This window comes from Cornus florida, unplaced genomic scaffold (genome assembly GCF_030987335.1).
Source record: "Cornus florida cultivar Cherokee Brave unplaced genomic scaffold, ASM3098733v1 CherokeeBrave_3.0.0_Hap2_Chr08, whole genome shotgun sequence".
Lineage (NCBI taxonomy): Eukaryota > Viridiplantae > Streptophyta > Magnoliopsida > Cornales > Cornaceae > Cornus > Cornus florida.
Window position 1 is genome coordinate 83,899 of NW_026775578.1, and position 144,179 is coordinate 228,077.

Genomic DNA, 144,179 nt, shown 5'->3' on the forward strand with positions numbered 1-144,179 from the left:
TACATTTTTTATAAATAAATTTTAAAACATGCAATAAAAATTAAATAATTATATGTGCACGTCTTATATCTATTTTTTATTTTATTTTTTTGTTATGTATGACTGAATAAAATATAATATATATGATAGCATATTATATGGAGACCTTAAAGTTGTTCACACATAGTCGGAATTTATTTTTCAAACCATTAAAATTCGTCGAGAGTATTTTAAAGGATAGTAGATTTTTGAAATAAAGTATTATAAAATAATAACAGTCCAATAAAATATCAGTAAAAGCGTATTAGAGTAATAGAGAATAAGAAACTTCTGGCCTGTTGGAGAGTTGAAAGGCTCCAAGATTGTCACGTTCACAAAAAACATTTACCAACTCTTCCATTATCATATTGTTCATGGATTCAACATAAATATATATATACACACAGTATATTGGTTGCATGGACAAAGAAGGAAATTTAGAAAATTATTTGATTACTATACTATTTATAGGCTACTACACACCTATTCATGAAATGATATGTCGGTTCAACTATAAGAAGTTTTTACCATTAACTTACTTGAAAAACCAATTTTTTTGGTTAAAGTACTTGAAAACCATTTTGATACACAATAAAAGATGTGTTTCCAACAAAAGGGTTTTAAAGGTGACCGTGAATAATATGTCTAATAATTTTTTGCAATAGTTTTAAGGAAGCAAAGTATGTTCTTTTATTGTAAAAATAATAATAATAAATACAAAATAATTTAAATTGAGAGGTGGTAAATTTTAATTAGACAATAACTCATCATGAAAGAAACATTTTTTTGAATTTAAGAGAAACACTTATAAAAAGAAGACAACCTAAGTATATAAAATAGTCTGGAGTTTTGTTTTGTTTTATTTTTTTATTTTTTTTCCTTTCTTTGCAAATAGGTGCCAGTAGTTTTAACAGTGTAAATGGAAAACTTGAAAAGTCACGTAATTAAATTAATTATTTTAAAATGTATATAAATATTATAAATCAAATACACTTTATATACATAATATGAGATAGTATATTGGTTGCATGGACAAAGAAGGAAATTTAAAAAATTATTGGACTACTCTACTATTTATAAGCTACTACAAACCTATTCATGAAATAATATGTTTGTTCAATTATAAGAAGTTTTTACCATTAACTTTCTTGATAATCAATTTGAAGATGTGTTTCCAGCAAAAAGGGGTTCAAAGGTGGCCGTGAATAAAATATCTAATAACTTTTTGGACAAAAAAATTTGCATAAAAAGATGGAGAGAGAGAGAGAGAGTAATTTAGGGAGATGAAATATCTATCTAATTTTTTTATATGATCATATACTTTCAATAGTTTTAACAAAGCAAAACATGTTCTTTTATTGTAAAAGTAATAATAATAAATACAAAATAATTTAAAATGAGATATGATATATTTTAATTGGACAATAACTCTTATAATGAAAGAAAAAGTGTTTGAATTTAAAAGAAACTCTTTATAAAAGAAGACAACCAAAGTATATAAAACAATTCAGATTTTTTTTTTTTTTTTCCCTTTCTTTGCAAAGAGGTGCCGGTAGTTAAGAATGTAAATCTATCTATCTAAAGGTGTAAAAGTGCATTAACAATAATATCAAAAAGTGTTGAAATCCTAAACAATGCAATAATTGGTGTATAACAATGTAAATGAGAAACTTGAAAAGTCACGTAATAATATTTTTTAATTATTTTAAAATGTATATAAATATTATAATTCAAATACACTTTTATAGAATTATCTACGTACGTGCATTGCACGTGGTGAAAATTTAGTTCAATATAATATAACATATAATTGTTGAAAACAACCAGATTTCCTTCCTTAATATATGTAAAATAAATTGTTACCAGCTACATTAAATTATATGCAATTCAAACTAAATTTACCCTGCATTTTGAGGTTAATAAATAAAAAGAAGATATAAATTTTTTGTTTAGCACAATAATAAAAAGAAGATACTAGCACAAAATTGCATATTTAAATCAATAATAATAAAAAAGAGTATGAGATTAAATGTTATAGAAATTAATGTCAAGGCAGCAATACTGATATTAACTGAAACAAAGAAGGTGAGTACCAATCAAACTACCTCCATAAATAATTACATAATCAGTGCATCCTGGCTAAAGATAGCAACCTATTACTCAACTTTAATAAATAAATTTCAAATTAGCAGCGTTTATTAAAAATTCCAATGCATATATTTCTCTATTTTAAAATTAATAATTGATCATTTGCCAAAAGGATGAATCCTAACATGGTTTTATTATTCTTTCTCATATATACTTTGTTTTGCATAAACAATTAGAATTTTCTAGAACATTGATCGTTAAGTTATTTAATAAAAACTGAATTTTATGAGAATTTAATATGGATTCAAATGTTTTGATGAATGTTCTAGGTACCAGAAAAAAATAATAATAATAATTCTCAATCTGTAAAATCGTTTTAATAGTCATGTTCAAACAGGAAATACCACTTTAAAGTATTTGAGATGAAGTGATTCAATCATGAAAAACTTCAAATGAGAATGGAATTTTTATTTTTAAACAATCTTGACAGTCTAAAATGTATATATATGGAGTGATGTATATAACACGAAACAAAACGTTTTATTCCTTTCCTTTTTAAAGAAAGTTTCAGAGATTAAATTTTTCGGTAAGACTAATTGAATCTCAATTTCAACCATTACAAATAACTTACCTATCACATGTGTTTTGGTTTCATTATATTACGTTTTCTTAATGACACGACTTTCAACAATTTTATTCAACAATAATAAAATTCAAAATATATATATAAATAAGAGTTCCAATGTTTCCATCTAACCATAATAAAATTTAAAGTACAATATAAAATCAAATATTAAAATTAAAGAGAAAAGTTGAGAAATTTCTAGCCTGTATAATGAAAAGGAAAGCAATAGTACTTATAACTCCAATGTCTTTCACGCATACACTGTCATATTGCCCATAAATTCAAATATAGGGAAATGAAAATAACAATAGATTTGGTTCTTGGAAAGGAAGATAATGACATAGAAAAATTACATAAAGGTACCCAGTACACGTTAAAACTTATATACAATATGTCAGAGGAACCTTATATAGACTATTGCCCACCCCTAGTAAGTAGACGCGACTATTCAATATTGACACATTTCCATATTAAATTTTATTATTCAATAGGAAGTTTTAAAAACTTATTTAATTAATAAAACCCTAACCGTAACTAACTAAAAATGATGATTTAAAGTATATGTGTGTGTGTATATATATATATACACACACACAATAGGTATTTTAATTTGGAGACAACTCTAGTTAAAATAGCATCTTCTTGAGGCAATTATTCCAAAAAGTAATGTTAAAATATTTTTTAATTATTTATTTTGTTCTTAAAATGAAAATATTAGTGTCTTTTAAGTGAGATTTATTTATTAATTTAAAATACTGAAGGTGTTGAATTGGTATTAATTAGAAGGTAACTTTTAGAATGGCTTTGTCATTATTACATATGTACTTGTAAAAGAAATTAAACTTTCATTAAACAAATGTGTGAAAAGTGAGGTATGTGGAATAGGTTTTTTAGCTATTTAAAATAGTGATGAACTTTGGAAAAGTTTTCAGGTTATGATATATGTAATAATTTGAAGGATAACAAGTGCGTGAAAAGTCACGTAATGTATGAAAATTCTCGTATAAGATTATTATATTTCTCGAATTAGAATAACTGAATAAATGTATATAAATATAAGAAACTTTTTTCATTATGATATATGTATGTATAGAAGAATATAATAATTTACAATGAAACAATTGCTTGAAAAGTCATATGGTATGTGAAAAGTCACATATACTGACAAAATTTATATAACTGATTTAATATATTAATTGAATTAAAATGACTGATAAATTGTATATAAATATTAGAAAACGAATCTACTTTTATTAGTAGTGTGTGTATATATATATATATATTAAGTCCACATCCTTAATATACAAGTTCTATTTTAATTACCAAATTACATACGGTAATTAACCACCATCTTTGATTTAGTTAGTGAGTATGTATCCCATTATCTATGATTTGGTAATTAAAGAGTACGTGTTTATATATTATTAGTCCACATCTGATGATGGAATACATCTTCACTAGTGAGAATCTAAGTATTGTTCTATATATATTTCTTTTACAAATTTTTTTCTCTCTCACTAAGTAATTCACCAAGGTGTATTTGATAAGTGTGTATTTTTGGACTTATCGTTGTCAAATATACTCTACACAAAATTAAATCTTACAACCACTTAACTAAAAATGTCTAATAGTAAGTAGGGTCGAACCACGCATTCAAGTGAGTCTTTGTTTTGGAACATGAGATTTTAAAAACATTTACTTTGGAGTTTGCCACAAATGATTAAAATAAAATTATTATTACAAAACCATCAAATAGGTAAACAAGAATCAACAATAAAAGAAAGCACGGAAATAAAACTAATTTGTATTCAATTAAATAAGAAGAAAAACTTTAAGAAAACATCTTACATTAAATGAGAAAAAACTTCAATAAAAATTACATAAAAAAAGAAACTTCAATGAAAACTAAAATTATCCTAACTATAGTAACTCACTTGTAGGCTGTGATGATGGCCCATATTTCTTCATTTCCTGGCGCCACCAATCTGCTACTGTTGACTTTCCTTTCTTACCCTCATCCTCGTTTCTTTACCCTTCATTGCAGACATATATCTAAATCTATAGATATGGCAGGTACTGCTGTGCGGAGCAGATATGGCATTGACGGGAAGAAGACAAAAAGAAATAAAATATTGTGTTGCTACCAAGAATTCTAACCAACTGTACTAATATGCTTCTTGTGATAAAATTTGGCTATAAATAAACATAATCTTCTTTTCTTCGGCCACAATTTATCGCTCTCTCTATTTTTGCTTATTCTCTTCTCATTTATGCATTAACACTTATTAAACACAAAACAAACATATAAAAATATTTAAATTATATAAAATTTTAATTAAAAACTTATTTTGGTACGTAAAATAATAAATTTTGTGTACTTATCAGAATTCTCTCTCCACAATAATTTCACATGTCTCCACAATAATTTCACGTGTTCGTATTCTAATATTTTTATGTCCCTAAAATGTATTGCCCCAAAATAAATAATTTGACCATTAAATTGAATAAAATTTTGTGATATCTCAAGATAGTTATATATTAAATATAATGGACGGGAGTCATCTACAGATTTTTCATACTTGAAATATATGGGATAAATTGCATTTAACACTCTTTGACTTATATTATTTTGCAGTAAATTCCTCTTTACTATTATTTTTGGCCAAAAAATCCCCCTCAAGTTATCAACTAACCAAGAGAGGTTGTTTTTTTTTAATTTTTGCCAAAAAGACCCCCACTAACCAAGTCAATGGGGTGTTATGCAATTTGCCCAATTTGGTGAATTTAGCTATAAAAAAAATCATATTTCAACTTATATTTTTTGTTAAATGCATCACCATATTTTTAATTAAAGCGTAAAAAATAAAAAAAGTAAAATTTATGATTATGAGTGGAACTATATATAAGGTCAAATTTTATACGCTTACTCATATTATGTATTATATATGCAATTATTACATTATTTATATTGTATTTTTTATTTTATATAATGTGTATATATATATAAGTATATAGATGGACATTTAATCAAACAATTAGATCAACAAAAATAAATTTTAATTACAAAAAGTATTTGAATGGCATAAAATAGTAGGCTTTTCTCTATTATAATTATTTTTTGAATAGAAAAATATATATATATATATTACAGAATTTAACTATACTAGACACATGCTAAAGAAATCGAATGTAGTTTCACTCATAGCTATGAATTTTATATTTTAATTTTTTTTAAATATTTTTCTTTAATTAAAAGTAGGATAGTGCATGTAATGAAAGATATAAGTTCAAATATTACTATTCAAGAAAGAAAAACATTTATTTTAGCTAAATTCACACAATTGGGCAAATTCCATAAAACCACATTTAATTTGGTTGGTGGGGGTATTTTCGGTAAAAATCAAAAAACAACCCCTCTCAGTTAGTTGAGGAGGTTTTTTTGGCAAAAAAATAGTAAAGGGAGGTTTATTATGAAAAGGTGAAAGTTAAGGGGATTAGATGCAGTTTAGCCATATATATTTGTCATAATTCAAAAAAATTAGGGTGGTGATATTGACGCTCTGAAATACTACTCTGGCACTCCACTATTATTTTTGTTAAAATAAAACACCAAAAATGCCCTTATTCCAATCTTGCCAAAACCCCACCACATCGTCTCACTTCTCACTCTTCCTCTCTCCTTTTTTTTTCCTTTTTTTTTTCTTTTTCTTCAATCAATTGGATATGCTTGATTCGTTTTCTGAAACTCAAAAATATGAATGCACACTCATCCCAGTGTAATTTATATCATTTATGAATATTTTTTCAATTGTCCAATGAAAAATACGAAGCCAAACACAGAGCAATACAAAGTCTCAGTGTATATGACATTGGCAACTAAAAAAGAAAAAAAAGAAAGAATATATTATAAACTTGAAAATCAATTCCATATTGTATTGAGGTTATTAAGATCGACGAACCTCCTTTCATATCATCTAGTAGTTACAGTCGTGGATTTTGAGCAAAATAATCAAAGATTTTCTGTTACATGGTTACGGTGCTTACTGGTGGTGGTAGTATGAGGCCATAGAAGGAAGGAAATTATAGGGTTTGATAAAAGAGAGAAAAATAAGTCTCAAATTTCACCAATGTCTATATTGTCGTTTCAATTTAATAAAAGAATTAGTGAAGCCCCATAGTATCTTTGTGGAGCGTTATTATCACTGTCCAAAATTTATAGGACAATACTTGCCTACTCACCGGTAAATAGAAAGTCTATACTCACCACGTATGTGGCGCAGGATTAAACTAATAAGTGTCCTTACATTTAAAATAATAAAAATAATAAATAATTTGATAACTATTTCATAAGAATTCGAATCAAATTCTAATTTTCTCCTCCTCCTCTCTTTCTCACGCTTCTATCCTGTGGAAGCCCAATCTCATTCTTTCATTCCTCCTCCCTCTCTCGCGCTCATATTTTTAGAGAGACAAACTCATGTCTCTAGAGAACTAGAAAAAGAAGAAAAGTAGATACAAGGGAGGAAAGAGACATTCAAGAAGTGTTGAGGTAACTAAATATATTCTCTTGGTAATTTATGCCAGGTTAATTTATGCAAGTGTCTTAAATTTCATTATTGCAAATTTTATCAATCATTGTCCATCATGACCAATCAAAATGAATGTATGTTGTAAAAATTAAACAGTTTTGAAAAAATACATGATCTTTGTTTCTTAGTTTTGTCATGTAGTCCTCTATCAGATAATTAAGATTTAATTCAGATTTATTTGGGTTTAACCCAAATAGCAATCAAATTATTTATTTTTTATTATTTTAAATGTAAGGACACTTGTTAGTTTAACCTAGCGCCACATACGTGGTAAGTATAGACTTCCTACTCACCGGTGAGTAGGCAAATATTATCCAAGTTTATATGAAATTAAACTTCACATCAATATACACAAAAATGACAAACACACTCTAAAATAATTAATATAAATAATTACTATATGCAATTAATTAATCTTTCCATCAGTATATTAGATAAGCATTACACAAAACTTTGTCACACTTCAAATTACTCATTCCCAAATCGTTCAACCCAAAGTTCCACCTATATCCAACATTCCAACAAATACTAACAAATTTTCCCCCTCTCCTTCCATATATGCATATGGTTGTTATGTATAAACACCATAATTCATCCTTATTGCTAGAACCCATCTCTCTCTAATTTCTAATATGGCCTTTCACAGAATTATCAACAAGTGAAAATTCCTTTAAGCCTGATGGATTCCTCTCCAAGCCAACCGATTGAATCGCTTAGAATTCAACGACGTGAGCTTACAATCGTCAGACTGGAATTCAAGCTTGAAGATTTCAAGATTTGCCAATGAACGGAAGGACATATCCACCGCTTTTAGCATTCTTCATCGCAGCCATGTCCGGCGCGAGCATCACCGACACGAATTTGTTTACCCCTTTTATACATTCCATACCAGAAAAAGATTGACACAGCATGTAAACTAGGGGTGGTCAAAAAATCCATGAATTTGTGAATCCGATTCGATCCAATCTGATCCGTACGGATCGGATCGGATTGCCAGTCCCACGGATCGGTGGTGGATTCAAAAAAATTGAATCTCTCAAAAATCCGATCCGATAAGTGAATCCGATTCGTGGCCAATCCATAATATATATATATATATATATATATATATATATATATTATAATAATATCTTTACTTTTTGGTAACTAGCATATATATTTATATATATGAACTCCTAACATACGGTTCTTTTTCTGTTTTCTTTTTTTAGTAAGTATTATACAATTAGTTTTATAATATTTATTACTCAATCAATAGCAGTGGACCACAGACTTTTTATTTAATCAAAACCTAAACCTAGCTAAAGATGAAAGAACTCAAAGTACTAAAGAAGAGCATAGAGAAAAGCGGCCACCTCACCTATTATGCATTTAAATTGGTTTTATCTATGTTCTCTTATACAACTTTGTAAGTGGATATGAAATTGGTGAAAATAGACTATTTTAAAAGATTCAGTCCGCGAATTGGATCCGATTTGATTCGTTGGCTAACAAATTGGTGGCGGATTCAAAATCTCGCAATCCGTTGCGAGCAGATTGGATTAGGATTGATGCCTAATCCAATCCGATCCGTGTGGTTAGGGTTTGTGATATTGAATTAGAGTGGTTTTGATATGAGAGAGAAAAAATAATGAAAATAGAGAAAAATTAGTTGTGTGATGTGACTGACATGGGCCCAAACAACCTCATTTTAGGGATTGCCTTTTTTCATTATTTTACCAAATCAATTTTTTTTAAATAACATTTAAAAATCCTATATAATGTGATGAGCCAAGGAGGAGGTAAATTAGTTCTTCTTCAAAACTTCTTTCAACACTTGGAACATATTCAATACACACAACACTTGAACATTCAGCCACAAGTGTACTTGGATTTTACAAGGAAAATTTCTCTCAACTAGAGATCAAAAACCTTGGTTCTTGGCCACAACTAATGTAATCTCTAGTAGTTGTAAGCAAGTAGTTACACACTTGGTTGTCTCACACTCTGCAAACACCCTTGTACAAGTTGAAATACTAGGTTTCACAGCCTCCACACACACACTAGCTCCACTTGTGCTTAACATCACTCCCCTTGTCCTAAGCACCCCTGTTTGGACCCACTGAGCTCTTACAGCTCACCAAATACATAAAAGATGTAAATAATAACTCTACATTAGCTTATACAAGTGAAAGGAATGAACACACAGCTTAAAGTAGCAACTAACAGCAAATAGTCTTCATTCTGCAGAATCTGTAGTCTAAGGGTAAAATTGGAAATTTGAATGAACACAAACCAAAAGATGAATTCCACAGCCTTATATCTTCAATATAAACATGCTCATGTGATTATCAAGATGAATATAACATGTGTATAGAATCAAAGGACACAACACGCCTTATATAGCAGAAATCTTCAAGAACTAGGGTTTCACAAGGTCAAAATCTCAAATTACCATATTTGTGATGCCTTGGTTTTTAGGCCAGCGCGTCCTGTGATGAACCAAACATAGATCCGATAGTGGATCTAGATGCAGAAGCAAGAAACAAGACAACGGTCTCCCAAGGCACAACACACCTCTAAGACACTTTGATGACCTTCCATGAGGTCATGGAACTCAATGAGAACTGACGCAGAAGCTAAAGATTGGAAAAATAACAATTAAGCCCCAGGGGCAAAATAGTCATTTTACATGAAAAATGACGTCCCTAAAATGTATATCATTCCCGAGACACATCCGTGACTTCCCATGAAGTCACGGGACTCAAAAGAAATTAGCGAAAACAGAAAGCAAGAAAAATCGGACAAAAGTAGCCCCAAGGGAAAAATAGTCATTTCTAAAACTATGGATTTGGGTGCCATCGAGCACACTTCTGGAAAAACAATGAAAAATTAATCAAAATGGACTCAAGAATCGTATGATTCGGAATTTAAATGAAGGAGAAAGAAATGCGAAGAAAAACGAGCACTTAAGGTAAAAAGGGTAAACTGGTAATTATCCAGAAAGATCTGGGTGCAATCGAGCACACCGTTAGAAAGATAGCGAAAAATTAGTCAAGTTTAAAAAAAAGTTCGCTCGATTTGGAGTCCGGACGAAGGAGAACGAGTGAAAATAAAAATCGACGTCATGATGTCGAGACGTCGAGACGTGGCACCACGAGCACCCCACGAGCATCCCACGAGCATTCTGACAAGCACCATGACATGCTAAAAAAAAAAAAAAAAGGGATTCAGCCAGAACTGAGAGCCGAAACGGGGTTCGAAACGAATTTTTCTAGAAAAACACGAAAAAGAAACGCCCCATAAAATTGAGTTTTCTACCCGACTTCACAAAAGGAAACAAAAAAAATACACCGTGAAACCCCCAAAATGCCCCTAAATCAGAAGAGGTCAAAAGGGCCCAAAAAGATACTACAGTAACTATTCACATCTGAGATAAAAAACGGGTTATCAAACGAATTTTTCTAGAAAAACACAAAGAAGAAACCCCTCCTAAAATCAAATTTTCTACCCAGCCAAGTGAGAGAAAATGAAAAAAAACACACTGTGAAATGGCCAAAATGCCCCTGAATCAGTTAAGGCTTAAAACTAAAAAAAATGCAACTTTGCACCAAGTATGCATTTGACCCTAAATGCATTTCTAGGTTAAAGCGAATGTGCACGCAAGTGTTATAAATGATTCTAAGTGTGCAGGAATGGTCCGCGGCTCCCGAGAAGCCCCGACTTAAAATTCGACCCCCAACGGCCAAATATGAGAAAAATGGACTTGAAATGGAATATTTGAAATCCAAAAATATGAAATGGAGTCAAATTACCATTTGGCCCTTGGTCACACTTCATACAAGATTAATTAGACTCTATGAAAGAATAAAAATGGAATTCTCACACCCGATGCAACCAGGGTGAGACAATGACTTGTGATTTTTCAATATTTTCATAATATTTCATGAGTTTTAAAGTTACATATGATACAAAATACATGTCATTGGCCTATTTATAGAAAAATAGGCAGTTTACCCGGATCTTTTCGCTGTCCTTCCAACGGTGTGCTCGGTTGCACTCGAATCTTCCTGAATAATTACCAGTTTACCCTTTTAGCTTTAAGTGCTTATTTTTCTTCGTCATACTGTTTCTCCTTTGTTCAGACTCTGAATCATGTGATTCTTGAGTCCATCTTAATTAGTTTGTCGTTGTCTTTCCAGCGGTGTACTCGGTGGCACCCGAATCCATCTTTTCAGAAATGACTATTTTGCCTTTGGAGCTATTTTTGTCCGATTTTTTTTTACTTTCCGCTTCCGCTACTCTCTTTTAAGTTCCGTGACTTTATGGGAAGTCACGGATGTGTCTCAAGAATGATATACATTCTAAGGACGTCATTTCCATAAAAAGACTATTTTGCCCTTGGGGGCTTATTTGGTCTTTTTCTGATCTTTTCTTTCGCGTCAGTTCTCGTGGAATTCTGTGGCCTTATGAAAGGTCACTTTGGTGTCCTAGGGATGTTGTATATCCCTAGAGACTTGTTTTCTGTTTTTGCTTCCGCATTTCGAATCCGTCATCGAGTCAAACTACGGTTCATCACAGGGCGCACTGGTTTGAAAAACCAAGGCCGTCACACGAATGGTATCAGAGCCAGTACTCAGCCGAAAGTATGAGTGTAGTAATAATGTATTTGACTGGTGTGAGTGGGCGAGTGTTTAGTTCTGATTAGCCACCACTCGTAACCGGGTGTCTGTGTGGGCGGGTGTCATTCACTGATAGCTACTGGGATGGTCAATAATTGTGATTCGGCATGTGGTATTGTCTGTTGTATTATTGGTCTTATTTTGTGGTCAGGTGACGGCGTCGACTAGCTACCACAATGGTTACGGAGTGTGTGGGCGCGTAACTAGCACTATCAACTACCATAACATTTTGCATGTCACAGTATCTCACATCGCCTGGGGTAAGGATTTTTGGATTTTGTTTTGCCACTTTTGATGTTTTCGGGCATGCGAAGACTGTTGGATCTGAATTTCAGGACGAAATTCTTTTTAAGTGGTGGAGAATGTGACAACTCGAATTTTTAAGATTTTAAATTGAATTATCTCATATTTTTTTTCAGTTGTCAAGATTGACTGTTTAATTTTCAATTTGGGGATTTACCTTAGAGGTTCGGTTTTGATATTACAGTTTATAAGAATTAAATTTTGGGTGATTTTATCTCAAATATTTTGTGATTGCTCTTTTGCTTCAAATTGCATATATGTTATTTTGTTTAAAAGTATATGTATTATTTTGTGAAGCTAATTTTCATAAAACCCCTTAAGATTCTTGTTATGGTTTTTCCTACTGGGACTTCCCCGTCTCACCCCCTTTTAGTTTCAGGAACCGTGGATTGCTAGTTGTGGGCTTAGGTGGAAGAATTGGCGTTGAGGATTTAATTTAATTTATTTAGAGATGTATATTTTTTTTTTTTTTTGAGGAATTGATTTTGTATGAAATAAGAGTTTCTTTTGAGATCCTAGGTGTATTACTGATGTATTTGGATTTGAATAAATTTATTACTGATGTATTTGGATTTGAATAAATTGAGAAATTTATTTAGAAAATTCGGGGCGTGACAATAATGCACTGAGCATACCAGACTCACTTGAAGCCCACAGAAGTGAACTTGTGATAACTTTTTGACATTCAAAAGAGCAAACCCCAATTCAAAGATGGGACCAACATAATGCCCAATATATAGAGCTATAAATCAACTAAATTTTCAACAAATTGTTCGAGCTCGGCTCGCTAAGGGCTTGATTCATGTTCGTTTATTTACTAAACAAACTAAACTCAAACAAAATTATTAGGCTTATTTATTAAACGAGCCAAGCTTAAACATCTCTCTATTCGGCTCGTTTGTACATGAACACATTCATACATTCATGAACAAACTTGTTTAAATGCTCATTTTGAACTCTATATATATACACACACACACACACATATTAGCAAAAGGCACGTGATATGCACGTGATTATATATCATATAATATATGTCACTAAAGTGAAGTTTAAGAATGTTGAATTTTATTAATATTTTTGTATTTTGTCTACAAAATATTATTGACATAATTCATATAAACAAATGTAATCAATAATAAAAAGTATAAACAATAGAAGAATAATCGATAAATTAGTGATAGTACCTCATTTCCCTTATCTTCAAAACAAGACTAATTAACCAAATTAAAATTCAAAAATTCAAGGGAAGAAAAAACATTTGCCATTACTGATGAATTTAAGTCAATATATGAAAATATAGTTCAATTTATCGTACAATAAAGAAAAATAATTCTTTCTACGTGTGAAAGCAAAATGTATATAATTGATAAGACAATCTAACTAAAAATTGATACGATGAAGAAATGACTATGAAATAAAATAAATAATTTACATTTAGCTCTATTTCTCCATCTTCAATCTCTTAACTGCTAACACCATTCTTCGCTAGATTTTCACATCTCATCCCATTGCCAAATTTAGTCATCTGTCATATATCTCTCCATTTGAAATCATGTTATATCTCCATCATACTCAAAGATATAGCACCGAAAGCAATCAACAAAACAATTAAACATTTTTAAGAAGTTAATTAGATGAACTGCGGGTCAAATTATGTTCCCCATGCTTGAACTCCGCACTCGTTATCGTTAATATGAAATTCTGAACTGAACAAAGCAAAAGCAATAAGTTAAGTCTAAATTAAAGAAGGTTTTCCTTTCAATTACCATAAGCAGCAAAGAAGTCCCCCCTCGTAAAGCAAACACAAAGAATGGACTACTTACAAGGTTAATCATCTTTCAAAAGCATTTAAGCTACATACAATGTTGACTTAAAAAAAGCAACTTAACTTTTATCAGCAAATTACAATTGTAACGATTTTACTACAAAAAAATATACCAATTAAAATAAAATTTTAAATTCATAAATTAAAAAATGATGAATCTCCCTATATGATTTACCTTAGAAAATAAAGTGTGATCACCTATGTCCAATAAAGGTAACAAATTAGAAGAAACAAAATAATTGGTATGAAATCGTACATTTGAAAATTGAGGTTGATTTCTCTCTGCATTCCTACAATATTATTATTAATTTATTCAACTATAATCAACTTTCTAGCATTTTAAATGAAATCATTGTAAAAACATTGAAAAGTTGTTAATCAAATTTTTTTGGAAAAGTTACAACTCACAAAAATACTTTGATTACTCCTCTTGGAGTTTAAGAAAATATTTAGATCTTAAAATAGCAATGGGAGCATGTACAAGAAAAAAGAAAAGAACTCTTACCTCATCACTCATCCCTTTTCAACATTTGTTGCGCCGGTCATCTCCTCATTAGCGCTTGCATTGGATTGTGCACTAACAACCTCCATGGGAGGAACATAAATGACAGACCAAAAGTTTCAGTTATCTGCTATGAATATCCTACCATGGGGCGAGAAGCCACACACCAAAATCTCCAGTTTCACACAACACAAGATGGATGTGTATGGTACATACAAGAGGGGGCTTTGAAATTATGGACATAAATAAAATTAGAAACAGTTCATATGTTTAGGTAAAGAGTTAAGCTTTCTTATGAGGAATTTCATCAAACAGTTGAATCGCAATATGGTATTATTACTCCATATGACACTCCACTTCCATCTAATTTACCTTATGAACATATCAATTATTAAATAGTCAACTAAGATATAACACCAATGCTTATAGTTACATATATGTAGAAAATTCAAAGGATAGGCCACATATATAAAGAAAAATAAAAAGACTAATAGTCATTCCTCTAATAAATAAACAAAATCATAAACTAAACGTTAATAATAAACAAAACCAGTGAACCAAAATCGAGTTAAAACAAAAAACTAAAAAAAAAAAAACAAAAACCTAACAATCATTAGAAAACGACAAGTAGATATGTATAAAAAAATTAAAAAAAAATGTTACTGGAGTGAGGTATTATAATGAAATCAACAATATACATTTAGAAGTGTGTGTGTGTATATATATATATTGCTTCTGGGACAAATCCGTCGGTAAAATACCATATATTGTGTTCTTCAATTGTTCATACCAAGATGGAAAAACGAACACACCCCAAAAAAAAAACACAGTCCCTCTAATATGGATGGTTTCTTGTCCATGGTAGAGACCATCGGTGGCTCCATAGTGTTCGCTGACAAAAGAAAACTTGGGAAGTTACAGAAATGAGAGAAATTGGACGAGAACTTGATGAGGCAGAAACCCTAAAAAAGATGCAAAGCAACAAAGCGTGAAATATTGGGGTTTTATTTGGGATTCGCTTGGGGTAAAGAATTGTTTACTTATACAACGAGGGCATTATGAAAATTATAAAAGTTTCATTAATCAGTCGCCACCACCGTGTTTTTGGTCGACAATTGTTTTTTGTTCTTAATATTTTCCTCCGTTACGTAGCGCAAGAAAGGAAGCGTCGTTTTTCTCTTCTTTTTTTTTTCTCTTTTTTTTTTTTTTTTTTTTTTTTTTTTGACGTGGCAGCCACGTCAGGTTCGAGACTCTTTCGCGATGTTGGTTTCGCGTTACCTATAATAATAATGTGAAGAAATTTACATATATAAATATATATATATATATATATATATATATATAAAAGGAAGTAATATTTGCACTCTAATTTTTAATATTTGCATTACAATCTTAAATGAAATGACAATTCTAATCTTACCTTTATAAGTAAATAATTATTACTTTTTAAATGACACAATTACCCTTTTTATATTTTCTCTCCTTATCTCTAATCTTTAAATATTTTAAGTATCAAAAAATATATATATTGTTTTGTTGAATAAATTGCCTCTTTTGACCAGATAAAAAAATAAAAAGTAATCATTTAAAAAATTATCTCTTTTGAGATGAAGAAACAAATCCAAAAAAATATATTTATTGAATAAATTATATCTATTGTCAAGATCCCAAAATAATAATAATAATAAAAAGTACAAAAGGAAGATGATTAAAAATAAATTATCTCTTTTGACAAGAAAAAAAAAGAAGTTATTTTTATCAAATAAATTATTTATTTTGACAGGACCTATGAAAAATTACCAAAAAATAAAGTTATCTCTTTTGACAAATTTGAAAAAAAAAGAGTCAATTTTGTTGAATAAATATCTCTTTTGATTGTATAAAAATAAATAAATAAATAAAATAAAAAAATAATAATAATTACTATTAAATAAATTATCCCTTTTGACTACCAAAAATAAAGTTATTAGTATAGAATAAATTATTTTCTTTGAGAGGACCTCTGAAAAAACAAAAAGAAAGGGAAAAAAAAATAGTAAAAAAAGTAAAGAAGGTAAAAAATAATAATAATAATAAAATAAGTTGTATAAAAGATAGTTATGACATTATAAATTAAGGACATTAATGAATTCAATGACTTTCTTGTCATTTTCTTTAAAAGAAAATGATAAATGTAGCGCCATTACAAAAAAGTGGGGTGGTGTATATATATATTTCAAAATCTTAGTTAGCTCTTATGGATTCATTGCATAAAAAACTAACTATAAAAACTTTGTTACCCCTGCTTGGGGTAAAGTCACAAATTTCTTACATTCTGATTTTTATTTTTATTTTTTTTGGTCTAATTAATCTCAAGAACAATTTAATAATTATCAAGACACATTTAATAGTCATCTAACGACAAATAAGTTGTCTGTGTCATATGTAAACTTTTATTTTAGATGTAAACGGAGTTTAATTTTACTTTAAGAGAGTGCGCGAATTTTGTATGATCCAATAGGGTCAAAATAGAACCCCTCGTACGATCCAAGAGAGTGCGCAAATTTTGTACGATCCAATGAGTTAGTAGCCTAGCGGTACCATCCTCTTGCTTCGCAAAGAGATGTCAGGAATTCAAGTCTCAAAAGAGACAAGTATATGTGAATATCAACTAGGAAAAAAAAAAATGGAACCTACAAGGTTATAGTATGATGGCAAGACTCACAACTCACATCCAACAGGTTGTCACCTCAGAAAAAAAATTTCAATAATTATTCCATGCATGCAGAATAAGGGAACTGCATGTACATGTTGGTAGATTACATCTCGATCCAAAAAAAAAAGTGGTGAACATATGACAAATTTTGTATAGTTTCCACCCGGCAATTTTTACAATTAGCTACTTCCCTTTTATTACACATTTATTATTATTTTTTTTATTATTAAAATGCTTCTCTCTTTTCATCCAATTAATAAATAGTTTTTTATATTAACAATACTTGTTTAATTAGATTTTCTTTTATTAAAAAACTCATAATAAATAGATAATTTGTGTTAGAGTTTTATAGAAACTCTTTAAATATATCTTTGTCTGGTGTGATATAATTTTATTGAAAATAAAATATGTAATTTGTGATAGATTTTTATAGAAATTATTTTATTTTCTTTAAATATATCCTTGTTTAATTAGATTTAATTTTACTAAGAAACTTATAATAAAAGCTAATTTATTAGAGTTTTAGAAAAATTATTTTTGTTTTATATATCAATTAATAAATATTTTTATATTAATAATTTTTGTCTAATTAGATTTTCTTTTATTAAAAAATTGATAATAATAAATAGATAAATAAGTTAATTTATGGGCCATTTGGTCAAGCACAATTGATTATAGATTGAATTTTAATTTTTTAGGTAATTTTAAGTTTTATAGAATTTATATCGTAGGGATATAATAATTAATGAGACCTCTTTATTGTGAATTAAACTATTTTTATATTTTGTTAATTTGAAATTTTGAGTTTTATAGAATTTATATCAATTAATAAATAAATACTGAAACTCTTTACACAAAGACCGAAAAAGTAATGCTACACTTGATCTTAGCCAAAAGACCAACCAAAAAAAATTTAGTACTACACTTGATATTTGCCAAAAGGCCGAGAAGGTATGATTATTATTTTTTTAGCTCTATAGTTTTATAGGAGGCTTTCATGTAATCTTTTTTACTTAAAACAAATGTGGGACTTTGTAATTTGAATTAAACTTTTTTATATTTTGTTAATTTGAATTAATTTTAATTTTATTTGGTAATTTTGAGTGTTATAGAATATATATCAATTAATAAATAAATACTGAAACACTTTGCATATTTAATATATATATATATATATATATATATAAAAGAATAATACTTAGGTTTTCATTACTGAGGATAGACACCATACTGATCACTTATATGGATCAATAATAAATAAACATGTTATCTTCAATTACCAAATTCAATATGGTAGATAGATACCCACCTATCAAATCAGAGATGGTGATTTGGTAATTAAAATAAAATGTCTTCATTTATTATTGATTTACATATATCCTCATTAGTGAAATGACCAAGTATTGGCCAATATAAAAAATGAAATGTTGAAGTCATTAGGCTAATTGCATCACAAATAACAAAATGAGATGCCTCTTGTGGGAGTCAATGAGTATCAAGTACCAATCATTAACAGTCCAATCACAGGATGTGAAAAGGAGAAAGGTACCCGACATCTCTACAGTAGTTAAGATTCAGAATCCCAACATAATATACTAGAATTTATTGTTATCTTAGTAGAATACGTAATTATCAAAAAATAAACTGGAAAAGGCATTCTTACATAACATATTGATCTGGAAGAGTGTCTTGCATTGCTTTCCGTGCTTCTTCTCGAATGCATAAAAGGTTCCCTTTTATCTCCCTGCACAATCTGCCTTCAACAAGGCGAACAGGTAACCACAACTTTGGCTCCACATCAACAACATATGCGAGATTCGTATAAAATTGTTGGCCTACCAAGGAATTACGACCTTTGCATCCGTCCATATTGCACTGCACCATTAAACTTTGGATGATTCATCACAATTACACATGGATCATACAAAAATTTCACCACATTAAAGAACAAATTTCTAATTCGACAAGCTCAATATTTTTAAAAATCAGCCCATTAAAAAAGTTTGCGGATGATATCCAAAATCACAAAATCAATGGTGTCAAAAACCAAACCTATAGTAAGAATATATCCGGATCACAGGATCAAATGGGGTTGAAAACCAGAGAGATACAAGTTCCTAGAGTCCTGTTAGAATATATTGTAGAATATATTGTTACCATTACTTGCTCTCCACACGTCTACAGGCCAAAAATATTATAGTTGCCTTGTATATGATATATTGTAATGGTTTCCTTATTGAACACTAATTTTAAAAAATTTATCTCCTAAAATAACTCTTCTCTTTTTGTTTTTTTCTCCGCCTTTTCATTAAATTTTATTCAAGAGAGAAATTATTTATCTTCTAAAAGATATCATTTTTTTTATTTCTCTCCTAAAACATCTCATTAATATTTTATTTCTTTGTCTATCTTATACACGTTTTTTTTTACACCAGCGCTATATATATTTAATATGCACCACAATAAATATTTAGCTGTTGTATTGGGAAGCGAAGAAACTTTTCATATTTTATTTATTTATTTATATATTTTTTCTTATTCCTAATCCTCATGTTCATTTTGATTTCTCTCCTCTCTCAGCAAACTCAACAAGTTACAAGTTACTAGTAATCTGTCCTCTCTCATTACAATTTTACAATTTTCTTTCTTCTCGACTCAATATTCATTTTCTTTTATTGAAAATTTGCAGCAGCATTGAATTGGGGCTTTCTAAATCAGGTTATATTGTTCTTTTTTCTAATTATTTTTTAGTTTTACTGACTTTTGTTATTATAAATTTGTATATATCTACATTTTTCATATATTTGTTTGTGAGTTGTGAGTCTTGTGACTATTTTTACCCATATTTTTTAATATGTATGCTAGAAAGTATGAATCCGGATTTGAAAAAATTAAAAAAAAAAGAGAATAATAGATAAACTAATTAAATAAGCTATGTATGCTAGAATATAGGTTTACCATATAGGGTTTAGGTCTACCTACTCCCCACACGTCTCCTATATAAACCCAAATGTATTCTTATATTATTCACATCAATACAATATCATATTTATTCTCTCTTATTTCTAACAGTCCCCAAAAAAATTCAAGCTGAGCTCAGATTTCACTAACTTCAAAGAACGATTTCTATATGTTTACATAGCTTATCTTTATCAAAAATGAAATCCTAAAGTAAAAACTAAAGCCAATGAGAAAATAAAATAATAATATCGCCTTCCTTAAAACTATCACTATTTTTCTTAGAACTTTTTAAGTGACAAACATATAAAATTAACAAAAAAGCCCAAACTTCAGAAATCACACCCTCCAGGCAAAACCTTAAGCTACAAATATGTTCATTACCTAAGAAGAATACTCAACTTTTTAACTACGCACAAAAATCGTGGCAGCAGTTAATCATATCTATTGAATCAGTCACTTCCCCACTGAGTCACTGACCACACAAAGAAGATAACAACTCATGTAACTTGAGCTATTGATATGGAAACCATTATAATTTTTAAAACTAAAATGCTATAAATAGATATCTCATAACAAACAAGTCATAGTCAATGACCATGGACACTTCCTTCAGACAAAATGCTTCATGACTGGCACAAGGACCACAGTTCTAATAATAGTGGAGGATCTTACCTGTTCAATGGACCATTTTCCTTCAAAGAGTTGGAAGTCTCCTTCAATCATCTTAAATTCAATATCACGCCTTTGACCAAAAGGAAGACTCTCAAGATCTTTCTCATAGCAATCAACAATTCCTTTAGCATTAAATTTCAGTCCAAAAGCCAAATTCTGCTGTCCAATCTGTTGAAAGATGTAACAGCATTATAAGTATTGTATAAATCAAAGGAAGCTCATATTTCAGCTCAAATGGAAAGTCAATTTATATATATATATTAATAAATTAACATGTGGGTTGACTGAGACAATGGCCTTGCACAGCATAATGGTAAATTAGGATTCATGTAGCCAACCCCAAGTAGTTGAAGAAACAATGTACTGAGCTGAGTTGTGTATATATATGTATATATAACATATAGCATGAATTGAGTGGCATTTCATGGGAAGGTTTTCCAAATGCATATATGAGACAAATGCACATGCACACAAGCGTCAGACAGCAGTGACCAAAATGTCCTTATCTCCAAAAATTCAAATACCCTTGGATCTATAAATTGTTGATTGTCACCTGATTTGATGTTTTAGCGGATTTACAGGAGAGAGAGAAATAAAGTAGGATCTAACAAAAAGATTGAAACACCTTGTAGGAGGGGGAAACAAGAAAAAAAGAAAAAAAGAAAAAATGTACACAAGTAGAAAGAGCATTAGCAAAAACACCATATACACAGGATGTTCTCCTGAACAACGCACCAATATAAACACGTCCACAAGGAAACAAGGTAATAATATGAAGGGCCTAAATCTTAAGAAAACTACCCCATTTTTCTTTTTTTATTTCTTTTGTGTGTGCGTGTGTTTGATCAACCAAAGAGAATAATCTTCTACATGCATTGCCTCCCACCCCATGCTTTTCTTTTTTTCCCCTGATAAAGGATAACATCAAGAAATTTAATTATGCTGCCTGTGACAGCTTTTGGTGGGCTTACGTCAATGAAAACTTGTGTATTTAGGGTTTTAATTAGTGGAAGAAAGGTTGTAAGATTTTGGGATGAGAGGGATTTGAACTGGCTTTATTTTATAGGTGATAGGTTGGAAACTCAAGAAAGAAAAAATGTGGTGAATCTATGGACAACAATATTTTAAGCTTATAGGTGTTACATTAAATGCCAAAGGCAGTGAGAATGGTAAGTTTAGTTTGGGCTAGCCACGCTAGAATTTTGGAGAACAAAACGCAGTCTAAAATAAAGAAGGTTAAATTCCACTTACCTTCCTTGGGGTTTGTCAATATTCTACATAGACCTCCTCTACGTTTCATAATCCCACTTACCTCCCATGTAGTGTGATAGTTTATTGTTTTTCCATGAAATGTTTGTTGTCATTTCGGGCATTGGAAGGGCAAAATTGACCTTCTGGTCACTGACAGGGGAGGTAAGTGGAACCAATAAAAAAACTTCGACAAGATACGACAATAAATAATAAATATTATATTTTTACATATAAAAAATAAATATTTATTCATTTTCCATAACATTATGAATGTAAATATAACCACCAATATGTTTATAAATAAAAGGGCAATTAGATGAAACACTGAAAAAAAAAAAACTCTAACCTCTAACCTAGAACTTGAATAACCCAAATTTTTTTTTCTTTCATAATTGTGGTTGCATAAAAACAAAAAGAAAATATGCACAAAGTCACAGAGGGCATACCCTCATAATAGAAAAACCCCTAAGAGAACTTGAAGGCAAACCTCCAAGATCAACAAAACAGAAAGAAAAAACTTAAGGAAAAATGGAAAACCACTACCTCAGCAGAAACAAAAGAAATTCACCCCAAGCACTTAATCAGCAAGATCTGAAAGAGGGATATTATGAATGAATAACCCAAATTAATACATCCCTTAGTAGACACCAAATCTCCCTTCTTCTTCTTCTCCTTTTTCTCTCTATTGTTCTTTCTCATTGAGTTGATGAGTGTCAATTAGTATCGGTTTGGGCTCTTTAATCCTTAACTTTTTATTATTACAATTAGACCCTTGTTTTTATGAAATATTACGATTTTGCCCAGTCGTATCCCAAAAGTACCCTGCCGTATCCAATTTAAAATACATTTTTTTTAAACTTCCAGATATTTCTCAACCGTATCGGACACTTTTCCAGCCATATCTGGCACGTATCCATGTTGGATGGATACGACCACAGCGGCCCTGTGGAAGTATCCGTTGGAAGTGAAACTACATGTGGAAACATCATTTAGAGAAGGTATGCGAATGCGGACACATTGCACATTTTTATTTTTAGTTGAATGGAATTGCATTTAGGTTTTTAAGCTTAAAACTGCAATCTAGACAAGTCTGACCGGTCCAACTCATTCCGACCGGTCACATTTAGGGAGAGGTATGGTCGTAAATAATAATTGCAATCTGCCAAAGTCCGACCGGTCCTACTTAGTCCAACTGGTCGCATTTTACGGGATTCAAAAGGAAACTTTCACTTTTTGATAAATTCAACTTTCCTTTTAGGTTAAACCCTTGAGAGAAGTCCTTGTACTACTTTAGTGCAACTCGCACTCGATTGGTCGAGGGTTAAAATAACCTCTTGAAATACCTTTTTGAATGTCTCTTAGAACAAATACAAGATATCCATAGAAACAAACTCCACCATGATGGGTATTTGCATAACCCACTCTTAAGATTCTATTAATGCCTCCACCACACTGCCCCACATTAAACCCCTTTGCACCTGTTATGTTGCTAAGGTTTGCCATAATGATTCAACAAGATATCATATAGATCAACTCCAAACAATACTAGAACTTCTCCGCATGAACTAGCCTTGTCAACATGTCAGATGCATTTTCTTTAATGTAAATCCCCAAAAATAGTACCTCTCTTGAGGATACCCATTCTCAGATTTTGTGGGAGCGCACATTTATATACTTAGACCTGGCATGACATATATGACATTTGAGTTGTGTTGTTTAAGGCACGGTTTGGCTTTTGTAGTTTGTTCTTTCATTGACAAAAATGGTTTATCCCATAAATCAAAACTAAAGTAAAAAATCCTATTTGAAAGAGTGTGTTTCAACCCAAGGGCATTTGGTAATTTTGATGATAACAAACTATTAAAGTGTGAATTTAATATTCTATGTGAGTTTGTGCTGATTAGTTTTTAATCTCAAACTCAAAGAATATCAAGGATAAATGGCAAAGCTCAAATGGACCATGGCTCATGGAAATAAAACTCAACGAACTCAAAATAATTGAAGACGAGGGCAAGACCATGGGTAGTATATGGATTTAGTGAGAGCTAGATTCAATGTAAAATAATTGGTGATGCATTTTGATTGAAAACTCAATTTTAGGACTAAAGAGACTCTAAGACTTTACAATTGAATTGAACAATATCATTTTTTTTTTTTTTTTTTGGAAGCTGAACGATATCATATTAAGGTCTCTAGGATCATTGACTTAGCTCATGAACATTATAAGGGCATAAAAGTCATTTGACAAGTTGGAAGTCATTTTAGACTTAAAGGAAGTCAAGTTCAGCACTTTAAAGTATTTAGTCACCTAAGTGATTAACTTAAGACCCCTAAATGACCTTGAAGAAACTTAACATTCGGAAAACAGAACTTAGACGCCTAAAAGGCCCATACAGATGCCTAATTGGACATTTCAGTAGCTGAGCTAAAGTTTTGTAAAAGGCCGTCACCTAAATGGAAAACTTAGACGCCTAACATGACATTCAGCCAAAATTCTGAAAAGGCAACTTAGATGCTTAAATGCAATTTCCTGTTGCTGAGTCAATTTCCTGTTCCACTTAGTCGCCTAACTGACCTTTACAGTAAACAGCACAGAATGTGAGTAAGGGACTAAGACACCTAACTTTTGCACTTAGGCGCCTATCTGTGCAACATAATTTAAAATTGTTTTTTATTACTCCCTCCAAATGTTCATTAAAGGGCAAAAAACTTACCAAAAAAAAAAATTAAAGGGCAAAATGGTTATATCTTCTAAAATGGCTATAAATACAAGTTCCCTTGGCCTTTCATAACAACTTTACAACATTTAAGCATTCTCTTGAAGATTATTTAGTGCTTTCAAACATTTTGGTCTAGAGTTGAGCTTTCATCACTTGCTTTATCAGTTACTCTAAAGTTGTGACTTGTGAGCTTTGATTTGTAAATCTATTCTTTGAGGGATTCTCTACATTGTACACAAACTCTTCTCTATATTGTTGTTGTAAAGGACTGGTGTAACCCTTGAAGTCTAATTGAAGAGTGTTTCACTTAGCAAAGTGATGCAAAGCAAGTGTGATTGTTTATGGGTTTTAAGTCATTTATTAAGTCCTAAATCTGTCTTTATTTCTTGTTTAATGTATTCCTTAAGCTCTAATAAGGATATCTTTGTCATTTTCGTTCTATTTTGTAAGTCATGTGACCATTTAAGGACTGTTGGCGTATTTATTCCGCTAGACAAAATAGTAGCTCTTAGATTTTATTTATACAAAGGGTTATGATTGAATCTTTGCTATGGCAACCCTTGTGGTGTATAAAAGGGTTGTTCCAAGTTGTATTTATCAAGTTTTTGGTATTATCAATGTATCCAGCCTGCTTAGCAACTTTCTACCTCTCCCTTTCTTTTGGAATTAACTTGTGGGTATTTACTCTATTCTCTAGCTTGATCTAGTTTTCTGTTTTTCCTTTTTATAGATTTTTTTCTCTTTCATAAGCTGATTGCATTAGGTGGTATCAGAGTAAGTTCTGGTCCAGTGGCTACCTCGCAGACCAACCGTTCCGCCCAATCAGGACGCAACGGTTGATTAACAACAAAACAAGTACTTATTTTGATTGGAAATCTAAGAAGGCAGATTGAAGCTTTAGCCCAACGTGTTACGCAAACCTCATCCCCTTCTCAAGATGGCGTTGAATTTGAGTAGGACAATCTAGAAGAGGATTTTGTTAATCCTCTCTGCAGTACCCAGACCAACACATATTTCATTTGATGGAAGGTGTTGGGATGGTGGTTTTAGGGTAAAAATTCCTGAATTTGCAGGAGATCTTAATAGAGAAGGTTTCATTGCTTGTCTTCGACCTGTGGACATAAGGGTGAAATTAGTTGCAATGAAACTTAGGGGAAGAGCATCGGTTTGGTGGTCTGTTCATTATGACATGACCATGACAAAGACAAGGAAAGCCCAAGATTGTTGATTGGGAAAAGTTACGAAAGAAGCTAAGTGAGACTTTTCTTCCTTACAACCATACCCGGTCAATGTTTCAAAGGTTACAAAAAATGACTTACATAGAGAAATATTTCAAAGACTGCAAATTTCGGCGAAGATAGCAACCCTCTAAGCCGTACTTCCAAAGTTGCATTTATTTACGAAAATTTTGATGACAAGTTCAAAATATTCCTCATTGCCTTCCATTCCCAGTGGGGGTGGCTGCTATGCTATTTTGGCCCACAACAGGGTACTTTGGTAATTTGAAATATTGGGGAAATTTTGGAAAATAGCATATTCCTCCTCAAGCATGGGTGATGTCTCCTTCTGTCAGAGGTGACTTTTACTTTTGCATATATAGGCCATAAGGGGGATGGGGGTCTCTCAACCCCTACCCCCGCAAATGGCAGCGAAGCGGGTTAGCCGCAACCTACTCCGTCCTGTTAAAGAATACCTCATACCATCCCCGTCCCAAACCCATGACGGTGTTGTGGTTTTGCAGAGTCTGATCACGTGTTGATTACGTGAAGGATTTGGGAGGTTTAAGCCTATTGATTGGGTTTCTACGTTGGCTACCGACATGTTTGAACCGGTTCAGGGGGCTTTGAACCGGTTCAACTGGAATTGCAAAATTAAGCTTTGGCTAATGCCAACGTTGAACCAGTTCAAGTTGTACAGTGAATTGCACTACATAAGACAACAAAGTTGGACCGGTTCAAGTGGAGTTGAACCGGTTTAACTCCCTGGGAAGCTACGTGAAGTGTTTTCCTTATTGGTTTTGGACTCTACAAAAGGCAACTTTCGTGGGACAAATTGGGTTCCATTGTTTGGGACTATATATATCAACCCTCGTCAGATTTTAGGGCATGACTTGAAAAGAAGAGAGGAGTAAGATTATCATACGTGTTGTATGATTGATTGATTTGTGCCAACACAAGAGAGAACAATTGAGAGAGATTGAGATCAAATTCTCCATTGTAATTCATCATCTTTTTCATAGTGGGGCGTAGCCCTAATCTTTGGGTGAACCATGTATATCTTGTGTTCTTGTGTATGATTGTTTTTATTCTTCGTGATTGCTTGTGTTTATTCCTCAAACAGCGTTATTTTTTTGCGTTTCTGCCACAACAACTGGTATCAAAGCATCTGGTTGATTGTGCAGAACTCCAACAACTGGTATGAGAGCCTCAGGTTGAGAACCTAAGGCACATAAGGCGTTTGATGAAATTCCGAAAGACTTTCGTATTCGACCTGTCCGTTCGAGTGGGTGTAATGTCATTAAAAGATAAGACATCCATATCCATAATTGAGAAGTTCGATGGCACAAACTTCGGTTTCTGAAGGATGCAAATTGAAGACCTCTTATTTCAGAAAAATCTGTATCAACCTTTGGGAGAGAAGCCAGAGGAGATAAAGGATGCAGAATGGGAACAACTTGATAAGAAGGCTTTTGGCACCGTCAGATTGACGTTATCAAAGTCAGTCGCCTTCAATATCAAGATTGAGAAAACGATAAAGTCTCTCATGGCAGCCCTTTCTAGTATGTATGAACAGCCGTCTGCAGCGAACAAGGTGCACTTGATCAAGAAGTTATCCAACATGAAGATGGTCGAAGGGGGTAGATTCAACGAACATCTAAATGCGTTCAACGAAATAGTTAGCAAATTAGAGTCTGTTGATATCGACTTCAAAAACGAGGTCCGAGCACTACTAATTGTAGGGCAGTTACCGAGAGTTAGTGGCACAGTTACAACGGTTAGTAGCTCTGCAGAAAAGACTAAGTTGAAGTTTGATGAAGTTGTGAGCATGATTCTGACTAAAGAAATCAGAAGGCAAATAGCAGGGGTCTCCACCAGTTGTTCGCCTTTGAATGTTGAAAGCAAAGGCAAGGATTCAAACAAGAAGAAGGGCAACAGTAATGGAAACAGAGGCAGATCCAAGTCAAGGAATGGAAGGGCACAGTCTCAAAATTCCAGGAATTCCACAAATCTCAATGATGTTGAGTGTTGGAATTGTGGCAAGAAGGGACATTACCGTGTTGATTGCCAACTTTCAAAGAAGGGAACCGAAAGAAAAACTGAAGCAAACGTTGTCTCAGAAGAATCAGATGATGCATTGATATGTTCCTTGTAGAGCAAGGTGGAGTCATAGGTTTTAGATTCCGGCGCATCGTTTCATGGTACCTCAACCAAAGAGCTATTTAATAGGTCAACTTGGAAATTGAAGGATGTAAGGCACATCACTGACTTAAGGAAGAATCTGATTTCAACGGGACAATTGCCAAAGGAAGGTTTTGTCACAACCTTCAACGAAGACTCGTGGAAAGTTTCCAGAGGTGCTATGACCATTGCATGTGGTAAGAAGACTGACACTCTCTACACGACTACCAGTGCTTATGGGTCTATCGTAGTTGCAGAAAATAAAGAGGACCACAACCTTTGGCACCAGAGACTAGGTCACATAAGTGAAAGGGGGTTCAAACTTATGCACTCAAAGGGGAAACTACCAGGCATACGGGCAATTGATATCGACTTCTGTGAGAGTTGCGTGATGGGCAAGCAAAAGAGTGTCAGTTTCAAAAAGAGTGGTAGAGATGTTAAAAAGGAGAGGTTGAGCTAGTTCACATAGATGTCCGGGGCCAACCACAGTCTCATCCATAAGCGGAAAATACTACTCCGTGACTTTCATTGATGACCACACGAGGAAGGTATAGATTTGTTTTTTGAAGCACAAATCTAAGGTATTTGATGTGTTCAAGAAGTGGAAAGTCATGGTGGAGAATGAGACGGGTTTGAAAATCAAGAGGTTAAGGTCAGACAATGGTAGTGAGTATGAGGACATCGGGTTCAAGAAGTTATGTTTTGAGAATGAGATCAGATTAGAGAAGACTGTGCAGGGAACCCGCAGCAGAACGGGGTGGCAGAACGAATGAACCGAACATTGACAGAGAGAGCCAGAAGCATGCGCATACATTCGGTTCTACCCAAGTAGTTTTAGGTAGAAGCAGTCAATATAGCAGCCTACCTAATAAATCGTAGACCATCGATGCCTTTAGAGCATCGAATACCGGAAGAGGTATGGAATGGCAAAAAGGTAAATCTGTCATGGTTGAAAGTTTTCGGTTGTATTGCATATGCGCATATTAGTGACCATGCTAGGGGAAAGCTCGACCCCAAGTCACTAAAATGCATCTTCGTTGGGTATGGCGGATATGAGTTCGGTTATCGACTCTGGAATAATCAGAACAAGAAAATCATTAGAAGTAAAGATGTGGTTTTCAACGAGAGGGTGATGTACAAGGATAAAGATGCAGCACAGTCAACCAGTCCTGTACAGAGTAAGCCTGAGTTTATTGAGTTAGATGATGAGTCAGAGAGTATTGTTGCGAAACAGCCAGATGAGGGTTCATGGCCAGAACTCACAAAGCATAGTTCATCGCGGATTCCAACTCCTAAGCCTTCACCCAAAAGGTCTACGCGTCCTCATGTACCGAATTGGTGGTATATGGATTATATGTTGCTCACAGATGGTGGTGAGTCTAAATGATATGATGAAGCATGTCAGGTTGAAGATGCTAGCAAATAGGAGCTTGCAATGAAAGATGATATGAAGTCCCTTATCTCCAACAAAACATAGGAACTAGCCAAATTGCCCAAATTTCTTCACAACAATGGGTGTACAGGATAAAAGAGGAACATGATTGTTCCAAGAGATACAAGGTGAGATTAGTGGTCAAAGGCTTTCAGCAAAAGCAAGGCATTGACTACATAAACATTTTTCCACGGTTGTGAAACTGAGTACCATTCGCTCAGTTCTTAGCATTGTTGCAGCAGAGGAGTTGCATCTTGAACAGTTAGATGTCAAAACTACTTTTTTCTATGGTGACCTAAAGGAGGAGATTTACATACAACAACCAGGGGATTTCTCAGTCAGGGAAAGAAGAACTAGTATGCAAGTTGAAGAAAAGCTTGTATGGTTTGAAGCAAGCCCCGAGGCAGTGGTAGAAGAAGTTTGATGGGTTTATAAAGCGACTTGATGGGTTTATAAAGCGACATGGCTACAAGAAGTACAACACTGACCATTGTTGCTACTTCAAGAGGTTTAAGTCAAGTTTTATTATCCTTCTACTTCATGTTGATGACATGTTAGTAGCAGGTTCTGATTTTGAAGAAATCATCAAATTGAAGAAGCAATTGTCTAATGAATTCGAGATAAAGAATCTTGGTGCAGCGAAACAGATTCTTGGAATGAGGATTAATAGAGACAAGCAGAAAGGTAATTTGCAGTTGTCTCAGGCTGAGTACGTTAAAGGGGTTCTGAAGAGGTTCAACATGAATAATGCTAAGGCGGTGAGTACTCTTTTAGCTAGTCACTTCCGATTATCTCAAGATAAGTGTCCAAAGACAGAGTGTGAGAAAAACTTCATGGTTAAAATTCTGTATGCCTCAGCCATTGAAAGTTTGATGTATGTCATGGTGTGCACGAGACCAGACATTGCATATGCAATGGGAGCAGTAAGTAGGTTCATGAAGGATCCGGGCAAGCTACACTGGGAAGTAGTGAAGTAGAGATTGAGATACCTACAGGGTACCATTAAGGATCCGGGCAAGCCTATGCCTCGAAAGGGGCAGGTGAAACTACATGTTTATGTAGATGCAAACTTTACTGGTGAGGTGGATCACAGAAGAAATACTACCGGATATGTTTTCACGGTGGGTACAATTGCAGTTAGTTGGGTTTCGCAAATACAGAGGATTGTAGCGTTATCTACTATAGAGGTACAGTATGTGGCGATGACAAAGGCCAACAAGGAGATGATTTGGTTACAAGGTTTGTTGATAGAGTTGAGATCCGAACAGGTGAAGAATGTTTTGCACAGTGATAGTTAGAGTGCACCAGTGATAGTCAGAGTGCGATACATCTGGCAAAGAATTCAGCATTTCATTCATGGGACATACATGAGAAGAAGATGAATGGATTTACAAGTGCTCCGCCTCTGCTTTTGTGGAGTCTGATCACGTGTTGATTATGTGAAGGATTTGGGAGGTTCAAGCTTATTGATTGGGTTTCTACGTTGGCTACTAACATGTTTGAACCGGTTCAGAAGGCTTTGAACCGGTTCAACTGGAATTGCAAAATTGAGCTTTGGCTACGGCCAATGTTGAACTGGTTTAGCTTCCCTTGAACTGGTTCAACTCCCCTGGGAAGCTACGCGAAGTGTTTTCCTTATTGGTTTTGGACTCTACTCTCTACAAAAGGCAACTTCTTGTGGGACAAATTGGGTTTCATTGTTTGGGACTATATATATCAACCTTAATCAGATTTTAGGGTATGACTTGAAGAGAAGAGAGGCGTGAGATTATCATACGTGTTGTATGATTGATTATTTTGTGCCAACACAAAAGAGAGCAATTGAGAGAGATTGAAAAAAGTTCTCCATTGTAATTCTTCATCTTTTTCATTGTGGAATTTGTTCGGTGCGCTCTATAGACGTAGCCCTAATCTTTAGGTGAACCATGTATATCTTGTATTCTTGTGTGTGATTGTCTTTATTCTTCGTGATTACTTGTGTTTATTCCTCGAACTACGTTGTTTTTTGCGTTTCATCCACAACAAGTGGTATTATAGCATCCGGTTGATTGTGCAGCAACTCGAACAGACGGTTTAGGATCTCAATCCCATCTCTGCCCCTCAATAGACGAGCAATCCCATCCCCACCTTGTTTTTTTACCAATATCTTATCAAACCCATTTACAGATTTAGGTAACATCAACTTATTCACACATAAAAATAAAAAAAAAAGCCTCGAATATCGTATCTATATACATATACACACAAAAATGGCATAAGGGAGAGACGACATTACCAGAGAGATGGCAAAACTATATTGAAACAATAACACCAACGGAGACTCTCACAGACCGCAATCGACTGATCTGGCTACCAAGATCAACTTCAATAACAACAACAACAATTGATGGATGCAAAATAAAGAACAAGAACGTTCCAACTTCTGATCAGGATGAGAAGCTGTGTTCTTGCTGCCACGGTGGAACGTGGGGTTGTAAGGTTGGGCTGTCAGGGAGGGAGTGCTAGCGACATGTGTTTGGTAGAGAGATTAGGGTTTGTGTAAGGGAAATACGATGTATATATAAATGGCATTTTTTTAATGGCAGAATATTAATATCAGGAAATCTTAATATATATATAGAGAGAGAGAGTGAGAGAGAGAAAAGATGAACATCCGATTTAGAACATTATTGGCCTACCTACAAAACTAAGTATGCAACTTATCATAGACCTACCAGTTTTAAGGTAAAATCTGAATCAACATAAGCCTACACTCCAACGCTCCTTTTCAGGATTTCCTATAGACCTGATAACCAAACAAACTGCATCTTAGATGTTTTGTCTGGTACAAACATCAATACATGAAACAACCCACTGCATTTGCATATGGCACAACTGTGATGACCAAATTGGGGAAGCCTGTAATGAGAAATTGAATGAGCTGCTAGCCATGTACTGATTTATATCGCCTTGAGCATTTTAAACCTCTCTAGTACCTTACTACCTTATCAATGTACTTCTGAATCAATCAAAGCTTTCTAGCCAAACGATTTCTATTTATTTCCATTGCAAGGATCTTTCTTGTAGTTCCTTTCATGACAAATTATTTGCTCAACACAGATTCGAGCTCCTATTTGTGTTGTTGTGAGTTGAACTCTTTAATTGCTGATCTTCCTTGTAAGTTGTAAGTGGTCGTTGCACATCTAGCTCTAACTCTACCTGAACATTATGTTTTAGAAACATCTTGTTACCTCAAATGAGTATTTCCTGTCAATCAGAATACTACACCTCAACAAGGATAACATCCCCAATAATGACTTTCTTCCACTTAATTGGATACTAGAGTTTTTAATCTTTTACACCTTATTTTCGAACCTGAAAATTATGCATTTTCTTCATTTTCCATCTAGTTGAGACTTGAGACCATTCTACACTTGGAAAATGAAGGAAGGTTGAGCATTCAGATATTCTCAAAGCAAAACAAAAATAAAGTTTCAAGATGTTTCTTCACTTCCATTGTTTGGAGTTCATGGAATCATAGAAACAAAATCCTTCATGAGGGTACTGCAATGAGAACATCTGAGGTGGCTAGGGGAGCATGTTTTGAGGGACTATCTTCTTTAGGCATCTCAACACTTGATTTGAACCTCCTATTCTGAAGTTTTTGTAATGTCAAAGTTTTGACACTTCCAATTCTAACTAGGGTATGCCCTAGGTTAGGATGTTTCTGATGTTCTTCTGTTTTCTTTTTTTTTTTATGTTCTCCATCATGATCTTTGAGAGATCATGTCTGTAGTTTGTACAATATTGTCTTTATCTGTTAATGAAATTTCCAACCATTCAGGGAAAAAAAATAAAAAAATAAAATAAAATAAAAAATTATGGGTTCTCTGTCAAAACCTTTGGAATTTTTATCTCAGTAGTTGTCGGAGACCTGATAATTATGAAAAATGCCTTGTTTAATCATTAATACAGCAGTCTTGAAATTCTCTAGCAATCCCAACTGAAATCAACCTTACGCATCTTACCTTCTCCAACAAAACATATTTAGGATAAGGTTTCATAGCATATGAAATTTGCTAATGATATTGTTTTGTCGGATAAAACTAAGGCAAGATAAAAGCTAGAATAGAGGTCTGGACAGGAGATGAGCTCTAAAGTCAAATGGGATTGAAATAAGTAGGATTTGAAAGGAATATATGGAAGGTAACTAACGTAAACGAAAATTTTATAAAATGTGATTGTACCAATTGCTTTCTAAAAGACAGAGTGTTGAGTGGCTAACAATCAGCATGATCTTAAAATGAGTATGATAGAAATGTGAATGCTGAGATGAATGTAAAGGGAGATAAGGACATAATCGGAAATGGTTACATTTGTAGAACAGTTGGAGTAGTACTTAATTGAAAATTAACTGAATTAGTTTGATCATGTACAGTAAATCGAGGATAATGCTGGAGAAGGAGAAGACCAAAATTAACGTATATTGAAGTGACAAGGAAAGATATAGAAGTGTGTGGGTTTAAGCGAAGTTGTGACCTTAGAAGTGCATATACGGCTTCTGTGTTGGGGATAAATTAACTCCCTCCAACCGCCTCAACGGTCGGCTGTTCTTGAGAGTTAAATCCCTCCTTCATCACACACAATGGAAGCATCATCACATCACATCACATCAACACAAGCATATACGGAGATAATAATCATACACATCCATGCACAATACAATATTTTACACAGTTCACCCGACTCTAGGGCTACATCCATGGAGAGAGTTTTTATAACTATTACGAATCAAAAAAGGAATTACATATACTCTCCTCTTTCCTCACAACACTCACCCTTCAACCTTTACATCTTTTCTCTTTTCTCTCTTCTCACTCTCTCTCTACCCAAACTCATCTCTATTTATAGAACCTTCAAACTCAATTCCTTATTGGACAAGTATTCCACAACTTGCATAGAAGTAGTTACCATATCAGTCTTCAATTCTAAAATAGTAGATACAACTTCTTTCCCAAATCTTCAGTCTTTTTGGACAAGTACTCCACAACTTGCATACAAGTAGTTACCATATCATTCTTCAACTCTAAAATAGTAGGTACAACTTCTTCACCAAATCTTCAACCCTTTCCTAAGTCTCCTGGCTTCCTTCCCTATTATTCACTGCCGAAACGGAATAGGTTCCGTCCCACAGAACAGGTTCGTTTTAGTAGTAGCCAAAGCCAAAAAAATTGCACTCCACACATGGAACCGATTCCACTTTGACAATAGCTAAAGGTTGAGACACTCTAAAATTTTGTTGGATTTTGCTCGGATACCACTTTGTTGGAAATAGTGGCCTAGATACACCCATAACACTCAATACAATATTTGGAAGAGAATAAAATGGAGGAAAATACTTTTATTTCACTTGATCCCAACTTATTCTACTTAGGAAATTGCTAGAGTACATGATTATATAGGCCTTGCAAACATATATCCATCAATTACATATAAATGCCCATAACTCTCATTTCTCCAACTAACATAATCTTTAATAGGCATAACTCCCACTAACATAGTATTTACTAGGCTCAACTCTCATGACTCTTGATTTTACGTGACCTTCAACATCACACTAACTCCCACTAACACAATTTACTACCCACTAACATATGTGCTAAATTCACACATGCATCATGGATACAAAATTACTTTGAAAATATTAAATACTAAAATCAAGTTTATTTTCCAACACATTTTGTACTTGGAACATTTCACATCACAATAAGAGCGAGTATTAATTTTTTGCTCCCAACCAAAAATCAAATTTTAGGGTGGCCACTGCAAGAAATTTCATCTTCCTTTGTTTTAATGTTGAAGTGTCAATGTAGAGATTCAGACAACTACGACATTTTCATCTTCCTTTGTTTTAATTTTCATGTGTCAATGTGGTGATTCGGTCAACGAAATTTCATCTTCCTTTCTTTTAGTTTAGCACTTTTCGAAGGAAATATTAGGAAAAGTAAACTAACTAGTACCTGAAGAAGACGGGCAAAGTTGTCTCTCTTTTCAAGCAACTGGCTCAGAGCAAGTCCAGGAATAAAGTCAGCCAATCTCTCGTAATCCGTCAAGATGTTCCAGACGGTCTCGAGACTCGCATTTATAGCAATCTTGGACCGAATTCTGCAAGAATTTTTACCAATCTTTTCTAACTCAATCTCAACGCCATGAACTTCTTTATGGTTGGACAAAGAATTTCCAAAGGAGTCGGTGTCGGTGTCGGTGTCGGAGTCAGCATCATCAGCGTCGTCGTCGTCGTCGTCATTGAATGAAGTGTAAGACCCCTCCAGATTAGAGGATCTAAATTTGGAGAGGAAAGGTCTTGAAGATGCAGCGAAGAGTTGGGATGATGACGATGACGATGACGGAATAGGGTTTATGCTTCTTGCTGTTGTTGTTGATAATAAATTTAAGGGATAAGTGATGGAGTTAGTGGCACCAGCTGCTTGGAAGTACAGTAACGAGGGATGTGAGTCTGAAGGGATAGGAAACACCAGCTGCTGCATCTGCACTTCCTTGCCATTTCCTCTTCTAGCCCCACTTGATATATTCAACTCGATTTGCCAAATTTAACCACCTCATGCAGTAAAGCCAATAATTTACTCCCCATTCTCGACCCTCAAATAATGATTGAGATCATAAATAAATAGGATGCTTGCTCATTTATGAAATAGTGTTACATACCGGTTCATTTATATTCGACTAGAACTTACAACGTTCTTATCACAGTCGAGCCACCCTTCTTACCTGAGTGATTTACTCGGATGCCTTTCAGGTTGAGCCTTTAGTTATGAAACCAACTATAACGGGTGGGCATTTGTCTATTTATCAAAAATGATAAATTATTGGGTAGTGTTGCATATCTACCCATATATATCCCTTTCACTTTCAATCCGGATCCGATGTGAGACGAATACCCCTTGTAACATACTCCTAGAATTTATCATTTAATCAATCACACCATTTATTTTTAAACACATTAATTACTTATGAAAAATGATATAAATGACAATTATAGAACCCCCACAAAAACGGACTCACATACAAATCCGATGTGGTTATCTTAAAATTCCAACTTAAACACAATTCTTTCCATAATGTAACTATCTTAAAATCCTTCCATAATCGTTATCCTAAAATTTCATCTCATACATAATTATTTCTATCTTTTTTTCCTATATGTGTGCGTGTGTATATACATATGTTGTATTTAGAAAAACAAACTCTTTCCATTTTTTTTTTTTCATTTTCACAACTGGGTTTCATATTATGAAATGTAATGGAATGCTTCTATAAGAAATTAATTTCTACAAAATCTAGAACTGAAATTGCATTAATGTTGCATTTGGTGTGCATGAATAGAATGGAATGCCCATTCCAACCATTCATTTGTTTCGTATACAATTTAAAGTGGGAAGGACCATTCTATTGAAATGAAAATCCATTTCTGATAAAGAAAATTCATTCCACAATTAAACCTATGGAATAACCATTTCATTTGGGAAAAAATTTAACTTCCCAAAAAACCTTCATATTTTAAGTGTAAAAACCATCATTACTGTGATACCCCTCGGTTCTAGAGCCACGGGTGATCAAGTCCGGGCACAGATCCGAAGGATATCAGACAATCAATATGTAAATAAGTAGAAAAAAAAAATTTTGAATTAAGAATAAAAATAATAATGCGCTGAAAGAAATCTAAAATGAAAACATCCTCAAACTTTAAATAATAAATTAATATCATTTAAATCCTCCAAATCCATACAACTCGGGAATCCACCTAGTGGACCCCTAATAACTCCAAATGAACAATAAAAACAAAACCAAAATCCAAACCTAAAATAAAAAAAGAAATCCTATGTAATCGGAAGAGTGAGTGGCTGTAGCTGCATCCACACGATCAAGCCCTAAGCCTAGTACTGACGAACACCTGAAAAATAAGAATGGGTCAGGCCCACATGCAAGTTCCATCCTACTATAATCCGTACATAAATCCGATACGCAGATACATCCTAGATAGCTCGGCAATATCTAAAATAGTCCATATAGATATAGATACACACTATAAGATACTCACTAACCTACAGTTATCACACCTGAGTAGAAGGTAACATGCAAAACGCCACACCTAGACCTACCAGGGAGCGTCATTAGGTCCAGTTATCCATCCAAGCAATGTATGCACCCTAACCGTGATCAGGAGACTCAAGCTCGTATCACGGTACTATAAGTATATATATAAATTCCTTCATAGTGCAGAAAGATAAAACAAATATCTATTATGTCGTTCAACTGTTTTAGTTGACAGGACATGCATCCATGTAGGATTTAACTGTTTTAGTTAATCCATTCCTTATGTATGAAGAAGTAGGACTTAACTTTTTGATCTAATCCATATCTGATATGCCACCGTCCCATACCGGTGCATATAATGCATATGATCCATAGATGATGCACATTCAAATGAACATCAAATATATTCATAAACCAGCATAATAGAAAACAGATATTATTAAGATCCCATCATGCGTCCAGTATATGATTATAATCATAAATCCTCCAAATAAATTGTTAAAGTAATGATAAACAATTTATATTATGCACATCCATACAATTAATAAAACAGAAATTAAACAGTTAATCAATTAACATCCATAGCATGGTATAATGATTATCAGAATTATAAACTGAGTACATTATACGAGAAATCCCAAACCATACTCTCATACTAGTTTATTTAAATCACTAAAACAAAGATAAGCAATGAAATCCTCCACATTCCTCGACGGCATGCAAATTAGTAGTTAATCTCATGACGTCCCTTTAATCCTCAATGTATAAATCCTGCTCCTGACATAATGACACTCAGAGGTCTAGACAGAGTACACTATGTGAATTCCTAGTCGTGGTTTCATGCTAGTCCATTTAGTTTGCTAACACAAAACTCGTACTAAAACCTTTACAACTCCCGACGGCATGCAAGTTACTTGTTGAAATTACATGACGCTCATAACCACAGCATAACCAACATTCCTGGAACAGAAAATATGTTCACATATATCACTAATATAAAATCCTAAAAATCCCTTTTATATCAATTCATCGAATTTGCTAAACTACTAGCAATATAGTCCTCCTTCTTTCTTGACGGCATTAACCTTTAATATTTATAATTCATGCCGTCTTCTCCAGTTAACCCACCAAATTATACTAACAAGTTAATTTTAATTATTTACAACCTCCCATAACTTTCCGAAAACTCCATTCAAGCCCCTGAAGTCAGAAAATTACCAAAAATACCCCCGGAGGGGTTTCTGTTCAAGGGAGCCGGCTCTTCATCTTCCAGAGCCGGCTCTCCCTCATGGAGAGCCGGCTCTACCTTCATGGGAGCCGGCTCCCTCACTTAGGGAGCCGGCTCTCCCCCCCTTAGAGCCTTCTCTGCTCCACTGCTTCGCCTCTGCTTCGTCCGGTTGTCGTCTGTGCTTCCGGCGAAGTCCAGTGTCCTATCCCAAACCTTTGTAGCATTCTTAGGGTTCTATTTAAGTTCCTAAAGTCCTAGAAACCCTTCATAAACCTGCGTGATTTAATCGACCAAAAACTTAAAGCATAACAAAACAGTTTATGCAAGAATAATAGTTTCAGTTAACTAAACATACGAACAATTTAAGGTCTGAAAACATGCATCAACATTCCATTTTTAAGTTCAATTAACGTCCTGGAGACTATATAGAATGCACATAACACAAGTTTACAGGAAGGAGATAGAACGAAACTTGCCTTTAGGTTTTGGTTTGAAACCTTACAGCGTCATCTCCAAGTTTCAGAATTCTCCAATACTGTTCCTTCCTCTGATCACTGCTCCATTCCTCTATTGCTTCTTAGTTCCATCCAGAAATAACCCCTCTGTTCTTCCTCTATTCTTCCTCCTTTTAGCCTCACAGATTATCACGGGAGACCCTCTCTGTTTTCCTCTCACCCTTTTCTCTGTTTTTTCCTCCCCAAACTCTATACGTGAATAGGGTTTCTCAAACCCTTGCAGACTCCTATATTGTTCTATATATATAGATACAGATGCAAAACCCTAATCCTAAATCCAGCCTACTTATATGTCGGCTAACCTAATTACATAAAACCTAACCCTAAACCTAAATATACGCAAACACTGTATTAACCAAAGACGTCTATTACAATAAAATGAATAATTAAATAATGACATGACATTTAAAACAGATACACAAAGGAAAACAAATAAATAAATATAATCCACTAAATCATTCAAAACACATAACAATTAAATTAACACAATTTCTAATTAACAATTAATTTAAATACACACAAATAATCAATTAAGCAAAAACACATAAAGCAAATTCACCATTTATCATTTAAGGAAACAAAACACATAAATCACATAATTAAATAAAAATGCAACAAAAAGCAAAATTAAATTCTCATTTTATCCTTTTGAAAACTAGGGGTATTACAATTACCTTCCATCACAATCACATCTTCCTTTCACCACTACCACCACCAACTTCCATCACTACCACCGACTTTCACCATCGCCCGCAGTTTTCCACCACCACCACCGCTACTGCGATCGCTTTTTACCACCACCCCCACTACCACTGCCTTTCACTACTGCCACCACCTTCCACCACTATAGCCTTTCACCACCGCTATTTTCCGCCACCGCTACTGCCGCCACCGCTTTTCACCACCGCTAACGCCTTCCACCGCCACCACTTTGCATCGCCACCACTACCGTCATAGCCTTCCACAGCCGCTATTTTCCACCGCCACCGCCTTTCACCACCTCCACTGCCACTACCGCTACCGCCTTTCACCACCGTTACTACCGCCACCGCTTTCCACCGCCACCACTGCTTTAGCCACCGCCTTTCACCACTGCCATTGCCTTCAACCACCGCCACCACCTTTAACCACCTTCCACCACCGCCACTGCCTTCCATCACTTTCCACCACTACCATTACCACCACCGTCTTTCACCACCTTCAATACCACCACCACCGCCGCCGCCACCTTCCACTGTGATGTGTGATTTATTTTACCGCTCGTAATAGAATTAGTCCTTTGCAGGATAGGGTTACTTAGAGGGTGTTGAACCCCAAGGACTTTGGTGGTTTATCAAGTTTTCAATTAATTAAAATCTTAATTTAGAAGAAAGATTTGTTTGTTGTGTTGTGATTCAATAGCATGACTAAAAATTAAATTAATTAAAAGATTGAGATCAGAGAGAGAAGATCTTAGGGATTGACTTCACCACAAACCTCATACTATGGTCAATTGTCTCAACCTTGGGATTTCAATATTATGCATAACTCAGAATTAAACTCAATAACATTCATTTAATTCTATTTAAAGAAAGATGAATCATAAATTTCAGTTAATAATAATCTATCTTCGGTTGGCACGAATTATCTACCTACCTACTTCTAACTAATTTTTGCAGAATAATCCGTTTTCCCTAAGCATAGACTATGAAAACATTCATTTACAAAAATGTTTTACGCACCATTGCATGATCTATATTCTTATTGTCATGAGAAGCACTTAACCACCAATCTCAAACAATAAGAATAGGTTGATTTTGATTAAAGAATAATTAAATCTAAGATAAGGTATTAATTTATCAAAAACTAATTTATTCAATTAAAAACCCAATTGCTTAGAAGATCTAAGTCAATTGCTCAATAATCATGCAATCAATTATACATTAATACTGAAAATCTCAAAGTTTAGAACAATCAAACCATAGTAATCGAATTCGGGTTACATCAATACCCTGAGAAGGGATTTAGCTACTCATGATGATGGAAGATATCATATTGGTTGGTGTAGAACTCATCGTCATGGACTGCACTTCTCTTCTGTGGATCTTCTTCCCCTAAAAGCCGCCACTAAATCTATAATTATTTACAAGAGAGAAAAAGAAGTTTTATGTGACCTTGTACATCCTTTTATAAAAGCAACTGACTTCTATCCATGGTTGGATAGGCTTTAGGTTTTTTGGGGCATTTGGGCCCGTGTGGAACTTAATTAGAATTAATACCGCAATTATAAAGTCTGACTGGAGGGAAAAGGATCAAGCTGAGAATCTTGTGCTCGAGCTTTTCTGGTTGTGCTGGAGTTTTTTGGGAAAGGGTCGAGTAAGAATTTCATACTTAGCCAAATTTCTTTAACTATTTTCCGAAGTGTCTTTTTTATCAACACTTAATATATTTTTGGATCTTTTATTCAGGGTGCTCGGTTACCTTGGCTGGAGTGCTCAAGCAGAGAGACTTCTGCTCGAGCTTTTTGGATTATGCTAGAGTTTTTTGGATTCTACTCGAGCTTTGGCAACTGGAATTTCTAAGCTTTTGCACTTGAACTTCTCCAGAATCACCTTTTGAACTCCAGACTTGCTTCAGATGGTCGGGGACAACTCTATAAGCTGCAGTAACTTCCAGAATCACGATTTTATCATTTTCTAAGGAAAGTGCCTACAAAAGCAAATAAACTAAAATCAATCTAAAAATGGATAAAAGTATCACTTAGGGTCTTAACATACGCACGTTTAGGGGCTCGAATATACAATATTCAGCGCTCATCACACCCCCAAACTTACATATTGCTAGTCCCATAGCAATACAAAATCAAAGAAGCCGCTTTCGTGAGAATTACGGTTGCATTTAACCTATGCAATGAACCTTTAAACCCCTAGGTTACCCTAGGGGGCGAGTTATAGTCTCGTGAGGGTTTCTAGTGATGATACCCATAAACATCTCAGAATCCGTGCCTTACTTGCACAAAAAGCTCATTCAAACGTGTTATGTATATCAAAATATCCCAGCAATTCATAAACAGGCAAATATGACAAGTATAAAAAACTATATTATTCAAGGAAATTTTTGAACTTCCAACATCAAATCAGCAATCATGGTCCCCACATGTAAGTCTAATCACATATTAAATAATTCCGATCCCCAAAATCTTTTTTAGAAGTGAACTTACAGTTAAACATGTGGCTTACTATCCATACTCATATCTGTTCCATGATATCCCTTAATTCAAATGTAAATCTTTCAAATCCCCGATCCCCAAGGTATGTTTTCTAATTTTCACAAGTATGCATTTTTCCTTTTCTTTTTTTCTTTCATTTTTTTTTCTTTATTATTATTATTTTTAAAAAAATATAGGGTACTGTGCAATGCTCGGGTCTCTTAAACTCTCTAGATCACTTGTATAACAAGTTTTCAGCCAATGACTCCCAAATCATATGATTTTAGGGCATTAGGTGTCAAAACACCCCTAATGACATAATTACTCGATCAAACTAGGCTACAGACCCAAACTAACCCTTCAACTTCTTTTTATTATATTTTCCATTTTTCTGCGTGAATTATCAATGCTTTATGAGGCAAGAGTCTTAGTTACTCAGTGAAAAAGCTTTTTTTATTTTATTTTTTTTATTCCATACATACCATATTTTATATCTCGGTTCTCAAAATTATTAAATTCACCTGCTTATCTCAGTTTAACACAAAACATAACAAGATATCAAGTTTAGTACATCTCTAGCTAAACTCATGTTATAGCTACATAAATATACACATTAATGGACTATCACTATATATAAGGAAGTCTCAACCAGAATAAATAGGCGACCATTCAAAACCATTCGATAATGGTCAAGGGCCCCAAAGTCCTAACCGAAAGCAATCACTTATACACGCTATGCATCTCATCCAGCAATATACGCCCCAGTCATAAACATTGATTACTAACTCGTATCAGGCCATATATATATATATATATATATATATATATATATATATATATATATATATATAATGCATATACATATATAACATTATCAATAAAGCCATATCTAACAATGGCACAACGTAGAGTGTCTAAACTTATTATCCAGCCCACTTACTCATCAGATCATCAAAGTTATATCTAATAATAACACAATACATATGAGACTCAACTTATTAGCCATCTCACATATTCTCACCACATACATGCATTAAATCCATCAAACCATATCTAACAATGGTACCACATATAATTAAGCCATAGATCATGTTTGTAAATCATAAGTACATCAACAATTATAATGTAATCATAAATCCAACTAATACATTTAATTACACAAATTAAATATCATAACATATTATTTTATAACTGATTAGTTATTTTAATCTTTCCCATCAAATCTCGAATCATAAGAGTATAATACAATTTCCTGTAGTTGCGGTTTATAGCGTTGTTCTCGAAGCTCAAGGGTAGGTTTGGGAACTATTAAAATTAATTCAGGGTCATTCGGAACCATTTTGATGAAATCTGGTCCTAGAGCTCGAGCACCACCCTTCTGTGCTCGAGCACTGGTTCGCAGAATAGTGTAGTGCTCAAGCACAAACCCTTGTGTTCGAGCACTGGATCGCAAAACCAGTTCGGCAAGTCTGTTTCGAGTGTGTAAATCTGTCGTTTTGGATCTTAAATCAAGCATCTACATGCCAACTGATTTCTATAATTCATATACAATATAAATACATGTTCTAAGCAATTAAAATCGAAGATTAACACATTAATTTGCAAGATCAAACATTATATATACATATATATACACACACACACATACAAAACCAATTGCAGACCAAATTACAGCAATAAATTGGATTAAATTCGTTGATATTAATCCCTAAAGTCTAACAACATATGTAGGGTTTATGAGTACAAAGGGGAGGAGTAGAATAAGAACTTGCCTTGTGATTTTCGGATTGAAAATCAAAGTCCAAGTTTTTCGATCTTCTTCCCCAACTCCGACAGCCTTTGGGTTACAGTTTTTCTTCCTCCTAGGTCTGGTTTCAACCCAAGCACAACCTCCTTCTTCCTCCCTTGGTCTTGGTTCAATTTTCTGTTTCAAACCCTCTTAGCCCATAATGTAAAAATAAAATAAAATAAAACAAATAAACAAGCAACCAAATAAATAAAATACCCATAATTAACAATTAAATGGCAAAATTTAACAAACAAATAATTAATTAATTAAACAATGAACAAATAATCAATTTAAATAAACAAAATAGACCAATAAATCAGCAAGGCAATTAATTTAAAATTAAATAAAACCTTTAAAATATAGGGGTATTACAGTAGTTAGGTAGACAGTTCGTGCCAATCGAATATGAGTTATGCTTAGTGTTTGTTTATATATATCTTTCTATTTAAAATTGGAAGTGAGTGTGAGGCCACTTGGTTCTTGAGTATACATAAATAAGAATTTTCCTAGAAATTGATACGATTGATCATGTTATAAGGCTAGTGGTGAAATCAATCCCTAAGTTCTCTTTCTCTTGATACCTATTACATCATAGCTTACTTTAATTTCAGTTTCTAGAAATAGAAACTCACATCAAATTCTTCTCTCAAATTAAATTCAGAATTAGTTTTATACTTGACAATTCCACCACAGTCCTTGAGGTTCGACACCATCTATATAGCTCTATCCTGCAAGGATTCGTTCTATTACGAGTGGTTTATCATTGATAACATGACACATTAATCGGAAACACCATCATTGTTGTAGACACTATCTCCATGGACTGCAAATCTGATCGGAATCACCTTCTTCAAGCGTCAATAATGGAAGATTATTCTAAGCCGTCAATACTCTCCCCTGTGTATTCTCCCCCTACAATAGGTATTAATTATGACCTATATTAGCAAAAAATAGGCCCTAAACTCGTGCTCCAACTTTTGGAGGAAGTTTAGCCTAAGTAGGCCATTAGAAGAGGAAAAAAATTAGCAATTCCACAAAAATTTGAAAATCTGCCTAGGTAATGGAAGTTCAACTTTTATGCTGAGAAAAGTTACTTTTAGTCCGTTTGAGCACTAATTCGATCCTAAGTAAGCTGATACCTTCCTCGATCCTTGGAAACATCATTAAAGGACCGAAATAAGTAGAATTAACCGCTTTTGAAGATGAACACCTGAAAATAACTGAAACTAATAAAATGATATATGTACTACCATATAAGCATTACTAAAGAACTATGATATGCAAATTTAAGAACTCGAATGCGCAACATTTAACGCTCATCATGTATTTTTCCTTGATGTGCTTATGTGTTCGTGTGATTTGATGGGCAAAAAGATCCGTTTTTGTGGTTTTCGTACTTTTAAGATTTTGTGCGACTTAAGTCAAGTCACTTGTGCATGTTATGTTTGAACACATTGTGCTCACACCATTGCACACCCAAGACACCTTCATGTGTTATCATGTGTTCCCATTATCTTTGATGTATTGTTATGGTAACATTGCTGGTTTTTCTTCATTAATCATAAGTTTGGATTTTTCATTGCATTTTGATGCTATAAATCTATATTATGATTGATAGAGGGCCCGTTTGGCAACTGCTTTTGCTTCGTACTTTTGCTTTACCCCCAAAACAGAAGCAATGTATTTACTTTAGAGTGTGTTTAACACTAATAATTTCGAAACTTGTTTGGTAACGTAAATTTGTTGCAAAATTTTTGGAAGTAAAAACATGAAAGCATATTTGGTAAAAAGTGTTTAACCTTTGAAAAATTGAATGGCTAGTTAAAAATGTCATTTTAGAATTTTTTTTTTTTTTAACCGTACTTTTCTACAGTGCAGGAGTAAACAAAAGCATTATTTTTATGCTTTCGATTTTGGCCTCAATTTCGGAAATGCTTCGGTACTATTCAAATGATTGTGCTTTTGTTTTGCTATAGTACACTGGTAAAAGCAAAAAGCACGAAGCAAAAGCGTTAGCCAAGCGGGCCGAGATGGAGTTTGGAAAATTCTTGAGGTTTTGGTTTATTTTGGGCGATTTATTGCATTTGGATGATTGGATAATCATTATCTTTGAAGTATTTGATCTTCTTCATTTATATTTGATGATTTGTGTTCATATTTGTGATTTGAACCATTTGGAGAAGTCTTCTAAACTTGAGGTTAGAATTGATGTTTTCTTAGTGTTTGATATAATGCCTTAACCAAGTTTGACTATCGTTTGAGTCTATTCTTTGACTTATTCTTGTGGTGAAAAATGAAATGATAGGTCAAATCATTAAGTCAATTTGGATGATGAGAATTAATTCTTATATCATCTTTAGGATTTTGAACTTAGAAATTTAAGGCTTATGACTTGATAGTTATGTTTTTGACTCATGTCGAGATCTAAAGATGTTGAGATATATTTGATTAGATTTTATAGACATTGATGATATTGATTATTGAATATATTTTTGGATATATTTTGATAATCTTGTCTATATTTAGATGCTATTATGATGATGATACCTAATTGAGGAGAGATCTTTTGATGATGGTGATTAATGCTTATCATTTAGATTGTTCATATACGTTCATCATGTGAGAATTTTTAGCTCAATTTTTGGCTGGACATTGATATTTTGTTTTCATTTGTTCTTTTTTTTATTATTATTTTTTATTACCAATTTATTACCGAAAAAAAAGAAGGGAGAAGAAGTATTTCATGTTTAAGGGGGAGATATCATGTGTGATTTTAAGCATGTTGGTCTATTTGTTTTATGAATGGAACGTGTGTTATTTTGAATATTTCTCTTTTGTTTCATTGATGCCATATATCGTCATGTTTTTGTGTTTATTGCTATATTTCTTACATGACTGATATTTTGTCTCTATTTTGGTGAATTCTCCCTTATTCTTTCTTTTCTTTCTTTATTATGTTTCATTTGTCAATTTATAACAAAAAGGAGAGAAGTATGCATATTTGAAGGTAAAGTTTCTTAAATTGAGGGGGGAGAAATTATATTTCTTTATTAAGCTTTTACGGGTAGTTTGAGCATTGTGCAGATTTACAGGTTATTTCTATTGAAGATATGCTCTACTACCATGATGAAGGTTCTATGATCAAAGACCCATTTTTTTTTGGACAATCAATGTAATTTGCATTTTCTGCTTGGGTAGATTACATGTACGTTGTCTTAGGGATTTTGTCACAAAATTGCCAAAGGGGGATATTGTGAGATACTAATTTTGTATTTGACAAATTTTGGTGTCAAAACGTTCTTGGTCGAGCTGTAATTTTTATTTTATTTTTGAGTCTCGATGACGGAAGCGGAACAACATGTGCAATCAAAATGCATTCGATTTTGGTTCGGTTGAGAACATCAAGTTAGAGAATGTATGTTGGTGAGGTCACGTTGTTTTTATCATTAGTGAGTTTTGTGTTTAGGCACTTAGAAAATTTAAACATTTGTTTAGTGTGCTGCCATTACGGAACCGGTTTCGCCCTATGGAATTGGTCGCATTGTTAGATTCAATAAACTTTTGTTTGCAAAAAAACTCAGAGCGACTGTGGTTGCACACGTTGTATTCCAAAACTACAAAAACTCACTGGTTAAGTGACCAGTTCCACTCCATGGAACTAGTTGCACTCTGCAGTCTAACTACATGGAACTAGTTGAACTTTACGGACCAAAAAGAAAATTTCAATTATAGTCTGCTTTGGTTTACTCTTTTTAGCTAGACTTTTACATTAACGATCATCAACGAAATTGGCTTGTTTTCCAAGTACAATTAGGTTTTTCAAAAGTCTATAAATATATGTTTTCTCACTTAGGGTTTGATTACTTTCACATATAAATTTCTTTATTTGAGAGCCAACTTTAAGAGATATTTTTATTCATAAAATCGAACTTGATTTTTCTGATTTTATTTTTGAGAGCACACATATAAACACAATAGTGATTTAGAAATAGTGCTCTTTATCTGATTGGAATTGGAGCATAATTGAAGATTTAGAGATTCCGAGAAATAGAATTTTAATTGTTTTTCATCAAATTCAGAGTTGAAGAAAAATGGTGATTCGATCACAATTTGAAGGGGTCAAGGCATTCGTGGTGTGTTGTTAATCTACTAGCAATCATTCTATAAAATTCAAGGAGTAAGTCTAAAGTCGTGAGCTGTTGGACGGAAGGTCGTAAAGCTAGTTTTGTTCAGCGAGTTGAGTCTTATTAGAGTGAAGGAGTGTGAGCTTAAGTCAAAGTGAGTTGTACGTACTTTGCTTAAAACATAGTGGATTGTTTCGCTAGAGACATCGAAAGTCTCCGTGGTTTTCATCCCGGTTGATTGGATTTCTTCCCATTGGGGTTTTTACGCACAAAAACCCAGTGTCATTTCTCAAATTCTATTTACTTTATTTTTGCTTTGTGAGTTTGATTTTAGTTTTATTTCGGTAAAATTGAAATAAGTAAAAATTGAATGAAGTAGCAAGTAAAACTTATTCACCCATCTAGGTTATTTTAATACAAACTTTCACATCCATTTCGTATAGCGCAACTCACAATGTTAGCTCCGGTGATGGTCCATTATTGACAAGAGAGGTTCGTGTTACAATGTTCACTTTTAGGGGAGGTCTGGATAATTATGATAAACTTTAGGGAGGTCAGTATGATTTATTTTTTTTATTTTTGTTTATTTATTTATTTATATTGTAAGGACACCGCGTTACTTTAATTTTGCACTACATCAGTGATAGGGAAAAATTATTGTTACTCATTGGTGAGTATTGTCCTTATTCACCACTGAGTACCTAGACAATTATTGTCCGGGAACTAGAATTGTGTAATTGAAATCTTAAAAAATTATAAATCAATTGAATATAATTTTTTTTACAATCTTAGTCTTTTTATATATGTATTTAAGAAAATACAATTAAAGAAATTAGAAAAATACAATTGAAATAATTAGAGATAGAAAATTGATATGAAAAAGAAAACACAGAATAGAGAAAATAATAAGAAGTTACATCTTACATGTAATAAGAGAAGTGGTAAGGAAAAACCATTATTAAAAATCCATTTTCCTCCAACAATTGTTTCAATTTTCTAAAAATTTAATTTTGAATTATTATTATTTTTTTGAGTATTTCCACTTTGAGAAAAGTTAATTTTAACTAAAACAAATCCCGCACATTTTAATAAAACATGATTATTAAGAATAGAATAGAGAAATTTAATAACTTAATATGCTACAATGAGTAGCTGTACAAATTTTCATTTAACAAATAGTGAGAACTATATTTTGACAATTTTTTCATCTGAAATCATAACACTTTTGTTTCTCACATAGAGATTAGCAAGGGTTGGGCAACATAATTTAACAGAATGTATCAGTCTAGCGTCATTTAATTTATAACCTAGTCATTTATGTGATTTCATGTCAATTAACGGACATAAATTAAAAGTGGCGTTTTATTAGCTCATATGCCATGAGTTCGATATATGTATTATTTTCAGGGTGAATGCAATCATAAACATGCATGGATTCCCCAGTACATGATATCCGCTCAACTCAACAAAGCTTTCGTAACTCTAAGAAGAAAGAAAAAAATAACAACATGCAACAACGTACAACAATGCTTTCAACTTCCCCACGTTTACTCCATCTCACAATGCACTACTCACTATATATGCTATGAATTTTATATTGGACGGGGAACCTATGCAATGACTATAGTTTCAACTGCGGTGGAACGGATGACTTGCTTATGCTGTTCCTCCTCTTCTTCTTCTCCTCTTTTTTCTTCACCTTCCCATATTTCAGGTAGTGCTTCTTTGATATTGTGGATGCTACTCAAAGCATGGTCTGCGCCAGCTACCAGTGTGGTGCTCCCTACCTGCCAACGACACTGGACTATTAGATTTGCATTATTGTAAAGAATATATATATATATATATATATATATATATATATATATATATTAGTGCAATGATAATATAATGTGAGTACGTAGTTCCGATCGAGTCCACAAATGTAGAATGTTGTGGGATGACCTCTACAACGCTCCGTAATTTAAATTAAATACAGAGAAACCATCTGAAATTTTCTTTAGACTGGTCAGACTGAGTCCTCTTTTGCGTACATTTTCCATTAACATTTGAGGATATAGACCAAGTGGCCGGTTAAAGCACACTTTAAAAGAATATGAAAATTGACAAGACCACAAGAATTATGTGGCAAAGTGATCGAGATAGATATTTGATATTCTTGTGGCAAAATGAGATAGATAAATGATCCTACTAAAAATTATCATGACATGGATATGATTTTTTATTTTTTTAGGATAAAGGCTGGATATTGGTAAATTACAATGACTGTATGAAGTCCCGCTGCTTTCCCACTGGCAATATTTCGAGCACTGTCATCGAAGAAAACCTAATACAGGAAGAAAAGAATCCCCAGATATTATGTTCATTTCCGTACTTAATAAATACAATAGAATAATTAATCAAAGGTAGCAAACAGTACTAATAATAGTTTCAAGACGATCAAGCTTCAATACTGCGCGCGTACTTACTGTTTTATTTGGGTCAACGTTTGCAATTTTAATAGCAGCTTGAATTGCTTGCACTGACGGTTTACAGAGAATTGGCGATTTGGAGCTAAATCTATCAATATAACTGATCTGATCAGTATCGGTAATACTGTCGGCCTGATTCATTTCAAGTCCTTTTGGGATGACTGCTGCATTGCCAATACTACTAGTACCATTCATCGATATGTAGTCTACCGGTTCAGGAAGAGTAGTAGTGGCGGGGTTAAGAGTCTCAAAGCATATGACACCTTCAAAACAATCTTCCAACCCCAACCTTTTGAGGACTTGTGCTGCATGCTCTTTGTCCGCATTAGTGAAGATCTGATCACATTTTAATTAGAAATATACGCAACCATGCACTATACTGGTGATTAATTAAAAGATCATATATTGTTTTGAAAAGCTTTTGTTTTTATTTTAACCTGCATTATTTTGAAATTATAAAAAAAAGTTTAAATTAAATGGTCATTTCTTATTGCAGTGAAGAAAGGTGATCAGACCAGTTGACAAAATATAAGAATGTTACTTTTTTTCCCCTGAAAGCATAAGAATGTATTACTATTTGTTACCTAATATTAATTGTAAGGAAACCGATTTTGGTGATCATACGTACTATTTTTCGCTGTGGCATAGAAAGTAAAAGATTCCTTAGCACGGGATCCGGTTTCAGAGCCTCGTATGGTAATTTTCCATGAACAAAAGCGTGAAACTGATCATTGTCAAATTGGTAACCAAGAGCCTGAAAGGAGAGATGGAGCGTACTTAATTATATGCAAATATATTATATATATATATATATCTTATATATATATAATATATATCTCTATATCTATATCTATAGCTGGTGAGGAACAAATTAATCAAGTACGTGTTTCACCTTTAGACCGGCCATGGTCGTCCCGTATTCCCTGTACAATTCGAGACACATCCGGGGAACTTCATTTTCATCAATATGCAAGTGCCTCAACATGAAGTCTGAAGCCATGAACGAAAAAATTGAAAAAATGGCCCGTAATTCTTGTAATCGTCATTGTATATATAGTAATTCATGTATATATATACCTTCTATGTTCCTGCGACAAGCCAAGTTGATACCCGAGCTCATAGGGTACAGAGTATCATCCATATCTGAGTCATTAATTACAAGTCAAAAACCCGTAAAATGAATAACCAATTCTTTCAATGTACGTAGTGATATTTTGGCAATATATTGAAGGAGAACCATTTTTATTTCTCCTTTTGAAAGGTAAAGCACTATGCAATATTAAGTCAAAATATAATATATTTAAATCCTCATGCTCATTTTTAATCATAGATTTAAAATTGTAATATTTGTACCTATCATATGATTAATTTTTATATTTACTACAAGGGTAATTAAGAACAAAATCATTAGATATGCACAGGGACAGATCCAACTCATAACCCCATCGATTTTTTTTATTTATTTTAACTATTATATACTACTACTTTTTCCTTTTTTCAACTATCTAGCATTCTAGCATCCTGAAATTACAAAAAAGAAATTCACTTTTGCCCCCACACGACTTTCTGGATCCGTCATGTGTATTTTTTTTTTTTTTTTTCCTTTATTAATTTTAAATAACTATTACCAACTAATTAAGAAGAGGAAAACCGTCCAATATGGCGACTACCTTTCTATTCTATTGGTGGATAGATGGAAGTGCAGCTATTTTATCTTGGTAATGGAATCATTTTGCCAAGGAAAATGATGCTAGCTAGCTCCCCTTTTGGTACGTACTCTACCTTCACTTGCTAGCATAGATTTGTAACATGTATCATCATCGAAATAAAACTTATCATACAAACATATAAAGGTCCACTTAATACATAAACCCTTGTATGGCATGTGACGACATGCAATAATATTATATCACAATTGCATCGACGTTTTTTCTCTGAAAAAGAGGCTATATATATATATAGAATCCAATTGTTAGTTAAGTTTTTATAACTTATGCCGTACCAAAGAGCAAGCACTGATACTTGGTTCCACCATATCTTCCTCCAGCATCCATCTTCAATACTATACCTGCGGCAAGAACCAATCATATCAGTTTTACAAATCGAGAAAGGAAAAATTAACATGTCAAGCCAAGAAACGAGAGAGGATTAATGTTCAAAGAAACTTTTTGCTTTTTGATGTTCTCCTCATTTTAAATTTATAAACTAATTCATATATTAAGTTTTCTTTTATTTGGGAATTGATGACCAATTACGATCACACGTTTTTTTTTTTTTTCGTATGAAAAGAAATTGTTATATATGGATGGAATTGAAGGGGCCGGTTTAGAAGAACCAAGAAAGTAAAGGACAGGTTGGGGTGTATGCATGGGGTACTGATAACAATTTAAGAACTTACAAAGTAAATGTCATTGTTAGGCAGTGGGTAGCTGGCATACTATCTAAAAGGAAGAATTAATGTTAAAATCGGATTCTTACTATTGATAATTAAAGAGGAAAAAATGTAAATATACATACATATATATAATAATAAAGGAAGGGAGAGGCCCCGAAATAGTAAATGCAAAACTTCAACGTCATTAGGCCATGCATGCAAATGCAATATGAAAGATTACCTAATTATATATAGATAGGACTAATTTTATTAGGACTTCGCTGCACGACCTAGCTAGCAGTTGGCCGGAGGACCTATTTATATGAATTGTTTCAGAGGGAGATGTACGAGTACCCCAGCTCCATATATATATATATAGATTTTCTTTTTCATTTTCCAGAGGAATATTTTTAGTGACACTTGGCTAGCTACTTGTGATAAGTGGATGCGCATAGATATACTTGTCCTGACGTTAATTGAGAGAATTTATGTTACTAGTCGTTTTCGATATCAAGTGCTTTTAATTTTTCTTTACTGATTCTAATTCCAGTTCCAGTTGAACATAGTCATAGTAAATTAAATAGAAAATATGTATAAAGAAATAATTAAGTTGTATAAATTAATCAATTAATTCATACATTGACCGGATATGTGTATATATGGATTGTTATATACTTAATTCGTTCATTGTGAGAACCAAGGATCGATATTGTTGAGGAGGAGAAGATCGAATACTTGCGTGAAGAACTAATGCGTTTTCGAAGAATATTTGCTTTTCAGTTTTTGATACCCAAGGATTTGATGATGAGGATTATTCTTTCCTTTTATTTTCTTTGTATAAAGGAATATTACACACACGTATCTACTGCATGCGTGTGGAATATAATCATAATGGAGGTAGGTCCATTTCACAAAATATGTATTTTTAAATAATATTAATGTGTATATAAGGATAATTTAGATAAATTTTAACATAAATGTGTCACAATGACTTATTATGCACATGAAGGGGTGTGATACATGTTAGGGTCAATGCAGAAAACATTCATAAAATATACTTACAGTGCATATCACACTGCTCATGTGCTAATAAAAACACTCCTAAAGTTTTAATTTAGTGCAAATATGCCTATCTGACAAATTTAAACCCTAAGTTGACTAAATTACCTTGAACCGTTTTATAAAATATATAAAAATAAATAATTTTGTAAAATGACGGAAAATGACACAATTGGAGGACGCCCTTCACGTGTAAAAAATATCCCTAAAGTTTTAATTTGGTGCAAACCTCTTACAAATTTAAACTCTAAATTGACTAAATTACCCTTACTGAACTATTTTATAAAATATATAAAAATAAATCATTTTATAAAATGACCGAAAAAGACACTATTGAAGGACGCCGACAATGGACAAATAAAGATAAAAATAGAAAATAAAAATATAAAAGAAAAATAAAGATAAAAATAGAAAATAAAAAACGAAAATAAAGTGCAAGCTAAATAAAAGAAATTTGCTTGATATTGGGATTTTTTTCTTTTCTTTTTTGTTTAACAATGTTGGTACAGAAAAAAATAAAAAAAGGAAAAAAAATATAAAATAGAAAATAGTAAAATGAAATCTCAAAAAATTCAAATCCGTATTGTACAAATTTTCAAATTTTTTTTTTTTTTTTTTTTTTTTTTTTTAAAAATATAAGGTAATGTGCACATAACACCCCTGTACTATGATATTAGTAACATGCATATCCTATTGGACATTTTCGGAAGAGAAAAAGGGTAAAACGGGTATTATAATACTAATTTATGTCAAATTTCTGATTGAGAGGTATTTTTGCACAATGTGAAAAGATTAAGGATATTTTTTACACACTTTTTAAAATAAAAATAAAAATAAAAATAACACGTAAAATATATTTTAAGATTATTTTATGTGCTTATCCCTGCATCTTATAGGAATGTACCCTAACAATATATGGAAATGGTGAATCATCATACCAATATATGGTTTAATTGTGGCCCAAGTACATCCGTCTATCATCATATGAATCCTACTTTGTTTTCTAATGCGTTTCGGTCTTGGCCCAAGTACAACATCCTCTATATTTCTATCTTGAATGGGCCACAGTCAGCCAACAGGCGTAGAGACATCGAGTTGCTATGGGCTAGGGAGAGAGCGCATCCACAAGGACGAGAAAAGCTATGGGCTGAAGGGCATACGGTTGGGTGATGAATGAGCTGTTGGGCTTTTATTTGTTCGGGCGAGTTGATGTGCGGAATTCTCGAAGATGATGCGTTGATTATTCAACTCGAGCAGCACCGTCGTTCCTTTTCCTATGTCCGTAACAACAGACCGACCGACCGACCGACGGTGGTTTGGAGAGAGAAAAACTCGCGTCAGATCTCCTCATCCTCCTCAGAAACGTCTCGTATTGTGCAACAGACGGATAGAATGAATAGATAGATGGGCGTTATTGTTCGTAGTATATATATCATAGATCGTGGTCGTGGTGTGGTTGTTTAAAATCTAAGTGAAATTGATGGCTTCTTCTTCTTCATTGAGGACGAGGGACATAGGAAGGCTCGCCAATGGCCTCTCTCTCATCGCCAAGGAGTTGGTGAAACGCTCCCAAGAAAACATTTTGAAGGGCGCCCACAATGGAGACTTACAATCCCTAATTACCTCCTCTCTCAAGAAAGCCCTCATCTCCGCCACAGATGTATCCGGACTCACCAGAGGCAAGCTTCAACAGTTCTCAACTCCTCCTCCTCCTCCACATCATCATCATCATCATGATAAAGAATCCATCACCGTCGTCTACTTTGCCGATGAGTCCCCCACACCACCCTTTCAACCAGCTGAACAACCCTCCTTATCACTTTCATCATCTTCTTCTGGATCGAATGAAGGTAGTGCTGAAATTTTAAATCTCAGCCAGGTACCTTCACCCTCCTCCGCACACAAAATCGATTTGGACAGTGCAGCACAGAAACACAATGGTTTATTGTCCAGTGAATATGATTCCCAGAATCCACCTGCTCCTCCTCTCAATCCTCCCACACAGAGGAGGCGCCCAAGGGAGAGGAGAGTTCCTTCTACTCCGTTTTCTAGAGCCCTTGGGTGAGTGACCCCATCCTCTTCAGTTTTATTTTTACTATTTTCATTTGTTGTTAATATCTCATGCATGTTCTACTTGTTTATTTCTATTCACATTCGTATGAAATAAAAATTATAGACTATAGACTATAGACTAATATGAAATAAAAATTTCAATTAAAAGCACACATCCAATTCTCTGCTCCCTCTCTTGAAATAGACTTTTTCCCAAAAAAATTAGAAGCGGGGACTTGAAATCTCAACTTCCCATGTATGATGACTAGGAGATACTTCAATGGTGGAAAACTCAACATATCCACAGTTATTTGTGATATTTTATAAATCCTGTAGTATTCTAGCCAACGTTATGGATGATAGAAGTGAATTTACATAAATGGTCACTGTTGGAAATTTCTTACCCATTTATCATCTCTCCAGCTTCTACTTATTACATTCCAGAAAGTCAAAGCATCTTGCAATACTCCTAGCAGAGCTCACATTTGATCTAAGTTATTGGTGGCTGGAAATTTTATTCGTGTCTGTAGTTGTGCTCACACTACTTACAGCTGCATCATACACGTCTCACTCATGCCAACATAATTTTTTTGATAATCCTTTCTTTCCCAGAACAGAACATGTCTCACTCAGACTCTCATTGTATTCTCTTCGTAAATTGCATCTTCTATCAGATGCTTTAAAAATTTAGTCAAAGCATTAGATGCGGTATTCAGAATCTGACAGTTGTTGGGGGAAATTTGTTATGAATTGCATTTTCATTCTTATGACAGAATTTTTGCTTAACCTTGAACTTATTTTGAAGGTTCGCTGGCCTGGGAGCTGGCCTTGCATGGGGAACAATTCAGGAGTCTGCCAAGAGGCTTGTCTTTGGTATGCCTAACTCACAAGACAAGCAATCTGCTTTTTCTCCCTACTTATCTGAAAAAAATGCAGAACGTTTGGCTCTTGCATTATGTAGAATGCGTGGAGCAGCACTCAAATTAGGGCAGATGTTGAGTATTCAAGATGAATCTCTTGTACCTGCACCGGTATTCAGTTTAATTTTTTTCCCGTGTTATACATGTTAGAGTTGGGAAAAGACTTTGTTAAGTTGAGATGGTTATACATGTTATTATTACTTGGATTTGCATATGGTCTGATAGTCTATTTCTTACTCAATAAAGTGGTGTCCTGTCATTTTGATTGTTTTCCTAGACTTATTAAACTTGTTAAATTTAAGCCCAAAGTATTCGGAGTTTGAGTAGGAACTGGGTTAAACAACCATGTGATGTCGATGCTTTGAACTTCCTCAAAACAACGGAAGAAATTTTTTAAAGATGGTTTGGCTGGTAACTGCAATAGGGAGAAAGGGTGATATGGTCTATGTTAAAAACTTAAAGTTGCTTGCAAATCGTTTGGTTGGTAAATGCAATAGGGAGAAAGGGTGATATGGTCTGTGTTAAAGTTGCTTGCATGAGGGTACTGCTGAAAAATGTTGGTTGAGAGATATGTTCACATACACATTAATATGAAGTATGGCTGTATGGCCATGGTAGAGTTGGAATGATGAAATAAAATTCTTGTAGCCAACCCTGAGCACCTGTCTTTGATTGAGTGCTGGCTCTTGATCAGTTCCTTTAAGAAGGCATCAGACAGTGTGCCTCTGGATGACAAAAGTCAGATATGCTAATTCCTGTGTGCTAAGTTGCTAACTGCTTAATATGGTAATAATATTACTAATCTATGAAGTCATTGAACTTATTGGTAAAAACTGGTGGGTTACATGTCTCGGTAAATAATTTATATGCACACGGAAGGTGATATTATTTTTTTGAGTAAGGCTACAAAGGGGTCGCTGATGCAAATAATTAATAGTATCTCTAGTCAAATTGAGGCAGTCAATAGTGTCTTGAAAAGTGCTTAGTGAAAGACAATTAAATAGTAGTTATGGTATGGGAAGTCTGAAAATGTCATGGGAATGGTGGGAGTTGTCTTTAATGCTTTTTTGGTAGTCTAAAAGCCAGTCTAGGAAAAAGTAGTGTCATTAATAGTTGGCTTATAAAAGGGACAACCTCTTTATAGTTGTAAATATCAAATTGAGTTATCATCAGATTTTAAACTTCTCTTTAGGCTTTTCCCAGATTTCCTTTTAGAACCTAGGAAGACTTCTTTCTTTTTTCTATTTGCTTCAAGTGGTATCAGAGCCTTTCCTTCAGATCTGTGGTTATTGCAGATATATGGCTAGGTGTAACGGGTGGACGCTTGCCCATTTACAAAAAAATTCAAGCTGTTGGGTAGTGCTGCATACCCACCAATTTATGCTTAAATCACTTTCCTATCCGGATCCGATGTGGGACAAATAACCCTTGTTACATTCTTCCCCACCCAAATTCGCAATGTCCTCGTTGCGGCTCGGACCATTTTGCCTACCCGGGCTGCAAACCCGGACGCCCTCCGGGCCGGGCATTTGGCGTGACACCGGATTAAGGATTAGGTCTGATACTAACTGTAACGGGTGGACGCTTGCCCATTTATCCAGCCATTTATACCCAATCACTTTCCCGTCCAGATCCGATGTGGGACAAATTACCCTTGTTACACCAGGCAAGGAAGCAAGATAGCCACAAAAGAAGACGTTAAAAAATTGCAGCATCAAATTTTGGGTCAAATTTCTCGAGCACTATATTAGAACAATATGGGATCATTTTTCCTCTTAATATGGACATTGGGAGACAAAGGGCTCAACAAATGGATGCATATGAATTCAAATATTGGACAGAACAGACTACTGAAGAAAGAAATCATCAACATAAGCAGTCTGGAAATCCAAAACAAAGAGCTGCCAAATCACAAAACACATGGACATCAATGGTTAAACGTACAAAGGATCCTGAATTTTGGTCCTACACATATGAGGATTCAAGATTCAAGTCTGCTAAACAGTCACATTATCGATAAAATCAATTCTTGATTCCAGAAGATATTGTGAACTGGATGCCAGCTCAACCTTTGATAATTCTTTCGAATGTTTAGACGAAATGGATGAGATCTTGGTGGTACATTTAACTTCCTCCCTTCCAAAATTTGACAACAATGGAGAGGAATTTGAAGAGACAGTTAAAGCATAAGAGGAAAGTCTGAAGAAGCAGCCGAGAACTTGTCAGAAACTTGAGGCAGCTATCATTATTCAGTCTGCATATCGTGGATTTGAGGTGAGAAAGTGGGAACTATTGAAGAAATTGAAGGAAGTGTCTCCAGATGATTCCCAAGTTGTAGAAATTTCAGAGTTTATTTTCGTCAACAAACAAATAGGTGGAACTTTTGAATATAAGACCATTGGATTTTCAACGGTAACTGGTGCATTAGACACTACGGCAGATGGAGTTTACTGGCATAATTTGGTTATAAATGATTCTTCTTTGTTCTTGGAGCTGAGAAATCATGAATTTCATACCGTGATCTGATTTGGGATGAATTCTTGGCGCAACATTTAATCAGGTGTTGTTCCAATGTGAAAATCAAATTAATTCAGGACTTGGCTCCTGATTTGTGTTCAAGCATGGGTTGGAAATCTACTGAATTTCTAAAGAGAGATCTGAAAATCAGATTCTTTATCTGTAACGGCAGATTAGTGTGTTTTGTTCGAGTAAGGAAAAGAAGAAAGAAAGGGTGCAATGATCGTGGTAAAGTAGTAATTATGATATGGGAAATCTGAAAATGTCCTGGGAATAACAGAAGTTGTCATTAAAGCTTTGTGGGTATTTAGAAAGTCATTCTAGGGAAAGTAAGTGTCATTAATGGTCTTATTATAAAAGGACAGACCTCTATATCTGTTGTATTCAAGTCCTAATCAATATAAGTTTGATATATTATCAGAGTTTTCACTTCTCTAAGGCTTTCCCCAGATTTCCCTTTAGAAATCTAGGTTCCGACAGTGATTGGAGTAACCCTAGTCTTTCTTACTGTTGTAAGAAGACTTGTTTCTTTTTTTGTTTGCTTCAGTCGCCCTCACGAGGATACTCTTGAGGTCTCCCTTTTGAGCCACATGATCAAACATCTCTAGGGATTTGAGACAAATATATCTCTCACCCAAATAAATGGCTGTTTAGGAACAAAATAAATAAATAAACAGACACACACACACACACAAACTAAAAGATGAGATAAAGCCCAAAATGAGGCAAGCTCCCTCTCTGAGCAAAACCTTCTCTCTCTACTGGAAATCAGATGACCAAGAATTTTTTTTTGTTTGCTTCAGTCGAAAAATTCTTCAACTTCTTCAAGCTAGTCTAAGACATCTTCAATAATAATACTTCCATGGAAAGTAAGTAAATCAACTTTTACCTGAAATTCATGATTGTCCAGATATCTACGCTTTCTATCGTGACCACCTCGATCACTGAATCCGAACTCCTCATCATCTGAATAATCCGCATAGGCTGGAGACCGACGTAGATAAACGAGAACATAATTCATATTTGGTTGGCTGCGGGACACATCATCAGCGCGAATTCGAACTGAACCACGAACCTGGTTGCCACAAATTCCAAAACCAGTTGCTACGAACCGATCTTGAGTATGTGTGGTTGCCAATGGGCCTTCACTTTGCGATCATCGTCGACAAACTGGGTGTTACCAAAACGAGCAATCGTCATCAGCCCAGGGTAAATCAAGGCTCTGATACCAACTGACGTAGCGGAAAGCGATAGAATGTTCACAAGGAGTGAGGGTTATCTTCCACAAGATAGGTAGTTTGAATCCACAAACTAAAAGAAAAATTCATAAAGAATTTTGAAATATTATTGATAAAAAGGTTGAATGATTCTGCTTTCTCCATTACATATATTTATAATGAAAGAAAACCTAATGCTAGAAGGAAACTAAAAACATAAGGAAACTAATCCTAGAAATAAGCCTAAAAAATAATTTTTTCTCTAAAAATTCTGGAAAAATAGATAAAGAAACCTAATCAAATAAAAGTATTAAATATAGAGCATTCCGACTTCGTTAAGGCCTCGAACAAATTTTTTGAAATAATCAGCGGACCTCCTATAACACAATAAAACGCGATTTCGGAGCCCTAAACGAGGGTTTTCAGCCAAATACCAACATGGCCCACAAACTTAAAGCTAGTGGGTCTTTCTCAATGGGCCGTTTCCACCCAAACAAAACGCTATTTTTGGGTCGAAAACGAACTCTTCTAACTGTTCAGAATTATATCCCGCATCAAGTTTAAACACCCACAACTCAATCCCAAAAGAAAGGGAGAGGTAGAAAGCTGTTGTAGCAGGCTAAATATATTGATAATACCCAAAAAGCTGATGAATACATCTTGGTACAGCCCTTATAAGCCACAAGGGATGCCCTAGCAAAGATTCAATCCTAACCCTTCATATAAATAAAATCTGAGAGCTACTATTCTGTCCAACAGGCTAAAAGATGCTAAAAATGATGATACAACCCTTAAATGGCCACATGACCCACTTAAAAGTCACACGGCTTAAAAACTAGAAGTAGAATGACAAAAATCACAATACTTGCCTCAGGCCATATCAGGAGGAACTTCCTTCTGATAGTGACGTGTTCAATAAAATTTCATCACACGTATAAAGAATTTTTAAAACCCATTTTTGATGGGTTACCCGGACTAGAGAGCGTGACTCTCTCTCTCAGAGGTGCGATCGTGACTCTCTCTCTCTCTTCATACCCTAAACTTCATCCTTCTCTTCCGCTACCCAACCACCACCTCCTCTGTCGCTTGCCGCCTCCTCCATGTCCAAACCCCGTGGAGTTTATTTCCCAGAAGCTAGGACAAAGCATAGACTCGAATGTATTGATTCCCAGAAGTTACAAGCAAATGGAGTGCAAGGTCGCTTGTGGAGTTTCTAGTCTTCAACAGGTCGGGACAGCGTTAGAGGATGGGTTCCCTGCGGTGGCTCAGTTGCTCCAAAAGGAAAATGTTTGATTGTATTTCCAATCTCAAGCTGTTAGAATCCCTAATTGTTACGACTCTATACAGTTGAGGCTTCTTGGAAGTACTGCTGAGTATTCCATCCCCAGTTGATTACAATTTGCATCAGCAAAATTCTGATAATATTCATGTATATATATATATATCTTTGATACCATGGGTGGTTTTCCGAAGCCATAACATGTGAAACTCTCTTATTTTAGTTTCCTTCTAAAGCATATTAACATTGCCATTTCTGATTTCATGGTGTTGCAACAATTTGAACAAAGTTGTAAGCTTAGTTGAGAAGCTATATGTTGTAAATGAAAGGATTCATCAGAAATCTTGATATCTTCATCTTACTGCTATGCGCATACATCATCAGATTATTGTCACGTAAAAGTTATTAGTTTGTAGGTATCGATTGTGTTGTTTATATGTTGATTTCGTTTTAGCTATTTGTTGGAAATGAAAGGATTGATTAGGTTGGGTATGGAAATTTGGTGAGGGAGAGTCACGTTCTTATGGGAGAGAGCTAAGAGAGAGAAAAATACGCAATCTTAATCTGGGTAATCCATAAAAATGGGTTATTTCCTCTTTTAATTTTTAATTTTAATTTATTTTTTCATTTAAGTTTTAGAAAAGTGTCAAGTTTTTATTGGTCCAGATCCCCTGTTAGAACGAACTTCCTTCTGATATGGCCTGAGGCAAGTATTGTCCTGACAAAAATATCCTTACTAGAGCTTAATAAAAACATTAAACTGGAAATAAAGACAGATTTACAACTTAAACCTGTAAACAGGCACACAATCTGATCAAATCATTAGCTGCCCCTTTTAATGCAATCTTGGTCTAGTCATCTTTGGATGTTCAACTGATTGAAGAAAGTCCTCTTCCACTTGATCTGCACTAGTCCCTCAAGGTGAGAGAAAACTCGACCTCAAGTTAGCATCATCCCTGCTCGAAGAGTCAGCTTGATAAGGAACCAAATGACGAACATTGAAAACGTCTGATGTCTTGATGTGGCTAGGAAGCTTTAGCTTGTGTATGCATTGTCATTAATCCTGCTAAGTACTTCACACATTCCAATCTTTCTTGCACTCAGCTTGTTGTACTCGCCAGTCGGATATCTCTCTCTAGTAAATAAATAACCATACAAAATCTTCCAGATCAAAGATCAAATGGGATATGCCCTTGTTAACATGTTCTTTGTACTTTTGATTGCTTTCTCGATTTGCTGCCGCACCTTTTTTGTGAATTTCTTTGATTTGGTCTACCAATTCTTCAGCTTTAGAACTCAGACGGCCATTATTGGAAGTGGAATCAAGGCTGAAACGCTGATTGGATTCACCCATATACACTCTCAAAAGGACTTATCTTAGTTGTTCAATTTGTGGACCTATTAAAAGCAAAATATGCATGCGAGAACCTGATCCCTCTGTTTTATATTATTCTCAACGTGACTTCGAATTAGATTTCCCAAACTCTTGTTGACAACTTCAGTTTGCCCATTAGGCTTATAAAAAATGGCTGATAAACTTCCTATCTCGATCAGAAGTGATGGACTTGGGTACACCATGAATATAAACAATTTCTTTAAAGTACAAGTTAGCAATTTGAGAGGCGTCCATAGTTTTCCTGCATGGTGTGAAATGCGCTATTTTAGATAATCTATCAACAACAATTAGGACAGAATCCGTACCCCTTTGTGCTGGACGAAGTCCAAGCACAAAATCCATGCTAACATCTACCCACAGAGAAGTTGGAGTAGGCTGAGGCATATATAAACCAACATTGGTAGCTCCACCTTTTGACACCTTACAAATTTGACAACAATCAACAAGCCTATTGACATCCCTTCTTAACTTTGGCCACGAGTATTTTGCATAAACCAAGGCATAAGTTTAGTCTCTACCAAGTGTCCCTCATTATTTAACTGAAGTAAAATTTTCTTTCTTAAGGAACAACTAGGAATACACTTTTTTGCTCCTTTAAAGAAAAAACCAGATTGCAAGCAGTAATCAGTCCTCTTACCTTCCACTATCTCTTCATGAATCCTCTCAAAGATTGGACAAATCCTTGAAAGTGTCAAAACCCACAACCTGAACTTGCATAGTGGATAGTTTGTGAGACCTTCGACTTGAAGCATCAACCACCTTATTCTAGACACCTGACTTATACTTCAAAGTAAAAGTAATCTGCTGCAAGCATGTTGCTCATTTACCGTGCCAATGGTTCAATGTATGCTGCCCATTTACTGTGCCAATGGTTCAACGTATGCTGCCCATTTATGTACTTTAAGATCTCATGGTCAGAATACAAAACAAACTTATTTTAAATCAAATAATATTTCCAATGGTGGAGTGTTTGCACTATAGCATAGAATTTTACATCATATGTAGAATAATTCAATCTTGCACCACTTAACTTCTCGCTAAAGAATGCCATTGGTCTCCCTTCTTGGCTAAGCATTGCTCCTATGCCGATCCTAGAAGTGTCACACTGGACTTTAAAGACTTTGATAGGACAAGGATATGAGCTTCATTCGACTCATAATTGGTGCTGCAAGTGAGCTAGAATCCCTGATGAAACGATGATAGAATGAGGCTAAACCATGAAAAATGCGAACCTCGTGAACATTTGCTGGCCTCTTAATGATAGCTTGCACTTTGAATTGATCCACTTGGATTCCTACAGAGGAGACTTCACACCCCAAAAACAACACTTGATCTATCATAAAGTGTTGGAGATGTTTCTCTTCAGAAGGGCTATACTAAAGAATATCATCAAATGACAAACTTCCTAATATAAGGTTTCAACACATACTTCATCACATGAATAAAAGTGTTTGGTGCATTTGACAAACCGAATGGCACAACCAACCATTCATAGAATCCTCCACTAGTTTTGAAAGCTGTCTTCCACCAGTCCCCGGGGTGAATTCGATTGATAAATGGCAAAAAAAGTTATATTTCTTTCATATATCTCAAGGTTATTTATACAGAATACACAGACCTATTCAAGGTAAGTCAACTATATAATTAATTTGACAACTAATACACGCTAACTCCTAATAGATAACAACTGTAACTCTTAATAGATAACAGCTGTACATTTAGCTGTAACTCTTACTAGATAACCGCTGTACATTCAGCTATACACGCTAACTCTCCCCCTCAAGTTGGTGCATAGATATCGCACATGCCTAACTTGGATAGTGATGTATGAAACGAGCCACTAGTAACACCATGAGTCATCATATCAGCCAGCTGGTTTGCACTCTTAATGTAAGGAACCTCTATCACACCAGAATCCAGGTTATCCTTGATGTAGTTTCGGTCAAGTTCTATATGCTTAGTTCGATCATGTTGCACTGGATTATTAGCAATATCAATAGCTGCCGTATTATCACAAAAAATCAATATAGGTTTCTTTGGACCATACCCAAGCTCACTTAAGAGAATCTTCAACCATGTAAGCTCCGTAATTGCATGATGAAGATCACCGTATTCAGCTTCTGCACTCGACAAGATACCACATTCTGTTTCTTACTCCTTTGGGTCACCAAATTGCCTCCAACGAATGACACATACCCTGAGGTAGACTTCCTATCCAACTTGGCACCCGCAAAATCATAATCTGTATAACCCACAATGACTAGGTGTCCATGCCTGGAGAACATAATACCTTTACCTGGAGAGGACTATAGATAAGCCAAAATACGATTCACTGCATTCATGTGTCGGTCACTCGGATTGTGCATGAATTGACTCACAACACTAACTGTATACGACAAGTCAGGCCTAGTGTGAGTCAGATAGATCAACTTCCCCTCTAGTCTCTGATATCTCTCCTTGTTTGTTGGAATCTGATCAGGATAGATAGCTAAGCCATGATTTACTTCAATAGGAGTGTCTATAAGAACACACGCAGAGTTACCAGTTTCAGCCAAGAGATCTAATGTATACTTTCGTTGAGAAAGAAAAAGTCCCTGCTTGGACCGAGACACTTCAATGCCCAGAAAGTATTTCAGAACCCCCAAGTCCTTCATTTCAAATTCCTTGCCAAATAGCTCCGAAGCTTCTCTATCTCATTGGTGTTGCTACCTGTAACAATCATGTCATCCACATAAACGATAAGGAAAGTAATATTATCACCATTCCTCTTATAGAAGAGAGTGTGATCTGCTAAAGCTTGCTTAAAACCATACTTCTTCATTGAGTAGCTCAACCTGCCAAACCATGCTCTTGGTGATTGTTTCAACCCATATAAAGCCTTCTTTAGCTTGCATACCTTACCTCCTTCAGGTGTAAATCCCGGGGGAGGATCCATATACACCTTCTCTATCAAATCACCATGAAGGAAGGCATTCTTCACATCAAAGTGTTGTAATGACCAGTCCAAATTAACTGTGAGAGAGAGTATAACTCGAACAGTGTTCATCTTGGCCACAGGAGCAAAGGTCTCTTGATAATGAATCCCATAAGTCTGAGTGTATCCTTTGGCAACTAGTCTTGCCTTGTACCTCTCAACTGTCCCATCTGACTTATTACTTCGCTGTAAACACCCACTTACATCCCACTGTCTTCTTTTCCTGAGGTAACTCGACTAACTCCCAAGTAGAGTTCTTCTGGAGAGCCTTCATTTCCTTTACCATAGCAGCCTTCCACTTAGGATCTCCAAGGGCATCTTGAAAATGACTAGGAACAGACACAGAAGACAACTGAAGGGCAAAAGCTAGGTGAGTCTTAGACAGACGGTGATAGGAAACAAAATCAAAGATATGATAGACAACATTAGAAGAAAATTTGGAGAAACCCAACCTATCAGGTTCTTTACGATCACGAAAAGGATACCTCCTTCCCTGATCACCAACCTGTGGATTCAAGGTAGCAGTCTCCACAGAAGTTACAGGGTTAGAAATAATATCTGAAGTCGAAGTTAAAGGAGAAGAAACATGTACCTCAGAGTTAATCCTAGAAGATTCATCCGATGGCATGGTAGTATCATCAAGAGGGTTACTAGAGTTAGAAGGAGGCGGCATGACAGTGGCATCCTTGTTCCTTCTCACATATACTTCTTTGAACAAGTGGGCTGGTCTTTCACCTATTTTTTCATCGAACTCAGTCTCCACATGATCAAGAGTATCTAAAGGTTCTCCTTTTTTTATAACAGCTGAATCCTCCTCCTTACCTGAAATCCACAACCTCTTTTTTTCCAACCATAATCGTTCATTTTCCTTACTACTAATCTCCCCCTGAAGAGGAATCAGAGATACATCCCCAGAAAAATAAGACTCGCTTTCACAAAACTGAACATCCATGGACACATAGTATTTACTTGTAGGAGGATGAAAACATTTATAGCCCTTTTGTGAACTAGAGTAACCAAGGAAGATACACTTAAGAGCACGAGGGTCAAGCTTATCCCTATGAAGAGAATGTTTATGAACATAACACACACAACCAAAAACCTTAGGACAAAGATTAAGTGTAGAAGGAATAGAGTGAAATCGGGATAGCATTCTCAATGGAGTTTGATATTTAATTATACAAGAAGGCATTCGGTTGATAAGAAAAACAACAGTCATGACAGCCTCAGCCCAGAAACGCTTAGGACCATTCATAGTAAAGCATAAGTTACGAGCCACCTCTAAGAGATGACGATTCTTACGCTCTGCTATGCCGTTTTGTTGTGGTGTGTAGGCCCATGTTGTCTGGGGGAGGATGCCATGTTGTTTGAAGAAATCAGTAAGAGACTGATTCACATACTCACCACCGTTGTCAGAATGGAAAACCTAAACCTGAGTATGAAATTGGGTGACAATCATTTTGTAAAACTGAGGAATAACATGTATAACATCACTCTTAGATTTTAGCAAATAAAACCTACTCACTCTAGTACAGTCATCAATAAAAGATACAAAGTATTTATGGCCCGAAGCAGAAGGAGTAGAAAAAGGACCCCACACATCTGTGTAAACACATGAAAAAGGAATAGGACTTTTATTGAAACTCACTTTAAAAGGAACACGATGGTTTTTAGCATAAATGCATTGTTCACACCCTAAACTAGAAGCAGAAATATTGCAAAATAACTTAGGAAATAAACGTTCTAAATAAGAGAAAGATGGATGTCCCAAACGACAATGCCATAAAAATATCTTCTCTCTGTCAGACTCTCTCTTTTCTTGAAAACCACGGCTAAGTTCAGATTTTAACTCCCTTACCCCCTTCTCCAAGTAGTAAAGGCCTCCTCTCTCCTTACCAATGCCAATCGTCATCTTCGTAAGATTGTCCTGAAACACACAATGGGTAGAATGAAAAGTTACAGAGCAATTAAGTTTTTTGGTAATTTTGCTAATGGAAAGAAGGCTGTTAGAGAGGTTAGGTGCAAGTAAAACTGAAGACATGGAGAATGTAGGAGAAAGTGAGACATTCCCAGCCCCTGTAATTGGCATAGGAGTCCCGTTAGCAACCTGAACAGACTTAACAGGTGAAGGTATTACAGAGTCAAGTATGGAAGAGTTACTAGTCATATGATCAGTGGCCCCTGAATCAATAACCCAAGTGTTAGAAGTAGTAGAAATAAAGGCCGAACCAGAATTACCTCCTTGAGAAGACACTTGAGATACATGAGAAGCAGAAGATGGAGAAGTGTCGGTGGTAGCAACCTGAGCAAATTTCTTGTTCTTCTTCTTAGCTTGCTTAAGCTTGAACCACTCCGGATAACCATGTTTCTTCCAACAACATCAATCGTATGTCTCGTACTATTGCAGTGAGTGCAGAGACGAGAAGTAGAGTCGGTAGAAGGAGGAGCTAGTCGGGAACTCCTTTGGAGAGCAAGAGCCGAGGCCTCCGAGTGATCCTTTATTGCCATGGTGACTTGTCTTTGTGCTTCACGACGAACTAGCGAATATGCTTCTTCCAGGCTTGGTAAAGGAGAGGTGGCTAGAACACGACTACTAACTTGATCCAAACTGTGACCAAACCTGCAAGAAACATATAGACCCAATCCTCAGAAATACGCTTCCTTTGTTTCTCAATATCAGTTGCACACGTCATATCATTTGGTCTTCGATAATCAAGTTCCTTGAAGATTGAGTTCAGCTCATTGTAGTACTCTACAAGAGGCCGACCATCCTGACGCAATTGAAAGGACTTCTTCATCAGTTCATAAACCTGAGAAGAATCAGAGACATCAAGATAGCTTCTCTTTACTGCATCCCAAACCTCCCTGGCTGTTCCACACTGCACAAAGTGGGACATCAGATTTACCGTTATGAAATTGATAAGCCAAGACTTGACTAGGGCATCTTCAGCCTCCCATTCATCATAGCTTGGATCATCCTCTGCAGGTGCAACCTTTCTCCCTGTGATATACCCCTTTTTCTGTCTACCAGCAATATGCATCTCCAAAATCTGAGACCAAACACGATAATTAGCACCATCCAATTTAATAGGAATGGGAGAAGAAGTTTCGTGAATAGTCATCGTGGAGAACTTTTTGCTGTCAGATGAATTTTCGGTTAGAGAGGAAGAGTCAGTGGTTGTTTTGGCTGTCATGGATCGTGGCTAAGAGGTATTGAAGACAAGTAGCAGCAGCACAAAGAAGATTGCTGATGGCTATTGCAGGTTTTTAGAAGTAAGGTTAAAATAGAAAAGAAAAGAAAATAAAAGAAAGCAGCGAAAATTCATTTTTTTTTTTTTTTTTTTTTCCAGCTCTGATACCAAATTGATAAATGGCAGAAAAAGTTGTCTTTCTTTCATATATCTCAAGGATATTTATACAGAATACACAGACCTATTCAAGGTAAGTCAACTATACAATTAAGTTGACAACTAATACACGCTAACTCCTAATAGATAACAGCTGTACATTCAGCTGTAACTCCTAATAGATAACAGCTGTACATTCAGCTGTAACTCTTAATAGATAACAGCTGTAACTCTTAAATGATAACAGCTGTACACGCTAACTAATTCTAATATGGTGGTATCCACTTTTGAGATCATTTTTTGAGTACAATTTGGCTCCCAAAAGATCATCTAGCATGTCTTCTAAATGAGGATGGGAAATCTGTATTCCACAGTAATTTTGTCGATGACTCTAATGTTAATACTTATTCTCCAACTCCCATCTTTCTTTGGAACCAATAAAGTTGGTTCATCACATGGACTCAATACTTTCACACACACAATCCATCTCTAATCTCTCTAAGACCTGCATATTAAGCTCTTCATGCTCTTTAGGAATCATTCGTTAATGTGGCTTGATAGGTAAACTAGCTCTAGGCATTAGGTCAATGTGGTGTTGGATGTCCTTCATGGGAGGTAATCCATGGGGTAAATTATGTGTCATAACATCAGCAAGCTCCTCTAAAAGTGGCTGAACAATAGCTGGACAATTTGATCCAGCAAGATTCTCTTTGCCTATTATACCATTTCTATGCCTCCTTCAATTGCTCCTCAACATTGGCCATGGAGCGTAAATTAACACCCTCCCCTAATTTAGGTTTAGGTGTAATTTCCTCTTTAGATGGAACCAATATTATCTTTTTCTTATCTTTATATAAGGTATAAGTATTTTTGCAGCCATCATATTGCACTTTTTTTTTCAAATTGCCAAGGTCGACCAAAGAAGAAATGACACGCATCCATTGCCACAACATCACACCATACTTTATCAAAGTACCAATAGATAAATTAACCAAGCATCATTTAGTGATGAGTACTTCATTCCCTTTCTTGAACCAAGAAAGTTTTTAAGGTTGAGGATGTGCTTCCATGGATAGATCTAACTTCATCACCGCTTCTTGAGAAATGATGCTTTCACAACTTCCATTATCTATGATCAGCTTTCAAACACGACCACCATTGGTACAAGTGGTTTGGAAAATATTATGTCGCAGCGAATCCTCAGGATCTTCGTGCCATGGTGGCATGGTGTTATAAAGGCTTTTCACATCACAAGAGAAAGCCTAGTGTCTCCTCTAACAATAAGATCCATGTCATCATCATCATAAATAGGGTCCTCTTCTTCTTATGGTTCTTCTTCTTCTACACATTCTTCCATAAGAAGTAGTTTTCCTTCACGACTATTTACTTTTCGACATTTAGTTGACTTGTGTCCTGATGCTCCACATTTGAAGCATTTAACTCCTATTGAAGATTTAATGGAGGAATTAGTGGAGGAAAATCAGTAATTGATGTTGTTTCCTATTATCGAAGATTTGGTGTTATTAGAGGAATCAGTGGAGAAAAATCCTCCTTATTTCTTATTTTCTAATTCTTTCCATTCTCATAATTTATTCTCCTATATAAAGGAGTCTCCACCATTGTATTGTGTATGAATTGAGAGCGTATTATAAAAGTGATGTAGTCCTTTGGGCTCTTTGTGCCGTGGATGTAGGCCCTGGTGGCTGAACCACGTAATATCTATGTGTTCTACTTGTTTTATTTATCTTTTCGCTTCTGTTTTATGTTTTACAACATGGTATCAGAGCCTAATTTCTCTTCTTAGGTTTGGACCCCCTATTTTAGGGTATTCCCTTAGTATCTGAAATGTTGCTAAGGGTTTATCGGTGTTATTTGTGACTTGTTTGGGCTGCCGGTTTGTTTGGCAGTAATGTTTTTTGCCTTTGACGTGTCTCCGACAGTTTTTATTGACTTGTTTGGGCTGTCGGTGTGTTCGATAGCATTGTCTTCATCTTTGCTGTGTCTCGGTAGTTTTTATCGACTTGTTTGGGCTGCCGGTGTGTTCAGTAGCATTGTCCTCGCCTTTGCCGTGTCTCCGGGAGTTTTTTGTTGACTTGTTTGGGCTGTCGGTGTGTACGGTAGCATTGTTCTTCGTCTTCTCTCTTATCTCTTCATCATTAACACTTGTTGTTGGTGTTACTCGTCATCTTAATGGTAAGTTGGGCATTCATGCTCCAACTTGAGGGGGAGTATTGAAGATTTAATGGAGGAATCAGTGGAGGAAAATCTTTTAGTAATTGATGTTGTGTCCTATTATTGAAGATTTGGTGTTACTAGAGGAATCAATGGAGAAAAATCCTCCTTATTTTCTAATTCTTTCAATTCTCATAATTTCTTCTCCAATGTAAAGAAGTCTCCACCATTGTATTGTGTATGAATTGAGAGCGTATTATAAAAGTGATGTAGCCCTTTGGGCTCTTTGTGCCGTGGATGTAGGCCCTAGTGGCTGAACCACATAATATTTGTGTGTTCTACTTGTTTTATTTATCTCTTCCCTTCTGTATTATGCTTTACAACAACTCCTGCTCCACTGGACTGCAGTTTAGCAACAAATGCTCCACCACCTGGCCGTGATTGAGGGGCTGCATTTCTGCCACTTTGAGCCACTGTTGTTGTTGGTCCATTGCCAGCAATGGTTCCATGAGATTGCCCCTTAGAAGTTGTAGCTCGATTAGAATTAACCTGATTATTTGGTGCTTTGTGTCCCTTTCGCTTGCTGCATTTATGCGGCTTTGGTACGTTGATATGCTTGAGAAACATTCCAAATATTTTGCTGTTCAGTATATGCTGCAGATTAACTTACTTATCAAAAAAAAAAAAAAAGAAAAAAAAATGCTGCAGATTAACTCGTAATCCCCCTATATACCGGGCAACATTTTGTTCCTCACTTTCATTTAACTCACTCGTGAGAACAAGTTCAAAGTATTCCTCTGTGTAATCATCAACTGTCCTGCTATTTTGGCAGCTTTTGAAACATTGACTAGGTATAGTTGTAAGGAATAAAAGTCTCCCTTAGCTTCTTTCACATCTTTTCCTAATCAACAATCGTGGTCTTTCCTTGTCTTTGTCGTGTCATAATGAACTAATCCCACCAAGCTGATTCTCTTCCCCTTAGTTTCATTGCGACCAATTGCACCCTTTTATCCTTAGGTACATCATTCAGGTCAAAGACTCTTTCCACAGTTAAAAACCAATCAATGAAACCTTCTCCGTTAAGATCTCTTGCAAATTCAGGAATTTCCACCTTAAAACCACCATCCCAACGCCTTTCTTCAAATGGAATTGGTGCTGGTGTGGGTGCTGCGTTTCTGCGAAAAGGATTAACAAAATCCTCTTCCAGATTGTCCTCTTCAGATTTGACGTAATCTTGAGAAGGGGCTGGGGTTTGCACAACATGTTGGGCTAGAGCATCAATCTGCCTTCTTCGATCTTCTATCAAAGCATGCACCTGTTTATCAACTGCTGAGTTCTGATCAGGCCGAATGGCTGGTCTGCGAGGTAGGTTTCTTCTCCATGGTGGCATGTTGCAAACCTAAGAGAGAATCTGATAACTCAACACAAAACCACTGGAGCAGAACTTGCTACCGACTAATGCAATCAACTATGAAAAAGAATAACATCTATAAGAACTGAAAATAGAGAGCTAGATCAAGCTAGAGAATTGCTTAAACACCCACAACTCAATCCCAAAAGAAAGGTAGTGGTAGAAAGCTGCTGTAACAGGCTGAATATATTGATAATACCCAAAAGCTGTTGAATACAACTTGGAACAACCCTTTTATGAGCCATAAGGGATACCCTAGCAAAGATTCTATACTAACCTTTCATATAAATATAATTCAAGAGCTACTATTCTGTCTAGAAGACTAAAAGGCACTAAAAATGACAAAACAACCTGTAAATGGTCACATGACTCGCTTAAAAGGCACATGATTACCCAGGGAAAACAAAAAGGCACATGATTTACAAAATAGAAGCAAAATGACAAAAATTCCTAACTAGAGCCTAAGACAAACATTAAACAAGAAATAAAGACAGATTTACTTAAGTAAATGTCTTAAAACTCATAAACAATCACACAATCTGATAAAATCATCAGCTGCCTATTGATGCAATCTCAGTCTAGTCTTCTTAGGATGTTCAACAGTTTGAAGAAAGTCCTCTTCCACCTACTCTGCATCATATGTGAATAACATGGGACAAAAGGGCCTGTGGCCCAAAAACCTCCTCATCCTCAAAGAGGAGGGGAGTGGTTTGAGCCCTGGCGTGGGCAAAAATGTGTGAGTACTTACCTGACCATATATATGTGTGTGTGTGAATAGAATGGAACATAAATACTTCTGAAAGAAACTATGGGAAAGTGGGGGAAAAAAAAACCATCAATGCAATCTTCTTGGATCAGTGACATTGATGCTCTTATGTTCATCGCAAAACCCCATTTTCTTAGCCATCTTTTGGTCCCACTTCTCAAATCCCTCGCTGCTCCGTTAACCCACGAAACATGTGCAACTTTTCATCCATAGCGTTATGAACCTTCCACTATCTTTAATTTGAGCAAAACTGAACGTTGATCACTAATGTCCCAATTACAATCACAGTCTCTATACTTCTTCAACCTGATATAATGGCTTTGGAGATAAGAGGCTTTTCAGAGGAGAAAAAGAAAAGAGGTTTTGTAGAAGTTTATTTGAGAGAGAGGGTTTTCTGTTGAGAGAGACGGAGAAGAGAGAGAGGGCTTTAGGTAGAAAGAGAGTGCCTGCCTCGTTTTTGGCTTAATCTATACATTTTTTAATATATATATATATATATTTATTTTGTTCCTTAACGTCCGTTTATTATGATGAGATACCTCTCAAATTTCTAGAGAGATATTTGATCCTACGATTTAAAAGGGGGAGCTCGTGATTATTCTCATGCGAGCGCCCCTGTTATAGCGTTACTCTTTCTTTCTCTCTCTCTCTCTCTCTGGACTGAATGTTTAGTGAATTTTCATACACACTACATCAGTGAACTCCCTAGAAGTCTCCAGCAATAATCATTATCATCATTATTTATCCACCTTTCGCATCCGCTTGGCAACAGTGATCTAGTATTTATAGCAATTGGCAGAATGATGTTTCATAAACTCAAAATATGGGTAGGACATCTGGGTGCGCGTGGTCTGGCAGAACCTCTGTGGTTAGAATCTATAGTTTTTATTTATTTTTATTATTATTATTATTATTATTATGATTAAGCTTATGTTACTTATGTAATGAACATCTATGTTTACTATTTGGTTCCAATGTACGTGTGACAGCTCTTATTCTTTTGTAGATCTTGGCTGCTTTAGATATTGTCCGTCAAGGTGCAGATATGATGCCAAGGAGCCAGCTGAATCAAGTTTTGGATGCTGAATTAGGTCCTGAATGGTCTTCCAAGTTGATTAGTTTTGATTATGAACCAATGGCTGCAGCAAGTATAGGCCAGGTGACTTAGCTATATTAGTAAATTATTTTTTCTTCATTATTTACTAGTTGCCTGCTTCTGTCGATTGTGCCGTTCAATTAGTCATTTCAATATGCCATGGGGACAGTGCAATTTGAGTTTACGGAAAGAATTAGTTGTTACTTTACCTCTGCAAATATTTTTCAACTAAAAAGGGCAAAAAGGAAAAGGAAAAAGAGAAGTCTAAATTTTCATGTACTAAGTGATGCCAAGAATTGTTTCCAAGCGCTGCAGTCATGAATACTACAGTGCCTTAGCAATAATAAAATCGAAGATGCAGAAAATGGCTCCCTTTATGAGTTATGATCTTTTGAAATCTGTAGCAACAACGAACATCAGGTCTTTGAAAAGGAGGCGCCATTTTGATTGCATTGGAATTCCATATTACTTATGCATAGCTTCCGGGATTCTACTTCTTCTCCTTGCTAAACTTTTTGCATCTTAGACATGCACCCTGAAACTAAACTTCATCTAGGAAACAAGACTGCTTAAAAGAACTATAGAAGACTTTATGGAAAGGTGAAACCTCTAGACAACTAAAACCAGGGATCTCAAAACAAATGCTTAAAAAGTAAATTGATGAAGAAGTTATAATTGGGGATTTTTTTTGATAAGTAATAATGAATTAAAAAAGGCATTTAAAAGGGGAGCGCGTCCCATAAACAATAGAGAAACCGGGGTCTAAGGCCCCTAAGAATCCAAAAAAGTAATTAAGTCATCAGAAGAGGAACAAGAACTCCTCTTCACATAACTAAAGAGAGAACGAATAATAAAAAGTTTTAGTGTCGCTGTAGACGACTCCTTCCCTTCAAACATTCTACTATTTCTCTCCTTCCAGATGCACCACCAAACATAATGTGGGACAGATCTCCAATAATCACGAACACTCCTACTCACATGACAACCTCTCCAGGCATGAATCAACTCCTTAGTAGAACGTGGTATTACCCAACACATGCCAAACAGGCCAAGAATAAGATTCCAGCAATCGTGCGCTACAGAGCAATGCATTTGGAGATGATCAACTGACTCCCCATCCTGCTTGCATAGGCAACACCGATTAACAAAACAATTTCCCCTTTTCCTCAAATTATTGATGGTCAGGATCTTACCCCAAACAGCGGTCCATACAAAGAATGCCACCCTAGTAGGAGCCATTGAGCGCCATATGGTCTTCCATGAGAAATCATAGGATACAAAATTAGACAAACATAAGAACAAGGATCTTACTTCAAAGTGACCGTGAGAAGAGGGAATCCATGTCAAATTGTCATAACCCCTGCCAATTCCTTCCTGCCGATACAATTGGTCCAATAAAATGCTCACCTCTTCCAACTCCCAGTCCTGAAATGAATGCCGAAAATGAACATTCCACGTAATCCCACTATTATCAAAATGATATCTAACTATAAAGGCAAAGTCATATATGTTTAATGTGGGTATCCAATTTGAGCTCTTCATGTGCTGCCAAGGTGGCAGTCTACATGTTACTTTAAGCTCGATATGTGGCATGCTTGTAAAGGCCCACTGATGGAGAACCAAATATGGTCCGAGAGCTTGAAGTACAAGTGTTTTGCCTTTACTATTGGAGACGTGGAAAAGATAGATAGTATTAGGGATTTTTGTTTATTTATTATCATTATTTTAGTAATGTCTTAATTTTGGGATATTTTAGTAATTTAGTATTTTAGGGTTTTATTTTTGGTAGTTGGATTTTATTAGGGTTTTCCTCTGATGCCTATTTATATGTGGGTTGATATATTGTGAAGATACCTTTTGATGATTAGTGAGTATTGAATTGAGTGATTACAAATATTTCTCCCCCCTCATTTTTCTTCTTCTCCCTTATTCTTCTTCTCTCCTCTCTCATTCTACTTAAATTTTGATATCAAAGTGCCCTTACCTGTGCTACATCACCCACGTATCACTTCAGCTAAAAGCGCATCTCCATTCTTTAGCAGACACATGTTAGTATTTTCATGAATCACGCACGTAGTCATCTCAAAATGTGCCATGTTTTAAATCTCCATAAAGCATCAAAATGTTAGTCCCAATGTTAGCATACGCGGTGCCAAGATCTTGGATTTTGATGAATGGGTAAAAAGCAAGAGTTATCTCTGGCGTCGTACACTCTTTGTTCACTCAGCTAGCGCTGTGCACTCTCCGGCCACATTGGCCATATTACTATGTTGTTTGATTGTGAACTCTTTGGCTGTGCTGTCAGTTGTCTCCTTATATGATTATCCCCCCAGCACATCAACAAAGCCCGCTCAGCATGTGTTGCACTCTAACATAACAAAGCCTGGGTTGGGAGCTCTAGCTTGGTGCATGGCCATGGAGTAGCCTCTGGGTTGTGCCACAGCCTACCTTGGATCCTATGGGTTGAGGGTTGGGGCTGAAGCTTAGGTTTCCAAACTTTTCCTTCACAGTCTCACCGTGGCTTGTTTTGAAGAATGAGAGATGCACCCGATTTCCAAGGTTATTTTTAAATGATGTGGCAGTGTACCATTACAGTACATGCATCTCCTTGATCTGATAAAATTTTTTGTCGGTATACAGGCATAGTAAAACTATATTGGAATCATCTTTTATACTGTCTTGATATCATTGTAAGTTGAAAACATTCCACTGACCTAGCTTTCTTCTATTAAAAACTAAATTTTAATTTGACAAAAGAGAATGAAAAATAATATGGGCTTGCTTTATTAATCTCAAGATTAAATGCACATCTAAAAAAATAATAATAGTAATAAAGTATGATTTAATATGCCTCCCTTGTATACTTTTATCCCTTCTACTCAATATCCTACTTTTCCTTTCCTACTGAATTGTTGTTCTGCAATTCACAACCTCCAGTGGATATGCACTCACTTCTTTTTCTTTTCTTTTCTATTTATTTATTTATTTATTTTTGTGTGTGTGTATGTGTGTGTAACTTGCTCAATTTGTTATCATTTTGCTATGTCAACAGTTAGGGAAGAGGTTAATGTGTGCAAATCTCAGCCACAATATCAATGGATACATCTCAGTTATAGTCAAAATACATAGTGCTCTGAAGCATTGAAAATGTAATGCTTTTGTTCCATTGGGACCAATTTTTATATGATGGAAAGTATTTCTGGGATTTTTAGATTTTATTTGAAAAGCAACCGATTTCAGGTGTGACAAGACATCCTTTCCCGTGATTAACTGCAGGAACATGACATTATTTTACAGGAATTATATGTATGACAAATTAAATTCGTTCTAGACGAATATTTACACGGTATTTTATTATTATTATTATTTTTTCTGGTATAATTCTTATAGGAAGCTTTTTTGTTAGGAACTTGGAACCAGTGGAGCCTTTTTGAAGCATTTTTGTGCTCTTTGGTCTGTCATTCATAAAATTTGTTCTCCCCTTCATAATCCTTAAATGGCAATGTGTCTTTCCCCTGTTAGATTTCATTGATTGGCTGAATAATTTTGAGTTTGCATTTTGATTATGTTATAACATTTGGAAGGCTGTATGTCTTTTCTTCTTACAGTTCTAGAATGATTTTTCAGGTGCACGGGGCTGTCACAAAAGATGGGTTGCAGGTTGCAATGAAAATTCAATACCCTGGCGTTGCAGATAGCATCGAAAGTGACATTGAGAATGTGAAACGGCTATTGACCTACACAAATATGATTCCTGAAAAACTCTTTCTTGACAGAGCCATGAAGGTAACCATTTATATAGTAGAAAAAGTCAAAGTCCTTGAAGGTTGACATTTTGCTTATAATATTTAGAGTGGCACTTCTTTTCATAAAAATGTTTAACAAAGTTTCTTGATACATGAGTCGATGATAGCGATTGCACCGAAGCAGGTATAGGGTGAGGCCTCCCTTTCATGCTTTGGGTTGAAACTAAACAACTATTTTTGAACTCAATGATTTTCTCAAAACAATGTAAGAAATAAATTTTAGTTTAGGTAGCATGGAAACAAATAGAATCTGAAACAAACATGAAAATTTTAACATTGCCATCACAATTAGTGTCATCTCCTAAATCATATGTCTAACCTCCAAGGAAGGACAAACACACCTAAAAGGTCGAAATGTTTGTGTCGGACGCATGTTGAACATGTGGCAGACACTGCCTGACACATGTCGAACATGCAAAAATGAATATGTTTCTGAAGAAAAAAAGGGTAAAGTAATCCCTTATATCATTCATTCTGGAAACTGTATGGTACAAAGAATTTATAGGAGAAAAATACAACTAACCTATAATTAAATCTCCTTAATTCTAACAGCTAATTACAGGGAAGAAGATCAAATCTAATAACTAACAGATTTGAAAATAAAAAAATCAAGTAACCAAATCTCCTACTTTCTATATTCACAAATTCAACTTAACTAACATAAAAATCTCTTCCCTAGAAAATAGGGATCTAAATCCGGAATTCAACAGTTTCCTTTTTTTGACACTTTGTGGGCACGAGACAGATACACCAACATGCTGCGGGCACAGCATGGGCACGTTGCAGAAACCGGATACTTGTGATGGTGAAAATAAAAGATAAAAGAAGAGAATTATAGGATCCTTACCTGATAAATCTACGCATGTTGACAACAAACTAACAATTAATCGCCAATTCTGTGAAGATTTGAAACAATAAAAAAGAAACTTATAAAACTTAATCAAAGCAGAAGTAGCCATTAAAATCCTTACTATGAACTCGTCGTTGCCTATGTCCTCTTACATGTCTGATTTGAATGCCTTAATGAAGTCGGCCAGCTTGGTAAAGAATAAAGATGCTGCCGGACCAGTGAAGACTCATTACCATTGGGTTTCTCAGAGGAGGAGGGATACAACTTCAAGTTTTTCTTTCCTCTTACTGTGAAGGAGGGGAAAGGGGTGTGGGTGAAGGAATTCTAAAAGAATAGAATATTTTGTCTACCAAGCGGGACATCCAACGCTGTAGTTTAATTGAAGATTGTGATGTTGTCGCCCGAAGTTTGTTTCGGCCCAAGTGATGTTGCGACCTGGTTTTGGCCCAAATTTTTTTTGACCTGGTTTTCTCTTGTGGACCTTGGACCTTGTTTAAGGACTCTTTTGTAGCCCAGTATATAAGGGTGTTTAGGATTTGGAGTGGGACATGAGAGAACACTGAAAACCGCAAGAAAGAGAGTGAGAGAGAGAGCTAGGGTTTGGGGGCTAAAACTTGTAATCCCCTGATTTTCTTATGAGTGAAATCTTTTGCCGAATCTTCACTATGGACGAAGGCTTTACACCAAATCACGTAAATATTTGTGTTCTTTGTTTGTGGCGTGTTTACTTTTTTGCTTGATTCTTGATTTATTCTTGGTTCATGGCGTTTGTCGTAACAAAGACTTTCAACATGGAGTGGTCGTTCACATTGTTCTGGTTGAACACTTTAGTTGCTTTGTCAATGTTTTGAAAATACACCTAAATTTTGGGGCTTGGGTTTCGGTTTGTCGACACCTCTTTGTTTTGCTTTTGTGTATTAGAAGATTCCGAAGTGACAGTAGGAAGCCCTTTTATCAACTTTTGGGTAAGTCAGGGCCCGTCTCCCTTCTGACCCCACCCTAAACCGGGTTGAGTTTTAATTTTTCTCCACTAACCTGCTCCTACTCCAAATAATCCCTCCTTAAACCCTTTCCAATTGGAATGGGTTATGTAGGTTACCAAAAGCAGGTTGAGTTGTCATATCTACTCGACATGGTTTGGTCACCATCATTTAGGGATTTGCTCCAAGAAGTTTCTTTGTGATGCTAGAGTGGATCAGTTGAGGTTTTTGTGGTGTGTTCTGGCCTGTTTCCAAGTCGTCTCAGGTTTAAATTTCAACATTGGAGTTGGTTCTAATCGGAGCAGTCGACAGCGTTCAGGACTTAACAAATATTCTTGGGTGTGGTGTTGGCATGCTCTCGATATCCTATGTTGGTGATGCTGAGCAGTAGCAATAAGCAGTTGTCCTGCAACTTTAGCAGTGGTTTACATGAAGGAAAGGGATTTCCAGCAATAAACATGCAGAAAAAATAGAGAGATAAAGCAATAGAATCAAAGTAGAACGTAGATAGGTGAGTTTTAGGGCAAAGAGACCCGAGAGAAACTCTAAATCTGATTTTCTGGAATAAAAACTCTTTACAAAGTCTCTTAAAAGACTATTTATACTAGTTACAGTAGCCCTAGCATCCTAGCCCTTGTTTACTTTAATGACTAATAAATCCTAACCCTCCAAAATACTTAAAAACTCACATGACAATCACATGACCATTAAAAAGACTAGGACTATAACTATCATCTACCAAATAACATAAAACATAACAATAAAATAAGAAGCATAGAAAATAAGCAAATACTCACATGACAGTCACATGAGTTCTAGGGCAAAGAGACCCGAGAGAAACTCTAAATTTGATTTTCTGGAATAAAAACTGCTTAGAAAGTCTCTTAATAGACTATTTATACTAGGGTTACAGTAGCCCTTGCATCCTAGCCCTTGATTACTTTAATGATTAATAAATCCTAACCCTCCAAAATACTTAAAAACTCACATGACCATTAAAAAGACTAGGACTATTACTATCATCTACCAAATAACATAAAACATAACAATAAAATAAGAAGCATAGAAAATAAGCAAATAACTAAAACCCTAAGATAACTAGAACCCAAGCCTAGTTGGCTAGCGGGCCCGATTAGTCTTCGATAGCCTCGTAGATGCTCCTGCATCAACTCCACCAGGCTGGGAAAAACTCGACTCTGGCGAGAGAGCCTTTACGCTAAGAAGCACGGACACGGATACGACACGACACGGACACGGCAAATCCAAAAAAATTAGGACACGGACACAGCGAATAGTATATATATATATATGATGTAGTACTTTAAAAATTACTGGGTGTTACTATTTTTCATCAACCTCACAATGAAAAAAAAAAAAACAAATCAGAACTCATAACTAATAAACTATAAAAGAACAATGTTGCAGAGTTATAAAACCAAATAAAAAAAAAGACATTAGAATACTAACTAGTATCATTTAATTATCATTGCAACCTTACTCTAAATACAAAAGCATAGACAGAAAGGACTATTAACATTCATGACTGTTTAACATTCAAGACTTTACTGTTAGCACTTAATATTCACAAAAACCTAAAGGCTAGTCCCCAAAAAAGATACAAAAACAAGTCAGTGTACTATCATCTATTCTCATCCATCATTTGACCTAGGAATTTTACCATTTACAATACCAAAAGGGTAGTACAAAACAAAAAACATAACATATCAGCATTAAAAAAAAAAAAAAAAAATTTCCAGACACACGGAGTGTCCGTGCTGTGTCCGTGTCCGCGGAGTGTCCATGCCGTGTCCGCAGAGTGTCCGTGCCGTGTCCGAAAATTCAAAAGAAATAAAAAATTCTAGACACGTGTTTTGGTGTGTCCGATACATGTCGGGGCGTGTCCGACGCGTGTCCATGTCCGGCACGTGTCGGACACGGATTCTTCGCCCATTTTGGAGTGTCCGTGCTTCCTAGCCTTTACAACTTCAGCATATATTTCTGGATCCATGTACTGTCACTAGTAGGTTTACTCAACCATTTCACTAGAAACTGCCTATACTGGTTGCCCCTCCTTGATTTCACCTCTATAACATCCAATACATCTTCAACAACATCTGGTTGCACTTTTGGAAGGTGCTTGAGTTGTGCCTTTGTTGAAACTGGTCCCCAATCAAATCCTTCAAACGAATACAAATCAGACACATTGAAGATTGGGCTTACTTGGAGGTGGCAGCTCTTTCATGTACGCATTTGAGCTAATTTTCTTCAGCACCTTGCATGGCCCAAACTTCTTTGACTTCAGTTTATGGTACGTGCCTTTTGGGAATCTGTCTCGCCTCAAATGCACCAAAACCATGTCACCCTCTTCAAAATTTTTGACTTTCCGGTGTTGATTGGCTGCTGTTGCATAGGATTCATTACTAGCCTTTATCGCTGCCCTTACTTCTTCGTGGACTCTTTTGATGTGATCAACAAATGCCTTTCCATCATCACTCACTTCTACCTCTTGTGGTAGTGGAACTAGATCAAGAACATGCTGAGGTTTTAGTCCATAAGCAGCTTCAAAAGGTGTCTTCTTTGTAGATCTATCCACGGAATTATTGTATGCAAATTCAGCTTGCAGAATAATTAAATCCCACCTCTTCACATTGCTTCCAACAAGGCATCTCAGCATATTATCCAAATTTCGATTTACTACTCCAGTCTTACCATCTGTCTGAGGATGGCATATGCTAGAGTATTTTAATTCAGTCCCAAACTTTCTTCATACAGTCCTCCAAAAGTGTCCCTCGAACTTGACATCTCTATCAGAAACAATAGAATTTGGCACGCCATGTAGTCTCACCACTTCTTTGAAGAATAAATCAGGTACATGTGTGGCATTTGCAGTTCTAGAACATGGAATGAAATGCTTCATTTTGGAGAAACGGTCCACCACAACAAAAATATTGTCATAGCCCCTTGCTGTCTTCGGAAGTCCCAACACAAAATCCATGCTAATATGAACCCAAGGAGCTTCTGCCACTGGTAAGGGTGTGTATAAACCTGTGTTTAGTGAGCTTCCCTTCCCAAACTGACAAATCTGACACCTCCGAACAAGCCTATCCACATCTTTGTACATTCCAGGTCAATAATAACGATCAGCCACCATTGCCATTGTCTTATCCCTACCAAAATGTCCTCCTAACCCATTTCCATGAAGTTCTCTATTAATTTGTTCACGTAATGATCCCTCTGGAATGCAGAGCAAGTTTCTTTTAAACAAATACCCATCATGCATTCTAAATGGTAGCATCTTCCAACTTGCAGGGTCTTGAAGTTCAGCAACTACAGAGCTGAAATATAGATCTGCAACATACTGAGTTTTCAACTCCTCAAACCCAATAACGTGGGTACTTATCACTGTCAACAATAGATTCCTCCGTCTCAAAGCATCTGCAACTTTATTAGATTCACCAGTTTTGTACTTCAGACAAAAATTGAACTCTTGAAGGTATGAACTCCATTTGACATGTTGAGTATTCAACTTCTATTGAGAATTGAAGTACCTTTAGGCTTGATGATCTGAATATACCACAAATTCTTTATAGGCTAAGTAGTGTTCCCAATGTTGGACTGCACGAACCAAAGCATAAAATTCCAAATCATAGGTGGAATAATGACATTTCGCACCTGACAACTTCTCACTAAAAAATTCCACCGGCCTTCCTTCTTGACTCAAAACAGCCCCTATTCCTGTATGCGATGCATCACATTCAATAGCGAATACTTTCTCAAAATCTGGTAGTGTGAGCACTGAACCTCTCTCATCAATCTTTTAATTTGTTCAAAGGCTCTTTGCGCTGATTTTGACCACTCAAAAACATTTGCTTTTAAGCATTCAGTGATCGGACTGATAATGGAGCTGAAATTGCGAATGAACCTCCTATTATGAAAGCAATCGATGGAAACTGCAAACATCAGGCACAGATTTTGGTACTGGCCACTCCTTAATAGCTCTTACTTTCTCCAGATCAGCTTGCAAACCATCGGCTGAAACAATAAAGCCAAGAAAGAAATTTGTCGCACAGAAAAGAGCACTTTTTCAAGTTTACATACAGCTTCTCCTTGACTCATAATGGAGCTGAAATTGCGAATGAACCTCCTATTATGAAAGCAATCCATGGAAACTGCAAACATCACCCCCAGATTTTGGTACTGGCCACTCCTTAATAGCTCTTACTTACTCAGGATCAGCTTGCAAACCATCGGCTGAAACAATAAAGCCAAGAAGCAACTTTGTCGCACAGAAAAGAGCACTTTTTCAAGTTTACATACAGCTTCTCCTTACGGAGAACCTCCATGACTTGGCGCAAATGGACTAAATGTTCTTTACTTGTATGACTTAATATGTCATCAAAATAAACAACCACAAATGAGCCCAAGAAAGGTTCAAGTACCTCACTCATAACTCGCATAAATGTGCTAGGAGCATTGGATAGTCCAAATGGCATCACTAACCACTCGTAAAGTCCATTCGGCGTTTTGAAGGCTGTCTTCCATTCATCACCACTCTTCATCCGAATTTGATGATACCTGCTTCTCAAGTCTATTTTGGAGAACGACCCGACTAACATATCAAGCATATCCTCAAACCGAGGGATGGGAAACTGGTATTTTACTGTAATTTTGTTGATGACATGACTGTCCACACACATCCTCCATGGTCCATCTTTTTTTGGTGTTAGCAATGCTGGAACAGTGCAAGGACTCTTGCTCTCGTGCACAAAACCCTTAGCAATCAAGTCTTCCACTTGCCTTTGAATTTCAGCTCGTTTTGTGGGTGGCATTCTATAGGCGAAGGTTTGGTAAAGCTGCGCCAGGCACCAAATCAATAGCATGCTGAATACTCCTCGTTGATGGCAAACCTTGTGGTAAATCATCACCAACCAGCTCTCGGAACTCCATCAGTATATGCTGAATTTCAATTGGATACTCGTCAAATTTTAAAGGCTGGTCCTCTTGTACTTTCTTAGCAAGAAGCGCATACATAACTCCCATCTCCTTTCTCTTAAGTTCAAACTTGTGGGCCGTCAAAAACCCATTAACTTTGGCAGCCTTAGGAGTGTCGGTGATTTCTTCTTTAAGTGGCTGCAAAGTCAACTTTTTCCCATCTTTGTGAAACGAGTAGGTATTGGCTCTGGTATAATGGATCATGTCTTTGTCAAACAACCATGGCCTTCCTAGTAAGATATGACAGGCATCCATACGAACAATATCACACCAAGCTTTACCGTTAACCGTATTACCCATTGTGAATTTAACCAAACACCGTGAAGTGACCGGCACCTCGTTCCCTTTTCGGAACCATGCAACCTTTTAAGGATTAGGATGTTTCTCAGTTTGTAACTTGAGTTTGTCTACCGCCTCCTGCGAAATAATGTTCTCACTGCTACCTCCATCAAGAATGATGTTACACACCTTTCCACCACAAAGGACTCGTGTCCAGAATATATTGTGTTGTTTCCAATCTTCTTCCTCGACTTTTGGTGTTGTCATCACTCGTCTCACCACCAAAGACTCTCCTACCGGGAAAAGATCAATAACTTCCTCTCCGTTGTTATACACATCAAATACTGGTTCATGTAATTCAGTTTCTTCATCTTCAAATTCTGCTAAGTTCACCCTTAGTTGTGGACAAGCTTATGACGTGTGCCCCTTCTCTCCACAAGTGAAACAACGAACTTGTGAAGTGCTGCCACCCTTTGAATTGCTTACACCAGCATTGTTTTGTGGTCTAAATCTTACTATTTCCTTCCCTTTTTCACTCCTATCAGCACCCCAAATGTTACTACCTCCTGTTTGGGCACTTGGGATAGCACCCTGAGCACTTCGAACACCTCGAAAAACAGTTGTACTTCTCTGCTAAACAGCATCTGGGCGACCAGAAACAACTCTCTTGCCGCCACGATGCAGTACTCTCTTTCCACCATTAAGGCATATTGTCGAGCATCTTCTAGGTTGAACAAACGGACCACCCCCATCTCATCTCTAATGGAGTGATGCAAACCAGAGAGATAACGAGATGTCAATTGTGCATTACTCTCGTTTAAACCAACTTGAATCGAGAGATTATTAAACTCAGATGTATATTCTTCAACGGATATGTCTTGTTGCTTCAAACTATGAAACCTTTCATACAACTCCATTGAATAGTCAACGGGCAAAAATTGCTTTCACAATTTTGATTTCATATGTTCCCATGTGTTGATTTTTTGCTTCCCTTGCCGAGCACGCTGTTCTTCAACTCTCTTCCACCATGTAAGTGTAGTACTCTTCAACTTGAGCATTACAAACAACACCTTTCTATCTTCGGCCATAGGCTTCCACTCAAAGTAATTCTCCAAGCTTGCCTCCCAATCTAAATAATCTTCGGCGTGCATCTTTCCATAGAAATCAACAACTTCAATTTTAATTCCTCCACCATTCAAATCCAGTGTATGAACTAACCACTCTTCCAATCCGCCGTGATCCGGATTTTCTCGATTTCTAGCATCATGAAAGGGGTTTTCCTCTTCTTCCTCAAAATATTCATCCTCAAGACTGCCTTCCGGTACGTCCAAGGGGCCGCAGTTGCCTTCCGGAATCTCCATACGGGCTTCTGCACGTTCATGTCGTTGAAGAGCATGCACCGCTCTTTACAAATCTTCAATCATACGCCGCATCTCAGTCATCTCTGTTTGTTGGGCTTGGTTTTCTCTTCCACGACCTCTACCACGTCCAACCATGGTGTAGATTTAGGGTTTTGTTGGTCTCTGATACCAATTTGATTTTGGGCAGTAGCAATAAGATGTTGTCCTGCAACTGTAGCAGTGTAAAACCACGAAGGAAAGGGATTTCCAGCAATAAACAATCAGAAAAAATAGAGAGAGAAAGCAATAGAATCAAAGTGGAACGTAGATAGGTGAGTTCTAGGGCAAAGAGACCCGAGAGAAACTCTAAATCTGATTTTCTGGAATAAAAACTGCTTACAAAGTCTCTTAATAGACTATTTATAGTAGGGTTACAGCAACCCTAGCATCCTAGCCTGATTACTTTAATAACTAATAAATCCTAACCCTCCAAAATACTTTACTCACATGATAGTCACATGACCATTTAAAAAGACCAGGACTATAACTATCATCTACCAAATAACATAAAACATAAGAAGCACAGAAAATAAGCAAATAACTAAAATCCTAAGATAACTAGAACCCAAGCCTAGTTGGCTAGTGGGCCCGATTAGTCTTGGAGAGCCTTGGATGCTCCTGCATCACTTGGTCTTCCCTTGGGGGCAATTTCGAGGAGATTTCAGTCTGGGATCCCGTGGTTGAGCGATTCGAGAGAAGACTTGCTGGGTGGAAGAAGCAGTATCTTTTGAAAGGGGGGAAGATTACCCTTATGAAGTGCACTCTTTCATATCTTTCTATCTATTTTATGTCTTTTTTCCAATGCCGAAGACTGCTATGCAAAGATTAGATATGATTCAGAGGAATTTTCTGTGGGGTGGCACTAGTGATGAGTTTAAATACCATTTGGTAAACTGGGAGAAGGTGTGCTTACCTATCTAAAAAGGGGGCTTGGGTATCCGAAAATTGGACTTGTTTAAGGCTATGTTGGGTAAATGGTTATAGAGGTTTGGGTGCGAGTTTATGGAGGAGAGTCATTGTTTGCCGGTATGGGGAGGGTGATGGTGGGTGGTTATCTAGGGATGTGAGATTTCCAACAGGTATGGGCATTTGGAGGCTGATCTGGAAGAGTGGGATGAGTTTTCCAAACGTATTTGGTTCAAAGTTCGGAGTGGGAATCTAATAAGGTTTTGGGAGGATCTCTGGTGTGGAGACATTGTTCTGGCTTGTAGGTTCCCTTCGTTGTTCATGATTTGTTCAAGTATACATGCTTTGGTTTCTGACTGTTATCGTCTTGATAGTGGGAGGTTGACTTGGGATTTGCAGTTTCGTAGAGAGCTTCATGATTGGCAGCTTACAGAGGTTGCTAAGTTCCTAACTCTGCTCTATAGCTAGGAGGTGGAGGGGGTGGGGATGGATGAGATTGTGTGGATGGGTCTGCCAAGAGGGGTGTTTCAGGTTAGGGTTTTTTTAATCATAGTCTTGTGGAGATTCCAGGTCATTTTTTCCCATGGAAGGTGATTTGGAGGCGAAAGCCCCCTTGAAGGTGACATTTTTTGCGCGGTGTGCTGCTGATGGAAGCATTCTCACTCTCGACAATCTCAGGAAGAGAAGGCAGATCGTGGTTAATTGGTCTTGCATGTGCAAGAGGTTAGAGGAAACTGTGGAATATTTAGGCTCCGTTTCTTCATTGCTTAGTGATGAGGAATATTTAGGCTTTGTTTTTGGTTGCGTTTGGTGTGTCTTGGGTGTTTCCAAGATTCACAGTGGAGATGGTTGAGGCTTGGAGACGGTGTCTATTGGAGAGCCGAGTCAGGATGTTTGGAGGGCTATTCCCCTTTGTTTATGGTGGGGTTTGTGGCGTGAGAGGAATAGGAGAGCCTTTGAGGGAGAGGAGACTCCTATTTGGACTCTTAAATATTGTATTCTACATACTTTATTCTTTTGGGTTTATGGGCGTAATTGTACATCTTTGGGGGCATCTTTTGGATTTTGTGGATAGCTTAAAGCTTTAGTGTTGCCTCTGGCGTCTTGTGTATTCCTTGGGAGCGCTCCCCTCTTGAGCGCCTTTTTCTAATGAAATCTTACTTATCAATATATATATATATCATAGGCCATCCTTTTTTTTTTTTTTTTCACAACCTCGGCCATGTTCGTTTAGACCTCCCATTGGAACTGCAAGTTGGTTTGAGTTGTCATGAGTGCAGCTCAGTAGCCTGAAATTCTGATTAGCTGATTTCATGCTAATGTTCATGGTTCAGAGTTGGAATTTGAATTAAGGTTAATCTTTGCCTTAGCTTGACTAGTCATGGGAGGACTAACCCTACCTGAGGTTATTATATATATGTAGCCGATATTATTATATTTATGTATATATTAGATTTGTTATGTAATTTATATTATGTTCTACAATTGCACGGTTTAATTTGAATTGCTGGAAAAAGATTTTGTTTTCAGGACGGAGCTCTAGGTTCAACTGCTTGTTTTAACAAATAGTTACAATACCAAGTAATTTTGGTTAAGTTTCTCAATGTTGGCCAACCTGAAATCAGCCTCTTTTCCGAGTGACATAGCGAGGAGCCCATGAAATGAGTTTTTCAACTAATGATTCAGGACAATTTTAGAAAACCCAAATAATGTTGGCTACTGTCAGGTTTGTACTGGTTTCTGCTTATGGAAGGCTTGCAATTTTATGGTGTAAATGGGAATCATTGGGTTTCCAGATGGAATGTTGAGGGAACAAACTTGGTTTTAGAAGTTGCTGGAATTGTATAGCTGCCCATTATGCAGTTTGTGTGTTAAGCTAACTGCCAAAGGGTAAGAAAAGTATTACGATTGATTAAGACCCAGTGGGGGTAGAGTTTTGGGATGGAACCAAGGAAATCCAGGTTGTTCTGGTTTGCACTAGCACTTTTACGTTATTTTTTGGTTTGGGTTGGAGGAGGTTTGCCACGTCAGGTCCTTGGTGAAGGTTAATCGGAGGAGAAGAATAACTCAATTACAGGACGTCTCGTGCACCCTTCATGTGAAATTTCCATTTCACAATTATTCTTTTTTGCATTTTCTACATCTACTGTGTCAGGACTCCGTTCAAGCTTGGGCTTGGTTTTGCTGCTAATTTAGATCTTCATCCATATTATGGCTTCACTTGCTCCTATCTTCCATTATCCTCTTCAAAAGCAGAGATGAAACTGGACCTACTATGGGACTAAGTGGAACCACGATCCTCCTGAAAATTTACAGAAACCCTATGAACAGTGAGTTTGATAAAAATATATATTAAAAAAAAAAGGAATTTAAACTTGCCCCTTGCCCTATGAAAAATCTCAAATTGAGCTGGTCTTAGTCATAGTTTTGGAAGCCTTCATTTGGGAAAATTGTAAAAAAAAAAAAAAAAAACAAATATAATCCGTATAACCTTTCTTCTTCTCATTTTGTGCGCTTAATGGGTTATGAAATATATTGGGTTAATAAATAATTTTATCTTGAATCCTCTTATGTGTTAAGAATATATAATAAGATTTCTATTGTAAAATTAATATATTACAATTTATATTTTTTTAAATCTTGTTTTTATTTTGCTAATTAGATTCCTGCAAGTAAAAATTTTGTTGCAGATGAACAAATCATCTCAAGTGGCCAAGTCTCATTTTGTCTTTTATTTGATTTCAGCTTTTGACTTGTCAGGATTCTCTCTCTCTATAGATAAACACATATTTTATACATATATATATATATATATATATATATATATATATATATTTTTTTTTTCCCATCTTTTGGCAATCCTTTGTTGTTAAATTGTTGAGGAGGATAATATTGTATGGTTTTAGAAAGTTGAAACTTTATTCATTTACCTTTATATGTTACAGAGGCAATCTGGAAAAAAATGATAGCTTAATATGCTACTCTAACAATTTCAGTTCTTCGTATACCCATATATTTTATAAGGGCTCTTAGTTCTGTATTTGAATAGATAATGGATATATATATGTGAGTGTGTGTGTGTGAAATTACTAAATGTAAGTGCTTGTGTTTTTTTTCACAGGTGGCAAAAGAAGAATTATCTCGTGAATGTGACTATGAGTTGGAGGCAGCAAATCAAAAAAGGTTTCGTAATCTGCTATCCAACGTGAAAGGGTTTTATGTTCCTATAGTCGTGGATGGTATTTCAAGTAAAAGAGTTTTGACTACAGAACTTGTTCCTGGTAATGTATTATATATTTTGTGCGTGTGTTTTTTTTTTTCTTTAAAAAATAAGTAAATAAATTATGAGGTTTGTGTAATCTGGTAAGGAAAACTTCATCAGAAATTATTAACACTTTAAGAAGTGTGTGACAGCTTCCTGCAGTTTTGATTCAAAATAACACATATAATCATATATGTATTTATAATCTTGTTGCATAGCAAAATACTTCTTTTAGTAGTAATGCTATTATGTTAATTGAGTATTCTTAAACTTCGCTTCCCTTTCTATCTGTTAAAATTGAAGAGAGAAATAAAGAAAGAAAAACACATGAATATAACGTGGTTCGACCACTACGAACTACATCTATGGCACACAAAGCCTTAAGGGCTACACCTCTTTCATTATATTCTCTCTTAATTTTGTTTACAATGACCAACCTCTATTTATACGTGAGTTGGAAAAGACTTGTAGTTAAAGAATAGAAAGGACTTGCTCTACAAGTATAATAAAGAAAAGACTTTTTTTTTTTATTTTGATAAATAAAATTTTATTAAAAAACACTCAAAGGGGAGCGGATCCCAAGAAAAATACAAAAGACCACAAAGGTCTCAAGCCTTCAAGGAGGCCAAAAAGTCAACAATCTCCTCCATCAAACTATGATCCCCAACAAAAAAGAGTGGAAAGAATTGAGAATTTAAGCACCGAAATCGACATCGCATTTCCTTCAAAATATCTCCTATTCCTTTCAAGCCAAATACACCACCACACACAAAGCGGTGTAGCCCTCCACACATCCTGACAATGAGCCCCCACAGGGCAACCTCTCCATGCCTTAATCAATCCTCTAGCGGATCCTGGCATAACCCAAGAAAAACCAAATAAGCCAAGCATCAAATCCCAACACTCTCTAGCCAAAGAGCAATGAATGAGAAGGTGATCCACTGATTCCTCATCACGAAGACACATATAACAACGATTAACCACCACCTGGCTTCTTCTTCTCAAATTATCTTAGGTTAAGATCCTTCCCAGAACCGAAGTCCGCACAAAGAAAGCCACCTTGAAAGGAGCCTTAGAACGCCAAACAGACTTCCAAGGAAAACGAATTCCAGGATTAAACGAGAGACACCTGAAGAAAGACCTCACCTCAAACCGCCCATGGGAGTTTGCAACCCATGACCAACAATCTGAATCCTCCTCCACAATCCTCTGGCGATACAACAGCTCCAAGAAACGAATGGCCTCCTCGATCTCCCAGTCCTGAAAGAAACGCCTGAATCGAACATCCCAAACCAGTCTCCCATTATCAAGATGATAGCAGTTAACCACCATGGCCTGCTTATCCAAAGCAATCCTGTAAAGCTGAGGAAAAGCGAGGGCGAGAGGAATATCACCACACCACACATCCTCCCAAAAACAAATCCTCCTCCCATCTCTAAGACGAAACCGAATGTGTTTGGAAAAATCATCCCAACCTTTCCGAATAAATTTCCAGACCCCCACCCCCCGAGGTTCCCTTACTTCCAGAGAACTCCACACTCCTCTCATTTCCCCAAAACGGCAAGCCACAACCCTCCTTCAAAGCCAATGTCTCTCCACACCAAACCTCCACAACCATTTTGCAAGGAGGGCCTTATTAAAAGGCACCAATCTACGGAGACCTAACCCACCATTCCGAATTAGCCTGCAAACCTGGTCCCATCGCACCAAATGAAACTTAAACTCTTCACCTCCACCCCCCCACAGAAAATTACGCTGCAACCTCTCAATCCTCTCCGCTACTGAAGAGGGAATCTGAAACAGAGAGATAAAATAAGTGGGAAGGCAAGAGAGGGTGCTCTTAATCAGAGTGTGACCCTGCTTCCCTCGGAAAGATACTGCTTCTTCCAACCCGCCAACCTTCTCTCAAATCTATTCACCACTGGATCCCAAATCACCACACACCTCGAAGGAGCTTCCAGAGGCAAACCTAAGTAAGAAATGGGAAATGAACCTGTACGACAACCAAGAATGTCAGCAAAAGCCTCAATCTCAAGGACCTCCCCAACCGGCACCAAAACACTCTTGCCCACATTCACCTTAAGGCCAGAGACAACTTGGAACCAAATCAAAACACATCTCAGATATCTGATCTGGGACACATTCGCATCACAAAGAACTAAAGTGTCATCAGCAAAGATAGTCAAATATAAATATGGTAACAACTTGTTGCTCAAGTATAGTAATGTTAACACTCCCCCTCAAGGTAGTGGGTGTGTGAAAATAACTCCTAGCTTGCATATCAAACCATAAAACGGATCAAGAGTTTGGTGAAGCTATCTACAAGTTGAGATTGTTCAAATTGTATTCGAGAGAAAAAAAATACCCTTATGAGAACGGGCAACCTCGATGCCAAGAAAATATTTTAGTCTGCCCAAATCTTTAATAAATTTTTTTTTGAGGAAGTTACTTGAGGCACTTAATAGCCAAATAATCATTTTCAATTATGATGATATCGTCAACATAAACCACAACAAAGGTCAAAGAATCACCTTTGCAATAAGTGAACATAGGGTCTGCAACGGTTCATGATTCTAACGCTTGATCAGAAAATTTGGCATATAGCCAACAATATGAGTTTTAGCATACCAAAATTACTCAGCAGCAATAATGAGATGACAATGGATAATGTCATCCGGTGTAGAAGCTCCCCCTAAATGATATGGTCACGAAGACACTCCTTTGATGTTATCATTATACAGTTGACATGAAAAAGAAATCCACGAAATGATGCAACGTGTAAAATTATGGCAAAAATTCAGCAATTTTTGCCTAACAAGAATATATAACGTGATTCGGCCACTACAAACTACATCCACAACACACAAAAGCCCAAAGGGTTACATCTCTTTCATCATATTCTCTCTTAATTTCATTTACAGTGGCCCACCTCTATTTATACGTGAATTGGAAAATACTTGTAGTTAAAGAATAGAAGAGACTTGTTCTACAAGTATATTATAACAAAGAAAAGAAAGTCCAATATATATACGGTAACAACTTATTGCTCAAGTATAGTAAAGTTAACACTATCAAAATATATCTTGGTTAGGATTGGGAGTGCTGCAGGATAAATTAGTTATACTATTATTAAGCATAACCACTCTGGAAGGAAAGCCATGTCGTTGCTTCAAGTAGCTGCAATATAGTCACTACATTTGTTCAATTATAATTTATTCTTTAATTTTTTTTTTTTAATAATGTTGCGAAAACAAAGTTATTTATAGTGATAACATTTTCCTCTTGCTAAAAGAATTCATGCAGCCAGCTTAAGTATTTGGAACAATGTTTTTCCCCCCTCACTAAAGAGCTAGGTAAAATAATGATTTCTTATGCTTCTAGCATATTTTATGATCAATTTATACATTTATGCTCTGTACGGTAGGAAGGAAAAAAATTGGATGGAAGAGAGAGAAGAAGGGATGGATAAGACATCCTTAGGGTAGAGATTATGTATTTCCTTCTTTTGTTCGGTTGGATAGAAGAGAAGAGAATAAGCTCATTATTTACTATGTTTGTTAAGAGGGAAGGAAATAGAAAGTTAATTATTATTATTATTTTTTTTTGATAAGTAAGAATTTTATAAAAAGCGCTCAAAAGGGGAGCGCATCCCAAGGGAACAAAAACAGGCCAAAACAGCCATTACACTTTCAAAGAGTCCAAAAAAATAACAATTTCATCTAAAGATCTATAATCTCTACCTAAGACCCAACAAAAAAGAGTGGAAATAATAGGTAACTTAAGAAAAGAAATAAGCCTCTCCTTCCCCTCAAAATATCTCCTATTGCTCTCAAGCCAAATACACCACCACACACTGAGAGGAGTAGCCCTCCAAGCATCACGAACTTGGCCCCCCACAAAACACCCTCTCCAAGCCTCAACCAGCTCTCTGGCGGAATGGGGCATGACCCACTGGAACCCAAACAAGCCAAGCATCAAATCCCAACAATCCTTGGCCATGGGGCAATGCAAAGGAAGATGGTCCACTGTCTCCTCGTCCCTAAGACACATGTAGCACCGATTGACCACCTTCCTGATTTCTCCTTCTCAAATTATCCTGGGTTAAAATTTTGCCTAACACAAAAGTCCAAGTAAAGAAGGCCACTTTGAGAGGAGCTTTAGACACCAAATAGACTTCCACGGGAAGGCCCTCTAGGCTCCACAAAAAGACACCTAAAGAAGGATTGCACATCAAAACGACCCTGTGCACTGGGAGCCCAAATCCAACCATCAGACTCCCCAACCGTGACTCCCTGCCGATACAACAACTCCAATAGACGAATGGCATCCTCAACCTCCCAATCCTGAAAGAGACGCCTGAACTGAACATCCCACACCAGTCTCCCACTATTAAGATGATAACAGTCAACTATCATAGCCTGCCTATTCGAAGCAATCCTAAAAAGCCGTGGAAAAGCGAGAGCAAGAGAAATATCCCACACCAAACATCCTCCCAGAAACTGATCCTCCTGCCATCCCTGAATCTAAATCGGACGTTCAAGGAGAAATCAAACCAACCCTTCCGAATGCACTTCTAGACCCCCACACCCCTCGGACCACGCACTTCAAGAGAGCACCACCCTCTTCTGCTCTCCCCAAACCTACTTGCAACAACTCTCTGCCAAAACCAATGCCTTTCCACTCTAAACCTCCACAACCATTTTCTAAGGAGAGCTTTCAATCACCTCCACAACCATTTTCTAAGGAGAGCTTTATTGTAAGGCACCAATCTACGAAGCCCTAACCCACCATTATGAATAAGCCTGCCCCCCCCCCCCCCCCCCCAAGAAAATTACGCTACAAGTGCTCAATTCTCTCAGCCACAGAGACGGGAATCTGGAAAAGCGAAATAAAACAAGTAGGGAGGCAAGAAAGGGTACTCTTAATCAGAGTGACCCGCCCCCCCTTGGAAAGATACTGTTTCTTCCATCCCGCAAGCCTCCTCTCAAGCCTATCCACAACTGGATCCCAGACTCCCACACACCTCGAAGGAGCTTCCAGAGGCAACCCTAAATAAGAGATAGGAAAAGAGCCAGTGCGACAACCAAGAATACTAACAAACAAAGCGATCTCATGAACCTCCCCAACTGGCACCAAAATGCTCTTGCCAACATTCACCTTCAGGCCGGAAACAACTTGGAACTAGATCAAGACACATCTTAGATACCTGAGCTGGAATTCCTCCGCATTACACAACACAAGCGTATCATCAGCAAACATCAAGTGAGAGATCTCTAACTGACTAGCAACATCTCTACCCACCCGGAACCCTCTCAAAAAGCTCAACTCAACAGTCCTCCTCATCAACCTACTGAGAGCCTCCATCACGAAGAGGAACAAGAACGGGGAAAGTAGGATAATTATTTTTACCATTATATCCAATAATATTTATAATATTGTAATTTATAAAGGATAGTTCTGTAATTTGAAACTTGTATAATTTAGGATAATATTTAATTTAAAACTTCTGTAATAGTCCACTTATCTACCGTCCTTTCTTCTGCCCATTTTTGGGTGAATGAAAATTTGTAGAGGAAGGATAGATCATCCTTCCTATTTTCCTTTTTTTCCTTGTATCATCTCTACCGAATAAAGGAAATTCGTTCCTTCGTTCCTATTTTCTCTCCACACCTATTCTTTCTTTCCTACTGAACACAACATTAAAATTAAAAAGGTAATTTCTATATAATGGTCACTAGACCAACTATAATTTATGGCACATAATGTTGGCGATCAAGAGACATGTTAATAAAGTAAAAATAATCAAAATGTGGATGTTGGGATGAATGTGTGGTAAGGTGAGAAAGGATAACATAGGAAATTATTACATCCTTAAAACGGTAAAAGTAGCACCAATGAGACCAATCCAATTAAGATGGTTTTGTTATGTGTAATGAGATTATTAACTACACCATTGAGGTAAAGTCACGTAATATATATCGAGAGGTTCTTGTACGATTAGGATGTCGGGGATATGGTTGAGTTTTTTGCTATGATTTGTAGTCAATTTGGGGAAGGGGGAAGGGATGGATCGAGTGGTTTTGGACGGGTTCGAGCCACGGGAGATTTAAGGTGTGTTTCTTTTATTGCGGATTGATGGATGTTCAGGGGAGATATTTTCCGTGCAAAGGAATCTGGCGCTTGAAAACCCCCCTGAAGGTGGCTTATTTTTGGTGAACACACATATAAATGACAACTTAGGACGCATGGATACGTGATACAAATATGACACGATACGGGTACGGTAATACAACAAATTTTAAAAAGCAGGATACGGGTACGGCAAGGATACGACGATAAAAAATTATATTTTTATATATACAATAAATTAATTTTTGTGCATTTTTTTTTTTTTTTTTAATATAATATTATGAATCTAAATGCAATCATTAATATGTTTTAAATAAAGAAGCAATTAAATATAACATAGTAGTATATCTTAATACTTTTTTTCTAAAGAAAATTTTAACTTTTCTTAACATTTATAATGATAGTATTGTTGGAAAAGTTGCATTTTAATGCTTACAATTTATTAAAGATGTGTTTTGAAGTAACCGAGAAGTATTAGACATGCAGTTGAAATATCTGAAAAGTATCTGAGAAGTATCTGAGAAGTATCGGATATGTGTGAAAAATAAAAAATATATTTTAAAATTATGGATATGTTTAGGAAGTATTGGACACGTATCCGCGAGTATCCAAGGAGTGTTGGTATTCGATACGGACAAGATACGAGCACGTCACTGATGTAGAAGTTTTCGTGCTTCCAAGGTGCCGACCTATCTCCTAGGCAATGTGGGATTTCACAATCACCCACTTTTGGGACCTAGCATCCTCGCTGGCCGAACCCGCATGGGTTTGTGCATGCCCCCCATTTTGGGCTGGGGTTTGATTTTGATACCATCTATCATGACCCACCCAACTTGTGTAGATATTATCCGCTTTGAACTCTCTCCTCTTGGTGCTCATGGTTTTCCTCAAAACGTGTCTACATAGTTAGTGGATGTCCACACATTTAAGTGCCAAAAATCTCTCCCTTAGGCGATGTGGGACATCATATGATCTGAGAAGGCGGCATCAGATTATTGTCAATTGGTGTTGCATGTGTAAGAGGGATGAGGAGTCGGTGGATGATCTCCTTTTTCATTGCCTTTGAGTTGGGAATGGTTGGGACATGTCGTGTACCATTTTTAGGATCCAGTAGGTCATGCCAAAGTCCGCGATGAGCTTGATTGATGCTTGGGGAGGATACCAAGTGCGGCCTCAAGTTAGAGATGCATGGAGGACAACTCCCCTCTCTGTGATGAGCCTTATGGAGGGAGAGAAATAGGAGATCTGTTGGTGGGGTGGGGTGGAGTCTCCTGGCGGATATTCTGTTCTTAGTTCTCTATGTTTTTGGGTTCAGGGGTTTAATTGTAAATTTATGGAGATTCTTTTGCCTCTTGTGGATAGTAAGGCTATAGTTCTTGTTTGGGTAATTGTTTGGGCTGCGTCCCCCTTTTGTGTGCTCTTAAATAAATACTTTAAAAAAAAAAGAAGAGGATTCATGTTAGCATATCCCTATTAGTTGGGATAAGTTTTGTTGGGTTGGGTTGGGTTGGGTTGGGTCATATGTTATGTCTTTAACTTTAGCATTATTGTAATTAATTCTTTTCCTTAACATGGGAAACAAAGAACATTAGAAATAAAGAGATTGTCTTTTACTGAGTTTTTATTATTGTATTCTCTCTTTGGTTTTAACAAAAGAAGAAAATCTTTGTCGTAAATCAGTGGGGAATATAGTGAATTTTTTAGATTCTTTGATTGATAGCAAACCTTCTTGGTCTTGCCTTTGTTCTTGGGCTGTGCTCCCTTTGAGCGTTTCTAATGAAATCGTACTTATCAAAAAGAAACAGAAGCAGAGGGTGGGAGGGAGTCTTTTATTGAGGATATTTTAATGATTTAGTGCCAGTAGAATATATTCCGTCACCAGTTAATTTTAAATGTTCGTTATCATCTATATGTTAACACTATATGGTTTCTGTTGCTATAGGAATTCCAGTTGACAAGTTGGCATTATTAAACCAAGAGACTTTTAGCATTATTGTAATTAATTGTTTTCCTTAACATGGGAAACAAAGAACGTAAGAAATAAAGAGATTGTCTTTTACAGAGTTTTTATTATTGTATTCTCTTTGGTTTTAACAGAAGAAGAAAATCTTTGTTGTAAATCAGTGGGGAATATAGTGAATTTTTTAGATTTTTTGATTGGTAGCAAACCTTCATGGTCTTGCCTTTGTTGTTGGGCTGTGCTCCTCTTTGAGCGTTTCTAATGAAATCTTACTTGTCAAAAAGAAACAGAAGAAGAGGGAGGGAGGGAGAGAGAGAGAGTCTTTTATTGAGGATATTTTAATGATTTAGTGCCAGTAGATTATATTCCATCACCAGTTAATTTTAAATGTTCATTATCATCTATATATTAACACTATATGGTTTCTGTTGCTATAGGAATTCCAGTTGATAAGGTGGCATTATTAAACCAAGAGACTCGTAACTATGTTGGGAAAAAGTTGCTTGAGCTTACTTTGATGGAGCTATTTGTCTTCCGATTCATGCAGGCATGTGTTCTCCTCCACAATTCCAAACAACCCCCCCAAACCCCCCCCCCCCCCCCCCCCCCTTTTTTTCTCTTCTTTTTAAGTTACTTCTTTCACTTTTTTGTTCATTTCCCTTCTTACATTTTGTTTCCCCATTTTTCCTATCTGAGCTTTTCCTTGATTATTTTTTGCCCATTTCACATTGATTTGATTTATGACTAGCTCTCCACTATAGAGTTGATACTGAATGAATTCATGTTAGTTGCTCAATGTGATGGTAAAATAGTGGGTTGCCAAAATGCGTGAGAATGTTGGGTTTGAGTTTAAGGTGGAGACATATTTATTTGAGTTATTTTCTTAAATTACTCATTCCTGCAACCGAATTGGATTATAAAGTTCATTTCTTGACCATATATGCATGTATTTTCCAACAACATGCAAACAGGTCCGAATGTAGTAAAATCCAGTTTTGAATATGATAATGAATAGAATCTGAATTTGAATATGAACTTGATGCACAGATTTGAATTAGGTTAAGCATTTGAACGCAAAGTCAGAAGTGTCGACTGTTTAGTTCTTTTATTCATTGTCAGCATTCATATGTTATTTAATGACCTCACTAGAAAGAAAAAGAAAAAGAATAAAATTTCTCTTTACTCATTTTGATCGGTTAAGTTCATTTTGATCTTCATCTTGCTTGTTAAAGTCGCATTGGCAAAACTAACCCATTGCCAAATCGACTAAAAGATTCTGGTCCAAACTGGCCCATTTAGCTTATAGTTCAAATCATTGATCAGGATTCAACCTAATTGTACATTGCTAGGTTCAGTTTAGCTCATTGGATCGGGTAAATATTATTATTTATTTATTTTCATACAATATTATAATGGTTGATCAATGCCATTATAGCATAGAGTCTAGGTGTTGGCATGACATTCAAGAGGGATGGATTTGTTTACGAGTTTGATTTGATTCTTTTGTTGATCAAAATAAATGATGAACAATTCACTTATCAAAAAGAACATATGTATATACACATTCAATAATGACCATGATAGTTGAGTTGTGTGGGTGCTTTGTGTTTCATTCTGTGATACACAGGTGGTTCAGGTTGATGTTCTCAGCTGATTGGAAACCTAGTTGACCCGATTAATGTGTTTCCTGTTTATTAGTTAATTTACCCATTTTATCTGGGATATATATGTCAATTCCCAGTATGGGATATTCGTGTGCTCTAAGCCACAAGATTAGGTCTTTTCCTCTGTTGTGGTTTACTTCCTTGGAGAAGAAGGTTCGGCCGAAGCAATGCACAGGGACGAAAGAGCAAATAAAAGGAAGTGAGAGGTGGAGAAAAGAAAAGGGTTTTTTTTTTTTTTTATGGCCCTGCGCCCGCGGCGCCGGGGGGGGTGGGGGGTGGGGGGGGGGGGGGGGGGGGTGGGTATGTGTGTGGAATAATTTGTCATCTTATTCTTGTTTAACACATGTAGACACACAGACTCTCATCTCTTGCTAAATGCAATGGCAGCATTGCTGAGAACTTCTATTTTGATCTGTTCTTACATAAAAAAAAAAAAAAAATGAGAGAGAGAGAAATAATCCCAATGGAACAAATGTATTTAAGTATTGATGGAACATCTCAAATCTTTTACTCCAGTTATAGGGTAAAATGGTCCACTCCTGGCACTAAAGTTGCTATTTCTTTTATTTAATAATTCCAGCTATAACACGACTGTTACCTGAGCATCATCCAAGGACGGACCCAGGAATTTGTGTGAGGGGGGCAATAGTATATATATATATTTTTTTTGTAATTTCAGGGGGGCAATATGAAAATTACGCAAGTATATAATTCAAAAAAGATAAAATCACTAGTATTAGTAGTATTAAAAAAAAAAAAAAATCGGGTCTGTGCATGGCACCATCTCTCTCTCCCATGGTTATTGTAACAGGCTGCTTTTCTGCATTTCTTTGTAATCTTAATTACACTTGGATAGAGTTAGGAGTCTTAAATAATAAAGTGGTCTATTTTAAAAGTTCATTTTTTACTTTGGTTGAATTAAGTAAAATAATTACATATGCATTAATAATTGTTCTATGCTTCTACTGTGGCTCACTGATATTTGATGAGTTGACTAATGGTTGACTTTCCTCAACTTTTCTTTTCTTCTTTGACGTTGGAGTCTTCTACTCCGCCGTCTGTCGTTCTTTTTTTTTTTTTTTTTTTTTTGTTTCTTTTTCTGGTGTTGGATCTTTGGTTTCGGCAGGTCATGCTACGTTTATATCTCAAAGTAGTGACCCTACCATGTCTCAATCTCCATGGGAAGATCAAAAGTTGTTTAATTGATAGAGATGTGGTTCTTAGGGTTGATCATCAGAGTATTACAGAATGTGAATCCGTCTTGAAATCTTGTTTGGTTGGTCGTTTTGATCGTGATGTGGGGTGTACTAAAAGGATCGAGGAGTGGGCAACGAAATCTTGGCAGATTTTGTGTGGAGTAAAAGTTTCAACCCTACCTGACAGCCTTTTCCTGTTCCATCTACCATCGGATGCCGAAGCACGCAGGGTCTTGGATGTGGGGAGGAAGAGATGGGGTGAAGCTTCTTTATACCTTGACAAGTGGGACTTTGCGGTGGGTTGCTCAGCCGTGGTTGATCGTGACAGGTTACGGAGGGTGGTGTGAGGGTGGTGTTGTTCAGATTGCCCCTCCATCTCTGGTGCCACAAGTTGTTTGAAGCCATCGGAGACCTCTACAGTGGGTTCAGAGGTGTGGAAGTGGATGATCAAGCGAGTGGCGAGCGAGTTCTCCTTTATGTCTCCGCTGGAGCTGTGGTGCCGAAGTATGTTTTTGTAGAAGACCAACGAGTGGCCTTTAAGATCAATTTGATTGAGGAAACCTCACATTGCATCCTTCCAAAATCCTATTATGGGTTTGGTGAGGCTTCCCCCCTTTTGTCTGATGGAGAATTCAATGGTGGACGTCATCGGCATTTGCAGACTTAACTGAGTTCTCAAGAAAAGAGAAGAGCGTTTGCCAACGCGCCGTTTGCGAGTCGGGAAGACAGACCTCCGTGGCGTACGCATAACACCCGTCATCAACGCTATTCAAATCCTCGTTTTGATCGCCTTGAAGGTAATCAATCACGTGGACATTTACGTGGCTTTACAATAGCCTTTCATGTAGTGGACTCAGATGGGCTCATACGTAAGTATGAGCCTCTATCTTCTGGGCTGAACAATGGGTCGTTAGTCAGTCATGGACTACAAGTTACAAATAAAAGGAATGTTATGTGGAGGCCCAACAATAAGTTATCCATTTCCTTCCTCAATGACAAGCCCAACCCACAGTTGTCCAAGTCAGCCAAGACAATGCTAAGTTACGTAATGGGCCATTAGATGATTTAAAAAGAAAGGTTGAAGAGGGCCCAAAAATCAGAAGTCAGTTTCTTTTATTAACACAAAACCCAGTCCAGCTACCGAACCAATTATTGATCATCTACGGGGTCGTCCTCATCATGCTACCTCTGCGAAATTCTGGAACTCACCGGAGAAGAGGAGATGGATGAAATTTAGTGCCGACGAGGCTGGTGTGGGAATAGACAAGAAGGGCTTTCGTCATCGACAGTGTTGTGCTGATTCTTCAATCAAGCCCCTACCAGCTACTACTCGGATAGTGGGAAGCAGCTCTACTCTCATCTCGGGATTCTCACAGAAACAACCATGTTTATAGATGGTCGAGGAAAGATAAACAGAAATGGATCTCCACTGATCCAGATATGTCCTATATTATTCATCCTTAGAGCAGTATGGGCTGGTTACAAGGAAGATTGCAAGCGGAATTGTCACTTCAGGGAAGTTGATTCACTTAACTGTGAAGTTCGGGACTCATCAGACGGGTTTTGGTCCGAGTAGGGAGAGACCTTCACTTTCAGCTGTCTAATGAGTCAACTATGGCTTTGCTTAAAGAACTTCGCCTTTATGTAGCCTTGAAAGGTTTTAATTGCTTGTCGTCTGTTGGGGATAAGGAGAATAAATTGGTTAGTTTCTTGAGCAGTGGAATGGGAGACTACAATACAGATTCTGACTCGTTTACAGAGTCATTTGATTTTGGCAGAGACTGTGATGAGGAGGTGGCTACTGATTTTGGCAGAGACTGTCATTTGATTTTTATTTTTTTTAATCTTCCGAAAAAAAAAAAATTCTGCTCCAACGAGTTTGTCCTTTGGCTGAAGAATTATTTTTTTAAAGTGATAGAGGAGGAACCATTGGCAATTGAGTAGAGGTGGCAATATTTGACATGACATGAACACGACACGAGATAAGCGGGTTAGGGTTTGGGCTAATCGTGTTCGTGTCATAATCGTGTCGACACGGATTGGCCCGCTAACTAAACATGTCGTGTTCGTGTTTGACCCTGTAAACACGATTATGACACGATTAACGTAATTAACTAAACATGTCAGATAAACGTGTTGTGGTCGTGTCAAAAATGACCCATTTAGCAAAATATGTCGTATTCGTGTCGAAAATGACTTAAATGTGTATTTTCATGTCGTGTCAAGTCTTGACTCATTTATTAAACAGGTTATGCGTGTCGTGTCGTGTTACACGTATAATAATCGTGTCGTGTTCGTGTCAATGGTTTTAGACACGATTAATAATCGTGTCGTGTTCGTGTCAACCCTAATCGTGTCTGTGTCGACACGAACACGACACGCCAACACGAATTGCCACCCCTACAATTGAGAGACCTGGTTGTTCAGAAACAGATGTTGACTTGGGTAAGGACTAGATGGTTGAAAATATAGGAGCTGCTAGTGAGTTGTTGGGTGTTTCTTTAGAGGGGAATAGTGACCTGACACTATCCATTCTTCAAGATAGGAAGAGAGGTAGCTGTGACTGAAGAGGTAGTGAACACGAGGCCTATTTCGTCTTGGAAAGGGGCACAAGAAATCAAGAATCTTATCTCTGAAGTTAATTATGAAGGGAAGAAAGGGGTGGTGAGGGAGAGGGGAATGACAAGAAGTCGGAGTTGGACGATGGGAGGAGGGGAGATCATCTTATCTGGTTTTTAATGAAGCTACGAATTATTATTTGGAATGTTCGTGGTCTCAACGACCCGAATAAAAGGAGGGTGGTAAAGGTAGCTTTAAGGAAGTGGGGCCCAAGTTGTTTGTTTGCAAGAAACAAAGTTGGCATCCATTATTGACGGGGTGGTTAGGAGTTTGTGGGGAGGAAGGTTTGTGGAATGGGAGGTCTTGAATGCTACCGGTACTTCGGGTGGTATCTTATGTGGGATTGTAGATGGTTGTCTCGGTTGGATGTATAGGTGGGGAGATTCTCAGTGTCTCGCAAGTTCAAATTGGAAGAGGACAGTTTCAGATGGCTTTTCATTGGGGTCTATGGACCAGTTGTCGATATTGATCGGCCGCTAAACCATGCTCAAGAAATGTGATCTCTTCCTTTGGTGTTTGGGTGGAGATTTCAATTTTGTTAAATTCCCATTAGAGAGGTCCACAGGAGGAAGGAGGTCTTCTGAAATGGATCAGTTTTCTGATTTCATTGACGGGCATCTTCTCATTGATCTACCAATGGAAGGCGCAGCCTATACATGGTCAAATGGTAGGGACCCAGTCACTTTTTCAAGGCTAGATCGTTTCTTAATTTCTAGGGAGTGGGAAAAGAAATTCCCAGATGTCGCTCAAGCAGTTTTAGCACGGGTCACATCTAATCATGTTCCTCTGGTTTTAGATTGTGGAGGTTTGTGTTCTCAAAAGTCTCCGTTTTGATTTGAGAATATGTGGCTAAGAGCGGAGGACTTCCAAGGGAAAGTTCAGCTTTGGTGGGAAGGAGTCGTCGTTACAGGCTCGTCTAGCTTCATGTTAACCACGAAGTTGAAGGCTCTCAAATTCGATCTTAAGAAGTGGAATAAAGATGTTTTGGGGAATCTTGAATAGAGGAAGCATAGAGTCCTTGCTGATTTTTATGAGATTGATCGCCTAGAAGAGGCGGGTGGGGATGTGGAGTTTTTGCGTTCTAGAAGAGCTTCTTGTCAGGCAGCTCTGGCTGAGATTGCTTGTATGGTGGAGATATCATGGCGACAAAAATCCCAGGCTCTTTGGCTAAAAGAGGGTGATCGTAATACAAAATTTTTTCACAGACTCGCTAATGCTCATAAAAGAAGTAATCATATAGGACGTATTCGGGTGGAAGGTGTAGAGATGTGGAGGGAGGAAGATATGCGAAATGGGATTGCTTCTTTTTATTAGAAGCTTTATACCGAGCCGCTAGCTAAGAGACCTAAACTTGATGGTCTTCATTTTGAGGCTATTTCTGAGATCGATAAGGAGGGGCTTGAGATTCCCTTCACTGAAGAAGAAGTTCTAAAGGCTTTATCAAGTTGTAACGGGGACAAAGCTCCAGGGCCAGATGGGTTCATTATGCTGTTTCTTATGGAAAGTTGGGCGGTTGTGAAAAACGATGTGATGGGCACTTTTCAAGAGTTTTATTCTACTGGTGCCTTTGAAAAGTCGCTAAATGCAACTTTCATTGCTCTTATCCCTAAGAAGGGAGGTGCTTCTGACATTAAAGACTTCTGTCCCATCAGCTTAGTGGGTTGTATTTATAAGTTTTTGGCTGAGGTTCTTGCTATTAGGATGAGGGGAGTGATGGATGGGATTATATTGGACTCCCAGAATGCTTTTGTTGGAGAACGGCAAATTCTTGATTCAATCCTTATTGCAAGCAAATGTGTGGATTCTAGATTGAGAAGTGGTGTTCCCGGAGTCTTATGCAAACTTGACATTGAGAAAGCGTATGATCATGTGAATTGGAATTTCCTGCTTTATTTGCTTCAGAGAATGGGGTTTGGAAGTAAATGGAGGAAGTTCTCTGTTCTCGTGAATGGGTCTCCTGCTGGTTTCTTTGGGTGTTCTCGGGGTTTAAGAGAAGGAGATCCCCTGTCATCTTTCCTTTTTCTTATTGTTATGGAGGGATTAAGCCGACTTATGCGAAGGGCAGAAGATCTTGATCTAATTAAGGGCTTTATGGTGGGAAGAGATCATGACCATTAGATGGAGGTCTCTTATTTACTTTTTGCGGATGATACCCTGGTTTTCTGTGATGCTGATGTGTCTCAGCTTAGATATTTGAGGTGTATCTTGGCCTGTTTTTAGGCTGTCTCCGGTCTGAAGGTTAATGTGGCTAAAAGTGTGCTTGTTCCGGTTGGAGATGTTCAGGATATCTCATCTTTAGCGGCAGCCCTTGGGTGTAGGGTGAGTTCTTTTCCAATTCCCTATTTGGGCTTGCCTTTAGGGGTTTCCTCTAGAATGGTGGGGAGTTGGGATCCTGTGATTGATAGGTATGCGAAGAGATTGGCAGGATGGAAAAAGCAATACTTGTCTAAGGGGGGGAAAGTTACACTTATAAAGAGCACTTTATTGAGCCTTCCCACTTACTTTTTTTATCTATGTTCCAAATTCCATGCTCTGTTGCTGCTAGGGTTAAAAAAATGCAAAGGGATTTCCTTTGGGGCGGAAGAGGAGAAGAATTTAAGTATCACCTTGTCAATTGGGAACAAGTCTGCAAGCCAATGAAGTTTGGTGGTCTTGGTATCAGAAGACTAGTCCCCTTTAACCAAGCTCTTTTGGGAAAATGGATTTGGAGGTACGAGAGGTAAAGACTTCGCCCTTGACGAAGGCTTGTTTCATGCCAATATGGGGAAGAGAGTGGTGGTTGGTCTACTAGTCCGGTCTCTCTCGTGGGAGGAGTAGGAGGGTGGAAATTCATTCGGAAGGGATGTGATGCTTTTTCCACTCATGTCAGATTCAAAGTTCGTGATGGCAGGTGTGTATGCTTTTGGGAGGATCTTTGGTATGGAGACCTACAGTGTTGCAGTTGATAGACATGCCTACGTAACAGACTGTTATCGGCTTGATAGTAGTGGGATTACGTGGGACGTGCAATTTCGACGCTCTTTTCAGGATTGGGAGGTGGATAAGGTATGTGTTTTTCTAGATCTGTTGTATCGACGGGAGACAGTTGGTAGTGGTTGTGATGATATGACATGGATTCCCTCTTCCCATGGTCGCTTCGAAGTTCGATCTTTATTCTTATGTCTGTCTGATTTTGATATCGTTGATTTTTTGTGGAAGACTATATGGCGTTCTATGGCTCCAATTAGGGTGGCATTCTTTATTTGGACCGCTGTATGGGGTAAGATACTGACGATTGATAATCTAAGGAAAAGGGGTAATTGTCTTGGTGTTGCCTTTGCAAACAAGATGGTGAGTAAGTTGCTCATATTCTCATGCATTGTCCTGTGGCGAGGGATTGTTGGAATCTTATTTTTTGTCTGTTTGGTATGCGTTGAGTTATGCCTCGTTATCCTAAGGATTTGATTCGTATTTGGAGAGGATGTCCCATGCGTAGTGCTGTTCGCGATTATTGAAGAGTTGTACCACATTGTATTTGGTAGTGCATTTGGAAGGAGAGGAATAGTAGAATGTTCGAAGGGAAAGAATCGTCCACGGCGATTCTAAAACTCCATATCATACGCTCTCTTTTTAGTTATGTGAAAAGGAAGTCTTGTTCCTCTTCCGAAGATTTAATTATTTTTTTGGCTTCTTTGGGGCCTTAAACTCCGGTTCCACTTTTGTATAAAGGATGCGTTCCCCTAATGAATGCCTTTTTAATTCAATTATTACTTATCAAAAAAAAATAAATAATAATAATTGTTCAGGGCCAAAATACCCTCCTAGCTCTTATTCCAAAATACTAAATTATTCCCCTAAAATCAAAAACTTTCTTGAAATAATTTCTTTACTTAAAAAATTTAGGAAAACAAGATCTTTCCCTTTGAACCATACTACTGCAACTTTCATACATACATATAAATATATATATGAGAACTTAATACAAACAATTAAAAAGATTCAATATATTAAAAAATGAAAGCAACTATTTAGTTTTTTCATGATCTCCCTCTCTTTGCGCGTGCATGTACTATATGTATGTATATATGTATATATATATATATATATATTTTCTTCTTAGCACAGGAAAGTTTTCACATTTGCACGTTTATATTGGTATGAAATAGGAGATATGGTTAAAGTTATGTGCACAATTTTTTTTCCCTATATATATATATATATATAATGAATTTCCACTTACAGAAAAAAAATTCTATATATATAATGAATTTCCACTGAATTATTTGTATATTTCTAAATTGAAATTTGCAGCTTTGAACTGATATAGATTAGGAGATGTGACTAAAGTGAAGTGCACAATTTTTTTTTTTTTTTTTCTTTATATGTATATATATGTGTGTGTGTTGTTTTTTATTTTATTTATTTTTGGTAATATATACACCACATGCAAATGCCCTTCAAGTTGAAAGTCAACTGGAAAATCTTGTTTTTTTAAATTTCTTGAATGAAAGAATTATTTGATTTAGGAAGGATATTTTGGTATTTTGAAATAAGAGTTTGGAGGGTATTTTGGACCTAAACAAAAAAAATTCAATGCATATGTAATTATTTTGCTTAACTCAACCAAATTGAAAAATCAACTTTTATAATAAGACTTATTTGTTATTTAGGGCTCCTAATTCTACTTAAGTGTAGTTTTCTCTTTGAAAATCTTTCCCCTCTTAGTTGCAGGGTTTGCTATTCTATTTATCAGAATTTGCGTTGCGGATCTCAACGTTAATTTCTCAATTTGTCTCTTTGCTCATCTAGTTGTTTAATGACAAAAATTTGAAAACTGATGAATATAATGACTTTAAGATGCTCCTGGTTAACATTTCAAGAAGATGTCATGTAAGGATGGATTATCCAACAAATTGTGGGCAGAGAGTTAAATGCCACATTGGATGTGGACGTCTCTGATCATGGGGAAATAAATAGAAAGAATAAGAACAATTTTAATTGGGTTAATGTATGTGGTGCCTAACTTACCAAACCTTAAGTGAAGCTATTTTAGTAAGTACTCGCTTAAAATTAGTTGACTTTGGGTGGAGTGGGTAGGGCTTGGCCCTCTAGGATGAGATTTTGACAGTTCTTGTCAATACATGCTTTGTCTATTTCAAAGAATTGCTCTAAGCAAACTGATCTATTTGCATCTTCAACAAGTTTTCACTGCTCAAATTTTTTAACATATCATTGGAACTAGTGTAGTAGACCTCTGTAATTTTTTTAGTTAATATTACTGTACATGGAACACTATGGTATTACTTCATGTATTTCTGGTCTCATCTTTTTTGGCTTACTTGATCCAATGCAGACTGATCCTAATTGGAGTAATTTTTTATATGATGAGGCCACAAGATCAATGAATCTCATTGACTTTGGAGCAGCTCGGGATTACCCTAAAAGCTTTGTTGATGATTATTTAAGAATGGTGAATTCTCTTTACTTTGCCTCTGATTTTGTTTACTCCTATTTTTGATCGAGTATGATCAAAGTTTAATAGTAAATTTTGAGGGTTTAACCAAAAATCAAAGTTGATTTAGGACAGGTCTGAAATTTTATTTTTGATTAAATTCAATGGGATTATATTCTGTTGGTCTGACTCGTGAAATTAGGGGGGAGAGAGAGCAAGAGAAAGAGTTAAATAGATTTCCTATAAAGATTGCACCTTGCTAGTAGGTAACTTAATCAGCTATACTAATTTATGTAAATCGTTTTTGCACGAAACTTTTAAATATTATGTCTTTTATCAGTGGTCTCTTGCTTACACGTAAAGTACAGTTCACAGATTTTGAGTGGCTAGATGTGCTCTCTGGTTTGGTAAAATTAAATTCTCAGTGGTCATGGATTTATTTCGTCACCAGCGACAATTGAACTGACTCGTCTGTTTTATTTGATCCAAAATATTCGGAATTGGTCAAAATTTCCATTGGACTACACTGGCTTGAGTAATTTCCTTTAAAGATATTCTTTAGAAAGGCGTTGGCTCACAATATGGTGAAGGAAATGATTATTCAAATTCTATAATTAAAAAATTTGTCAAAGTTGCAATCTGCTGGACCTTTGAACCTTCTCTAGTCCTAAGCTAATTTACTGAGACTTGCATCTGTTGTTTGATCAGGTTCTTGCATGTGCAAATAGTGACAGAGGAACAGTAATTTCAATGTCACGGAGACTTGGCTTCCTCACGGGAATGGAGTCGGAGATGATGTTAGATGCTCATGTACAGGCTGGATTTGTTGTGGGATTGCCTTTCTCAAAACCTGGTGGGTATGACTTTCGCTCCACCAATATTACTCAAAGCATTTCAAACCTTGGGGCAACCATGTTGAGGCATAGGCTAACGCCACCACCTGATGAGGCCTACAGTCTTCATCGGAAGCTTTCTGGTGCTTTCCTTGCTTGCATCAAGCTTGGGGCTGTTGTCCCATGTAGGGAAATTCTACTCGAAGTGTGTGAAAGTTATCAGTATGGTGGTGAAGATGGTGGTGAGATGGTGTCTAGTGGTTCAGTTTCATAATAATCATTCTTATAACTTTTTTGTTAGTTAGTTAAGTGATTTTATTCTTTTAAAAATTTTGGGATGCAATTTGGCATCCTAAGCGTTGTATTTGGTTCGTACTGATATTGTAATGACCCGAGTTTTTATTCAATTCGGTGCGTCAGTGATGACCCGAAAGTTGACCTGGTAACGGATTCGAAGTGTGGAAGCAAAAGATAAAACAATGGTCTTAAGAGACACAACACATCCCTAAGACACTAATGTGAACCTCAATGAGATCACGGAACCCAAAGAAAACAAATGCGGAAACGACATTTCAAAAAGGGACAAGAATGAACCTAGAGGTAAAATGATTATTTTCAAAATGAAAATGGGTGCTACCGAGCACACCATTGGATAGACGATGAAAAATTAGTCAAGTTCAAAAAAAAGTTCACTGGAGTCCGGACGAAGGTGATATGACTGATGGAAGAAAAAGGGCAAAGAGCCAACCCAACAGCATTTAACCGGTTACAAGGCCTTCTTAACCGGTTAGATGGCAAAAAATCATGACCGCCACGCTGCCCTAAGTCATTTAACCGATTACGAGAAATCTACCGTTCGCACACTCGTATTAAAAGTCAGTAAAAAGCTGACAGTAGGGGTTTTTCGGGAAAAAATGAGTTTTTGAGGGTCCAGATAATATTTTTTGGAAAAACACAAAGAAAAAACTCCTCTCAAAATTGAGTTTTTTACTCGACAACTTGGAAGAAAATGAAAAAAAACTCGCTGTGAAATGTCCAAAATATCCCTCCATGAAATCAGGTCATAAGTGTCAAAAAGCTACTAAATGAAAAACTGGGAGTTGAACTTTGTGATGGATTTTCAGCACCAAGATGACATTTTCTGGAAAAACACGAAGAAGAAACCCTCCTAAAATCACGTTTTGTAAGTGACCATATGAAGACCAGAATTTATTTCTCGAAGGAAAACTCAGAATGCCCTTAAACTGGATTATGCAATAAAAATGCAAAATGAGTCCAGAGGAAGCTTAAAACACTAAGAATGAGGTTTTTTTTTTTTTTAAAAAACGATCATGTACACAAACGTAACTTACCTATTATGATGCATTACAATGGTCCATGACTTAAAAATACCGTCGACGCAAAATCCGACCCCCTGATCGACGGTTGAAATCAATTATAAATCAACCCTCTTCGCAATAGTACGAATCATTGTAAAATAGGGTTATTGGTCGGGTAAGTCGAACCACTGGGACTGCGCTAGTCTTACGGCAACCTTAGTGTCTAGAATCTTTCTAGAATGATGAAGGGTTTATAAAGGTTTTGTTGTTTGTCACTTAAGCTAATAATATTGAAATTGCATAAATTAGAAACTTGCAAGAATTAAAAAGAGATGAAATACAAGTAGAGAAAAACCAGGGAAATGAATCCGCTCCAACCCTATACACATTCTAGATTGAAATCCATCACAAAGATTCACATGCTTGAGCTACCTAAACTAGGGTGTAGTCTTCAACATGCTCCCTAAGCCAAATATTATCAAGCCTTTAATTAAATGATGAGAGCACACAAAGTTAAGAATCAAGTATAAACCATCAAAGGGCATCCTAAGCAATGATTTATCAAAGTTCTCAAACTCCATGCCATTAAAACCATTCCATGATCTAACTTCCATTGTCACTATGGAAATGCAAGCAATATGATTAGGAAGAGAAACCATCTAAGACAAGATGAATAGCTCAAAATAATCATGTATAGACATTAGAATTCATTACAACACATATGATGCTCTAGATCATAAATCACCAACAATAATACATTGAAATCCCAAAAGTAAAATCTACACTAGAACATGCTTACAAGGGAAGGGCTTCATCACCTCCCTAGAGAAGATTTAGTTACCCATAGGAGCAATGGAAGAAGGAAGAAGCTTGAAGACCTCCTCCATTTTCGTGCTCCCTTTTTCAAGCTTGAAGAACTCTATCTCCTTGCTCTCTTCTCTCCCCAAAATCTGATCCAAACTACCTTCGGAGATGTGTGGCTCTTATCCCTCTTATTTACCACCAAACTAGGCTCTCTCTCCCCCCCCTAGGAACATCTCCAACCACCTCATAAAGAAGGAAATCAGAAAATGAAGAAACCAAGAAACAAGTGGCTGAAATAGTGATTTTTCGGAGACAAACTGCCCTAAATTCGAGTGCTCGAATTTGGGCCTCAAGCACTCGAAAATTGGGCAGAATGCCTATTTTCCATTTGCTCTGCCTGGACCTACTTTGATGAAATGGCCATAACTTTGCGCTCCGAACTCCAAATGACGAACCGTTTGAAGATTTGGAAAGCTAATTCAGAGCTTTAAATACTTCATGTTTTGGTGGAGATCCAATTCTCAAGGATGGTTGGTCGAAAATGAAGATCAAGGCAGAATTTCATTGCTGCCAGGCAGTTCTGCGCACCTCTGGTAACAAGGCCATAACTCTCTGCTCCGAGCTCCGAATGACAAACCGTTTGAAGATTTAGAAAGCTAATTCAGAGCTCTAAATATGCCATTTTATAATGGAAGTCCAGATCTCGAGCTTTCTGGGTCAAAAGTGGCAATCAAAATCGAGTTCCACTGCTGCCTGAAATTCAGCTTTTGAGCACATTGTTGATAAAAAATCCACAACACCTTATTTTTGCTCCTTTTGGGCCAAGGAACCTGAAAATGCATAAAAACATAGAAATGAAGATAATCTACATAAATTAACATACAACGGACTTTACTAATGCAATTTAGGGCGCTTGAATATACAATATTCGGCGTTTATCACCCCCCAATGGCCAAAAAGGTGAAAATGAACTTGAAATGAAAAACGTGAAATCCAAAAATATAAAATTGAGTCAAATGACCGTTTGGCCCTTAGCCACACTTCATACATGATTAATGAAACCCTATGAAAGAATAAAAATAGAATTCCCACACCCAATGCAACCATGGTGAGACAATGACTTGACATTTTTCAATATTTTCATAATATTTCATGAAGTTTAAAAGTTACATAGGATACAAGATACATGTTATTGGCCTCCGGCTTCATCTCATACATGTCAAATACAATACAAAAGGTATACTTATGTACACATTACATATATGGAATCAAATATACACATTTTACAAATAAGACTACAAGTGGCATTTCAAGCCAACCATTACAAGAATTAAAACATTCAAGTCTACAATCATCCAAGTAATGATGAACATCACGAACCAAATCTTCGTACCTGAACAAAACCCCTAGTAACTTCGGGGTGAGTAAACAAGTTTACTCGTAAGGAATGAGCATGCATAAACTCGATTTCTTCATAGATTTTTACGTTCTTGAAACAATTCAAAAGGATCATGCCACCTAACATCTATGTTAAAGTGAGACTCAAGGATCATCCTAAGCTACTCATACAATTGAAATGAGATACATGACATGCAAGCATACCAGTTACAAGTGTACTAAACAAAGATGAAAACATGCGAGGTAAGTATATAAAACACAGGTATGTTAAACGAGATCGGAAACACACAAAGCAAGTATACAAGACATGAGTATACTAATTGGAATTCTAGATACGGTGCACAGTTTCAAGTATACTGAATGAGATCTAAATACACGAAATAAGCATAATGTCTATGCAATTAACGAGGTAGGAAATACTCCATATAACACGATAAGGTTCTTAGATCTTCAAGAGATAGCACTTGAAATCTAAGGGTTTAAAGATTTTACATGTTAATATAAATCATTATATGTGGTCCATGCCAACTAGAAACCAAGTCTAGTTACATGTATAGGATCATTCCTAAGTCACGACAGCAGCAACATGAAACAAGATAACTAAGAAAATTAACAAGATTGAAATAATTCAATTAACACAACAATAACAAGGCGTGAAATCAAGGATAATGTATAATATCTATGCAATTAAATAAGGTTAGAACATTTCATATAACACGAAAAGTTTCTTAAATCTTCAAAGAATGCAACACTTGAAATTTAAAGAGTGAAATCAAAGATGAAGCATAAAATCTATGCAATGCAACAAGGTTGGGATAATCCAAAGAACGTGATAAGTTTATAAATTAACATGAATCACATTATCAACGCAATTAATATGATTGGAACATTCCAATTAACACGACAAGAAGAATACATGATATCAAGGATAATGCATAATATCTATGCAAATAAACAAGATTGGAGCATTTCACATAACATGACAAGTTTTAAATCTTCAAGGAATAGCAACTTGAAATTTAAAGAGTGAAATCAACTAATGTGGATACTCGGATATCGCCCGGATTAAAATCGTACTCTTGGGATCACTTTAGGGCTACTAAGCCATGGGTACCTTCCCCTAATGCGCATTATAATGTAGGGAGCTCTCTATCTCCCGTACTAGAACCAAGTCCTAGCCATGTCAATTCTTAATTGATATCCCAAGTTCCAAAATTAACAAGTTGTGCAACCAAGAGTGTATCAAGATACAAGTAATGCATTAAACCACATTCCATGCACAACCAAGATTTTGAAACACACAAGTCATGCCCTAGATTCTCAACTATGATGGCATGTGAAATGTCAAGAAATCATAATGTGCATCTATATAGACTACAACCAAGATATATATCACATGGAGTCCATTGTTATAAATATACCTCTAGCATAAGATTAATGATTTAATTATTTGTTTAACAACTCTTGAACAATTAAATCATTATAATGTAAAGGTGCAAGTTCATTAACTACATTAATGGAACTAAGTTGCAACAAGTCATGATACATAATAAATAGGCAAAATCCCATGAAATACAAGTCCAAATCATTAGAACACTAAGTAGAAATTAATTAATCTAATTAATTAATTTATCTGGAAATCAAAGTTGTCCAAATATTCTCAAATTAATATACGTGAATGCCCATTCCATGGTGATTGCAAATATCACAACAATTTCACAAAGTGAGCAAGATAGCATCATGTGGAATTTAATTAATACAAATTAATTAAATCTCTAGATTTCAAAAGTTGTTCAAATAATCCAAAATTAATATATAACAAGGACTGAGTCATGGCCATACCATATATCAAGTTAAAAATGGAATATAAGTAAGGTACAATTAAGTAGAATTTAAATCAAATTAAATTCATTAAATCTCTAGATTTGAAAACTCATTTAAATGGTTCCAAATAATTATATAATAAAGATCAAGTTAAGGTCATACCATATATCAAATCTAAAGTGTGTTATATGCAAGTTACAATTAATCAATAATTTTTCAAATTAACAAAAGACATGTATACAACTTGTAATTCACTACAAAAGCAACTAAAACCACTTGAAAAATAAACTATAACACCCCCTACCTCACAAGAGGACTGTTTCTCTTGAATCCAAGGCAAATTAATACAAAATGACAAACCCTTCAAGGGTTATATAGAGGAGGATGAGGGGAATAAAAAGTATTTCCAAGATTAAACTTGGAAATCAATGGAAGGTTCTCAAAAATCAAAGTCAAAGCCTAAGCATCAAGCTTCTCTAATGGTAGCTAGGGTTTGTGGGGAGGAAGATAATGACATAATGTGAAGAAGTGTGAGTGAAGGAAATAGAAATTATCTACTCACTATGTGATCCTACACCATGATCAACACACACATCTATAGTCAATTGCACAAAAACCCTTCTTTAAAACCATAATCCCAAAGTGGCCCAAAAATAATTGCAAGATTTAATTTGGAGCATACACTTGTCACTCATCCAAGCCAATAAGTGGTCCAATCTTGTAATACCCCTGATTTTAAAAGGATAGTCTTGGTATTTTTTTTTAAAAAAATTATTTTAATTGCATTTAATTTTTTAGTTGATTTCTTGGCTAATTGTTTACTTGTTTAATTGATTTAATTATTTGTTAAATGTGTTAATTGATTTAATTGTTTAAATAAAATTGTGTGTGATGATGTGTATTTATTTAGGAATTTAATTGTTTTATTTTATTTTTATTTTCAGATTTTTAAGGAATTGGATATGGATAGTAGTAATGGACCAACTAATTGGGCTCCATGGACTACTTGGATAAGGGGTTTAATGGGTACGGATAATTACCCATGTATATGTATATTTAATAAATAAATAAATAAATATATATATATATATATATAAGGAAAGTCATATATATTTATATATTACATATAAAAAGGATTACACATAGATTATACGTATCATATATTTTAGTTACCTTTTTAGTATTTAGATTTTATTTATTTTATTTATTATTAGTTGGGATTGGATAGGGAAAATGATAAGGGTTATTTTAGTTGTTTATAAATATATAACTCTAGGGTTGAAAAAGGGGTTAAAAAATAAATCACGTAATTTATTTTAGAGAGAGAAAGAAGGAAGACGAAGTAAGAGGAAAAGGAAGAAGGAGGCTAGGGTTTTTTTTATCAAATCCCTAAAGGCAAGTTTTAATTCTTCTCTTCTCCTTTGATTCATATCCTATGCATGCTAGATTAATTATAGGTTCTGTAAATAAATTAATTGGATCAAATTTTATGAATTAATTTAAAATTTAAAATTCATGTTTTAATAATTGGATTTAATTCTTTTATTTCACAGAATTTAGCACTGATCTTGGTTTTAATTTAATTTATCTATTTGTTTTCTCACATGAATTAATTGTAGTGTGAATCAGTTGGGATATATATATTGAATTGTTGTTTTTAAAACAAAAGGGCATGCCGAACGGGGTGAATTTGTGTTGGCAGGAATCAGTTGTTACCATAATTATGAAATTAAAAAAATTTTGTTTCTTTAATAGACTGGGCACGTCGAACGAGAAAAGAAAAAAAACTATGCCGCCACACATGCAACTAAGTGCACCAGATTGTTTGTTGTAGTTTGTAATTGAAATTTTACTTATTTTATTGCTTTGTCTTCATAAGGCACACGTTACACAAGGAGGAAAACAAGCAACAACTACAAATTGATATTCTATATGTATTAGGAATGAATCTTGTACATGGAAAATAATAATAATAATGATTAGTTAAGCATTAAATATTTTTAAATGTTATTTTGATTAATGGTAGAATATTAAATTAATATTTATTATTCTTGATTGATGGATCGGAATTAAATATTTATTTAATTCAATTAGAATCATTAAGAATTGGAATACATGATTTAAGTTTACATGCTTAGTATGGAATTTAATTAATTTTAAAAGGATAAATTAATTAAATATTGTTGGATTAAATTATTTTAGTCAAGTGTTTAGATTTAAATTAATTTAATCAGAACATAGAGATGTATAATTTAGTTGAGATGCATGTTAATTTCTTGTGTTGTAAATTAAATGCATGCTACTTAGAATTGATATTTTTGCTCAAGAAAATGCAAAGGATGTGTATATGATTATATCATGTTTATTTGGATTATTAGATGTAAATATTAATTATATTATCCTTGGATTGGAAATTTTTATTTGGTTATGATATGAATTAATGCACCATTATGGGATGGGGGCATATTAGGGACGGATTAACTTAAGAGTTAAGTCCTACCTATTTTTAATAAGGGAACGGATTAACCATAGTGTTAAGTCCTACTTATTCGTGTCAGGTCAACGGAATAGTTGGATGACATATTTTTATTAAAAAATAATTGGATAGTTTATTTTGATGGTTGGATAGGACGGATTTTAAATATATAATTATACGCCATGATATGAGCTTGAGTCTCAGGATCAGTGGTTAGGGTGCGTATATTGCCAGGAATGTGTAGCTAGATATAATGTAGTTGTGTACCCTGGTAGGCCTAGGTACTCATGCCCACTATATGTGCGTTTTGCATGTTGCCTATTATTCAGGTTGAGACAATGCTATAATCTAGTGAGGTTCCTTTAGTGTGTATATATCTATATATGGACTATTTAGATATTGTTGAATTAATTAGGATGCGTACGTGTATTGGGTCTCTGTTTGGGATGTAGTAGATTAGAACTTGTATGTGGGCCTGACCCACCATTATTTTTCAGGTGTTCGTCAGTTCCAGTCTTAGAGATTGTTCGTGCCAAGCAGAGACAGTCATTCACTCTTCCGACTCTACGTAGGACTCTTCTTCATGGTTTAATTATTAGTTTTATTTCAGTTAGGATTTTATTAGGGGTCCACAATATGGATTCCCGAGTTGTAGTTTAATTAATCACTGGTATCAGAGGATTGGAGGATTTTATTATTGGATTTTTAATTTTTTTTATTTGAGGATTATTTATTTAGTTTTCTTTTCAGCTTATTTATTTATTCTTAATTCATCTTGTATTCCAATGCTTATTTAAATATTAATTGTTTGATATCCCTTTGTATTCTGTGCTCGGACTTGATCACCCGTGGCTCTAAAATCGAGGGGTATCACAGTTGGTATCAGAACACTCCGGGTTCAAGTGTCTCTAGGGATCTATCGTTTTAAGACTTCCGCGTAGCGTATTCTTTTATTTAGAGCCTAAGATTAGGATTCGTTGTATTCTTTACGGTTCGGTTAAATTGTACTAATGTCTGTCTTTCTATGTTAACAGAATGGTTAACGCTAGAAGAAGACGGGACAATCAGAGAAACAGGCAACGAAGGGAGGCGGCTCGTAGGCAGCGACAGGAGGATGAGGGTCAGTTCTATGAGGAGCATGAGGAAGTTCAGCAGACTCGGGATCAGGGAGGAGATCCAGAGTTTCCTCCTCACATCAATGACCTTATTGCTCGGGCTATAGAAGCAGGGGTAACCGCTGCGCTTCGGAATCAGCCTCAAGTACAGCCGGCACCGTTACCAGCACCGGTTGTTCGGATTGATACTTGGGAGAAGGCTAGGAGTTCTTTCACAAAGGGGAGCCCACCTGAGTTCACAGGCTCCACCGATGCGAGAGCAGCTCATCAGTGGAAACAGGACATCGAGCGACATCTTCGCTTGGTTCAGTGCACGGAGGTTCAGAAGCAGATGCTTGCTACCTTCAAGCTAGTTGGGGATGCACTACAATGGTGGGAGTCAGTTAGCACCGTAGCGGAGAGGATGGCATTGACTTACGATCAGTTCAGTGCACGCTTTGATGAAAAATATTTCCCTTATTCAATCAGGGCAGCCATGAAGACTGAGTTTCTTAATCTGCAGCAGGGGAACATGACAGTAGCGGAGTATGAGCAGCAGTTCACACGCTTGTCTCTCTTTGCACCGGAGGAGGTGGATACAGAGGAGAAGAAGCGCAACAGTTTCGTCAAGGGACTGATGTGGTCTATCAAGAGAGCTATTACAGGTAGTCCAGCCTATACTACTTATGCTCAAGTGGTAGACGCTGCTCTACAGCAATATCAGTTGACCGTGGATTTCAGACAGGCCAAGGGTGAGAAGCGGGGTGATCGAGACTCTGCTAATCAGTCAGCTGAGAAAGGGAATGGGAATGGACACCGACAGAATGACAGGGGCAAATTCCAAGGACATCAGCCTTGGAAGAAGCACAAGGGTGGTTCAGATGCTCAGCAGAATGGGGTACCTATTCAGAGGCAGCAGAATGGGGGACCACAGGCAGGACAGGGTCAGCCACAGGCTAACCGACAGAGGAGGCCATTTGGTACTTTCCAGGGTAGTTGCTATACTTGAGGAGAGTATGGTCACACTTCCAGGCAGTGTCCTACAGTAAGACAGGGACAAAGACAAGGACAGCATGTGCAGCAGGGGCAGAGGGCACCAGTGCCTTTACTAGCTCCACAGGTTCCACGGATTCAGGGACAGACATATCCGGCTTTACCAGCGCCGCCGCATCCTCAGGGACAGGCACCGCAGCAGTTACATTATGGCAGGGTGTACAACCTCATGCCACAGAATATGCAGGCACCTCAGGCTGTTGAGGGTAAGTTTCCTATTCATGATTTACTTGGACGTGTTTTATTTGATACGGGTGCTACACACTCATTTGTAGCTAAGTCATTTGTTACTTTGTCTGGGATGATGACTAGGGTATGCAGTACACCACAAGGAATTTCTACACCGTTAGGCAATACAACCATTCTTCATGAGAGTGATGGGCCTGTGACACTAGATATTGGTAGACTCAGATTTCTAGCCAATCTATTGGTCCTGGACATGCACACTTATGACGTGATACTTGGGATGGATTGGTTATCGCATTACCATGCCAAAGTTAATTGTTATGATAGGTCAGTTATTTTCACCATACCTGGTCAGGACATGTACGTCGTCGCTATGCCGCGTTCTAAGGGGATCACTAGCACCTATTTGTTTCATATGGAGGAGGAAACGGATGAGGGGACTACTGTATTATTGGATAACATACCAATTGTACAGGATTACTCGGATGTATTTCAGGAGATTCCAGGGTTGCCGCCTAGTCGCGAGATCGACTTTGTGATAGACTTAGCTCCAGGCACTACGCCTATTGCTAGGGCACCATATAGGATGGCACCAGTGGAGATGCGCGAGCTGAGGGATCAGATTCAGCAGCTACTCAGCCAGGGTTTCATTCGCAGGAGTACTTCACCCTGGGGAGCACCGGTTTTATTTGTGAAGAAGAAGGATGGTTCACTCCGCTTGTGTATAGATTACAGGGAGTTGAACAAGGTTACTATTCGTAACAAGTATCCTTTGCCCAGGATTGATGACTTGTTTGATCAGTTGAAGGGAGCTACTTATTTCTCTAAGATTGATCTGCGGTCTGGATATCATCAACTTCGGGTTCGGGAGCAGGATGTCCCGAGGACAGCGTTTCTCACTAGATATGGATCTTATGAGTTTCGGGTGATGCCGTTCGGGTTGACTAATGCACCAGCGGTTTTCATAGATTTAATGAATAGAGTTTTCAGAGCTTATTTGGATCAATTTGTCATTGTCTTCATAGATGACATTTTGATTTACTCGAGGTCAGAGGACGATCATGCTAGATATCTTCGAATAGTCTTACAGACGCTTCGTGAGCATCAGTTGTATGCCAAGTTTGAGAAATGTGAATTTTGGCAGCGGGAAGTGAAATTTCTGGGTCACGTGGTGTCAGAAAAGGGAATAGCGGTGGATCCAGTCAAGGTTTCAGCGGTGGTTGAGTGGGAACAGCCTACATCACCTACCGAGATTCGGAGTTTTCTCGGTTTGGCAGGTTATTATAGAAGGTTCATCCAGGGGTTCTCAAAGATAGCAGGACCACTCACTCATCTGACTAAGAAGGGTGTACAGTTCGTGTAGGATAAACATTGTCAAAAAGCTTTTGATGAACTGAAGACTAAGTTGACTTCTGCACCGGTTTTGTCTACCCCACAGAGCGGGATTGAGTATCTTGTCTACACAGATGCTTCTTTGCAGGGTCTGGGATGTGTCTTGATGCAGGAGGAGCGACCAATTTCGTATGGATCTCGGAAGCTTAAGCCTCATGAGCTTAATTATCAAACATATGATTTGGAGTTGGTAGCGGTGGTCTTTGCCTTACGTATTTGGAGGCATTATCTGTTGGGTGAATCCTTCAGATTATTTAGTGATCACAAGAGTCTGCAGTACTTGTTCACTCAGCGAGAGCTGAATATGAGACAGCGCCGATGGTTGGAGTTTGTGAAAGACTATCATTTCTTTATCCAGTATCATCCAGGGAAAGCGAATGTGGTGGCAGATGCACTCAGTCGTCGACCTGTTGGTAGTCTTTCCACTCTATTCACTACTGAGTGGAATGCGTTGAAGAGGGTGGATGAATTGTCGGATGCTTTCTTGGCTTGCATGGTAGTTACACCTTTTATCATTCACAAAGTTTTGAAGGCACAACTCACGGATCAGCAGTGCATTGATAAAGTTGCAGAGATAGCTTCCGAAGAGGTTCCATTCTACTATGTTGGGACTGATGGAGGTTTGAGGTATAAGGGACGGTTAGTGGTACCTTCTGCTGATGAGTTGAGGAAGGATGTGATGACTGAGACTCACCACTCTGAGTTTTCGGTTCATCCTGGAGGTGACAAAATGTATCGGGATATGAAGCGGCAGTTTTGGTGGGCAGGTATGAAGAGGGACATTGCTCTATTTGTCTCACGATGTAGTACTTGTCAGATGGTCAAGATTGATCATCAGAGGCCGCCAGGAGCTCTACAGCCACTGCCGATACCGGAGTGGAAATGGGAAAGCATTTCTATGGATTTTGTAGAGGGATTACCTAACTCGTTTAAGAATCACAATTCCATTTGGGTCATCGTTGATAGGTTGACTAAATCTGCTCATTTCTTGCCTATTCGCACTGATTACACTTCGGAACAGTTGGCGAAACTTTACATTACAGAGATTGTAAAGTTGCATGGCATTCCGTTATCTATTATATCGGATAGGGATTCGAGCTTTGTATCAGGGTTTTGGAAGAGTTTTCAGCAGGCTTTGGGTACAGAGTTGCATCTTAGCACTGCTTATCATCCTCAGACTGATGGACAGACCGAGAGGGTTAATCAGATAATGGAGGATATGCTTCGTTCTTGTGTCCTTGACTTTAAGGGCCATTGGGAGGAGTATTTGCCACTTGTGGAGTTTGCATATAACAATAGTTTTCAGAAGACTATTGGTATGGCACCGTTTGAGGCATTATATGGACGACCATATAGATCTCCTGTTTGTTGGATGGAGGTTGGCGAGAGCCGATTTTTGGGTCCTGAGTTCATTAAGGATACTTCTGAGAAGATTGCTCTTATTAGGGATCGCATGCGCACTGCCCAGAGTAGGCAGAAGAGTTATGCGGATCGTCGTACTCGTGTTTTGGAGTTTCAGGTTGGGGATCAGGTTCTACTCAAAGTGTCTCCTATGAAAGGTGTAATGCGCTTTGGGAAGAAAGGGAAGTTATTACCACGGTTTGTGGGTCCATTCATGATTACCGATCGCGTGGGAGCTGTAGCTTATCGGTTGGCACTTCCGGATCATTTGGATCGCATCCATAACGTGTTTCATGTTTCCATGTTGCGGGAATTTCTGCGCGATGAGGATAGGTATCAGCACATTTGCAACCGGATGCAACTTATGTGGAGCCACCGTGTCGCATTATAGACCGTAAGGATCATGTTCTTCGCAATAAAGTCATATCGTTAGTGCGTGTCCAGTGGAGTCACCATAACGAGGCTGAGTCTACTTGGGAACAAGAGGATGTCATTCGCTCACAGTTTCCAGATATAATGGAAGAAGATAAGGGCGAATTCCGAGGACGGAATTCCTTTTGTTAGGGGGGAAGAATGTAATACCCCTGATTTTAAAAGGATAGTCTTGGTATTTTTTTTTAAAAAAAATTATTTTAATTGCATTTAATTTTTTAGTTGATTTCTTGGCTAATTATTTACTTGTTTAATTGATTTAATTATTTGTTAAATGTGTTAATTGATTTAATTGTTTAAATGAAATTGTGTGTGATGATGTGTATTTATTTAGGAATTTAATTATTTTATTTTATTTTTATTTTCAGATTTTTAAGGAATTAGATATGGATAGTAGTAATGGACCAACTAATTGAGCTCTATTGACTACTTGGATAAGGGGTTTAATGGGTACGGATAATTACCCATGTATATATATATTTAATAAATAAATAAATAAATATATATATATATATATATAAGGAAAGTCATATATATTTATATATTACATATAAAAAGGATTACACATAGATTATACGTATCATATATTTTAGTTACCTTTTTAGTATTTAGATTTTATTTATTTTATTTATTATTAGTTGGGATTGGATAGGGAAAAGGATTAGGGTTATTTTAGTTGTCTATAAATATATAACTCTAGGGTTGAAAAAGGGATTAGAAAATAAATCACGTAATTTATTTTAGAGAGAGAAAGAAGGAAGACGAAGTAAGAGGAAAAGGAAGAAGGAGGCTAGGGTTTTTTTTATCAAATCCCTAAAGGCAAGTTTTAATTCTTCTCTTCTCCTTTGATTCATATCCTATGCATGCTAGATTAATTATAGGTTCTGTAAATAAATTAATTGGATCAAATTTTATGAATTAATTTAAAATTTAAAATTCATGTTTTAATAATTGGATTTAATTCTTTTATTTCACCGAATTTAGCACTGATCTTGGTTTTAATTTAATTTATCTATTTGTTTTCTCACATGAATTAATTGTAGTGTGAATCAGTTCGGATATATATATTGAATTGTTGTTTTTAAAACAAAAGGGCGTGCCGAACGGGGTGAATTTGTGTTGGCAGGAATCAGTTGTTACCATAATTATGAAATTAAAAAATTTTTGTTTCTTTAATAGACTGGGCACGCCGAACGAGAAAAGAAAAAAAACTATGCCGCCACACATGCAACTAAGTGCAACAAATTGTTTGTTGTAGTTTGTAATTGAAATTTTACTTATTTTATTGCTTTGTCTTCATAAGGCACACGTTACACGAGGAGGAAAACAAGCAACAACTACAAACTGATATTCTATATGTATTAGGAATGAATCTTGTACATGGAAAATAATAATAATAATGATTAGTTAAGCATTAAATATTTTTAAATGTTATTTTGATTAATGGTAGAATATTAAATTAATATTTATTATTCTTGATTGATGGATCGGAATTAAATATTTATTTAATTCAATTAGAATCATTAAGAATTGGAATGCATGATTTAAGTTTACATGCTTAGTATGGAATTTAATTAATTTTAAAAGGATAAATTAATTAAATATTGTTGGATTAAATTATTTTAGTCAAGTGTTTAGATTTAAATTAATTTAATCAGAACATAGAGATGTATAATTTAGTTGAGATGCATGTTAATTTCTTGTGATGTAAATTAAATGCATGCTACTTAGAATTGATATTTTTGCTCAAGAAAATGCAAAGGATGTGTATATGATTATATTATGTTTATTTGGATTATTAGATGTAAATATTAATTATATTATCCTTGGATTGGAAATTTTTATTTGGTTATGATATGGATTAATGCACCATTATGGGATGGGGGCATATTAGAGACGGATTAACTTAAGAGTTAAGTCCTACCTATTTTTAATAAGGGAACGGATTAACCATAGTGTTAAGTCCTACTTATTCGTGTCAGGTCAACGGAATAGTTAGATGACATATTTTTATTAAATAATAATTGGATAGTTTATTTTGATGGTTGGATAGGACGGATTTTAAATATATAATTATACGCCATGATATGAGCTTGAGTCTCAGGATCAGTGGTTAGGGTGCGTATATTGCCAGGGATGTGTAGCTAGATATAGTGTAGTTGTGTACCCTGGTAGGCCTAGGTACTCATGCCCACTATATGTGCGTTTTGCATGTTACCTACTATTAAGGTTGAGACAATGCTATAATCTAGTGAGGTTCCTTTAGTGTGTATATATCTATATATGGACTATTTAGATATTGTTGAATTAATTAGGATGCGTACGTGTATTAGGTCTCTGTTTGGGATGTAGTAGATTAGAACTTGTATGTGGGCCTGACCCACCATTATTTTTCAGGTGTTCGTCAGTTCCAGTCTTAGAGATTGTTCGTGCCAAGTAGAGACAGTCATTCACTCTTCCGACTCTACGTAGGACTCTTCTTCATGGTTTAATTATTAGTTTTATTTCAGTTAGGATTTTTTTAGGGGTCCACAATATGGATTCCCGAGTTGTAGTTTAATTAATCACTGGTATCAGAGGATTGGAGGATTTTATTATTGGATTTTTAATTATTTTTATTTGAGGATTATTTATTTAGTTTTCTTTTCAGCTTATTTATTTATTCTTAATTCATCTTGTATTCCAATGTTTATTTAAATATTAATTATTTGATATCCCTTGTATTCTGTGCTCGGACTTGATCACCCGTGGCTCTAGAATCGAGGGGTATCACAAATCTTAGGCTGACAAATGGGTGAATCTCCACCTTCCATGTGTCAAGATATTAATCTTCCAAGTGGTTGCACCAAAATGTCAACAAGTGATTCCATAGGAGTGTGACACTTGTCACACTTTCCAAAAATTTCAAAAAAGTCCTTTTTAAAAATATCTTCCAAATTAAATTGCAAAATGGTCCCCAAGACGAAAAATAATTACTTTATTTAATTACATAAAAACCTCACAAGTTAAGAATATTACAAAAAAGTTATGCATCCATACCCTTTACAAGAAAAGTAAACACTTAGCATGTTTTTCTAAGCAAATAGAAATACACATTTCTAAGAAATCATATATCATGAGTGTATTAAAAAATGGAAGTAAAACCAAACACGAAAAGCGAGGTTGTGCTAACAAAGTGACAAACGAGAAAAAGATAAAAAGTGAATAGTGTCGCAAAAAAACAAAAATGTGGAAATGACTCGGTCCTTAAAGGAAGTTGTCAATCTAAACGAAAGAGTCTCGGAAACCATTTCCAAGCACTCGAGATGACACTCAGCGATGAGAAACAGAACCCGAAAAAGAAAATTAAACGGAAAAAATTTATCCGTAAAATTTGAGAAAAATGAAATGAGGGAAAATGATCGTGTCATTACAACTTACCCTCCTTAAAGGAATTTCGTCCCCGAAATTAGGAACATACCGGAAAAGAAACAGAATAAGGACCGAACAAAAGGTCAAATCAAAGGACAGCTCATAAGGCACCAAAGGACAACTTCAGAAGTCTCAAGATCAATTGAAGGAACACGAAACCATGAATCGAGACAACACCTCACACGAATCGGCACGTTAACTCAACGTCAACCACCGAGAGAATCCCAAGACAACAAAATGTTGAAACATGATAAAAGAATAGAGCAACAAGGCAATATAAACAGCAACCAGAACCTGCCCACACTTACTCCTTTGTTAGGCAGAATCTATGTGGCTTCTCATGTGGTAGCTTAATTGTCAAAATTCTAAAAAGACTTCTTTAATTCGTTACGAGTTATTAATATATTATGTTTGTGGGGACACTGTACAAGTTGTTCCTTGCTTCAACTTCGAAAGAGAAGAGACTTAATCTCGGACCACTTATATCTCAGTTTGTCGCAAAATTCTTACCGGCGACAACATTCTGTTCTATCCTCATCTCTTTTATCTATCTAAAGTTAATTCAATCCACCTATATCACTCTTAATTGCTAAGAAACAGAATTTTTTATTAGGATTTTATTATTTCCTTAGATATGTGGGGACTCGAAAAAATTTGAGTTTAAAGGTTGCAGATGGAGAAAAAACTCATGGTTTCCATGAAATTGATGGTTTTTCTGATTTGAAAAATTAAAGTAAAACAGAAAATAAAAACAAATATTTATAAGATATACCCAACCAAAAACAAAAGCTCCAGTCAACTCCTTCCATGTTTTGTTTTATTTATTATTATTATTTTTTATAACGTGGGAACCCTTGCAACTACCCGCCCTTTGGGCTTTATAACTACCAGGTAAACCCCCAGCTACTCACCCCTGCCCCACAGTGCACATAGCATTTTAAGTCACCATGAATTGTCTTCTTATCACAATAGAGCAAGAAAGCCGAATTCTCTCTCCTCGGTTGTCAGCGAAGCCGCTGAATAATGAAACGACATTGCTACAGCAATGGTCACTTTTCAACAGAGGCTACGGAATCCGAGCTCATTTCAGCCACTATTCCGGTGTAGGAACTTCTACAGCTAGAGTTTCAAGATTCTGCCCCAGAGATAGGGCTCGCTAAGGTAAGGGTAATAAAGGAGGTGGGAAGGCTCGCAAGCCAATGCCCTTACCTTACCAACTCATCCAAGCCCCCGGGGGCAACTCCTACCATGTTAGTATCTCTAATCGCTGTTTTCTCCTTCCATTCATATATATATATTTTTAGAGAGAATTAAGAAAAAAACCCTTCTGGGTTTCGTAATTTTATTACTAATACTTAAATAATAAGATGATAAAATTTAGGAAAAAAAAAAGGATGATAAAATTTTAGTGAGAGAGATGGTGCCAGAAAAATTGTACCCACAAAACTATTGGATTATATAGTCTCTTTCAAAAATCAAAGGATAACACTCACAAAACCATTTTGGATTCCATTAACATCCATTCTCTTCAATACAGTTTTTATTTTTATTTTTTTATCAAAAATAATTAATTAGATTTCTCATCATAAAAAATTACTAAATTACTTAGAAATTTGTATCTCTATATATGCTGTGATGGTGTTCTATCCATATAGGATTTTTCATGATTGGTTTATCAGTTCTAGTGGTGTGAGAAACTAGATTGAGATACGTAATGGAAGAGACACATTGTACTTGATTGCGGTGAAGATTATAAAGATGAGAGAGAAATGGGAAAGAGAGGAGAGAGAAAATTTGATAAGAGAGAGATTGGTTTCCTATTCGATGAAGATGATAATGGAGAGGAAAAAACGGAAGAGATGGCGTGTTTGGTGCACAAGAATGGAATGAGGCAAGAATGGAATCCAAATGGGAATGGAATGAGAATGGTGTAGGAATGGAATGATCATTCTCATTCCATTGTTTGGATACAAACAGATAATAGAATAATCATTCTCATTCTTATATTTGGTTAGATCAAATAAAAAGCTAAAATGGAATGATTTATAAATTGGTTTCTCCAAAATACCCTTACTTGTAATATATCAGTTATATTAAAATAGAGTGACATATTCTTATTTGCTTATACCAATTAATGCATTTTTATAAAATGCAAATATATATATATATATATACAATTATTTGCTTGAATTTCACTTGCTTTTGTTTGGTTGTTTTGGAAATCTGCCAAGTAAGAAAAATATGAATAAGCAAAACCTATTTGAGAAAAAAAGAATCTTTTTTTTTTTTCTTTAATCAATTCCTCTATTTCCTTTTCTTTTCCTCTGTGTATACTTATATGATGGCCGGATTGCAAAAGAATCTTTTTTTTTTCTTTAATCAATTCCTCTATTTCCTTTTATTTTCCCGTGTGTATACATATATGATGGCCGAATTACAAAAGAATATATATTTTTTTTAATCAATTTCTCTCTTTCCTTTTTTTTTCCCCAACCAACGGATATATTATATACATATACATATTATATATATATATATATATATATATATATATTCCATGGAATACTGTGCGTGAAGAGAGAAAGAGGAGAGAGAGAAATGGTGTACCGTGACATAGCGAGAGAGGAGAGATGGAGAAAGAACCTGTCAGATCTATAGAGAATAATACCTATGGTATTTTTTGTCCTTGCATTTTATTATTTAAATTTAGTGGGAATGGAATTGCCATTCCACAAGTCTAAAAGAGGAATGGTCATTCCATCTAAAAGCTGGAATGGGCATTCCAAGGAAATGGCCATTCCACTTTTAAAGTGGCACACCAAACAAGAGAAAAAGAATGAGAAAGTGGAATGGTCATTCCATTCTAGCCAAGTGGAATAGTCATTCCATTCTAGCCCATTTCATCACACCAAACTAGGCCTTAGAGTTATTGACTTTTGTGAATTGTTATATCCACGTAGACAACCATATAGACTTGGCTAGACAAATAGGTTAAACATTTCGGTGTATGTATCATTTTCCATTGGTAAATTATGGGTGTTTGCTGCTCCAAAATACCAGAGGGGAATTTAGTGCACTAAGACCTATAATTATTACTTGTGTATTTGTAATTAGACCACATTAGGGAGGGACAGCAAAACCGACATGAAATTCTTTGATTTTGTCTTTGAAATTTACAAATCTCAAAATTACTCTCATGTCTCATAATTTATTTGTTTTAAATTTTAATAATTTCTTACATATGGTGTGACATGCACGTGAGCCTATTACTGTTTATATTCTAATAACAAATTCTTAGAGGAGTATCTTGCAATATCACTCGACAATTTGAAACAATGATATATATGCCATATCTATATTTTAAAGGGGGTTAACTTGCTGAATATTATATGTACAGGGAACATTTTACAAATTGAATAAAAAATAAATAAATAATAAGAAATGAGGGGGAATTAAAATGTCCAAATTGCCTTCCAAATTTTACTTGTTTCTTTTTCTTTATCCTGGGCATTGTTTTGCCGCCACCAAGTCAACTTTTGAGAAAGTGAAGGGCAAATTGACAATACCAACTGCACGAACGATATCTGGCCTTGTGCATACCATGGCGTACATCAAACTACCAACTGCTGATGCATAAGGCACTCCCTTCATCTCACCTTTTTTCTTTCTCACTTGTAGCACATTGTGTAGAACTAAGCTTGAAATTACCTACAAGTGAAAAATAAACTATTTTTGCCTCGCTCATGTTGAATCTTTCAAGAACTTTTTCAATGTATCTCTCTTAAGACAACCAAAGCTTCCTGATCTTCCTGTCACGAGAGATTTTCATACCAAGAATTTGTTTTACGGGTCCCAAATTCTTCCTAGCAAAGTACTTGCTTAACTCATTTTTCAACATGTTAACCTTACCAACATCATGGCCAACAATCAACATGTCAACAGCATACAACAAGAGAATGATAAAATCACCATTGGAGAATTTCTTCACAAACACACAATGGTTAGATATAGTCTTGTTGTACCCGTAGTTCACCATGAATGAGTCAAACTTCTTGTACCATTGCCTTAATGCCTGTTTAAGACTATACAAACTCTTTCTCAGCCTACAAACAAGATGTTCCTTCCCTTTGTCTTTGAACCCTTTGGCTACTTTATATATATCTCTTCCTCTAAGTCACCATGAAGGAAGGCAGTCTTCACATCAAGTTATCCAATTTCTAAATTCAACCGGTTTGCTAAACCCAAAACAACTCTGGATAGATAACATCTTCACCATAGGAGAAAAAATTTCTTCAAAATCAACACCCTTTTTCTGATCAAATCCCTTCACAACTAATCTTGCCTTATAACTTAGTTGTGAGCTGATGTCATCGGTCTTCAACCTATACACCCATTTATTTTTTAGTGCCCTTTTGCCTTTAGGCAGTTTCACTAAGTCATATGTATGATTCTCATGCAAGGATTTTAACTCTTCTTGCATGGCTTTAAACCACTCATTCTTCTGCTCATGTAACATAGCCTCTTGGTAGCATTCAGGCTCTCCCCTGTCTGTAAACATCATTTACTCATGCGGAGAATACCTTTTAGAGACTTGTCGTTCTCTCCCAGATCTTCTCAATTGAGGTTCTATTGGTGGTACAAAAAATGATGGAGGTGTTTCTTCAGCTTCTTCTTATGGTTTAATATCATCAAATGCAGGGACATAAACATCAACATTATCACCATGACCATCCTGTACAACTCCCCCATAATCATCATATACTATAGGTGGAGGAACTAGATCTAAGTTAATAGAAGCATCAATAGAGGATTGAGGCTTGTCAGCATTTTTAATATCGTCAACATTCTAGTCTTTAAGAAAGGCAATATCTCTACTTCTAACAATCTTCATGTTCACTGTATCCCACAATCTGTACCCAAATTCTTCATGTCCATAACCCAAAAAGATACACTATTTTGAATTGCCATCAAGCTTGGACCTCCCATCCTTAGGAATATAAACAAAAGCTCTATATCCAAACACCTTCAAGTATTCAAATGAAACATCTTTCCCAGTCCACATTCTCTCTGGCACATCACAATTCAAAGGAGCTGATGGAGAAAGATTGTAGATCACTGTAGTTCTGATAGCTTCACCCTAGAAAGATTTTGACAACTTAGCATGAGAGAGCATACACCTGATTTTTTCAACAATTACTCTGTTCATTCTATTTGTTAAACCATTTTGCTGAAGAGTTTTAAGCACAATCTTCTCAAGCCTGATTCCATGGGTTTTACAACATTCTTCAAATGATCCTCTGTACTCACCCCCATTATCAGCACAAATGCACTTCAACTATCTTCTTGTTTCTCTTTTAATTGTGGCATGAAAATTCTTGAAGATATCCAGTACCTGGTCTTTTGTTTTTAAAGCAAATGCCCACACTTTTCTAGAATGATCATCAACAAATGTCATAAAATAAAGTGCAGCACCAAGAGTTTTACATTTCATAATGCATAGATCAGTGTGAATCAAATCAAGAACATTTGATTTTCTAGATGGAAGGAATCTATGAAATGAAACTCTATGTTGTTTACCAACCAAGCAATAAACACAAATTTTAAGAGCCGTACTTTTCACACCAGGTAAAAGTTGTTTCTTGGCTAGAATCTAAAGTCCCTTCTCGCTCATATGACCAAGTTTTTGTGCCAAAGCTCAATGAAGTCATTCTCAATAGTATTTGTTTACCCTTTGCTGAGAGTTGCTTGCATCACATAGAAAGAACTTAATTTTTTTCCTCTGGCCATAACTAGAGAACCTTTGGTAAGCTTTCATTTTCCTTCGCCAAAGTAGTTAATATACCCTTCATCATCAAGCTTGCCAGCGGAGATCAAATTGAGGCGAATATCTGGAATATGTCTGACATCTTTGAGAACTAACCTGCAACCAACACTGGTTTCCAAGCAAACATCTCCCATGCCGACAATCTTAGATGCACCATTATTTCCCATTCTAATATAGCCAAAGCCATCGCTAGTATAGGATGTGAAGAATTCATTACGTGAAGTAACATGAAATGATACACCAGAATCAATCACCCAATTACTGTCTCGGAATGCTAAATTAATATAACCATCATCACTAACAATGATCACCTCAACATTAGTTGCAACTGCAGTGGTCTCTTTTTCTTTCCCTTTTCCTTCACCTCTTTCTTTAGACTATTCCCTTTTCAATTTTTCGCACTCTCTCTTCATATGCCCTGGATTCTTACAGTAATAACAAGTTATATCCTTCTTGAATTTGGATCTCCCCCTAGATGTGTTATTCCTGTCATTGTTGTAAGAATTTTTATTTTGGCTTTTTCCCCTCCTTTCTTAATTTTCAGTAACAAGTGCTTCTACATGAAAAGATGTACCCAATTCCTTTCTTCTGGCTTTTTCATTGAGCATACTGTCCTTAATCATATACATGGTTAGCATTCCATTAGGTGCTGAATTGTTTAGTAAACTATCAGGCAATGAGCTGAAAAGCTAAAAAGACTGTAACTCATCATCTAACAACATCTTCATAGTGGTTAACTGGTTAACTAAACCCTAAAAAACACTCAAATGCTCAGTTACACTGCTACTATCCTTGTATTTCAAATTAAAAAGCCTTATAATTATTAAAGCTTTGTTTTATGCTATCTGGCACTCATACATAGACTCCAACTTTTTTCATAGAACATCATATTTAGTATCCTTGACAACATGATGGAACACAGTCTGATCAACCTACTGTCTAATATAGGCAACAGTTTTCCAATGCATTCTAATTCCATATCGGTCTTAATAGTCTGTTTTGCTTCATCTCCTTGAATGGGTTCATGCAAATCCTTACAATAAAGGACATTTTCCATTCTAGGATTCCAAATTGAATAATTTGAAGAAGTCAATTTTATCATGCAAATCGAGTTCTCTTCCATTTCAATTCACACAAGAAATAACCAACCAAAACTCTGATACCACTTGTTGGCAAAAGAAGCGAAAACAACAATGAATACGAAAATAACCTTTTCCCGTCTACGTGTGATTAAAACAGGATGTGTGTTCCAATTAACTAAGCACAAGTAAATAAAGCAATCATAATTATCCACAGACCATACAACAATAATGGGGTGTACAAGGTTTCTTCTCTGATACCACTAGAGAAATACAATCATCAAGTGTAACATACTTTTGGCTCACCATAACAATGTATACTCACCAACAAAGGTGGATTCCAACAAGTAACTCAATAAGAAGGTTTAGATCTTATCAAAATGTGCAACAAGAGAAAAACCCATTTGGAAAGGCAATACCAATGATCCATTCTGGTAGATGTGTAGAGCTCATCGCCGGGAAGCACTGTAATACTCCTAATTTTATAAAGGATAGTCCTGGTATTTCATTAATTGTTTAATTAAAATTTTAATGGTTTAATTGTTTAATTGCTTGTTTGTGTGAATTAATTATTATTATTTGACTTATTTAAGTTACTTGAATTAAATTGTGATTATGTGAAGTACTTGAATTAAATTGTGATTATGTAAATTAATTGACTTAATTGTGATTATGACTTTTGAATTACTGGTGTTAATTAAATACTTTGTTTTAACGATTTCGTTAAATTATATTGGTTAATTATATTATTTAATAAATTGGTAATTATTTAATTAAGTTAATTATTGAATTGTTTTGTGTCCACAGTTTATTTATTTTATGTTGTGTAAGTTAGGGTTTTATGTCTCACATTGTAGCCGATTTATGGTTAGTATATGAATTAGGTTTTGGTGATATTTGAAGCCAATAAATACTATATGATATATCAACTTAGGGTTTAAAAGACAGAACCTTTATTTCACATAATGGGAAAAACAGAGAGTTACAGAGAAGAATACAGAGAGAGATACAGAGAGGAAGTCTAGGGTTTTGCCTTAGGCTACGGTTGAACCAAGGAAGGATTGAAGGGTTGTACGTGTGTGGAACCAAGGAGAAACAGAGGGATTGATCGGTGAAGGATTTGCCTAAAAATCTAGACACGACAGTTAGAGATTTTAATCCAAAGTCTCAAAGGCAAGTCTTTGTTCTTCTCTTTCTCTTAAACTTATGATTTGTGCATGCTTAGATGGACTCCAGGAGTTTAAATGAATGCTTAAACAAACTTTTATGTATGCTTGATTGATAATTAATCTCGTTTGTTGAAACTGTGTTGCAAATTTTTTAAGTTTCTGTTAACTAGTTCATGATGTTTATATGTGCTTAAGTTTGCTTGTTTGAGAACAACAATGCGTAGAGTTGCCTTATAATTATTCTGGAATGATAATTAAACATTGGAACAAGGATTTGAACATACTACAGAGGCTTAGTAATTACCGGAATTGGAGAAGACGAAGATAAAACAGACATCGACTGCTAAGAGAAGGGAGAGCAGGCTCCCAAACTTCTTAGAGCCAGCTCACAAAGAAGTGGAGCCGGCTCTTGGTGCCTTGGAGCCGGCTCTCAAGGTCCTAGAGCCGGCTCTAGGTGAATTAGAGCAGGCTCCAAAGTTTAAGAGAGCCTGCTTCATTTTTAATGGTCCAGTTTTGACACTTAGGGGCTGTTTGGACTGAATAGGTTTTTCTCGGTTGGTTTAAACTGTTTTAAATAGTGTATGAGACTGTAATAGACCTGTAACAGTAGGGGAAAACATTAATTCATAATTGGATTAAGGGATGGAGCGAGATGGATTTAGGGAAAAACCTATAAACGGCACACTGTTGTGGTTAATTAACTTATATGCTAGGTTTTAAAGCTTCTGTTGTATATAAATTTTATACAGTTTAATTATGTTTAAACATAGTTATAAGCATAGTAACCTCTTGAAATCATCTATGCTTGGTTTGAAATAAATTGATACGTATATTCTGTTAATTGTGTCAATTACTAGATTATGTGGATGATTTAAATGCTATAACTCATGTTAGCAATTTAAATATTCGGAAGGTGATTTTTAGATTCTGTCATGAATGCTTAATGCCCTAATATATGTATTGAATTGTATTTATACATATCCTGGCTAATGGTTGATAAGAAATAATTACTGTTTTAACAAGTATGTTGTTTAGAGGATTATATGCACCGGTATGAGACGGTGGCATACTAGGGATGGAATAGTAAAACACTAAATCCTATCTATTTTGGAATGAGTTGGATTAACTATAAAAAGTTAAGTCCTACTTATATGGATGTCTATGCACTGGTATAGGACGGTGGCATATTAGGGACGGCTTAGTTCAAAACACTAAGACCTACCTATATTGGGGATAGATTAGTTCAAACACTAAGTCCTACCTATATTGAAATAAGATGAATTAACTACAAAAGTTAAGTCCTACTTATAACTAGGTGTCAGGGTAATAAACCTTTTGAATGACACACTTGGAACGGACTTTATATATTTATGTTATGGTACTATGGTATGGGCTTGACTCTCAGGACCATGGTTAAGGTGCGTATATCGCCTAGGATGGATAGCTGGACAGAGGTGTTGTTCCCTGGTAGGTTTAGGTACACATGACCACATTATGTGCGATTTGTATGGTATCTCTATTCAGGCTGAGACAGACCTATTGGACTAGTGAGCATCCTATAGTGTGTACTTATACATATATGGACTACTCTAGATATTGTTGAGTCTATCTAGGATGTATCTGCGTATCGGGTTTATGTATGGATCGTAGTAGAATAGGACTTTCATGTGGGCCTGACCCACTCTCTTATTTTTCAAGTGTTCTTCATCTCCAAAGTTATAGATTGAACGTGCAAAGCAGATACAGACACTCACTCCTCCAATTATGTAGGATTACTTTCTATATTTAGCTTTAAACTTGGTTCAATTCTTCTCGTTACAATTTGAGATTTTATTATGGATTCCCGAGTTGTAAATAAATAGAGATTTTGGATTATGGGTTTTACAATAATAACCTTTGAGGATTTTGTAATTAGAATTCTTTCAGCTTTAATATTTATTTTTATATTCAGTTTTGTATTCTGTATTCGTTTTACATATTAATTGTTTGGTATCTCTCGGATCAGTGCTCGAACTTGATCACCCGTAGCTCTAGAATTGAGGGGTATCACAAGCACAACCTGAAATTTTAGCCAAATCAGAGTAATGATCACCGTCCGATCTTTCAGTCAAACTCTCTCTCTTTCTCTCTAACTTTCTCTCTTCTCAGCCAAGATCCATAAGCTCTCTGTTATGTTGCTTCTTACTTATCTGCATTGCGCCATTACCAGATGAAAAAAAACTAAACCCTTATATTGATTCAATGTAATAACATAGGCCTACACTTGGTCAACACCCACATGGGGTGACCAACCCAACACATCAAAATTAATTTCGCCAAAATCAATCCTTTTTCTAATCGTGATTAAAACCCCTTCTGCCATTTTTTAGAGCCCATTGAACGATGTACACCAATGAACGAAGATTTTAGTTTGAATAGATGATCTAAATTCATAAAATTCAAAATAAAGCTCTGGACTCCGAAGTAATCGGAGTCGCATCACTTTTCACTTTCAAGAAGCACGTTGTGGCGACGGCTTTCGCGGTCAGTAGTGCTGTTGGTTATGGTTGTGGCGCGTGATGGTGGTGACTGGTTATGATGGGTTGTGGTGGGAGCTGGCTATGGTGGCTGTTAGTTTTGACGTGCTGTGGTGGCTAAAGAAGATTAATCTTAGGTAAAGGTAAAATCAACCAATATATAGATAGACACATTATCACTAAAGGGCTTTGTGGCCTAGTGTACCTTTTTACATTTCAAAATGATTAATGAGAATTCGAGTATGTAAAGGCTTCGTTTGGATTCAGGGATTAAAAGGAATTTGGAGATAAAAGAAAGGGAATGATAGTGACTTGTCTGTTTGGATGAAAAGAATTGGAGAGAAAAGAATTAATTTGGAGAGATTTGGAAAGATTTGGAGGGATCCCTCCAAATCCCTCATATTGTATCCCTCCAAAATTGACAAGATTTGGAAAGATTTGAAGGGAAATGAAGACAATGACAAAAGTAGCCTTGTATATTTTAGTTTGCAGTTGCAAAGAGAGAGAGAAGGCAAGTTCTGAATTGAGAATGAGAATAGAGAGATGGAGGCGATTGGTGAGGCTGAAATTATTTGCACTACAACAAATTTGGTCTTTGGCGACAAAAGGGTTTGTCGCTAAAAGTCCATATTTTGTCGCGAAAAGATTATCGCGACAAAAAAAATTTTGTCAACAGGTCGTCGCTAGAAGCCGGTCACAATATGTTTTTCGTGACAATTTTTGATTTGTCGCTAGAGGTAAGATATATCGCGACAAATTATTTTTCGTCACAAAATGAGTAAAAATTGCGACAAAATATTTGTTGTAAAATATTCAAAAATTGTCGTCTTATACCCTCAAGACTTATAAAATTTGTCGCTATTTATCATTTGTGACCAAAAAAAAAAAAAAAATTTGTCGCTATATGTATACTCATTTGTGACAAAAATTGTCGCTATAAGATATTTTATTGTGACAAAATCTTTTGTCACAATATCTGTCCCATATTGCGATAAAAATAGTGTCACTATAAGCTGCTTTATTGTGACAAAAAAATTTGTCGCAATATATATATCATGTTGTGACAAAATTATTGTCGCTATAAGTTATTTTTATTGTGACAAAATATTTCGTCACAATATATGTGTCATGTTGCGACAAAATTATTGTCGCTATAAGTTATTTTTATTGTGACAAAATATTTCGTCATAATATATGTGCCATCTTGCAAAAAAATTATTGTTGCTATAAGCTATCTTTATTGTGACAAAATATGTGTCATGTTGCGATAAAATTATTGTCGCTATAAGCTATTTTTATTGTGACAAAATCATTTGTCGCAATATAAGTTGTTTTATTGTGACAAAATATCTTTTGTCACAATATACTTACCATGTTGCGACAAATATGTTGTCACTATAAACTATTTTATTGTGACAAAATAACATGTCCCATGAGTAATACAATAATACAATTTTGTTTTCACCTATTTAAAACAATTACCATCCAAATGTCTACTAATAGATTTAGGCAACCACAAGTTAACCTGTCAATATGAAAATACCATCCAAATTGTCTACTAATAGATAAAGATGTAGTGAACACCAAGTTTTTACAAAAGAAGTATACACAATGAAAAGAATTTTTCACAAAAGTAGTGAACACAACCACAAGTTTCCTCAAAAGAACCCATCAAAATGTATTAGAAGTTTCCTCAAAAGAACCCATCAAAATGTATTAGAAGTTTTTACATTGGCCAAAGAAATTTAGAAAGCACAACCACGACCCCATCTTCAAACCTTCTTTTTTCTAGCTTCATCTTCAACTTCAACTTCAACTTCAACTTCAACTTCAACAACTCGCTTAAAGATTTTTTATGTTTTTCTGCACACCAAAAAAAAAAAAAAAAAGGCATGTTAGCTCCACAGTGGTTTAGTTTACCCAGACCCAATTCAAAAGAAGAAAAATGGACTTTGAATTAAAATTTCACATGAAAACATGGAGAGATATGCCCTCTTATTGTAAAACTGGAAAAAATGATTAAAGAAGAAATCAAACCGTTTGTCTTTTCATAATTTGACTGCTTCAAACAAATAGCAGATCAACTTTAATTGTTAAGATGTCAATTACACTACGCATTTCCGTAGGGTACAAAGAATTTGTGCACAAGAAATTGACTAATACCAATTAGAAAAATACAAGTATAAAAGCTTGATATAATATGAGCTACTGGGTATTATATATATATATATATATTACAAAGTCAGCTTATGACCAAAGGGCCTTTGGCCCAATAGTATAACCTCCCCATCTTCAAAGAAGAGGGGAGGGGTTCGAGCCCTAGCGTGGGCAAAAAAGTGTGTGTGTGTGTGTTCACTTTACTATCCAAAAAAAAAAAAAAAAAAGGTCAGCTTATGAAAAGTCTCAATGATAGGAAAATAATAATTTGGTTTTTTACTCTTCTTCAAAAAACTAACTATATATACAATTACAATGTCATCTGTTTGCAAATTAACGATCAGAAATAAGGAAAAAAGGAAATTGAATTTTCATTGTTTTTCTTGAACTTGTATTGATAATAATGATTATTCAATGGTAGTGGAATCTTATTAATTAGGGAAAAAAAAAAAAAAAAATTCTAATCACCTAAACAACAATTTTAAGTTCAACTTCATTAAAAAGCCAGCCTCAATGAAAGTCTTTTTTTTTTTTTTTTTTTATGTCATGTACATACAAGTGAGGGAACTAAAGAAATATGTTATGCAAGAGCATCATCTTCTGTCACAATTCATTATTATATACAAATCTCATCTACCAAAACAACATGTCATATCAGAACCAACTTATATCAACTCTTACTTACATCTAACTGGTGCTACCTTTACTGATTTGTAATTTTGCTGCTTCTAATATTGTCACAATGTGTTACTATATTATTTTACTAATAAATATAAGCAAAAGAACAAACTTCCTACCTTTTATACATCTTATATTAGTAGTATACAATTTATATATATACATCAACTTTAATTTTCCTTACCAAACAAAAAACTTTGAATTTAAGTATGCACCTATAGCGAATATTGCAACTAATTAAATTTAGTTAAATATTAACAACTAATTAAATAGTGTTTAATAAATAAAAATAATAATGCATTAAGTGATAATTACACACAAGTATGTACAGACCCTCGCTTTCAAATTTTTTTTAGATTTGACGTTGCAGTTCTTGCTCTCAAAAGTACTTTTTAGATTTGACGCTCTCATGCTCTCGCTCCAGTTCTAACTTTATGTTATATCATTTGTCAATGCTTAAGACTAATAAAAATTAAGATTTGACGCTCTCGCTTCAGCTCTAACTTTATGTGACTTATGTCGTTTGTCAACGCTTAAGACTAAAAGAAATTAAATTTACTTATGCTATGTTTGAAAGCATGGAATAGGCAACTTAGATTTGGAATTGGAAAAAAAAAAATTAAAAAGTTTAAATTTAATTCCCTCTAAACGCAACAAAAATACTTTTACTTGGCATGTGCCATTAAATGAATGGTTCAACAACCCCTCTGATTGGTTTGTATAGTTTGCTATCATTTGTGGAAAAGAAATTTTTTACTATATTAAGTGTAATGAATCCCAACACTACACTGTAGATCAAGCAAAAAAACCTACACTTTACAATTACATTCCACATGACTATGCAAGATCGTATGTTTTTCTAGATGTGCTATCTTGAAGTAATGCAATGGAATTAATATTGAGAAATAAAATAATAAATGAAATACTAAGTTCTTTATTTAAAAAAAAAAAAAAACCATTACAGAGATGAATTTATATAACAAAGGAAGTAGAAGCCCAAAGATTGAAGAAAAAAGAAACAGATGAAAGGATAGAAAAAGATAATTCTACGAAAAAATCCATATAATAGATAATATAAACAAAGTAAATTAATAAAATGCAGTTAATTTGTGATTTAAACCTGGATAGTGTATCAACCGAAGAAATGCAAATGGTGGATTGAAAGCCCCCAGCCAGTTTCTCAAAGAAGTCTTCATCTAAGTTCAAAGCCAGAGCAAGTAAAGAGACTAAGCTTTGTCCAGCAACCCTGAGGGAGCAAAATTGACATCATCTAGAAGTTGCAAACCTTGTTCTAAAAAATATGAAGAAATATTTACAAGATTCATAAGAAAAAGAACCAAAAGATAAACACAAAAGCACACACATGAAAACACACATCCTAAGTAAGCACAATTCACTAGAACTAGATTGTTCATTGATAATATCTCATCCCCAAACACCTCATATAAAATCACAACCTATAATTATTCTGAGCATATGATATCACATTTCAGGCCCCAAGAATTATTCAAATTCTTATTAAAGTAAAGAAAAAGAATTACCATCAATAAACTATTGAGGTTTGAATTGAAAAATTAATAATTCTTTTAAGCTTAATGAATTCAAAATGTGACACGTGAACAGGAGTTTCTTATGGTAAAGATTCCAGTGTGGATCTCCAATTTGGCAATACTCCAATTTTACGGCAATGCATCATTTGTTACTAGAAGGTTGTTTGTAACAAAAACAATTTTTGTCGTTAAAATACCATCAATTGTGACAAAGCTATATTTGTCACAATAACTCATTTTTTTGCGACAATGCATCATTTGTCACTAAAAAGTTGTTTGTAGTGACAACAATTTTTGTTGTTAAAATGCCATCAATTGTGACAAAGCTATATTTGACACAATAACTCAACTTTTTGTGACAATGCATCATTTGTCACT

At 35.8% G+C, this 144,179-nt stretch overlaps 3 protein-coding genes across 5 annotated transcripts; 1 reads left to right on the forward strand and 2 right to left on the reverse strand.

Moving 5' to 3' along the window:
- Positions 1–18,722: 18,722 nt before the first annotated feature.
- On the reverse strand, positions 18,723–36,328 carry LOC132268725 (uncharacterized). Its single transcript, XM_059769521.1, has 3 exons — positions 35,743–36,328; positions 20,943–21,110; positions 18,723–19,184 (listed from the first exon to the last, which is right to left on the reverse strand). The coding sequence occupies exons 1-3, from the start codon at positions 36,268–36,270 to the stop codon at positions 18,969–18,971; spliced, it is 912 nt and encodes a 303-aa protein (XP_059625504.1). The 5' UTR covers positions 36,271–36,328; the 3' UTR covers positions 18,723–18,968.
- A 13,696-nt stretch (positions 36,329–50,024) lies between these two features.
- Positions 50,025–53,877, reverse strand: LOC132268726 (uncharacterized protein C24B11.05). 2 transcript variants are annotated; one of them, XM_059769522.1, is made up of 8 exons: positions 53,767–53,876; positions 53,154–53,219; positions 52,229–52,294; positions 52,044–52,141; positions 51,780–51,905; positions 51,149–51,487; positions 50,941–51,006; positions 50,025–50,467 (listed from the first exon to the last, which is right to left on the reverse strand). In XM_059769522.1, the coding sequence occupies exons 2-8, from the start codon at positions 53,203–53,205 to the stop codon at positions 50,291–50,293; spliced, it is 924 nt and encodes a 307-aa protein (XP_059625505.1). In that variant the 5' UTR covers positions 53,206–53,219; positions 53,767–53,876; the 3' UTR covers positions 50,025–50,290. The 2 variants fall into 2 exon arrangements, with proteins under 2 accessions (XP_059625505.1, XP_059625506.1); XM_059769523.1 differs by lacking the exon at positions 50,941–51,006 and having other exon boundaries at positions 53,767–53,877.
- Positions 53,878–55,790: 1,913 nt separating this feature from the next.
- Positions 55,791–112,484, forward strand: LOC132268727 (protein ABC transporter 1, mitochondrial). Of its 2 annotated transcripts, XM_059769524.1 has the most exons (8): positions 55,793–56,645; positions 57,442–57,667; positions 75,642–75,794; positions 79,359–79,517; positions 92,066–92,225; positions 100,733–100,842; positions 111,107–111,223; positions 111,914–112,484. In XM_059769524.1, exons 1-8 carry the CDS (start codon positions 56,065–56,067, stop codon positions 112,310–112,312), a joined length of 1,905 nt encoding a protein of 634 aa, XP_059625507.1. In that variant the 5' UTR covers positions 55,793–56,064; the 3' UTR covers positions 112,313–112,484. The 2 variants fall into 2 exon arrangements, with proteins under 2 accessions (XP_059625508.1, XP_059625507.1); XM_059769525.1 differs by lacking the exon at positions 75,642–75,794 and having other exon boundaries at positions 55,791–56,645.
- Positions 112,485–144,179: the final 31,695 nt, after the last annotated feature.

Bases quoted from the DNA above. Each gene is read 5' to 3' on its own strand.
- LOC132268725 (XM_059769521.1), bottom strand. From the start codon at position 36,270: ATGCAGCAGCTGGTGTTTCCTATCCCTTCAGACTCACATCCCTCGTTA. The intron at 21,111-35,742 runs GTACTAGTTAGT...ATCTTTCAACAG, and splicing joins ACTTTGCCCGTCTTCTTCAG to ATTGGACAGCAGAATTTGGC. The intron at 19,185-20,942 runs GTAAGATCCTCC...TTAATGGTGCAG, and splicing joins GAAAATGGTCCATTGAACAG to TGCAATATGGACGGATGCAA.
- LOC132268726 (XM_059769522.1), bottom strand. From the start codon at position 53,205: ATGGATGCTGGAGGAAGATATGGTGGAACCAAGTATCAGTGCTTGCTC. The intron at 52,295-53,153 runs GTACGGCATAAG...TTAATGACTCAG, and splicing joins GTATCAGTGCTTGCTCTTTG to ATATGGATGATACTCTGTAC. The intron at 50,468-50,940 runs GTAATTTACCAA...TGTCGTTGGCAG, and splicing joins CGGGACTTCATACAGTCATT to GTAGGGAGCACCACACTGGT.
- LOC132268727 (XM_059769524.1), top strand. From the start codon at position 56,065: ATGGCTTCTTCTTCTTCATTGAGGACGAGGGACATAGGAAGGCTCGCC. The intron at 56,646-57,441 runs GTGAGTGACCCC...CTTATTTTGAAG, and splicing joins CCGTTTTCTAGAGCCCTTGG to GTTCGCTGGCCTGGGAGCTG. The intron at 111,224-111,913 runs GTGAATTCTCTT...TTGTTTGATCAG, and splicing joins TTGATGATTATTTAAGAATG to GTTCTTGCATGTGCAAATAG.